General features: G+C 46.2%; 1 long non-coding RNA gene and 2 pseudogenes across 2 annotated transcripts; all 3 read left to right on the plus strand.

The window, feature by feature from the left end:
* Nucleotides 1–2,868: 2,868 nt before the first annotated feature.
* LOC104571026 (methylcrotonoyl-CoA carboxylase beta chain, mitochondrial-like) lies at nucleotides 2,869–45,974 on the plus strand (annotated as a pseudogene). Its single transcript, XR_015914261.1, has 14 exons — nucleotides 2,869–2,976; nucleotides 5,942–6,008; nucleotides 8,741–8,825; nucleotides 9,052–9,153; nucleotides 9,746–9,873; nucleotides 15,981–16,094; nucleotides 25,096–25,132; nucleotides 25,283–25,354; nucleotides 26,562–26,613; nucleotides 28,163–28,224; nucleotides 28,461–28,617; nucleotides 36,162–36,276; nucleotides 37,566–37,651; nucleotides 45,777–45,974. The product of XR_015914261.1 is annotated as a methylcrotonoyl-CoA carboxylase beta chain, mitochondrial-like (transcript).
* Nucleotides 21,292–24,508, plus strand: LOC148590731 (uncharacterized). Its single transcript, XR_015914266.1, has 2 exons — nucleotides 21,292–21,351; nucleotides 24,413–24,508. It is a non-coding gene; the product is annotated as an uncharacterized LOC148590731 (long non-coding RNA).
* Nucleotides 45,975–51,910: 5,936 nt separating the features above from the next.
* On the plus strand, nucleotides 51,911–52,398 carry LOC148590732 (cocaine- and amphetamine-regulated transcript protein-like; annotated as a pseudogene).
* Nucleotides 52,399–144,179: the final 91,781 nt, after the last annotated feature.

A 144,179-nucleotide genomic window follows, 5' to 3' on the forward strand; every position in this document is an offset into this window, starting at 1 on the left:
CTGACAGGCTCCCAACTCAGCGGGCGTCCCCGCAGAGACAACGTGGGTCTCAGTGTTAGGAGTCTCACCCCCCCTCTCTCTGCACTGTCTGTTTATGCCCGGTGCATCCTGCCACGTAGGGCCAGTACGTGCCAGCAGGCAGACCAGGGGGCGGACAAACTCCGCCTTCAGTCACATAATCTTCCCTCCTGGGTGCGCAGGTGCGCATGTCAGTAAATTGTCCCAGTCGTCAGTCTGAGGGTCCTGCCTTTCTCATCTCCCTCCCTCTCGGGTGTTTGACCTTCAAACTAATTTAGAGGATGTTTGCAGTTAAGTTGGCTACAAGCCCGGTCGAGCAGCCGCCTTCATCTGCTTTTGGAGGAGGTCGGCTCTGAGCCTGGCTGGGCAGCCGCCTCCGCGCTCCTTATCACTCAGCCTGGGCAGGCAAACATCTTCTTTCTCAGGGTCTTGGATCCTATTTTGCACAATAGTTTTATGACTCTACAGATCATACAAATTTCCACCTTTCAACCATACCTCGTGTCGGCATCAATATACAAAGGATACAACACATAATAGAGATGAACATAGCAAATAGAAATAATAGCCCTAATAACGGTTTCCGTCCTCACTTAAAGCATTACAGTTCTTCAACCCCACTTTTAAAGACAGATCAAATTCCTCTGCACCTCCCTCCTGGCTTTCATCAAGCCTTCAGCAACATAAGTTTCCTTGATCTCATTCGCCTTCTCTTCCCCAGCCCCCCTTTCTCCTTTTTTCAAGGCAATCTAACAAGCGGAAGCCGGGGCATAGACAGTGTAGGCGCCGCAGGTGCAGGCACAGATGCAGGCACTGGCGGGGGGTTTGGCGATGGATCTCCAAACACCAGCCGTTGTCGGTGGCGTGGCGGTCCCGGTCCTGAAGTGCTTGCAAAGGCTGCCGTGGCTCCGATGGCCACTTTGCTTTTGGCTTTCACATCGGGTTTGAATACTAGGTGGTGTTCGGCTTTGAACCCGTTCTCTCTGCACCAGATCGAAAGCTTGCAGAGGGTCTGTTCATCAGCCTCTGTCTGCACTCCCACTGCTTCGCTCTTCCCGAGCGCCTCCCGTGCTGCCCTCCAAGTCTCCCTCTCCTCCCTTGCTCTCTGGAGGACCTGCCGTATCACTCCCCATGTCTTTAGATCTTTCGCACTCCCTTTAGACATACCATATTCCGTTAATGCGGTGGTACATCTCTGCCAGTGCTGGGGGAATAAAACTTCCCCGGCACTGTTAACCGCCCCTTCTTCAAGGAGCCGCTCAATGCAGCTCTTAACTGCGTTCGATTTCATAGAAATCCCCCATTCACGAGCACACGATAATACGACCTTGACTATCCCTTCCATGATCCGCGGATCCCTCGACCGCCTACGGTCCGCCGCCTACGGTCCGCCGCCTACGGTCCGCCGCCTCGGAGTATCACGTCGGGGTCACCACTTGTTGCCTGACATTGGCAATCGACTCCGTCCGCCGAGGCGGCCAGGCACGTCCCACCCGTGCCTGGGCCAGAGAGCACAGACACCAATATGAGGATGCTGCAAATGGCGTTTAATATACGCAGGTTGGACCTTATAAAGGTAGCGAAGGCGGAAGCATGCCTATATAGCCAATAAGCGTTGCTCTTTACCTAATATGGCATATGCCTTAGTTCCCTATTCTTCCCGTACATCGCGAGATCTTCCGAGCGCCGTACCCTACAGTGCACTCTGTGCCCTCGTCCAAGTCACCGATGAACAAGTTGAACAGCACCGGGCCCAGTACTGACCCTTGGGGGACACCACTGGCCACAGGCCTCCAACCAGACTCGGCCCCATTTATCGCCACCCTCTGGGCTCTGCCATCCAGCCAGTCCTCAATCCACCTCACTGTCCACTCATCCAGTTCACGCTTCCTGAGCTTCCCCATGAGGATGTTATGGGAGACGGTGTTGAAAGCTTTGCTGAAGTCAAGGTAGACAAGGTCCACGGCTCTCCCATCGTCCATCCAGCCGGTCACCTCATCGTAGAAGGCTCTCAAGTTCGTCAGACACAACTCCCCCATGGTGAATCCATGCTGACTACTCCTGATCACCTTCTTTTCCTTGACATGCCTAGAGATGGTCTCTAGGATGAGCTGCTCCATCACCTTTCCAGGGACAGAGGTGAGGCTGACTGGCCTGCAGTTTCCCAGCTCCTCCCTCTTGCCCTTTTTGAAGACTGGAGTGATGTTGGTTTCTTCCAGTCCCCCGGCACCTCCCCCGCCCTCCATGACCTCTCAAAGATGATGGAGAGCAGCTGAGTAATGACCTCCACCAGTTCCCTCAGCACTCTTGGGTGCCTCCCATCCAGACCCATAGATTTATGGGCATCCAGTCTACCTAAATAATCCCTAACCCAGTCCTCCTTGACCAGTGTAAAATCGTTCTCTCTCTTGTCTCCGGGCTCAGTAGTTCATGGGGACTGGCCTTAGCAGTAAAGACTGAGGCAAAGGCGGCATTTAGTAACTCTGCCTTCTCTGCATCCTCTGCCACCAAGGCACCCTCCCCATTCAGCAGCTGACTAACATTTTCCCTAGCCTTCCTCTTGCTGCTGATGTATTTATAGAAGCCCTTCCTCTTGCCCCTGACATCTCTCGCTAACTCTAATTCCAAATGGGCCTTGGCCTTCCTCGTTACATCCCTGCATTCTCTGACAATGTTCCTATATTATTCCCATGTGGCCTGGCCCTTCTTCCACATTACATATGTGCTCTTTTTCTCATTAAGTTTACCCAACAGCTCCTTGCCCATCCACGCAGGTCTCCTGCCTGCCTTGCTCGACACACACACGCACCGCTGCCGCTGTGGTGCTGATGCTGGTGCCGCGGGGCTGCCATGCTGCTGGGCCGCTGGCGGCTGCTGGTGCGCTGTGTGGCCACGGCCCGCGGCGATGCAGTGGCGGCCGTGGGCTCGGCGCCTTATGCCAGCTCTGAGCTCTACCAGGTAGGCCCGAGCTGGGGGGGCCGCCGCCGCCGCAGGCCACACCGCCTCAGCCACCGCCATTTCACGGCAGTGGCCCCGGGGCGCTGCTGCGTGGTGGGCAGGGCAGCCGCCTCCTGCCGCTGCGGCGCCTCCGGTGGCGTCTGAGGGAGGAATTGGAGAGTAGGATGGAGGGTGCTGGGAGAGCGAGCGCAGCCCTGAGGGGACGCCTTGTCCCGGTGCGGAGCGGCTGCAACTCTGGGCTTTTTTTTTTGAAAAAAGTGTTTATTTTTTGTGTGCAGGTTGAGCATACATGCACATACATTTCACAAACCAAAAACATTTCACAAACCGTAAACAACCAATAATAATTAATCTTCTTACTCAGCTAGGCTGTCATTGGACTTCCCATTGGACTTACCTTTGCATTTCCAAAAGAACACAAAGCTTGGTGACTTTGTGTAGACCATATTTTTTTACTTAATATTCAAGTGTTTGGGCAGCACTTTCCAATGGGATGTCAAGACAGGACAAGTCTGTCAAACTGTGCTAGACAAGTCCGCTTGCTTGCATACATCTGGTACATCATCCAAGCTGTAGCATAGTTTAGTATTTGTTAGAAATAATTGTAATTTTTAGGGCACTGTAAATGTACGTAATGCTTCACAAACACGCAAATTGCTGAGGTCCTGGCTAGGAAGCGCATAACCATCTGAAATACGTGTAATACAAGGCATAGTAGTGCAAACACAGGGCAGCAGCAAGTTAAGATGAAGGTCGTGCCTTCTCCAGCTCATGTTTGCTCTTCTAGCTGTGAATTCAGCCGAGCGGCTTGGCCCAGGTAGTGTGCACTGTCTCCCAAACCAGACAGGTAAAATTCCAGTTTAAGAATGAGTCAAAATTCTGGAAAATTCAGCAGAAGCTAGGTAAGCACTGCAGACCTTGGCACTCACAGCCATTTTGCTCCCCAGCAGTAACTTGCTTAACTCGTACAGTAACTGTATTTTTTCCCTTTTGGATTTGCTTTACAGTTCCTAGAAACTCTTGTAATAACAGCAGAATTTTACAGAAATTACTGTTGTAAAGGTTTTTCAGTTGTTCAATTTCCAGTTCTGCGTCAGTTCATTTACATGTTTGGCACTATTTAATCCAAAGCCCATAAATGGATGGAAGAATTAACACATTGGGCTTTGAGGGCAGCCTGTCCTGTGTGTATTCAAACTCTATGACTAGATTTAAAAGCCTCTTTACTCTTCCTTTGTAGATTATAATCATGTATATGTCTTCTGCTAAATACTTGATAGATAGATTTAGAAACCTGGAGGAAGTAACTCATTTGGATACAGTATTTTTATAGATAGTCCAAAAAATCCTTTCATGATTTTTCATGTACAGAATCTCAGTGGAAAAGATGAATAGGAGTAGCCAACGTAGCTACACTGAGTATTAATTCAGAATCTAATCAAAAAGCAAGTTTTTGATTGCAACTGGTGTTCCCCCTTCTAACAACTTCTGCCACTTTTAAGTGTACTTTTTCCTATTTTAAGGGTTATTTATTTGTAGCCTCAGGACTCTGTGAAAAGGATTATTATATTTAGAGAAAACAGACTGCTAAACAAGGAGAAGGAGTGAAAATCAAAAATACTGGGAAATAAATCAGCTAGACAAACTGAAAGAGTATGGAGAGGTTTTTTGTTGTTGTTTTCTTTTTGATCACACATATAATAACTTTGAGTGCTTTAACAGTTGCAGATTTACAGATTTGCAATTACAAAATTACAGAATTAACAATGGCTGTTTTCCAGTTTCACAGAGAAAAAGCTAACTTGTAATCAGACTCAACTGATGGACGAAATGCAGGTTTTGGTTTCTTTGCTGGTGAATGTGCCTGTGTGGCTGCAGTGATGGCCTGAAGTCTCTGAAGCCTGAAGTTACAATATACAACTAAAATAGTTTGAATGTGAAGCACCTATCTCTGTGTTACTCTTTTTTTCCTCATCTTTTCCATTTTGGTGCCCTGCTGTGACTGAGACAGAGCTGCAAATTTTAATTGCAGCGCTCATTACTTCTGGGGAAAACCCTAATTTTGATCGTTCATGTCTGAATATGAAGAGTTGCTAGACAGTTAATTCCAGCATACAAGTAGTCTCTGGTATCTTCTAAATGAGAGGTAATTAGACAAGGCAGTATGAAGTTTTATACAGCAGCCGACACATTGTGTCATTGCAGTTGCACATTTTAAAGAGGTCACTGTTATTAACATCTTTGAAAAGCCAAATTCTTCTTTATAATATATTTGAATATCTGGGAAATGGTAAAAACTGCTATAATGAGCACACTATCTTGGATAACTGAGTGCTATGTTGAGCTCGGGAGCAGACCAATCATATTCAAAGCTCCAAGAGTCTTTTTGCTTTTGTAAGAGAGAGATTGGCAAGAAGACCACACTTGAGTTCTTGAAAAGCTGTTTCATCTTTATGTTCTAGCTAAGTGGCATCAATGTGAATATTATTTACAAACTTCTATGCATTCATTTGTTATGAAAGACATAGAAACACTAACTTTGAACCCTTTTAACTTTTTTTTTCAAATTGGACTAAAAGAACCCAAAGTATGACAAAAAAAAAAAAACCCTGAAAAGTACCACTTTGACTCTGTAATGACCAATCTCATTAATCAATCAAAAATTTAGAACAAGTCTTCTACAGTCCGAATTCACTTGGGGTATTTATAAAGCTCATTTATAAACATGCTTGAGGAAATATCATGCATAGGTAGAAATTACTTTCTAAAAATAAGTACTTTCAAAAAGAAAAAAGAAATTTCTGACTTTAAAAAGCATACAGAATTGATATTTATTAGAGTAAATTGAAATCTTGAAGAGAAAGAAAAAGTGTATACTCTTTTCTCTGTTTTTATTTTTTTTTATTAAAATAACATACTGTTATTCCATTACAGTTCAAATAAATACTTTTTTTTCCACACACAGGAAAATTATGAGCGAATGAAAGCACTAGTAAGAGATCTCCAAGAATAAGCAGAAAAAATCAAATTAGGTAAGTACGATGGTCCGATTTTTAGAATATTTCTTTAAACTGCTCCCAAAATAGTGTTTTTTTTCTTATAGCCTTACATTCATAAGCAGCTCATTCAGTTAAAACATAACTGCATAATAGTAGGCAAACAAATATTTGATAGTCTGTTTGAATCTATATCCGATATCTTTCATCAGCTGAAAATCTTAAAGAGTTTATGTTCAGACTAATTCAGTTGATTTTTTTTTCTTTTGTAGCTCAGCTTTAACAAAAAAAGACCTAAGTAATACTTCCATAACATTACCATTTATTTATTTTACCATTGGATTTAGAGTTTTAACACGTTATTTGCTTTTTGAATATCACAGTAATCAAATGCAAATAAATGCATAAATTATTTGAAACAGACAAAAATAAAAGCAAGGCTAATTTAATAAAACAGAAGATTAATTTCATTGCCTAAAAGGCAGAAAGTAAGCAAGATGAATAAAGAGCAGAAATTGGATGTGTGGAATTGGGTATTTTTTAATTAATTAAGGTCTTAGTAATCAATGAAAGTTATGTTCGTTTAACCTAATGGCAATATTTCTTAGAAAGATGGGGTTATTAACAGAGGACTCTTACTGATATACATATGATTTCAACTTTACCTGCTCTCTTGCTTCATACTCTGCTGCCTGCTCATGTAACAAATTGCTTTGGCCAGTGCATTTCTGTTCGAGTTGACTGCTTATTCACTTGTGAAGAGGATTTTGAAAGAACCTAGCTGTAGCTGTGCTGTTGGGCAAAAGCAGGTCTGGGCTAGTTTAGGAAAAAATGAACTCTATGTTTTATTTTCTTGACTCGTAGGGCTTTCTGAATTCATTCCAGTTAACTGGGAAGTATAAAATGAAAATGATATAAAAATGTTTAACTGTGCTACCAGAGGTTGAACATGCAACTTTGATGCTCCCCCTTTGTGTGCATCATGATACTATTTGTCTCCTCCTCCTCCTATATGCTTTTTCCCATATTAAACTATATCATTCATAGCTTTAGAAAGGAGTGCAGTTCAGACTACAGGCTTAGGGCATGTTAATATACCCTTTTGAGAGTAGAATGGACCAAGACTGCTTAGTCTATCATACAAGACTGCTTAGTCTATCATACAAGTATATGGGAAAAAAAAAACATGTTCTTATGTTGAATATTTTAAAGAATAAATGCAACTTTTTTTTTTCTTGTGAAGAGCCAACCTTTGTCGAATGAGCTCTTCCTGGAGTTGTGTAATGCAGGTTACAGTATGTATTTGTTACTGTGGTGGGCAGCACTTTTGTGAACCTGTATCCTGTTTTACTCCATCATCCCCAGCAGCACAACAGGAAGATGGTGCCTGGTGCAAAAAACTACAGTTTATAGCAAATGGCAAGAGGCGCATTACTATATCAAGCACAAGAAACATCCAAGATGCTCTCAGTCTCCATGACTAGCAGTAATCAAAGCACATTAATAGTCACAATTAGGTTCTTGTAGATGCTGTTGTAGAAAATAAAATTGGGGGTTTCAAATTAAACATCTCCAACTCTGTTTCACTGGTGGAGAGGCTGTTGTTCAGTGTCCGGGATGTCTGATCTGATGAACTGAGGGGACAAAAATCACAGGGTAGAAAATAAGGTTTACAAGAGCACTTGGGGTGTAAATGAGCAGGCCAAGATGGTCTATGCCAAGGTCAGAGAAAATGATGTTGTAGTAATCACGATGTGTGATGTTGAGAACTTGGATGAGAGTGTTCTGTGGGTGAACATGAGAGGCTGTATCTTATGAGACTTGTACAGAAAGTATTTGCAAGATTTAAACTGAGACTGGTTATACAGACCTAAAGGACAGGCTGAATCAAAAACAAACCACCAATTTCTGGCCTGCAGGTGTGAAATGGTAGTGATGAAGATGGGGATCAAGGAAGGAGGTAAGAGGGAGGGCTTGGAAGGAAAGCTTAAAAGCTCTGCTTTAGTAACGCTGAGCTTACAAGGAAACCTAGAAGTCTCCTGGGAAATGTAAGCAAAGTAGCACCTTCTTTATTTTGGACAGGGGAGACGATTTGGAAGTGAAGAGGTGGATGAGTGATCTGCATACATAGACATTCTTTGGATAAGCTGTTGTTATTAAGAAGCCAAGATGTGTCAACAAATCTTAAGTATTGAATAAAACAAAACTCTAGCAAGCAAAATATATGATATAGGATCACCTTGAGTAAAGGATTGAACTGAAGCAAAGATAAATATAACCTTGATATTAAATGCTGTATATCCTAACTGCTGTTTACAGGTTTAGAGTAATTTAAGAAAGTGATTCCTGACTCTGCTGGATCTTTCAGGGTTGCAGTCAACAACCTATTTAGAAGGAATCCAGGGGAAAGTGTGTTTTGTACTTCTCGTTATTACGCTTTCCTCTGTGTCTCTTCTTGTTGTCAGTTGCTCTGTTCATTGATGAAAAGCAGGGGATAGTTTCAGACAAATCTATTTATTAAAATCTTTACGTCAAGATTACCTATAAAGAATGAGGGGGGGGAAATGAGTAGATTCTGAAAAAGCAAGAGTTTATGCCAATACCTTAACTCTGTTTTAAGTGTAAACCATTATTTATTAAATGTAATATTAAGGTCCATATTTGAATAACTGTGAACCCCTCAGTGTTTCTATCCCAGGTTTTAATATATGTGGTGATTTATTTATCTATGTTCAGAGTAACTCTAATGAATGACTGTTGTATCACAGGAGGTGGAGAAAAGGCCCGTAAGCTTCACACATCAAGAGGAAAGCTGTTACCCAGAGAGAGAATTGACGGGCTTATTGATCCAGGGTAGGTATTTTCTTTTTTGATAACACCTGGCTTCTCTTTAGCTTCCATAAACACGTTTACATTTGAAATTTTACATATGTGCTGTTTGAAATGCTCATTTTTCTCTCTCTCTCCTCTTGTAATATTTTGTTTTAAAAAATTGAACCTTGTAGGTGAGATTCAGTAGCAGGGAAATATGAGGTTGAGCCTTTTTTAAAAACCTGACAAGATATTTCTTGTTTTTCAGGTCTTCATTCTTGGAGTTCTCCCAGTTTGCAGGTTACCAGTTGTATGGTAAGGAAGAGGTACCAGCAGGAGGCATTATCACAGGCATTGGACGAGTGTCTGGGTGAGAGATACCACTGAATACATTATTAATGAAAAGGAAAAAGATGGAATTCGGTTTAGTTTTCAGCATTAAGCTATTAATCTTCTATATTTCACTTCAGGGACAAAAAAAAAAAAAGAAAAGCAAGATTAAGACAGCAAAAAAAATGCTGTCTTAATCATTTAGTTTTATCTAAGATGAAGTAATTGTTCTTTTTTGTTGTTCTTTTTTTTATGTTAATTAGTGTGTCCCATATTTAAGCAGAGCATCTCTATTAACATACATAGATGTTCTGTTGTCTGATGAAGGAAGATTGGTGCATCGGTAAAGTTATTTTCTAAAGATAGGGTGGTATGCAAGATGAAGAATTAGGTTTGCTTGCTGAAAGTTGCACCAAGACTAATGTCAAAATTAAATGTGGCATTGTACAGCATAATTTAGGGAATAAACGGACTGTGAAGCAGGACATCCTAGTGCTGAGACTGTAATAATTTGTTTTTCAAGGAATGAGGCGAGGAAGGTGTTTTCTTTCAGCATCCCAGAGACTTCAAGGGTCCTGGGATGTTTGTTTATTAGAAATATTTTTTCTTTCATAAATGTGTTTTATTTTTAGGGTGGAGTGCTTGACTGTTGCTAATGATGCAACTGTCAAGGGAGGTACCTATTATCCCATTACTGTTAAGAAACATTTACATGCTCAAGAAATTGCAATGCAAAATCACCTGCCATGTCTGTATTTGGGTAAATCCCATCACAGAAATAGCAAATGTCTTGTGCAAAGGGTGGCTCAGGACCTCTAGATAAAAGACTGCTTCTTTAAATGGATGCCCTTCAGACTGATGTATTTGCATGATTTTGGAGTGGAGAGGTAGCTGAAAGATTTACAAGGACAAGTGCAGGGTCCTCCACCTGGGGAGGAATAACCCCAGGCACCAGTACAGATCAGGTGTTGACCTGCTAGAAAGCAGCTCCACAGAGAGGGATTTGGGAGTCCTGGCTGACAACAGGTTACCCATGAGGCAACAATGTGCCCTCGTGGCCAGGAAGGCCAATGGGATCCTGGCCTGCATCAGGAGGAGTGTTGCCAGCAGGGCGAGGGAGGGGATCCTGCCCCTCTACTCAGCTCTGGTGAGGCCGCACCTGGAGCATTGGGGGCAGTTCTGGGCTCCCCAGTACAAGAGGGACATGGAGCTTCTAGAGAGGGTCCAGCGGAGAGCCACGAAGATGATTAAGGGACTGGAGCATTTGTCATATAAGGAAAGACTGAGTGAGCTGGGCCTGTTTAGTCTGGAGAAGAGAAGGCTGAGAGGAGATTTGATTAACATGTTCAAGTACCTGAGGGGTGATTGTAGGGAGGATGGGGCCAGGCTCTTCTCCGTGGTGGCCGGTGACAGGACGAGGGGTAATGGGTGTAAGTTGAAACACAGGAAGTTCCACCCCATGTGAGGAAGAACTTCTTTCCTGTGAGGGTGACAGAGCCTGGACCAGGCTGCCCAGAGAGGCTGTGGAGTCTCCTTCTCTGGAGATCTTCCAAACCCACCTGGATGCCACCCTGTGCCATATGCTCTGGGTGTTCCTGCTGGAGCAGGGGTGTGGAATGTTGCAATTTGAAAGCCGTAGTGGTAGTGGGGTGGGGGGAAGGAGATATCGAATCAGTATCGGATTCATGAACAGTCCATCAACTGTAGGTCCGATCGCCTCCCCCCAAACAAGTAGTCGAGTTCACAAACAGTATGATTTATTCAAATGCAACATTTACAAAGCAGGTTTCAGATGTCAGTACAGGAAATTCTCTACTAAGGCGTGGGGTTTTTAGCTAGCTCTGATGTACAAATGTGCAATCATCCAGGACAGGCTGGGAAGGCGAGGTGGTGGAGTTGCTCTTTATGTGAGAGAGCAACTGGAATGCATGGAGCTCAACCTGGGAGTCGAGGATGAGCGAGTTGAGAGCTTGTGGGTAAGGATTAGAGGGCAGGCTAATGTGGGAGACACTGTGGTGGGTGTCTGCTACCGGCCACCTGACCAAGACGAGGAGGTTGATGAGGCCTTCTATAGGCAGCTGGATGTTGCCTCACGGTCACAGGCCCTGGTTCTCATGGGGGACTTCAACTACCCCAACATCAACTGGGAGGACAACACAGCCAGGCATAAGCAGTCCTGGAGGTTCCTGCAGAGCGTCGACGATAACTTTTTGACGCAGGTTGTGGAGGAGCCGACGAGGAGAGGTGGGCTACTGGACCTCGTGCTATCAAATAGGGAGGGCCTAGTAGGAGATGTGAAGGTGGGGGGTAGCCTCGGCTGCAGTGACCATGAGTTGGTGGAGTTCAGGATTCAACGAGGAGGAGGAAGGGCTGTAAGTAGCCTTGCGACGATGGACTTCAGGAGGGCCAACTTTAGCCTCTTCAGAGACCTCCTCGGTAGAATCCCATGGGCTAGTGCTCTAGAAGGCAGGGGGGCCCAAGAGAGCTGGTTAGTTTTCAAGCGGCACTTTCTCCACGTCCAGCAACAGTGCATCCCTGTGTGTAGGAAGGGAGGCAGAGGGGGCAGGCGACCTGCGTGGATGAGCCGGGAGCTTGTGGCAATGCTCAAGCAGAAGGCAGCGGTATACAGAATGTGGAAAAAAGGACAGGCCCCCTGGGAGAAATACAGGAACGTAGTCAGGGAGTGCAGAGATGCGACAAGGAAAGCTAAGGCACGTCTGGAAGGCAAGCTGGCAAGGGACGTTAAAAATAACAAAAAAAAATTCTTCAAATACATTAACAGCAAAAGGAAGATCAGGGAAAACGTGGGTCCGCTGGAGGACGGGATGGGCACCTTGGTTACAAATAACACAGAAAAAGCAGAGTTGCTCAATGCCTTCTTTGCTTCGGTGTTTACCAAGGGCAGCCCTTTAGAGCCCCAGGCCCTAGAGGCAAGAGAAGAAGCTGGTGGAGAGGAAGACTTGCCCTGGGTAGAGGAAGATTGGGTCAGAGAGCACCTAAGGAACCTTGATACCCACAAATCCATGGGCCCTGATGGGATGCACCCCAGAGTGCTGCGGGAGCTGGCAGATGCCATAGCTAAGCCGCTCTCCATCATCTTTGAAAGATCCTGGAGAACGGGGGAGGTGCCGGAAGACTGGAAGAAGGCCAATGTCACGCCAGTCTTCAAAAAAGGCAAGAAGGAGGACCCAGGCAACTACAGGCCAGTCAGCCTCACCTCCGTCCCCGGAAAAGTGATGGAACGGCTCATACTGGCCGTTGTCTCCAGGCACATGGAGGACAAGAAGGTGCTCAAGAGTAGTCAGCATGGATTCACCAAGGGAAAATCTTGCCTGACTAACCTGATAGCCTTCTATGATGAAATGACCGGCTGGATAGACGAGGGGAGAGCGGTGGATGTCGTCTATCTCGACTTCACCAAGGCTTTTGACACCGTCCCTCACAACATCCTCCTGGGCAAGCTCCGGAAGTGTGGGATAGATGAGTGGACAGTGAGGTGGATTAGGAACTGGCTGGATGGCAGGGCCCAGAGAGTGGTGATTAGCGGTGCAGAGTCTAGTTGGAGGCCTGTGGCTAGTGGGGTCCCCCAGGGGTCAGTCCTTGGTCCAGTCCTGTTCAATTTATTCATCAATGACCTGGATGAAGGCACAGAGTGCTCCCTCAGCAAGTTTGCTGATGATACCAAACTGGGAGGAGTAGCTGATACCCCAGAGGGCTGTGCTGCCATCCAGAGGGACCTGGACAGACTGGACAACTGGGCGGTGAAAAACCTCATGCAATTCAACAAGGCCAAGTGCAAGGTCCTGCACCTGGGGAGGAATAACCCCAGACACCAGTACAGGCTGGGAACCGACCTTCTGGAGAGCAGCTCTGCGGAGAAAGACCTGGGTGTCATGGTGGACGACAAGTTGACCATGAGGCAGCAGTGTGCCCTCGTGGCCAAGAAGGCCAATGGGATCCTGGGCTGCATTAAGAAGAGCGTCTCTAGCAGGTCGAGGGAGGTGATCCTGCCCCTCTACTCAGCCCTGGTGAGGCCGCATCTGGAGTACTGTGTCCAGTTCTGGGCTCCACAGTACAAGAGGGATGTGGAGCTGCTGGAGAGAGTCCAGCGGAGGGCTACAAGGATGATCAGGGGCCTGGAACATCTGCCCTATGAGGAGAGGCTGAGGGAGCTGGGCCTGTTCAGCCTGGAGAAGAGAAGGCTGAGAGGGGATCTAATCAGTGTATATAAATACCTCAAGGGAGGGAGTGCAGAGGACGGGGATGGTCTCTTTTCAGTGGTGGCCACTGATAGGACTAGAGGAAATGGCCGGAAACTGAAACATCAAAAATTCCATAGGAACTTAAGGAAAAATTTCTTAACAGTGAGGGTGACAGAGCACTGGAACAGGCTGCCCAGAGAGGTTGTGGAGTCTCCTTCTCTGGAGATCTTCAAAACCCGCTTGGATGCAGTCCTGTGCCACGTGCTCTAGGTGTCCCTGCGTATGCAGGGGGGTTGGACTAGATGATCTCTAGAGGTCCCTTCCAACCCTAAGCATTCTATGATTCTATGATTCTATGATCCCTCACCCCAGAAGATGGGAGAGGGGGCTCAGTCTCGAGTCTCCTCAGGCAGCATCCCGGCCTGAGGGGAGGGAAGGGGGCTCAGCCCGTCGACTGACCCAGGAGTTATGATGGTTTCTTCCCTCCTCCTTTTCATCCTTAGTTCACCTTTTATACTTTTCTTTTACATTCAGGTGGAGCTTGAGTGACTAGAGTCATACTTAATATTGTTATTGATTGGTGAAAAAGTTTCTTGCTTTCATTTAAAGGTACAGTCAATCAAAAATCTAGAGCACATGCTCAGTGAGGAGTGGTCGTACCTCGGAGGCGGGTAACTTTTGGGATGGAGGTGTGTTTTTGACATTATAATGAGCAAAGTTCAAGTAAAGTTCATCTGAAAGGAGTGATTTGCCACACTTGCTGGCTCAGCACCAGACATGTTCTCATATATCTCCCATTAGACAGCCACTGTGCGGCTTATCAGCGACCCAGCACAGGGAGTGCAACAAAGTTTGGCTGCGGTGTCTTCACTCTGCTCCATCCTCCGTTACTCCCCTTTGCAGCTGCGAGGAGGGCAGATTGTGTTGCCCAGGGAACCGTGGAGGAGCAGAGTCCGTGCGTACCAACCATCCTGGAAGTGGCAACTGTGTATCACCCCAAGCAAGCTTTTGTAATGCCAAAACTTCTGTTAGGCCCTAGTTTTCCTCTCAGTTCCTGCTTTCAAGCAATTCTTCCACAAGGAGGGTTGGACTACATGATCTCTAGAGGTCCCTTCCAACCTTAACCATTCTGTGATTCTGTGATTCTGTGGAAGAGGGCACAGCCTGCGGGAGGCCAGACACGACTCCTGAAGGCTTCAATATGAGTCTAACAGAAATCACTTTATTCGCGTTACAGCACTCTATTTATCTACTACATTTCTGTTAAGTCATCTAGCCACGCGTACGCTTACATTGCGATTGGTTGCATACTACTGTCCATGCGTCTTCTACCGTACTAGGTTGGCTGTAGATATCGGGGCACACGTTTACATGATTGGCCCGCACACAGTCCTCTATCCTGCACTGATAAGTGTTGGGGCCTTAGTAAGAATATATAAGAAACTGGAGTTTGTGGGGAACTGGACCAACGCCTAGCAACCAAGCACCTGGAGGAGCACTAACCAGCTGGGAATCTGTAGCTGGCCAATGAGAACGCTCCTCCTTAGCGCATGCCCACCTGCACCGGTATAAAGCTCTGCTGCAGACAACAGCAGGGGGGAGTTGACCTTACTTTGTGTGGAGGTGTTGTTTGCTCTGGCTTGTGGGGAGGGCCCTGGCACTTGGTGTGAGAGTGACCCTCGACAGATAAGCTTGTTTACAGGTTCTTCCTCTCCTACTTCTGTGTTCTTCCAGCTGGTGACTTTCCCACGATCTTTTCGCCTTGGTCTTAGTCTGGCTCATCGTATCCGTCTTCTATCAGGAAGCCTCCGTTACTTAGACATCCTCCCACAACAGCCTGAGGTAGGACACATATAAATGAAGCTTCTTTGAAGACTGTAAGGTTGAAAGGTCTCTGGTACCTCTCTACAATCAGAGGGTGAGAGTACACATGCTACATGTATCAGAGACAGTTAATGGGAATTAGTCTCTTTATTTTGGAACTTTGGACAGGATTGCAGTGGAAAAAATAAGTTAAAACTATGCATTGAAAGTGTTCTTATTTCAAATGTGTTTTGCTGTAATGTTAATTTAGAAGTTTGTGTACTACTGCATCTCTAAATGCATCAGCATTTATTTTCCATTAAAACATCTAGGGTAGATATTAGTTGCCTGTGTGGGTTATTAATTTTACTTTTTCAAGCAGAATATCTTAGTATACCTGTTGGGAGCTGAGCCGGATTACAAGACACGGACTCAATATGAGGTTAGGTCTTGCTCCGTTTATTAGCCGAAGTGCGTGTATATTTATACCTACAAGCATCTGAGGGATTTCTGGACTAGCTATGATTGGTTGCTAGGGGGGTTGCTAGGTCCCGGCTGCATAGGCTCTTCTCAGCCCTGCAAAGTTGTTTACCCGAAACGGCTAACTACTCTTTCCCAGCTAGCTCCTCATTCCCAGCTGGGCAAGGACAATTCACTAACACTCCCCTGTACATTATCAGCAAGGCGCAGGTGGTGCAGATCCTCAGCACAGCATTTATCTACATATACCTAGATTCATGGCAAGACACTTAGTGATGGCAAATGCAGGAGTTTTTTAAAAAAAATGCATATATATTACTTAAAAACTGAAATCTCTGAACAATCTAATATACATATGTTAATGTATTTTCATTCAATTTAGTTGATTCTGGAGGGGCCAATTTACCTCGGCAAGGAGAAGTATTTCCAGATCAAGATCATTTTGGTAGTATTTTTTTATAAACAAGCAGTCATGTCCTCGCAAGGAATTCCACAGGTAATTTGCTTTTATTTTAGTATGAATTGTACTAACGAGGTTTTATGCCTAATGCTTTTGTCTGGTTTCAAGCCTCCTACCTGTGCTTTACATTTTTGACAGCAAGAAGTTGTGTTGACCTAATGGTCCAGTCTGGGGATTGGAGATACTGTAAACACAATGAATGTTCACAAAATGTCATTATAATTTTGAAGAAGCTGCCTTCCTTCTTGGCCTTAGTGTTAATGTCATGACCTACCTGCTCCTATCTTGAAGTGGGAGAAAAGAGGAATAGACAGCATGGTATGTAAAACTGTATGATGAAGCATTAGGAAATAGCTTGGAACAGCTGATTATTCTGCATCAGTGCTGTAAAGCTGAAGACCCCTCTGATGATGGCTAGTAATGAGGTGCCCTTCTTGCTAAAGGAGTGTGTATATATATATTTATATATCCATTATATACACTGCTGTACTATTTGATAAAACTACCTTGACAACGAGGTCATCTTATAATGTATTAATGATGCATAGAATTACTGTTAGTCACAATTCCTGGATTTAGAAGTGCTTCTGTGCTGTGAGTGTTTTCAGGAGTCTGGGGACAATTTTTTGAGGCAGCTGCTGAGCTGACCACCAAGGGGAGGTGCTCTGCTGGGTGTGCTCATGAAGGGTGCTGGGCTGGTTGGGGATTACTCACTGTTTTCTTTTCTTCTCCTTTCCCAACAGTTTCTAACACTTACTTTGCTTTTTGACTACTGCTGAGCAATGAGCTAGTGTTTTCATTGTTTTTTATTTTTTTTTCCCTTGCTGGTGTCTCTAATATAATATGCTCACTGTTGTGATGCTGGGCATCCCCAGTCACTGGGAAGGAGTATGTGGGTTGAAGCCAATTCATGGCCATTGCTCTCTTCAAAATTCCTTTGTTAGTTGTTCAGGTTTTACACCCCGTGTTGGGCTGAGCCATGTATACATTTCCCTCATGCTGGTCTGGCTAATCTCAGGGTGACACTTGAATTTGAAGTCGTTTGATCAACTTGTGAAGAAACGTTTGCACCAACTGATCCAGTTATCAGATACATCTGCTTATCTAACACGAAGGTCATCCTCTGGTGCCCTGTGTGTAGAGATGAAGTCAGTTCTCTGCACAACAGATGTCATTAATGGATTGCATCCTACCTGTTTCCTGAGCTTCATGAGCACTGCATACTTTGTCTCTGAGCTTTCTTTGATGGTTGTTGGTCAGTCACAAGTTGTCAGCTTGGTGCACATTTGTGTGTGTTGGAGGAAATAAGGTGAAGGAAGTTATGAGGATCTTCCACCTGAGCAGAAACGTTGCTATCAAATATTAGGCTCAGAAATAGCTGTTGGAACCTTGAACAACGGTTTAGGTAACATGTTTCATCTGATTAACTTTATGGAAATATTTCACCATTCTGTTCTTTTGGCATATTCAACTGTTGAATTCTCATCATGGATGTAAGTTGGAAATGAACTTTTACATTATTTTTTTTCTTATCTATACCTGTAATTTAGAGGGACAACTTGGCAGGAACCATTTTCACTTGGATTCTCTGCGTAGCTATGTTTGTTTGAATTCTCTGGCCTGAGGGGAAAAAAACGGAATGGAAAACGGCCTTGCAATGTGGAGAAGAAGCACTAGTCGAGGGGAGAGTCTTCCATCTGATCCCTGCTTAGCAGACTTTGCTTTACTACAGTTTCTGAGGCAACTTTATTTGTGATACCCCTTTGGCACTTTTTGGTCTTTAGACATTTTTCCCTCTTCTGGAGACTCCTGAAATCCCCTGTCTCCAGACAAATCGAAAGCAGAAGACTCCCACCCTACACTGAATCCAGACAAATCGAAAGCAGAAGACTCCCACCCTACACTGAATCCCTTTAGCTCGTCTGTACAGAGCTTCCCCAGTCCTTTTCTTTTTAGCAACAATAGTGGAGCAATTGGGGTGATTAGCCAGGTGTTGTGATACAAAGTACTCTCTAATTGAAACAAAAATATGCAAGGAAAAAGATACTTTTGGACTGTAAGCAGCTTATCTACTTGGCTAATTCACAAGCTGTTCTTCCCCTGGAGTCACTGACAAGTCTATTTTATAGATTTGTGGTTATAGATTGGTCCTAGCATTTTTGTGGAACAGCAAGTAAGTATATTGTTAAAGAAGACAGTCACACAGCTGTTGTGCTGAATGAACTTCAGGAGCACTTTGAACAAACTGTTTTTCACTAAGGACTTCAATTATTGTCAGGTGCAGTAATGATGATGTTTAAATGTGATGTCAAAGATGAAAATGTAAATCAAATGGCAGGACTGAAATAACTGAGTTTACACAGGATGCTGTTAGTCAAAAAAAATTGTTGATATTTTTCTGAATATTTTGAAAAAAAACATGCATTTAATTGTACAGTTCTTCAAAAAGTTGAATTTCTTTTTGTTTTGATTGCCACCAGGTGTCACAGTAGAGTAGCATTGTAATTTTGTACAGCCAAAGAGCAAATTACATTGAAGAAGGGTTTGCCTTTTAACAAAACATAGTTATAATTCTCTTTGGGCTGACCTGGCAAAAGTTTAACTTTCTTAGTTTGACACATTTAATTATTATAATGTTAATATGTTAATAATACAACTATTTATATAAAAAGGGGGAAGAGCTTCTATGAAAGCGCTTACTTCATTTAGAGAAATGTTGTAGATATCTTTACTTTGTTTGAGGAATGTTTCATTTGTTTCATTTCAGAAGATGCTATTAATATTTGTAAATCTGCTAATCGTTTTATCACCACACATTGTGGTGGGTAGAATGATCTTCCCTCTCTGAGCAGATGTTTTGCCAGGAAATGGAGTTATGCTCCCCCTGATTTCCATTCAGGTTCATTCTTCAGACATGTGAATTTGGATGCTGTTAGTTTTATATCTGCTGTTATTTGTTGCAGCCTGTTTCATCCACTCACCAGCCCTTTTCAATTCTGACCTTAAAGTATTTTCTTTTTTTTTGACAGTTGTCTATGCTTTAATTTCCTCATCTGTTTTTGCCTGTGACTAATTTATTATACTCCTACTGCAGCTTTAAATTGCATTGATGCCTGTATGACTGTGAATCAGAAAGCCATGATTAGCTTCCCATTAACCACTTTCCAAGCTCTCACACTCAGGTGTTGCATGGACACAATGGGGAACGGTGTCTGTGCATTCAGAGCTGTTGATTTTTATTTTATTTTAGTTATCTATGCAGTAATTCACTCAGAGTGAAGTTAGTAAGTAGCATGTTAGTATGAATATTTGAGGTCATGCTTTTTGACCTCTGCATTTGGATACGTAGTGTATATAATGGAAAAGGTAACATCTGAATTAAAGTTTAAATACGAACACATTTTTCTCAGCATAAGTTGGCAAATAGAGGAGAAGAAGCAACTCCAAAAACTCTGGGGGGGGGAAAAAAAAAAAGAAATTAACTTTTTCCCCAACTTATCTCCTTTTTAGAGGTTTACATTGTGCTTTTACTTGCCCAATGATATCTATTAAATGCACAGAGATGTATTACAGATTAATCTGTAAGAAGTGTGTAATTCTGAGTATAATTTAAAATGCTGCAAGTTGGTTGCTATAAAAGCTCTGTTTGAGTTGATGATAACAGCTTAACAAATGTCATCTATTCCTATTTCAGATACAGATAATGTCATTTGGACTTTATTCTGTGTCTCTAGTATTACTGCATGCTGCCTTCATTTAACAGCAAATTTTAGCAGCTACAACAGAAGGCTACTTGATATCACTTCAAAAAAAAAAAAACTCCAAATTTTTCACAAAATAGCATTATTTTGTGTTTTAGATTTTTAGTGGTTGTAAAAGAAAGTAATTAGACAATTATTTTCTTATTGTCTGCCTTTTCCATATGAATATTCCACCTCTGCTGCTTTACCAGCTGCTTTGAAAGGATCCTTATTTTCTTGGAAGAGTTCTCTTGAAGGAGAAATTAAGAGAGGATTTTGCTGTATTCATTGTGTCTGGGATCAAGTCAGTTCTGTATAAGTGCCACCCAAGAATTACTAGTCAAAATGGTCACTGGCTAGATGTTCATCTTGCAATTAGACATGAGAAGAGGCAGGTGTGTTGTTCATGCTATAAAGAGTTGTAGAGCATGCCTAATATGGTCATTATTAATTGCTCCATTGAGAACTGAAGTTACATTGCTTCTCAATTTGAGGAATTGCCTCCAAAGACTCTTGACGTTGGTGAAATAGTACTGGTTGACAACGTCTAACAACTCTTCTCTGCAGAAATAGGTTGAGAAGGTTGAGACTGGAGCATCTGAGACATGAAGAAAGGCTGAAGCAATGGGAACTGTTCCTCTTGGAAAAGAGAAAGCACAGGAGGGATCAATATCTCTAAGTATCTGGTGGGAGTAAAGATGACAGAGCTAAACTCTTCTCAGGGTTGCCTCGTGACAGGACAAGAAGCAATAGCTCAAAAAACACTTCAAAAGTGTTTGCCACACAGTAAATGATACTGTTTTATTTTAAGAAGAAATTCAATCACTTAAATTATCTTCTCAGATCTAAGATTTGACAGATTATGAATATTATGTCATTAATGCACTCTATTTATAAAATGCTTCTTATGAAATTATTGTTGGTATAATGGAAAACTTGGGAAATTCAGACTGATACAGATAATGATTAAAATAAGAAAGTTAAAATTTATGAAAGAAGAATTTGTGTAGAGAAAGCAAAGCAGACTTAGAATAAGTTTATCACAGAAAGGTTGAAGTTGGAAGGGACCTCCAGAGATCATCTAGCCTAACCCCATGCTCAAGCAAGGACACGTATATATTGAGATATTATATTGAAATATTGATTATATTGATATATTCATTATATAGAGATTTTATTTGAAACAATGCAGTGGAATATCATGCATGAATTGCCTTTTCTTAAAGAAAAAGGAATATATATTTTTATGACAGTAATCAATTAACTAATTAAACCAATTTTTTGTAAAGATGCATGTTTATAAATACAAGGGTTGTATAGGTAATATAGACACGCATTATACATACATGTAAACATAGCAGTAAACAGAAAATATTCCAGAATAAAAACTATCAATAAATAGTTTTCTATTACTGTTACAAAGCCTGTATAAGTATTAATGCAAGATAAATGCCAATTCTAACCCTTGTCTGTCTGTCTGTGGTGTAGGTTAAAGCAGCAACAGACAAAGAGGTATCAGCAGAGCATCTCAGAGGAACTGATCTTCACTGCAGGTTCATAATTTTTTTCCACCAGACCAAAATTTTCCCACTTCTTAGATTTTAGTTAGACTTAAAAGAAAGATTTTTTTGTATCAATAATTTGGTACTGGTGAATCATTTTGTCATTAGTGTGGTGTTAGCTTCCTATCCGAATTAGGATCTTATTTTTCATTCATTTCTTTAAAACTGTGCAGAAAATCTTGCTGTCAAGAACTGAACATCCAAAAAGAAGACAGAGGAGTCCTAAAACTTTATTTGAAAAAGGGAGAGCCCACAGGACATAGCCCTATAGAATCTCTCCAATTGCTGGAGGACGCAGCAATCTACTGGCCTCTGTGGGCATTCCCTCCTCCAATGTCCTTCCTCTCTCCTGAAGGCAGGCTAAACTGCATTTTGGCCTGCCTGTGTGGGCTCATCCTCCCATAATCTTGCAAAAAAGCTTGTCAAGTATCCTCTTTCCCTGGGATCCAAAAAGGATTCCTAAAAGAAAATCCCAAACCTTCCAAGTGTAATCTGCATATCTTAGATAGTCATCTATCTTTTCCCCCACCCCTATAGGATCATATAAATAAGGGGACAGTTCTTTAAGCGCCTTATATCTTGTGTGATCAAGGGCACAAGCATAACCACAAATTCAAACCGCTCCCCCCCCCCCCCCCCCCGCCCCCATCCTGGCCTTGCAGTGGAACCTGGTACAGAGGCATTTGGCTTTGGGGGCTTTTGGCACCTTGTACTACTGGCTTCCTTTTCTTGTTTTGAAAGGGACAAAATGTCCCATTCCTCCTCTTCACTGAGGATAGAAGCAGGAGGTGCAGAGGGAACAGGAGCTGTGGTTCCTGATGAATTTTGATGCTAAGGCAGGGGAAGGTACTGGAGGACATCCCACACCTCCCTATCTTTTTTTTTTTTTTTTTTTTTCTTCTCTCCTCTCTTTTCTTCAGATTCCTGCTTCCCCTTTTCTCCTCTCTTGTTACATAGATTCCTCTAGATGTTGCCCTTAACCATATTGACACACATTCTTTCTTGATGAGACCCTTCTCAGTATCACCTAGATACAGGCACAAACCTGACAAAGACTAGGATCGTGGTCCAACCCTACAGGGGGCCACCTAAATCCCCCTGGTAATTTACATTCTGGCCGAACAAAACAATATTTTATCATTAGTTCCTTGGTTATTTCTGGGGGAATGCACAGGTTATCCCAAACCCTCAACAGTCTCCCCAAGGGACTATATGGGGATAAGTCAAGGTCATCATTCCTTTTCCCAGCATCTTCTTCTGGCTTCCCTTTGCTGCCCTCCCTTGGCATCCATGTCAGGCTCATCACCCCTTTTGTTCCCCACTGTCCCACAGTACTCACTAGTGAGATTTCAATGGTCCTTTCCATCAGACTTAGCACTACCCAGAGATCCTTTCCATCAGACTACTTGAGGACCGCCCCCAGGTCCTACCTACAGATCCCCCTGATCCTCCTCTTATCTGTCTCCAGACAGTCTCAGGAACCCAAGCAGTCATCTGGTACAGGCTGCTGTCAAAGGGAGTCAATCACCAAAAGCTTTGGTGAGGCACACCGTCAACCCCAATCACCATCTGCCATTCCCAGAAGGTGGAAGGATCCCAGACAAGCTCCCAATTGTCAAGAACTGAATGTCCAAAAAGGAGAGTCCAAAACCTTTATTCAAATAAAGGGAGAGTCCACCGGGCATATCCCTGTGGGGTCTCTCCAATTGCTGGGGGACGCAGCCCCCCTTTTATCCTAATTTCCTGACCGAGGGACGCCCTCTCCTTTTCCCCATTGGCCAAGGTACTCAGCAGTTACAGCCTTCCCAGCCCGCCTACACCCAACTCCAGCCTCCCGCCATCTGTTCTCACCTGAGCTCACCGACTCCTTTGTCCCCCTTGCTGAAGAATGTGGGGGAATTCCCTTATTTGTAAAGGCCCCCACCTCTTGGCATCTGCTCTTTTGTCCCACTTGCTCATGGCTCTGCTCAGTCTCCCCCCTCCCTTTGTCCTGCTCTTCAGCCAGACTGTGGGGGAATCCTCTTGTGGGAAACTGAGAAACTGTGGGAACGGTGAAAGTTAGGAGTGAGAAACTGTGAAAGTTAGGAATCACAGATTAGCAGATAGAGAAACCTAAAACACAGGCTGGATGCACCGGTCTCTGGTTGGTTACCTGTTGTCCGTTAGCAGGATTGGACCCAGATAGCAATAGAGTCAAAGAATTGGCTGGAGGCAGCGGGAGGGGGCGTGTGGACAGTGTATGCTCACATGCTCGGAGAATATATATGTTTGGTCTGATGCTCAATAAAATGGCTTCTGGTCCTAAACCTTAAGCCCCCGCTCCTTTCGATGACTCCCACATCCCCTTATTGGTGAACACACGAACTTGAGCAGTCTGCTCAAAAACACTTAAGTGTCTACCTATTGTCATGTAGTAGCATGTGCAATACAGAGCACATTTCTATACAGTTTAATGCTGATTGTTATTAGAATAATATATTTTTAGAAACAAAGTAGATTTTTGAAGGTTGTATTTTTCTTACTGTCAATTGGAACTTAACTACAAGCAAAATCAAAGAGTCTATGATTTTTCTTAGAGAATATTTCTTATCAAATAAAGACCTCTACATGCTTTTTAGTTTAGCAACTAAAGTAATATTAAGCAAAGTTAAATATTACTGTAGAAAAAATGTATCTTTTTTTTTTTCCTTAATTTGCTGAAGTGACTAAAGAATTATTTTTCAGGGCAGTTCATCATATTGTGGTAAACATGTTTTCCTTTATAATTTTAAAATAAATTTAATTTCTGTTTGAACAATGCTTGGCATCGTTTATATTGTCATTTTGATTTTTGACTTGCTGGAGTTCCTGTTTTGTCTTATTTCTGCTAACCTTGAGTGAACTGTTTAAAAGAAACATTCAGATGTGTGGTTTTTTTTAATAGTTTTATAATAACATAGCTGTTTTATAGCATCTTTTTTAAATAAAATATTCTAAGTCTTCAAAAACTCTTAATTTTCACTTTTACATATTGTTTTTAAATCTTTATATTAATCTTATTATTTGTGTGAAGAAAATCTGGTGTAACAGATCATTATGCTTTGGATGACAGTCATGCACTTCATCTAGCTGGGAAAGCTGTAAGAAGTTTAAATTGACAAAAGAAAGTAGATATAAGTGTCTGGAATGTTTTTCTGAACACACTGTATTTTTAAATTAAGAATGCTCCCTTTTTCCCGATATATGCACTTTTTTTTTGTTTCTGATTTTAAACACTTTAGAAATGAATTCAAAGATTCAACTTTCATATTCCAACTGTAGTTATGCCTAACAAATTCACTGGGATTACACGAGAGAGTAAAGCAAGCAGTATGGTCAGAACCATACTTCAGAACCAAGAATGAACCAAGTCTTGCAAGGTCTTTAATTTACTTCTAAGCCCAAGTGGTTGTTCCCACTAACTTAATTTTAGTAACTCAGGTTTCTAAAATATTCTGCTGATTTAAAATTTTCTATTAAAAAACAGGATGAATAGTAAGTGTACAGTGGAAGAATTGCTTTAGCTTATTCTGAGGGGAGATAAGAAAGGGTAAATTGAGGAATAAAGCTCAGCAGCTGAAGGAAAGCAAGATGTTGCATTTAGTGGCATGGCAAAAATCTTGATTGACTTTTCAGATCACTGTCTAATAGGGATAGGGTGAAAATGAGCAATTGGGATATGTGCTTAATTTTTGTTAACAAGTTGTCAAAGTGCAGGTGGAGGTAAATGCAGAAGTGGAACAGCTGAGGAACAGTATGTTAAAGGGTGTTACTCTCCTTTGATTTAAACTTGATCTTTATGCAGAATGAGAACAGTAGAACAGAAAGAAGTGTTGTGTTGCTGAAGAGTCGTAGTTGGCAAATTAATTGGCATCTCTTTTATACTCTTACCTTTCTCCTTCAGGATTCGCAAGAATATTTAGTAATCCAGTGGGAATTATTGGAAACAATGGTGTTCTCAGAGTCAGCAAAGAAGGTACTTAAATAGATTATTAGCTGCTTTTCAGTCCAGAAATTAATGTTTTTGTGGAGTATTTGCTCTTGAAGTAGCATTTAAAATGAGAAACTGCTTTAAAATGTGAATGTGGACCAGCTGCGAAGTCCTCAAGTGGCTAAGAAATAGCTTGATAAACTGTAAAACCATTTGACTTTTAAAAACAGTTCTGTAAACGTTTCTGATATATATAGGTACTGGTTTACCACAGAATTAATTTTCACTTTGCCTTGGCAGTTCCTGGATTAGACTATTGAATAAAATATGCACATATTTTCTTCTCATTCTCCTAAAATCTGTGAACTAAAATACCTGTTTTGTAAATGAAAGGCCCTTTTTGTTGGAATGCTGTAAATGCATTGCTATTAGCTGTGTTCTGCAGTTTAAGCTCAGGGCTTGAGGAATGCTTTAGAGTTTTCTGTGTATAGCACAGTGGTTACTTACCTTCTTCTGTATTGTTTAGATACAAATTTTTGTATTTTTTTTTCAAGACACTATTGCTAATTGATTTATTTTCTTCTTTAATAGAGATGATATATGTTGGTTTACTTTTGGCCAGATCTTGAAACTAATGGGGAGGAAATCAATATTGAAAATTTATATTTTAAAAAAAGAGGCTATTAGGAGAGGTTTGGAGAAAGGAAGCAATTCTTACTGGATTTATAGTTTATTAAAATAATGCACACAATTGAGTTTCATATACTGACAAATATTTTGAACTTTGCGTACTGCAGTAAGGGACACTGTTTTCTGAGAGAGCATTTTCTTTCCAAATTGAAGATAACCCATTACCTTTTTTATATTTCCAGAGTTTCTCTGATGGTTAGGTTTTTTTTTTTTTTTTCCACCACTGAAAAAAAAGGAAGGAACCTTCCTTTCTTTGCTCTCTTTTTTCTTGTATTGGTACTTTGGTACTGTAAGAGGAGATAGATAAATATCACTTCAAGAGCCAAGTGAAGAGACACCTTTGCCTCAAATTTCATTTCTTTAAGAGTCGTTATCTAACAATGTCTCTATCTGTTTTTTTAAGCGTTTCATTTGCTCTTTTTGCTTTTTTTATTTTGTAATGGTGGAAATACTGCGTTTGTCTTTTTCTCATGATGATCACTATCTTTTTTAAGTGCTTTTCTTGAAAAAGCTGGCTCAAGCGTCTGCATTATCTTTTCTTTTTATTGTTTGCTTTTCCTAGGTTTTGGTATTGTGAAGAAGTTAGAGTTTTTGCAGTTGCTGTGCTGCATACTGTATCTTTTATTTTTATTTTTTGCAAATAATGTATAAATAACCTGAGAGACTGAGTGAAAATATTTTATATTTATCAAATGGCAAAATAAGTTGCATAAGCTTTACTTATGTAAATGGCAGAATTTTAAGTAGCAATTTGATCCTAGCATCTATCCCTTCAGGTTTATTTTGCTATTACTAGAGAACAGATTCGGCATTCCAAAACTATATCTTTCAGATTAAGATATTTATCTTTTTTGTGCATTTTCATGTTACTTTTTCAGTATAGGAAATATTTTCCTGCATAATGAGATGCAACAGAATACAGTAAAGAGAATGTAGAATCTAAATATCCTTGGTAATGACTGTGTAACCCCATCTCACTTCTTTGATGGTTTAGTAGATAATCTGGACTTTTGCACAGCATCGCTATTTTTAGCCATGTGCAACTGGCTAATGAATTCTTTGTCCTCAGACATGCTGGCCAGATTTTATTCAGTTCAGTAGGTTCATGGGATGCCTTGTTTGCATCCTAAACCTTCAGCTGTTCAGTAGAAATGTTCGAGTCTTGGAATGTTGAAAACATTTTTAACATTAAAAATGTGGAAGAACTAGCTAGGATGAGACAGCAATTGGCAGCTACACAGGGGCTGAGTCACTGCGGGTAGTTTTGCAGAAGATTACTTAGATCCAGTTTATTTAAGTGCAGAAGGAAAACCAACAAAAGCAGAAACACTGCAAAACTTTCACAGTTTCTGGAGCATATTCTTAGGGCAACTTTCCTTCTGAGGTTTTGTCTCAGTTCTCAGCCTGGCCTGTTTTCCTAGAATGCCAAACGCCAGCATCCATAGGCTGCTGGTGGTGGCTTTCCCAGCACACAAGCGTGATGTGCTGTTGCTTTTAATTAACCCTAGGGCCAGTAGAAACAGTTACCAAGTTGCATCTTATAACTTTACTGTCTTAGATTATTTCTAGCTGAAACAGAGGCTTGGAATCTATCATCCTTTTCTAGAAAAAAAAATATTTTTCTAGAAAAGGTGGAGGAGGAAGAAGGCTAAGAGGGACAGTGTTGTCTGCCCCGAGAAAAGGGGAAATGTTGCAACAATTACAATTGGAGGGATGGAAGGCAAAAGCTGTATGTGGAATTTTCCCAGCTTCAATGAAGAACTTTTTGTACAGGAAATGGGGAGATTTTTTTTTTTTCCTCTGACTGGCTATCTGGTTTCCCTGTCTTCACCTTACAAAATACCATGTCAAATGCTGCACTGTGGAATTGTCTGTGATGCATATTGACCAAGTCAAAACAGTCAAGCTTTCCACTATCAGCAGTAATACTATTCAAGGATATTAATTTTGATTTACTTTTGAGCTTGCACACCTTTGGCATCTTCTAGCTTCTTTTAGAGGGAATGAATGTTTTGCAGACTGACTTTGGCTGGAGCAGTAGTCGTCCAGCTTTTTAGGATGCGGATACTCCCATGGACTTCAGGGGAAACAGGCTATCACTGCAGGTGTTAGTAATGATAGCTTCACTGCTACAACATTTAATAACTTATTATTTTTTTCCAGGGCACACATCCAGTTGTGTTGTCAAAGAAATATTCTCCTCGTGTTTTTGCAAAATATTACAGGTAGGTAAGCTCAGTGTTGCAAAGTTTTGCTTTATTGTGGGCTGTTCTATTTGCAGTTGAGACTCTAACACTGAGTCATCTTTGTGCTTCATCTGTCTGCATCTCCGACCTGCTTAGAAACAGCCTGTTTGCAGTTATCTGTGGTTTGTTCTGTTCTCTGGGTTTCCTTTTGGATGTACTCTACTAATAGCATTAAGTTACTGAGTCTTGTCTTTTTTCATCTTGCAATGCACTAGGTTTCATGGTTGGTAGGGAATATGAAGCTGGAGGGATAGCAAAAGATGGTGCCAAGATGGTAACTGCTGTAGCGTGTGCCAATGTACCCAAAATAACAGTAATTATTGGTGGTTCCTATGGTGCTGGAAACTATGGGATGTGTGGAAAAGCGTATAGGTAAGTTTTGCTTAGAGTTATGATAGGAGATAGACTGTCACACAACTCTAAAATACCATTATTTCAACTTTTTCAGTTGTCCTATTTGAGAAACGAGCAATTCTGAGTGAATATTGTCATAAGTAAATAAGAGCAATAGAAACCTGTGGAGATTGCTAGGCTCATAATTAGTCAGGTGACAGAGGAGATCTCCTGACATGTAAACATCCATCTTTTCTCCCATTATATTTCTTGGGGGAAATATCTTACGGTCCTAAGCAATCACTGGGCAGCAAGGGTGGTCCTGCACTCTGTACTCATGTGAAGATTACCCGCATGTATGAAAAATAAAACCTTCATCCCCTTTAGTTTTATGAGTAATGTTTGCAAAACCTCTAGGGACTTCTTTTTTTGACCCTTTGGATATGACTCACATTAGTGTTTCTGATTTTTTTTCAAGACCACTGATGCTGTTAAAGTTGTTGCTGATATTTTTTTTTTTAAGAAAAGAATTATTGGGGGCGTGTAAGATGAAGTAGAGTCAGAAAGAAAGAAAGAAATTTTTAAGATGCTTGATTATAGGGGTATAAAGCAGGATTTTTGTTTTTTCAGAATGTTGCAAGCATTTGTTGTAGATAGTTAGGGTCCGGCGGCCGGAAGATATTGTGCTGTACGGAAAGATAGGGCCCCTAATAGCCAATAGTGTTTAGTCTATGATGTAAGCAGGCGGATGTGACGTTGTAAACCTTAGCTATATAACACCTTGTTATCCATCAATAAACGCCATTTGCAGCATCCTCATATTGGTGTCTGTGCTCTTTGGCCCAGGCACAGTTCGGGCGTGCCTGGCCGCCTCGGCGGACGGAGTCGATTGCCAATGTCAGGCAACAAGTGGTGGTGACCCCGACGTGATACTCCGAGGCGGCGGACCGCAGGCGGTCGAGGGATCCGGATCATGGAAGGGATAGTCAAGGTCGTAGTATCTGGTGCTCGGGAATGGGAGATTTCTATGAAATCGAACGCAGTTAAGAGCTGCTGAGCGGCTCCTTGAAGAAGGGGCGGTTAACAGTGCCGGGGAAGTTTTATTCCCTCAGCACTGGCAGAGATGTACCACCGCGTTAACGGAATATGGTATGTCTAAAGGGAGTGCGAAAGATCTAAAGACATGGGGAGTGATACGGCAGGTCCTCCAGAGAGCAAGGGAGGAGAGGGAGACTTGGAGGGCAGCACGGGAGGCGCTCGGGAAGAGCGAAGCAGTGGGAGTGCAGATGGAGGCTGATGAACAGACCCTCTGCAAGCTTTCGATCTGGTGCAGAGAGAATGGGTTCAAAGCCGAGCCCCACCTAGTATTCAAACCTGATGTGAAAGCCAAAAGCAAAGTGGCCATCGGAGCCACGGCAGCCTTTGCAAGCACTTCAGGACCGGGACCGCCACGCCACTGAAAACCGCTGGTGTTTGGAGATCCATCGCTAACCCCCCCGCCCGTGCCTGCACCTGCGGCGCCTACACTGTCTATGCCCCCGCTTCCGCTTGTTAGATCGCCTTGAAAAAAGGAGAAAGGGGGGCCGGGGAAGAGAAGGCGAATGAGATCAAGGAAACTTATGTTGCTGAAGGCTTGATGAAAGCCAGGAGGGAGATGCAGAGGAATTTGATTCATCTTTTAAAAGTGGGAGTTGAAGAACTGTAATGCTTTAACTGAGTACAGAAACCGTTATTAGGGCTATTATTTCTGTTTGCTATGTTCATCTCTATTATGTGTTGTATCCTTTGTATATTGATGCTGACACGAGGTATGGTCGAAAACTGGAAATTTGTATGATCTGTAGAGTCATAAAATTGTTGTGCGAAATAGAATCCAAGACCCTGAGAAAGATGTTTGCCTGCCCAGGCTGAGTGATAAGGAGCGTGGAGGCGGCTGCCCAGCCAGGCTCAGAGCCGACCTCCTCCAAAAGCAGCTGAAGGCGGCTGCTCGACCGGGCTTGTAGCCAACTTAACTGCAAACATCCTCTAAATTAGTTTGAAGGTCAAACACCCGAGAGGGAGGGAGATGAGAAAGGCAGGACCCTCAGACTGACGGCTGGGACCACTTACTGGTATGCGCACCTGCGCACCCAGGAGGGAAGATTATGTGACTGAAGGCGGAGTTTGTCCGCCCCCCTGGTCTGCCTGCTGGCACGTACTGGCCCTACGTGGCAGGATGCACCGGGCATAAACAAGACAGAGCAGAGAGAAAGGAGGGGTGAGACTCCTAACACTGAGGCCCACGTTGTCTCTGCGGGGACGCCCACCGAGTTAGGAGCCTGTCAGCAACCCTCTAATCTGCCAACTCGAGAGAATGTTCAGTCTCAGTGTCCTGCCGACAAGTATTACCTCACGAGTAATTAGGCATACTTTTCTTCTTTAACGTGCTTTCACCTGAATAGCCGTAGCCACTTTGTTCTGTGTGATTATTGCCGAATCCCAAACCCATTCGCAACCTAATTGGCAGCGAGGATGGGATCAGGCAATTGAGACAGTGGAACTCACTAGTGGAGTGCACAGCTACGTGAGGTTGTGCCACTGGATGGAAATTGTGTTTGTGCTGTTTGTATCTGTGGTTTTTAGATCTTTATTGTGTAACATATATATCAGCAGAGAGGGCTGAATAAGCACAACAAGTAAGTCCAGAATTTGAAAGTGGGAAAGTCAGGAATAACTCAGACTACGACGTTCCCCCCCACCTCCCCCGCCCCCCCCCCCCACCAGTGGAGGACTGGGAGCCGTACTCTGACTTGTATCCTTGGAAAGAGACTAGGGAAGTACTTCAGCATGGGAAACAAGAATGAAGCGACGGCCAAGCTCCAGTGCAACTGACACGGAAGGACCTGCAACAGTCCTTACAATTTGTAAAAGCCTCAATGCTACTGGAGCGGGGGCCTCCTTAATATACAGAAATCCCAAGCAATTTCTGGGGAGGAAACCAAATTGAAGCTATGCAAACATAAATAGAAATGGAAATCAAGAACCTTTCAAAATGATTGGGACATCTTAATAATTGATTTAAAAGATCGTTTTTTCACCATACTATTACATCCTGAGGACCATGACATAGTGGAACATATGAACCAAACGCTGAAACGTCAGCTACGAAAAACGAAAAATTGGCAAGAGCAGAATATGTTTTAAATTTTTGAGATTACCCCAGGATAACCTAGTCCCTCTGATGTTTTAACACAGGGCTGGGCTAAAGGGAGCCCTGACAGAAGTAAAAACGGGTCCGTGTAAGGTGATGCTGAGAGACTGGAACACGGGAAACTGGATGGGACTTTTGGACTTGATAACCTGGGGGAAAGGGTATGCTTGTATCATTACAGATACTGGAACCAGATGGGTGCCAGCGAAATGGGTGAGACCTTGGCTGGAAGCAAACTCGCATACATCAAACGTAGCAGGCAGGCAGCTGGTACCCTAGCTGTGGAAAGTGTGAGCCTGCAGAAGAACAACATGGGAGGAAGAAGTGTTACTGTCATTATTAGCTGTATATTGTAGCTTTTAGGAGGTAATGTTGCTTTTAACGCTGTTATAGAAGCTGATGCTACTTTTAACACTAATGGATATGTTATGCTTCTTAGGCGTATTGTTAATTATACCCAAATTAAGAGTTGTTGGCTTTGTGGAACAGCAGATCAACTTGATGCACTGGTGTTAGGTATTCCTTTGAGCAACGGGACAGACCTGAATCCATATAGCCTACTCAATACATCATATCAGTGCACACAGGAGAATGTCGCAATGGAAGGAATGCCCTGAACTCCCGATGCACCTCATGGTCGTCTCCAACCCAGTCTCGGTGTTTGCCCTCATCATGCAGTGGCAAAAGAAAAAAGGGGGAGAAGACTACCTTGCAGTTTTAGAATGGATTTTCTCCTCAGTTCAACTGCGCAAGAACGTGACCCCTCAGTTGGAAGCAGTGGCTCACATGGTCTACCGTGGGAGAACTCGGGTGCTGGCAGTCTCGGGGGGTGAGCCAGCGGCGATCCACCTTCCCCTGCAGGCGGCGGATCTGGAATGGGCCCTGTGGCACTCCACTGCGCTGCAGTTAGCGCTCTTGGAGTTCCCTGGGGAGGTGACTTCGGAAAGGCCTGCAGGAAAGCTTGGCCACTTCCTCACCAGCTATTCGTGGGTAGGAAGACCAAAGTGTGTAGAAAGACCTCTGTGCGATGGCCTCACGGTATTCACGGATACAGAGAAAACCTCCAGAAGGGCGGCCATCACCTGGAAGGAGAAGGACCTATGGAAAGCCCACACCCTACAAGCGGTGGAAGGTGACTCGTTGCAGACTTTAGAATTGGCAGCTGTCGCATGGGCGCTGATGCACTGGAAGGACACCCCGTTGAATATTTTATCGGACTCCCTGTATGTCGTCGGAGTAGTACAGCGAATTGAGGATGCTCTTTTGAAAGAAACTCGTAACCAGTGATTGTTCCAGCTGTTTCTACAAATCAAAAGAGCTGTGAGGTGGCATTTGACGGCATTCTGTGTCATCCATGTCCGGAGTCATCAATGGACACTAGGTTTGGGAGAGGGTAACGATTGGGCTGACCAGTTAGTGAGCTTTGTGCGTGAACATGGGCCACTGAATCGTTTTGAAATCGCCCGAATTGCTCATGAACAGTTCCACGCTAATGCCAAAGGCCTGACATGGATGTATGATATAACTGTATCCGATGCCTGTGGAATTGTGCAGGCCTGTCCCCAATGTAGTCATCATGGGCCAGGTCTGGACATTGGTGTGAACCCCGGGGGCCTGAAGGCATTAGAGATGTGGCAAATGGACATCACACATGTACCTGAATTTGGATGCCTCAAGTATGTCCACGTGTCCATAGACACCTACTCTAAGTTTGTGTGGGCCACAGCGCAGACCGGTGAAAGGGCCCTACATGTCTGCAGGCATCTAACCACATGTTTTGCGGTCATAGGCTCGCCCGAGCACATCAAGACGGATAACGGTCCGGCCTATGTCAGTGAGTCTGTCCGATGCTTTCTGATGCTTAACCTGATAGCCTTCTATGATGAAATTACCGGTCGGGTGGGGGGGGGACCGAGTGGGGGGCCGGGAGCCGGTCGGGGCGACCGTTTGAGAGGGCGCGCCTCCGTGAGTGGGAGGCGGGGCGAGCTAAGGAGGGGGGAAAGTAGGCGGGGCTGGAGCCCAACGAAAAAGTACCAGAGCCCGGAAGTGACCAGTCAGTCGAGTTCCAGCTCCAGCTCCGGCTCGGACACTGGTGAGGATGGGTGGCCCACAACTGATTCGAATTTGGGGAGGGAGAGAAGGAAGGTGAACGGGGCTGGGAGCCAAAGAACTAGGAGCCAGGGTATTCCCATTCGAATTGGAGAGGAGCCGCGAGGGGAAGAGGCCCCTCTCACGGACTGGAAGGAAATAAAGATCGCGTGTGCCGAGTGGGCCCCATCGACCGCGCTAGCGTTCCCAGTCCGGGTGACGGAGGCGGGACAGAGGGTCTACTCGCCGATAAAATCTAAGGATGTGCAAACGATTGTTAAAGCAATTGCGGATAAAGGGATTAATTCTGCCATGGTCTCAACCCTCATAGATGATATCTTCGGGAGGGACGATATGCTCCCGTTTGATATAAAACAAACTTGTAGATTAATCTTTGATGGAGCAGGCATGATCGTTTTCAGACAAGAATGGGAAGACAACTGTACAAAGTATTTAGCCCAAGTAACTGGGGCAGATCACCCATTACACGGCTCCAGCCTGCAGCGGTTAATGGGTACAGATCCAACAATGATCACCCCCCAGGCGCAGGCCCATGGCCTGCGGGCCCATGAAATTATGGCAACTACTCATGCGGCCAGAGAAGCTATTCGCACAGCCTGTAGAGTCGTTGCCAGACCATCACCATGGTCCTCAATAAAGCAAAGTGAAAGTGAGAGCTTTACACAATTTGTAGATCGTCACCAAGCAGCGGTCGGCTCTTCGACCCTGCCTGCGGAGGCAAAAAGCCCGGTCGTAGCGGAATGTTTACGCCAACAATGCAATTCCGCAACCAAAGAAATCCTGCGATCATTGCCGGTAGGGGCAAGTATCGCAGACATGGTTAAGCATGTTGCAAAGGAAGAGCATCTGACCCCAATTCAGGCGGCTGTTCATGCCGCAATAGCCAACGTAATGACATGTTCTAAATGTGGCCAGGCAGGCCATGTTGCAGTAAACTGCCCTTGGCTGGGGGACTCGCTGGCAGCGCTCCCCCCACGCCAAGATCGACCCAAAGGTCACTGTCAGGAAAGATGGCAGAGTCAAGTGGTGCCCGCTTAAGTCTATTAAACCAGACCTTCAAGATAAAACTAATGAAAATTGTGAGTTTCTGTTCACAGGACCGGATCATCGGACGCCCCAGTGATAGGCGTCCCACCCGAGCCTGTGAGTTCCACACCGACCGAATCCAGAAAACAACAAAACAGCCTTCGCAAGAGGGGACCGCGATGCCTTTGCGTGATCTTAATTTTGCAGCTTGTCACTATAGGACAGGTAGAGTCACACCAGCCCTTTAAATGGGTACTTGAACAGATGGAACAATCTCGAGCAATTAGTACAAAAGTAACTACAGGGTCACCAATCTTCAATGCCATGCCTTGCCAACCAGCGCCCGTTGAACCCTGTTCCAAAACGCAGCTGGTACGAGGATTGGTTCGCCGGTTCGCTGTGGTTAACCACCCTGATATCCACCTTGATAGGGCTGATAGCAATGATCATGATGACACTAATCTTTGGACCCTGTATGTTGAATAAACTCATGCTGTTTGTCAAGAGTTGTCTAGAGAAGGTTAACATCATGTTAGTGGAACGCCGACAACGGCTTTAAGAATATATCCACTCAGTATTACCCTCAAGTTATCCCAAGGTACACCCTATTCCTACACCCCCGGTATTACCTGTCATCCCCTACCTTCTACACTTTGTGCCTTGTGTTTTTATGTCAAGTTTATGATACATAATTTTGAGATTGTTATAAACTATAAGCATAGAATAATATAATACTAAGAATAAGTAAGAGTAATATAATAATAAGAGTAAGTAAGTAGAATAAGATAAGAATAAGTAAGAATAAGATAGTTATATTTTAGCTAGTTTTGTTATGCATAGGGAGGGGGGAGATGTTGTAGATAGATAGTTAGGGTCCGACGGACGGAAGATATCGTGCTGTACGGAAAGATAGGGCCCCTAATAGCCAATAGTGTTTAGTCTATGATGTAAGCAGGCGAATGTGACGTTGTAAACCTTAGCTATATAACACCTTGTTATCCATCAATAAACGCCATTTGCAGCATCCTCATATTGGTGTCTGTGCTCTTTGGCCCAGGCACAGTTCGGGCGTGCCTGGCCGCCTCGGCGGACGGAGTCGATTGCCAATGTCAGGCAACAGCATTAGAGTACATTAATTTGCATTCATTAAAAGTCAGTAAAATGCAAAATTCTCATTAATGAAAATGCATTTTTAGCTGAGTGAGTGTAAATTCTTTACCAGGAAATTAACCAAGGTTTTATTTAAATGTTTGATCAGTCCAAGATTTCTTTATATGTGGCCAAACGCTCGTATATCTGTGATGGGAGGGGAACAAGCTGCAACTGTCCTAGCTACATTAGTTAAGGACCAGAAAGCGAGAGAAGGAAAACAGGTACATCTTTCTGCTTTTATTTGCAGTACCGTCATTATCACTTGCTCTTTCAATAGGGTTGTTCACACCAGTAGCCAGGAAAAAATGTTGCAGAGTGAGATGCCAGTGAGCTTAAGGTTCTCTTAATGTTGCCTATTGCCCTGAAAAACATGAAGCATTCATAAAATGTTCCTGTTTACTCCTGAATGTGAAGATTGTCCATGTCATACTTTGTCTTCACTTAGAGAAATATTTTCCTGTGTTCATCTTTTTGTATTTTGTGCACCAGCTTCATAGTCCTGCTCAAGATGAGCAGCCAGGGATCCCCCCTGTGTGAGAGTATGAGGAGGAATATGCGAGAACAGTGTCTTTCCAATTACTTTGAAAGTAAGCAGCTTTATGGAAAGATGAACTTCAAATTATTCAGTGCATGAGAATTATGAAGCTTATAATAGCAGAAGCCTGTAGAGTCTGGGAAAATATTTTTACTTGTGTCTCCATTTTAATTTAGTTAGTGGTATTTTGTTTAGCAAAGTTTTCCAGTTTCTCTGTATGCTACTTTCTGCTGTGTTTTTAAAATTTTATGATTTATATTTATGTTGGTGCCTTGATCATGTAAGAAGTAATTTTAATGTGATGTATTAAAATTGATTAATTTATCATGAGTAGTGATCAGAGTAATGAAGCAGTATGTACATGTCATCTCTATGGTTCTTTATTCCACTCTACTTGGCCTTTCTGTGGATAGAGTCATACTTATCTCTGTCTCATTTTCTCAGATCTCTATGTTTGACAGGGTGATACCCAGAAACTAGTTTGAGGAAGAATAATTGTAGCTAATGTCAATAACGTGTTAGAGGCTCGGAAGCTGAATTACACTCTAGATCTTGGAAGAACCCAACAGGAGAATGGCACAAACTTGATTTATTAAAAGTTTTGCCAAAGGAAGATCAGAAGACTGTTTAATGAGTAAAGTGACTTCAGTTGTATTTCAGATGTTAAACCTCATTCATTCTTATACTCTGTTAATGAAAGCTTATCTTACTATCAGCAGATAGATGAATAAATATGTTTTATTTTCTATATACTTTTATTCTCGTCTTCCCCCCATTTTGAAAAGTGGTATTTTAATTCCACCATCAAATATACTAGCTTAATAATTGTAGGTAAAAAGGGAAAAAAACTGTGGAGAGAGGTTTAGGCAGTTTCTTCTTATTTGGTGCTGTTATATAAAGCTCTGCTTTCATTGTGGAAGAACGTCTTAAAGTATTTCTTACCCTGTATTTGTTTATTCCCATGTTTTATTACAGTTATCTGAGGCAGATGAAGCAGCTTTGAAGGAGCCGATCATTAGGAGGTTTGAGGAGGAAGGAAACCCTTATTATTCCAGTGCAAGGTATCCTATAAATGACTTCTCCAAAACTTGATTGTGAGCACAAGACATGCCACTAACACCAAGATCTTGGTGTTGAGGAGCAGGACAAAGCAGCCTGCAACAAAAGCTTTGCTTGAAGGGCAGGAGTATATTGCAACAGACTCCAAATCAGTGATGTGTCTGTCATGACCCTGAATCGCTGTAGTGTGTGATGTTGCAGGAGGTCTCCATTCACAGAAATGAGCAGGCAGGTTCCCTGAGCAGTGATACAGCAGGGAGATGTTTGCTGCTGATTCCAAGTAGTCTTCTGAATTTAAATGGATTTTAAATTCTATATATTATGTACAATTTACATAAAAATATATATTCTATATATTTTATTCTGGGTAGGTTTTGTATCATTCTCACCACTGCAGTTCCGGCACTTTCCAAAGTCCACTGAGCTGTGCAGTGAATGCCTGTTGTATTCTCTTCTCTCCAAAGGGACAAGCATGTTTAGTGCAGTGTCCCTTTTGGGATGGAGGTTTTAATCTTTGCTTGTTTTTAACATGCAAGTTTCAGTGTGACTAGGAAAGGAAAGTTGAAAGGTATAGGCCTTGCACTTAAAGTGGAGGAAAAAAAAAAAAAGAGAGGTTTGATTTGGTTATCCGTGGTCTGGGAAGTCTGGAAACAATCTGAGTAAAAAGTGTTTGGAATAGAATAAATTCTGATGCAGACATGGACAGAAATTGGCTGAAGAGGTGGGAGCAGAGAGACTCTGTAAGTGTCCTGGAATGTAAATGTCCTAGAAAAGCCAGTAAGAGGAGAAGATGGGGGCATTTTTGTCTGACTTCATATATGTTAGGTGGCCTGTCCTTCATTAAAGAAGCAGGGTTGTTAAATACTGTAAATTGCCTGTAGCTGGAAAGGGAAAGATGGTGTGGCCAGATGAGGCATCTGAGAACTCGCGTGGGTCTGGGGGCCATGCGGCTGGGTTCGTGTGGTGCTGCATGCAAGACCAGCTGATACATGAAGGCAAACATCTGAGCTGAACTTGTTCTGAGGCTCAGCTGCCCGAAAGCTGTAGAAGCGCGACGCCCCCGCCACTGAGCCACACAAGGCGGCGGCAGTGCAGGGCGGGCTCGAAGTGCAACGCCTCCTGCCGCTGAGCTATGCAGGACGAGCGCAGCGTGTGGCGGGCTTGAAGCTCAACGCCCCCGACACTAAGCCACGCGGGGCAACGGCAGTGCGGGGCAGCCTCATGTCAAGAGGCCAGCTTGTTTTCCCTCTCTTGTCCACATAGGTGTATCATAGAATCATAGAATCATAGAATGCTTAGGGTTGGAAGGGACCTCTAGAGATCATCTAGTCCAACCCCCCTGCACACGCAGGGACACCTAGAGCATGTGGCACAGGACTGCATCCAAGCGGGTTTTGAAGATCTCCAGAGAAGGAGACTCTACAACCTCTCTGGGCAGCCTGTTCCAGTGCTCTGTCACCCTCACTGTTAAGAAATTTTTCCTTAAGTTCCTATGGAATTTTTGATGTTTCAGTTTCCGGCCATTTCCTCTAGTCCTATCAGTGGCCACCACTGAAAAGAGACCATCCCCGTCCTCTGCACTCCCTCCCTTGAGGTATTTATATACACTGATTAGATCCCCTCTCAGCCTTCTCTTCTCCAGGCTGAACAGGCCCAGCTCCCTCAGCCTCTCCTCATAGGGCAGATGTTCCAGGCCCCTGATCATCCTTGTAGCCCTGCGCTGGACTCTCTCCAGCAGATCCACATCCCTCTTGTACTGTGGAGCCCAGAACTGGACACAGTACTCCAGATGCGGCCTCACCAGGGCTGAGTAGAGGGGCAGGATCACCTCCCTCGACCTGCTAGAGATGCTCTTCTTAATGCACCCCAGGATTCCATTGGCCTTCTTGGCCACGAGGGCACACTGCTGCCTCATGGTCAACTTATCATCCACCATGACACCCAGGTCTTTCTCTGCAGAGCTGCTCTCCACAAGGTCGGTCCCCAGCCTGTACTGGTGTCTGGGGTTATTCCTCCCCAGGTGCAGGACCTTGCACTTGGCCTTGTTGAATTGCATGAGGTTTTTCACCGCCCAGTTGTCCAGTCTGTCCAGGTCCCTCTGGATGGCAGCACAGCCCTCTGGGGTATCGGCTACTCCTCCCAGTTTCGTGTCATCAGCAAACTTGCTGAGGGAGCACTCTGTGCCTTCATCCAGGTCATTGATGAATAAATTGAACAGGACTGGACCAAGGACTGACCCCTGGGGGACCCCACTAGCCACAGGCCTCCAACTAGACTCAGCACCGCTGATCACCACTCTCTGGGCCCTGCCATCCAGCCAGTTCCTAATCCACCTCACTGTCCACTCATCTATCCCACACTTCCGGAGCTTGCCCAGGAGGATGTTGTGAGGGACGGTGTCAAAAGCCTTGGTGAAGTCGAGATAGACGACATCCACCGCTCTCCCCTCGTCTATCCAGCCGGTCATTTCATCATAGAAGGCTATCAGGTTAGTCAGGCAAGATTTCCCCTTGGTGAATCCATGCTGACTACTCTTGAGCACCTTCTTGTCCTCCATGTGCCTGGAGACAACGGCCAGTATGAGCCGTTCCATCACTTTTCCGGGGACGGAGGTGAGGCTGACTGGCCTGTAGTTGCCTGGGTCCTCCTTCTTGCCTTTTTTGAAGACTGGCGTGACATTGGCCTTCTTCCAGTCTTCCGGCACCTCCCCCGTTCTCCAGGATCTTTCAAAGATGATGGAGAGCGGCTTAGCTATGGCATCTGCCAGCTCCCGCAGCACTCTGGGGTGCATCCCATCAGGGCCCATGGATTTGTGGGTATCGAGGTTCCTTAGGTGCTCTCTGACCCAATCTTCCTCTACCCAGGGCAAGTCTTCCTCTCCACCTGCTTCTTCTCTTGTCTCTAGGGCCTGGGGCTCTAAAGGGCTGCCCTTGGTAAACACCGAAGCGAAGAAGGCATTGAGCAACTCTGCTTTTTCTGTGTTATTTGTAACCAAGGTGCCCATCCCGTCCTCCAGCGGACCCACGTTTTCCCTGATCTTCCTTTTGCTGTTAATGTATTTGAAGAAATTTTTTTTGTTATTTTTAACGTCCCTTGCCAGCTTGCCTTCCAGACGTGCCTTAGCTTTCCTTGTCGCATCTCTGCACTCCCTGACTACGTTCCTGTATTTCTCCCAGGGGGCCTGTCCTTTTTTCCACATTCTGTATACCGCTGCCTTCTGCTTGAGCATTGCCACAAGCTCCCGGCTCATCCACGCAGGTCGCCTGCCCCCTCTGCCTCCCTTCCTACACACAGGGATGCACTGTTGCTGAACGTGGAGGAAGTGCCGCTTGAAAACTAACCAGCTCTCTTGGGCCCCCCTGCCTTCTAGAGCACTAGCCCATGGGATTCTACCGAGGAGGTCCCTGAAGAGGCTTAAGTTGGCCCTCCTGAAGTCCATCGTCGCAAGGCTACTTACAGCCCTGCCTCCTCCTCGTTGAATCCTGAACTCCACCAACTCATGGTCACTGCAGCCGAGGCTACCCCCCACCTTAACATCTCCTACTAGGCCCTCCCTATTTGATAGCACGAGGTCCAGTAGCCCACCTCTCCTCGTCGGCTCCTCCACAACCTGCGTCAAAAAGTTATCGTCGACGCTCTGCAGGAACCTCCAGGACTGCTTATGCCTGGCTGTGTTGTCCTCCCAGTTGATGTCAGGGTAGTTGAAGTCCCCCATGAGAACCAGGGCCTGTGACCGTGAGGCAACATCCAGCTGCCTATAGAAGGCCTCATCAACCTCCTCGTCTTGGTCAGGTGGCCTGTAGCAGACACCCACCACAGTGTCTCCCACATTAGCCTGCCCTCTAATCCTTACCCACAAGCTCTCAACTCGCTCATCCTCGACTCCCAGGTTGAGCTCCATGCATTCTAGTTGCTCTCTCACATAAAGAGCAACTCCACCACCTCGCCTTCTCAGCCTGTCCTTCCTAAAGAGCACATAGCCTTCCATGGCAGCGCTCCAGTCGTGCGAGCTATCCCACCACGTCTCTGTGATTCCAATGAGATCATGACGCTGGGACCGCACACAGATCTCCAGTTCATCCTGCTTATTCCCCATGCTTCGCGCATTGGTATACAGGCATTTCAGGGAAGAAACAGAGGCCACAGGTTTCCCAGGAGGGGTGAAAGAGGACACTCCGGGATCATTTCCTATCCTCACTTCCCCACTACCATACTCCCGCTGGGCGCCATCTGACCTGGGGTGTGCGGTACTGCTTGCCGTGTCAGTGTGCCACTCCCCTTCCCCCTTCTTGCCTAGTTTAAAGCCCTCCTAACCAGGTTGGCCAGCCTTTTTGCAAAGAGATGTGTGCCCCTCTTGCTAAGATGAGTCCCATCATTCCCCACTAGCTGTTGGTCATCAAACAGAGACCCATGGTCATAGAAGCCAAAACCCTGTTGCCAGGCCCAGCGGCGCAGCCAGTTGTTAAGCTGCCATATCCGCCTTCTCCTCCTTGAGTCCATTCCCCTCGTTGGCAGAATGGAGGAGAACACCACCTGGGCACCTGTAGTCTGCCTCGTCTAAATTGCTCTTTGTAAAAACAGATGGGCTTATTGGTAGATATTGTTTCCTCTGCCCTGATTTTCTGCCTTCCTGTCATGCATGTGCCTTGTGCTTTCATTTGTTGCTAGATCCTAAACGAGATCTCAGATCAAAAGCTCAAATGGTGATGAAAGTAATGAAAACTGTGGAGTAGCTGCCAAATGAGAAACAACCCCCAATGACATGAAATCCCCCTGCAGTCTTAGCCGGAGGGATTCAACCACCTGTACCTTGGAGCCGGCCCATGTGTGAGCCAACATCAGCAGGTGCTTATTGGCCAGCACTCTCAGTGGCTGAGGGAGAGAACGTAACCTGCTTCCTTTGCTCTAAGGGAGACTTCCTTTCTGGTTCCAAGTACGTCCCAGCTAACAGTCGGCCGTCTCCCAAACATCAGAGCACGGCACTGAAATGGAATTCTAGCAGACTTGGCTTTCTACGTCCCTCCCCCAAAAGAGCAGCACCAAACTTTGGCAAACAGCTCGATATTCCTGAGAGAAAAGGACAGTGGGCAGGGATGAGGCCTGCTTTCCTTATTACCTCTCAAGAATAGGCAGTTTGGAAACTCACTCACGCTCTTCCCTTGGCAAAGGATGAGGCCTCACTCAGCCTTCCAGGCCACTAATGACCATGGAAATTGATGTGACCCTTCCAGTTGGCTTCATTAGGGTTTGGATCAAGCTTTGAGCAGAAATAGTGAAAGGGGAGCAAGATGCCTTAATGATCATAAAACAAAAGCAAATTTCCTTATTTGCTCTGCATATGTAATTTTGCTTGCAAATTATAACTTGTTATATGTACAGGATGTCAATGCTGCTCTCCATAGTTGTATTTTCTAATCGAACTTCAATCAGTTACCTGATTAGAGCCTTTCATACTGAGCATTCTTAATTAACAAGAGTCGTTAGGCAGCACCCTTCTTAATGAGCTATATTAATCTGCTTACAGGTTTCCAAGAGGAGTTTAGTCAGTGTACATCATGACAAATTGCATGAGCATTTAACTTTGGGGGGGCTGAGCATTTCTTTTACTCTGTTATGAATGTTTTATGAGTGTAGATGTGATTCATGTTCTAGCAGTGGTGTTTTAATAGATAGTTTAATTATTAATGTTACATTCCAACAGAGAAAGTAGTTTTCTTTAAAGAAAGAGAAGCAGAAGCCAGGGGTGACTGTATGAAAGCAGCTTCTCTGTTATGCAGTGTCGGATCTTTATAGATGTCAGCAAAAGTTCACTAACTGTGGTTACAGAAAACAAGTTTGTCATAAAAATGTGTTTCATGTTTGGAAATGTGTTTATTAGGATGGCAGTCACTGTAAAATTGCAACTTGGCAAGTACCACACTAAGATGGTGATTATTATTTAATTCTGTTTATCCCTGCACTCCCCAGGCTCTGCTAACAGATCTATTAAACACTTTCACAAAATATGAGGTACTTCATTCAGTTCTGGCGTTTTTCATAAATAACAAAGTTCATCACAAATATGGCAGATCGAGCAAACCTGTAACAGTCAAAAAGATTAAATGTGCTTTAAAAAAGAAGTCACTGTATTTGTGACGCTTCTTGCAGTCAAATATTTTTACAGTCCTAAAAAGACAAAGGGTTGGTGGTTGATCTGACCTTGCAAAACTGCTTTGCTGACTGGCCTTATTCACAGGGTTCTTCTCTCTCCCTCCCCCTGATTAATCTGACTAAATTTATCAAAATTCAACTTTAAATACAAGGAAAAGGAGTGGAAAAGCTTACGCATAAAATATTTGGTAATGCTTATTTCATAATGTTACAAGTGTAGGAAATGTTGCATCATTTTATCGTGTTAGACAATGTGAATAGTTATAACCACTGTCTTGGGGCCTGAGAGACTCAAACCTATTGACCTGACTGAGAAAAGTCTCAGTAAAACCAAGTTAAATTTGCTCCTTTGGCTATTATGTCCTGGCAGGCTCCTGTCAGCCGGGTCAGCATGTGCCATAGCTCTTCCGGCGTGAAACATCTTAATCAAGCTTTTATTTTATTGGCAACTGGAGACTTTAGTTAGGAATTGTTAAGCTTTCTGTTGATAAAATTCAGTGTTTCCTTCCTATTCATGATCCTTTCTCATAGTTTTAAACCACACTTGTTAAAGCAGAGCAGCTGTTTACAGACACTGAATAAACCATTAGACATGACAACACTGCAATGAGTTCAGAGAAGAGCACTACACGAGTCTCATGAGGGAAAGCTGGGGTGAGGGAGTAGAATCGCTGTCTTAACTGCAGATACTGCGTTTAGGTTCTTGCAGACCCTGCTTAAAATGTATGCTGATTTAACAAGGCTTGAGTTGTAACGATGTGTAGTGTCCTGTTTAAATATTGCTGTATTAATAAGTACCAGGGATGTAATAGATACACAATATGAACAATTTTGTGGACTGCTGGGAGTTTTAATACAGGTTTTGTTTTGAGTAGGATAGAGCTGAAGGATATATCTGCCACAAGTACTTTAATTTTGGGATAATATCAAAGAGGCTGTTTGCAAGTGATCATGAGTTGGAGGATTTGAGAATTTGGTATTTGCTCAGACATTCCTTCATCCTTTAATTGCCTTCAGGGCTGTACTAGGGAGGGCATTAGCTTATATAGTTTAGAAATTGACTTCAGAAGAAATAAATACGTGACTGGAAATAATTACATTGGAAATATATAAAAATTTACTCCTAACTCCTTAATGATAAAAGCACAAATTGCTTTTAAGCTTGAAACATCCTAATTTGACAACTGAAAGAGTCTCAATCACATAAATAATGATGTGACTTAGTCCTAAATTTCCAGCATTCTTAATAAAAGAGGGTAATTCCTTAACAAAAAGTTGTTTTCCATTGGAACATTAAAAAATAACCAAGTTCTCTTTTCATAACAACTTAATACTAAAATAAGTGTGAAAATTCTAATTTAAAATCTGCAATTTGACATAGTCCCTTTATTCAGTATTTATTGTAGGGGGACATTGTACAGGGGGGTGCCTTTGACCGTCCTTAACCTGGACTGAAAAGGCTGACATGCAGAATCACTGAATTTCGGTAAACAACTTTTAAGGAAGTGTCTCCTGTACTTGAGGAAGTTCCTAGGACTGAGACGCTGTTTTTAAATCTTGCGGTTAGGCGCTTGGATACGACTTAGCAACCTATGATATGTTAGCACGTTAATGCTTGTAACCAATTACTGATGCTCTGCTGAGATGTTGCTATGCGAATTGCTATATATTGTGATACGTAACGCGAAATATATGAAGTCAGTTCCAGCTTCTATGAAGTTGCTGTCTGGCATTCCTGACCCGCTCCAAGCTGCAACAATTTATACCTTGCTCTAGAAGACAAATTACACAAGTAAAAGGATGCACATCAAACCATTGTGTTAATGTTAAGGGGAATTAACCCCAGGGCTCGACACAGAATTTACCTCTTTAGTCCTCCTACTTTAGTATATCTGGTGTCAGTTTTGTGTACTTGAAAACCTACTTACTGTAAACTGTATACATTAATTTCCCTCTATTATCGTTATTTTTTCCTAGATTGTGGGATGATGGAATTATTGATCTGCCTGACACAAGTCTGGTTTTGGGCCTCAGTCTCAGCGCAGCGCTTAATGCACCTACTAAGAAGACAGAATTTGGGATTTTCAGGATGTAATACAAATGTCACCATTACCTGTGTATATTTTAACTGGGGCTAGAGAGCAAATTCTCTGCAGGGTTGAGCTGTTTTAAACTGATGAAAAAAAAAAAAAAGATTTATACTGTACTCTCTTGCATGGAAGTGTCCTAATTATATGTTTTCACTCAGCAATCCTCACACTGTACTATAGTGTTTTAACACTAATTTCAGGTTGGTCACCGGTAGTGCTTGTGTAACGCCAGTGTCCATTTCACTTCTGGCACTGTTATATGTTTGACGTGAAACATTTATATTATCCCTTCAGTAAGAGTGCAAAATAGGCTGTATATTTGCTACTTATGAGCTCTTTTATTGCTTTTAATTCTATTTTGTATGTTTCCCGTAGATGCAATCCAACAAAATCCACATTCACTAGTAAGTAATTTTTGCAAAACGTAAGTGTGGTAAGGGCAGCCAGTGAGTTCAACACAGCATGAGATTATAGATTTCACGTGGATGTTAGCATTTTGTCCTCTCTGGCTTTCATCCAAAAAATCATTGCTCTTCCGTGTGATTCCCTGAAGACAAAACAACAGGGAGTCTGATGGCTGGCTGGCTCCTTCTGGAAGAGCCAGAAGGGGCCTGTGAGCACCTCCAGGAGCTGCAGCTTGCCAGGTGCTCTGGGAGGCCAGCAGTGGCTGCTGACACGTTTCAACACTTGCTTCATGGTGGGAGCCCTCTGGTGACTTTAGCTGCACGAAGACCCAGCAGTCTCCTCACACGGATCAATGCTCGACTCGGAGCACATGCCTGACTGCTACTTCTGAGTTGTTAGAGGGAGGACTGGAGTGCTTTGTTGATTCCCATTTATTTAGTGTAATTTTGTTGCAGTATAATGCTTTTAGAGAATTACATGTCTGTCATTTCATTTGTACTTTTCACTTATATTGCACCTTGTAGAAACTAAATGTTTGGTGTGTACTTTGCCTAGTTGGCGTATTGAGAGCAGGGCCTCTGGTATAATGAGCCAAAGACACTTTATTGAGCATCAGATAAAGCTTATATACCATACTGTCCTGGATACAATACCTTATTTGCCTATAAGCACGCGAATTGTGGTTGCTAAATAAGCCAATAATCTAAGGGAGAGCATCAAGGCTATCCGATCAGCTTCTTGGTCACACAGCAGCTGTACAGTTGCTTTTGCTCCTTGTTTGCTAGTAGAACACCTGCACTGCTGTCCTTGAGGGTGGTTATCTACTAACAAGGCGTCCTGTACTAGTGTCCTTGAAGTGTGCCTCCACAGCCTAGAATAGCAAGGTAAATATTGTGCTAACTGGAATGAAGAAGGGAATTTTACCTACATTGGATCTGTGGGTGCTCAAATGGCAAATACGTAATGGCTAAATATTTTTTACTGGAATAATTTTTTTTTCAGGAATATTTCTTACTGGAGACCATATTCTAGCACAGTTAATGTCCTCTCCTACACTGGCCTGGGAGGAGCAAAAAGATTGCTCAGGGCAATGATCTTTCCAGGTAACTTGTCAGCAAGAGTTTTCCCAGACGTGCCTTGGTCCTAGGAGGGGGAAGGAATGTGGCCTATCTGCCTCTCAGCTGTGTTTCAGAAAAAAAAATGAAAGAAGTAAATGCTTTAGAAGGGAGGCTTTCAATGTAGAATAAACAGAGCCCAACACCAGTTGTGCTGTTGGGTCTCTGATGTGCCCCTATGTTGCACTAAGTGGCCCATTTTCTACCTCACAGAGCACAAATCCATCCGAAACACGGCCCATAGCAAAAGTCTATGCATGTTACTCTGTCATGCTGGCGTGCATGTTCTTAGGATATGAAATACTTAACAGTGATGAATAATTTTAAATTCTGTAATAAAATAGCAACAAGGCATAGAGTTGCGTTCTCATGTCACTGCTTCTTGATCTCATGTCTTGGTGAGATGAGATGTTGTGCTGGTCGTGGCCCCAGGAATTATTTCTTCTGAAAATACTGCAATGTTTTCTACAGTTGCTGGGCATTTGAGATGCCTTTGAAAACTGCAGAATTTCAAATATGTGTATAAAAAGGCCAGGGAGAATTAAGAAATTGCCCCCACCCCCATGATTGCTCTAAATGGCTTCTAAGAAACACACTGTTTTTGAGCTTCGTCTGCCTGCTCTAGAGCTAATAGTTCAGACAGCCATTGCCTTCCTGGCTTTGACTCTTTGGGCCAGTTTCCTGAGCCTGTTACCCCGGGCCCCATGGCCACTCCTAACAGCAAGGGATCGCTCTGTTGGCGAGATGGGTAATGAAATCATTCTGAGTTGGAGACAGTGACTGAGATGCAGGTAATGAAGGCAGATATGTTTGTGGGGACCATCTGAAATGCTAACTCCCTGTTGCTGGCTACGTCTGCAAGGATAGTTACTTACATTTATCAGCATTTCTTCCCCTAAATATGCATACAACCCAAGTCAAAACATGTCTCTGAATAAATCAGGTGGTTCTGCCTCAGTAATACCTATCTTTGGAAACATGGTAAGCAAAGGGCATTCATCAGCATGAGTTCATTAGCTTCCTATCAGCATGTTGTGTTTAGGGGACGCTGCAGAACAGGACCTACATTCAACATGAATGATTCAAAGAATCACCAGTGATTATCGCTTCCCCCTTGCACCTGAAAACATCTTGGAAAAGCTTTTGACGTTAATGCGCTGTGCCTCATGCGTGGGCACTGCTGTACATAATGTGCTCTGGCTATACGGACACTAGAGGAAGAGGCGGCCCCTCGCATAGAGTCTGGCAGAGATTTGCTGGAAAACCTTTTCTTCTGTGGACCTGCTGGAAGTGAAGTGGAGGACACCGTGTCTGTACTGTATTTGATGATTTTATAGGCATCATCACTTGTGTTTTTGTTGCTTACCCACTGGATCTCTTCTAGTTGTTTAATGAATATTAATGATAAATAAACTACTATTTCTGTGGAGGGGAGATGTGACTTGTCTGACAGCTGTCCTTTAGAGACCGCTGCTAGCAAGGGGTGGCTTTTGCCTGCCTGGGCAAGGATGTGGGTCCTGACAGCAGAGGCAATCGGAGAGCTATGGGTGACTTTCCGGACTTGTTCTGCCCATCTCAGGTGCGTATGATCTCCTTGTTGTAGTATCAGCACCTCACTGATAATCTACTTACTTATTAGAAAAGATGATATTTAGGATGATACTTTTTTCGTGGCAGAAGTTGAGGAATAGATGAAATGGCTTCCCCCATGTCAGGTGAACCCAGACCTTGAACTCGGTCTCTAGGTTTCCAGGTGACCTTTCTTGGCTTCTTTTTGGGGACCACTTTTCTGGGCTGTACGTCCTCCCCCCTCCTGTGAACAGCATATCCCTTCACCATGGCAAGACCAAGAGATAACCTAGTTCTAGCTCTCTTGATACCTCTAAAGGACATAGCCTTTTTTTTTTTTTTTGAGAGGTCGATGTTTGAGTTGGTTGTGCTTAAGGAGGTTGATATTGTGACCATGATAGCGTTTTTCAAATGCCCCTGTGGTGGAAGGAAGTGGAAAGCTCTGAATGTGGTGGGCTACAATGCATATCTTGTCCCTCGCTACTGTTGCAAGCAACCGATGGTGTTTCTTAAATTATTTGGACGGAGATGGCTGATTAAGGATGAATGGACCACAGAAAGTTTGGCCCTGCCCATTGCCACTCACACCTGCCATTTTATTTTCTATTCTCATGGCATCCAGAGCTGTGCAATAAACCAAGGCGCTAAACAAGTGAAATTGCTGGCAGTTTACCTAATGAAAATTGAGGTCACATAGTCTGATCCGAAATTGTTGCGAGGAGTATGCGTCTGGTGTGAAAACTGGGGTGAGACACAGCTGGTGCATGGTCTGCAATAACTGCCTGCAGAAATGGAGGGACAATCTGTAAATGTAATTTCTGATAAGTTAGTGGGTGCCTCTTCTCGCTGCCCTCTCTCTCTCTCCCCATTTCCTTCCATTTGGGGGTTAGTTTAACATGCAGTTTGTAGTTTTAATAATCGTGTTGGCATTTGTGTATCTGCCATTCTTGTGAGAACCCATCTTTTACTTAAATAGTACTTTTCCAATCTCTCACTCTTGGAGATGAATTGGTATTTGGCTCTTGTTGCCGTTCGCTGTCTCCGGCCATCTGCCGTCCCCCCGGCCATCCACTGCCTCCGGTCTCGGCTCCCGGCAACGCAGTGGGCTCCGGCTTTCGGCCCTCGGCACGCAGCGGGCTCCGGTCTCAGCTCTCGGCAACGTAGCGTGTACACCTGGAGGTCGGACTCTCCGGGGCCATCCTACCCTGCGAGGGGACAAACCACGTAACACCAATATGGTTGGAGTGCCGTTTATTGCTTGCTGCTTACTACAGTTATACTCTTTTCGAATGCGGAAGCTTGCTTTGCCACCAATAAGCGATATTTATACCTAATAAGGAAAAGCAGCTGCGCCTATTCTATGTATAGTTAAACGGTATGATTAAGCAGTCACTCTTACTCAGCTGCCACCTGCGCTTTCCGTTACATCGCGAGATCTTCCGGACGCCGGGCCCTTCCTCTTAGCCTAAGTTTGGTCAAGCTTTAGGCCTGATCTTATCCACATCCACAGGCTCTGAAGCAGATGCTATCTTTCAAATACGCTTCTGGACTCTCTTGTTGCTTTGGATGTGGCAGAACCCTAATTTATCTTAGATAAATATATTGGGAGAAGGTAACAGCAAGAGGTGAACATGCAGCTCTGAAGGCAAGCAACACGATAGCAGGAGAGATCTGAGGCTTTTTATTGCCTCAAACAAAATGACACTGTTAAAAATTCCTTGTTAAGCCACAGCTCCCTATGGTTCCTTTAAATATTTGCCTTCCCATTTGGAAAGTATCTCTCTGGGTCTGTTTTTTTTTTTTTTTTTTTTTTTTTTTTTTTAATGTATTATTTGTATTTCGTGTGTGTGGTTTTGCCTTTCTGGGCTCTTCCTAACCGCCCTGTTAAGACCCACTATGAGAGTATTGTTAAGGAGGCTTTTTGCACTCCTCCTCCTCTCCTTGGTGGGAGCCGAGGCTGGGGGGCAAGCGCAGCTGCATGCCTCCCCAAAAGCCGAACCCACGGCCACTTGGTGGCTGCAGGGGCAGAGCAGGGGCCTCCCCTGGGTGAGTGCTGCTCCTGGCTCTGCCTCCCCACAGTGGTGCGGGAGTCACGTGGCACCACAAGAGCACTCAGGGAGGCTGAACTTCTGCCTCGCTGCTCGCCTGCTCTGCTCTCCTGCTCTTCATTTTAGTGCCCCAAAGCACCTGGAGCTTTGTGGAGGCCAAGCCTGTGGGGCCAAGCTGCAAGGAGGACTCTTGCCATCCTCCTGAGCCTACGCAGCAGCCCTGACTGGCCTCTGCTGGGGCCTTGCTCAGGTCCCGTGCAGCCGGGGAGCTCCAGGGGGCTGGCTGCTCCTGGGTCTCCTGGGGGAATCGCGCTCCCTTCCCTTCCCCTGCCCTGGCCCTGCTGCACTAGCCACAGCTCGGCTCCACAAGCTGCTGCTTGTTTTTCTTGTTGTTAAGCATTTACGGACACTCTCCCATCAGCCTCCTGCCCGTACAGCAGCAGAGCGAGGCCTGGGCTGGATGTGGCCAGCAGAGCTGCTCTCCTGCCAGGGCATTGCTTAGTGCTAGGGGCCACCTGGCCTGAAGCCAGCACAGCTCCCAGGTGGGTGGGTGAGCTGCGGCTTCCCCTTTAGTGCCTAAGTCTGCCCTGGTGGGACCTCTCCATCTGTTCCCAAGCCCAATCTCCTGGATGAGCCAACCCGCCTGGCTTCGGCTCCTCTGCATGTCCTGCTCCTCCTTGTGCCTGTGAGCCCAGCACTGGCTCTGTGCTCTTCCCCACAGCGCAAGGGGACATGACAGCCCCTGTCCCCTCTTCGAGGGGGAAGCCACAAGTACTTGCGTGCAGGCAGAGCGCGTGCTCCAGTTCCCGCTCGTGGGAAAAAAGGCATCTTTTTGGCTGTTCCAGCCTCAATCTCACTTGAGGAAGTTGAAGCGGGGCAGCACCATGGAGAGCTGCCGCCCGCTGGCACTCTGCGCTTTGGCCGCCGCGCTGCTACTGGGCGCCCGCGGGCACGAGCCGCCCGAGCCGCCGCGCCGCGACGCGACCTGGCGCCCGCCGCCGCCTCCCACGAGAAGGAGCTGGTGGGACCGGGAGGGGAAGGGGGCGGGCGGGCAGCGTCTGGGCGGCTCCCCTCCCGCGCGCGCCCTGACGCCCTGCGGGCTCTCTCGGCAGATCGAGGCGCTGCAGGAGGTGCTGGAGAAGCTGAAAAGCAAGCGGATCCCGCGCTACGAGAAGTTCGGGCAGGTGCCCATGGTGAGTGCCCGCCCGGCCCCGCTGCCGGCTGCGCTCCTGTTCCCCCACTCACAGGCACGTTGCTCCCACAGTGCGACGCCAGGGAGCAGTGTGCTGTGAGGAAGGGCGCCTGCATCGGGAAGCTCTACGACTGCCCCCGTGCCACCTCCTGCAACTCTTTCCTCCTCAAGTGCCTGTAGGACAGGCCGCGCAGCCACTGGCCGGCGGGCGCTCGGGACCCGACGCTTGCGCCGCTTCGAAGAACCAGCCCGGGGGCGGTGGTGGCAGCGCTAGCCCTCGTGCTGCCCATGTAGCTGTGTGTGACACCCGACATCCGCAGAGCCGCCCTCCTCCTTCCCCCATGCCCCCTGGCCCCGTTGAGTTCACCCTTCCCAAGTGCCAGCCTGTGCATCGCCACCACGCCAAGGCGCTAGTGCCAGGAGAAGAACCCAGCTCCTTCTCGAGGTAGGAAACATCCCTCTGGTGCCGGTTGGAGGGCCTAGATGTGGCGCTCGGAGGTAGCTCTGAGGAGGGGAGAAGCAGAGGAATGTGCGGGAAGCACCTGGGAGCACCTCCCCGTGCCACAGCAGGACCAGCCGGTGCCAGCCTGGCGGGGTGGGTGCTGCGGGGGTCACTCGCCCCACAGGGAAAAAGCTCCAGAGTCGTGGCAGCCTAATGAAGGATGTTGCAGTCGCCTAAAGTAAATCACTCCCATTTATATGATGAACTGATGTACATAACCATGTATGTTCTCCACGGGTACACCATGCCTTTCCAGGAAGTTCTGACGTTTTTATCCTTTGTTTGTCACTGTTAATAAAATAATTGTTCTGATGATGGTGCTCTGAAAGAAGTTTTGATTTCATGCATAGGTATCATCATAAGATGCAGAGACAGCTGCTGTGGGTGCCGGGGATGCGTGTGTGGTGGGCGCCTTGCGGGGAGTGTCTGGCTCCTTTCCCTGAAAGTGCTCGTTGGGTCTCAAGTGGGGCTGGGAGCTTTTAACTCTTCTGTAGATTTTCAGAAAAATTTAGAGATTTTTCAGGTCCCTCCCTAAAAGAGAAACCACTGAAATAAATTTCTGGGCTTTCCTCAAGTGCCATTTCATCTCTGAAGGTCTGGGCCAGAATCAGCTCTTCCTTCTATGGGCAGGGAGATAAGGGACTGCAAGGGCATGAAGTGTCAGGGGAGATTTGAGGGAAAGTATCCCCCCAACTAGGTTTGGCATCTGGTGTTCAAGAGAGCACAAGTTTGGGTGAGAAATCCAAAGACTTTTGAAAAATAAAGTAATAAAACACAAAACAAAAAAGGTGAGAGACTTCTGCAAGGCAGTTTTACTCCTGAAGTGTGAGAACACATGAAAAAAGCTGCCTGAAGCTCGCGCTGGAAAAAATGATGCCAAAGAGATGTGCCGCTGAGGGGGATTTGGGACCCAGAAAGAGCTCCTCAGGGGTGGGCAGGGAGGGTCAAAGAGGCAGTGAGGCGGCTCAGTGTGACCTGAGCTGCTAACAGGTGTTAAGGTGCCCCTGACCCCAGTCCCAAAGTCAAGCCCAGCCCTGATGCCAACTGCAGCCCGCGGACAACCGTCCCTGAGGTAACTGGTGAAACCAGCTCTGGGGCGCTGGAATGAAAAATATTGGGGGTCTGAGAGCTGGGTGGCAATAAGCAGCTTTTCGCTTCTCCGTTTGCCCGAGGAAAGGATTGGGCTGTCTGAATTCTGATCATTCTTCAGACGATCCAATTTTCTACAGTGGAAAAACAGTATTTCTTTCCCAGTTAGATAGCAGCTACCTCGTCTGAGCAGCCTCATGTTTCCCAAACGTGGGCAACACGTTTCATTTCTGCCTGATTTACCAAGAGGTGTGTATTGACCAGTAATGTCCTCAGAGCTCTTCTTTCTTTTTGAAATAGCGTAGCAGGGGCAATACACTGTGTGACACATTACCATGCAAAATAGTAGTAATCTGGTGTTTACTCTTGTTTTTGCTTCCATGTTTCTTATAATATTTTTGATACCACATTTTATCCATCTGACAGTTCATTGGGAAAATCAAATGCACAGTGGTCAGGGGTAAAAAAAAAATCCAAACTGAAAAATATGAAACACACAAGGAAGACATAGAATTTGTCATCATTACATGCCATAGGGGATATCTTTATGCCCTATGGGGACATTAAGGGGATATCAAGCCAAAAATAAAGGGAGGAAACTGCTTGTGTGGGTCATGGTAGGCGAAGGTCCAAGTATTTAGTTTACAACACCGTAGATTGAGTGATATCATTTTCAGTAAGAAGGATGTGCTGTTACTAACACAGTTACACAGATTGTGGTGTCAGATTGCCAGAGGATTTAAAACATTAATAATTCAAGCTGACATAAGCAGCTCCCTTGCACCGATAAGCAATGTGATATCAGCATGTCGTGCAGCAGCCAAGTGCATAGTAACATCCTTTGGAAGAGAAAAAATAGAGATTGTTTGAAGGGCTTGGCAGTGATGGTTTGCTATCATGGTAGGCAATATCGTGCACGTGCCTACATCCTTTCTACAATCCAGTAATCCAGTAAATGCCTGCTTCTAGACAGCTCAGTTTTATGCACAGAGTTTAGAAAGGTCTAACTATAAGAACTATGACCTGGAAAATAAGACCATTTTGGTCCATTTGGTTTTATGTACTTGTCTTCTTACAACTGTGGTGTCAGAGGACAACGTGGCCTTGAAAAGGGTTAATTCACATTTTCCCTAGCCAGAAGAAAATGGTGGTTGAACCAGCTAGCTCGGGGTTGACAGCAGGGGCTCTCCTAGCCATGAATTCATAGAATTCATTTCACATATTTGAATATCTAAAGGATATTGTGTTTTGTGTTAATTTATGGCTTTGTTGCTGAAATTGCTAAGCAGAAAATAAGCATGTATAACAGCTGCTTGAATCATCTAAGTGGCATATGGCTTAGGTTATTTTCTGTGCTGCCAGCTGGGCATGGCATTAGATTGCTGAGAAGTCAAAGCAACCAGCAGCATTTCAGCCCCTGCAATTGTACCCTGGGGCTTGTACCTGCATGGCCTGATTACACCCCTGTTCCTACACTTGTACATGGGGCTGCTCAATGCCACCTGCTCCACTGCCCAGCACCCTGCCGGCCTCAGGGTGGCTCGATGTGGAGCTGCTGCTCGACACTTCATCCCACTCCCCTCCCAGGCAGCCCTTCCCTGTCACATCCCGTGTTGTGCTCGCTGCGAGGAAGCCAGCCTGCTCCTCTCAGCATCTACCAGCTCTTGGACCTGGAAATGTGCTGTGGAAAAAGATGTGCTTCAGTAATGCATGTTTTCTCTGTAGATCCCTGGTGCTGTTCGGTTTATTTATAGCTTCTTCTTTGCCTCCCTGACTTTTTGATTATGTCTTAGTGATGTTTCCTCCCTTTCCCAGGACGCTGATGCAGCCTTTCAGTAGGGTGTCCTGCAGGTGAGTGTGGCCAAGCCTTTACCAACAAATTTTGTGGATCTGAGTTTCCATGTGCTTTCTTGTGTTTTACTTATTTATTTATTTCTACCAAGTAGACATCTTTGCAGCTAACAAAACTTGAACTGAAGAAATGTCTTGACCCTGTGCAATGTTCTTTACCTGCTCCTACCTTCACACAGAAGTAATTTCTACTGAAAAGAAATTCAATAGAACTTCAGAATTTCCACGGAAAAGAAAGACGCATTTAAATAGACTGTTTACTCATCTGGAAATGAAAGATTTCTCATTACAGTGATGAGACCATGAGTGTTTGGGAAGGTGAGTTTCAGGAAGATGCATATCAGGAAGGAAAGCCTCTATATGCAACTTATCTTGTTGCTGCTTTGTTTATTATGAAGTATTGTATGAATCACAGAGTAACCTCATTCACCAAAATTAAAGTCATACATATTTAGCAGAGATCTTGCACATGCAGGCTTTTTATTACTTTATGGGAAAAGAAGATACCTAAGAAATTGCAATCCTCTATCATCAGCACAGAGGAAGAAGCTATATAAGATAGAACAATAGGTGCCATTGAGATTTGTGGAAAAACTCCCCATGTGCTTGTGTTTTACACACAGTGTGTATACAGCCCATCCATAGACAAACTGAAGAACCAGGTGAACTTTTTGATTGTTTTATTCCCCATGTTCCCTTTTTTATACTGTTACCAAGTGGCTGTGATGTCATGCTTGTTGCAGAAATTTGTCTTTAAACTAGCATGACTCAACTGGAGAGGAAATTCAGGTTGTATTGACATGAAATACGGAAAGTAACTCCCCTTTGAATTTTGCTCACTGGCAAGGAATGAAAGTGCTATTGGAAGACTGTTTTCAGGTAGTTGTATATCATGTCCCATAAAATGATCCACTCCTGGCTATAAATAACGGTGTATAGTCACTTAGACACTGCAATAATGAGGCCACACCATCACTTACACCAAATGCAGAATACATCTATTTCTGTCCCCAAATGTGTCTTGTCAGCTACCAGAAAAAAAAAATCAACTGTCCTCATTAATACTACTAAAACAGAAAGTGTAGACATAAGTTAGAGAACTGGATTTTGATTTTGCTATACCATTTTAATAACTAATTAGAAGCTATCAGTTAATGTCCATAATCAACAAACACACCCCTGTCAAATTAACCAGTCTGGTGGGTGGATTTGTTTTTCTCTCTCTTGGACTCTCTGGTTCCCAACATTGCCCTGGGCTCCCAGCAGGTCCCTTTTTTAGCTCCTGCCCTTCAGCTTCTAGGGCTGTCCCCACCAGTGGGTCTAACTCAGGGTGCAGGTCCCCGATGCTCCAATTCCTCTCAGGCGCCCTTCACTGGGGACAAGCCAGCTTTCCTGCTTGGCACCACAGTGATTTTATATTTGTACCCTGTGTGCACATCCTGGTTTGGCATCAGGGAAGCTTTTGTTGGAGAAAAATGATTTTATTTCATCAAGTACTTGTCACATTAGCTGCGGGATAATGGTTGTTTGGTTACATGCAAAATCTCTATCCAGATTAGGTATATTTATTATAGCAATCAGTGCCTACCAGCTCTTTATAGTATCTCATCAGAGATTAGGGAGTACATGAAATCCAACTTTTATTGGTATCAGCAGTATCTTTTGGTGGATGCTGATGGGTCTGGATTTCACTAAGCATTTGTGAGGATGAGCAAGGATCTGTGCCCTCCTCGGCAAGGCTGGAAAGCCGAGGCACGCATGGATTATTTGTGTTTTGCTCAGAAAGAAACAGTGAGCTCCAGGCTGTGAGCCCCTTTTTCAGACCTTTAGGAAGATTGCCTCAATGGTTAAAAGAAAAGACTCATCATTTTCTGCTTGCCTGACAGCTATGGGAAAGGCATTCTAATATTTTTCCTTGATGGTTGTTTTTACAGAGTTCGCAGGTGTGACCTGCCAGCATCAGGCACTTACATGGTGCCACCACTGACACATTTCTTCTAATTTTTGGAGCCATTTTTCCCAGCCTTGATGCCATGAGGAAAGCTATAATTTTTGTTTAAAGTGCACTTAAGCACTTAGCGGCTGACAGGCGCACAAAATACCCCTCACAGGTGGGAAGCCAAGGCACCTGCCACCCACTCTGGGCCTGTTGCTCCTGGTGCCCCCAGGTGGACCGGTGGCCAAGCGCGCAGGCAGGGCCCCTGTCCCCATCCTGTGGGTGCCCAGTACAGCCCTCCTGGGGCCCAGCACCCTCCAGCCTGAGAACGTGCAGCCTCCTGCCCGCCGCCCCCTCACCGCATGTGACCTGCGGGCGCATGACCTGCGCTGTAACCAGTGTGCCCCGCACCAGTGTCTAGACGTGCGTAGGGCTAGGAAAGCTCCAGGTCTGTGCGGAGGAAAACCAGACACGGTGCCCTACTGTTTCCAACAGCACTTTCCTCGTCATCTGCTGGCTTTAGTAAACGACCTCCTCCTCCACGCCACGCTGCTGGTGCCAGTCCTGTCCCCTTTGGCCCTCGGTGTGGGTTTTGGGTGGCTCCAGCCTGGCCCCATGGCACAGCACCCCGTACTGGGGAGCAGCTGTTTCCCTGCTTGGCTCCAGGCCATGGCACGACAGGGGAGGGTGACTGAGCACCATGGGGTGCTCTTGGTCAGAGACGTTTCCCGGTGGGAAGGCAGTGATGAGCATGGCACTCACGCCGCCTCAAGACCAGGTGCGTCATGCAGCTGTTTGCGCCCACTAAGGCAAGTGACAAGCCAAAAGACACTTGTCTGTGTGGCTAGGCCAGCACGGCATGGCATGGTGGGCAGTGTGGGGGGGGTGGCATGGCCTCGGCTGCGCACAGAGATGACTACACACGGATATGGCTGTACACGGATAGGGCTGCACACGGACACCTCTACAGGGGCGCGTTCGTGGAGGCTCCCCACATCCCATGGAGGGAGGCCTGGCAGGAACAAGGCAGAAGCTGCTGGTGCGGAAGGAGGCCCTGGGCCAGGGGCAGGGGAAGGGAGCACAGCACATGGAGGGGCTGCAGGGAGGAAAGCAGAGGTGTCTGGCCCAGGGCATGGAAAGAGGTGGAGTAGCTGGCGTGCACCGCATAAAAGGACAGTTCAGAGCTGGGCACGAGGCGGCTCTGCTGCTCTGAGCATCCTTGCACAGTGCATTTCTGAGCTTGCCAGAAACTCTGCCTTTTGAAGTCTCTCTTAATGTGCTTTCTAGGTGATGGCCCTAAAGCCCTGGAGGTTAGTCATGCTAAATGTCAGTAGCTCTATTATAAACTGTGCTTTTTTACTCCAGAAAACCCAGAAGAGCTGGTCTTTCACTGACACATGCGGCTACAAGGCAGAATTGCACACAGGCCCTCCAGGTCCGGAAGTCAGGAATTGAGGCTCCCGAACCTCCTAAACATCCTGGATCCGCAAGCCCTGGCTCCCAAAGTCTTTGGCCCACAGATGGCTCAGGTCTATGCAGTGCTCATGACACTGCAGTGGCAAAGGCACTATGACATGTGCTACAGGATTAATGGTTGTCTTTCTTCCGGTCTTCCCCAAGGGAAGAATCCTCTTTGCAATGTGATTTATAGGTTTTACCTTTCTTCCAGTGCACTCCCAGTGATTATGTGATTTGCAAAAGCAGGGCAAAGCTGGGTGCCTTGCAGTTGGAGCATCTCTGCCCATAACAAACTGCCCCTGGGGTACCTGTAGTTTTATCTGTCCAAAGGGATAGATGAAAGGCAATAGGGAACAGAAGTTGAGGTCCCACTCTGCATTGGTACTTGAGTTATAAGCATTACCAAAATAGCTGTAACAGCACTGAACCCTGTCTTTGCCTGCTCAGCCTAGTGCATGACTACACCTTGATCCCATAAAATCATGCCTCTTGAGCAATTACTCTTGCTCTGAATGCAAAGCTCTGCGCTGAGATTAGCCCCAGCTGAGCCCAAGCCCAGGAAGGCAGGAGGATGTAATTTGGGGAAGATGAGAACAGCCTGAGCAGGTTAATTGCAGAAGTACTTTCTCTACTTCCCTTCAGCTGGTGATCTAGGGCTGTGTTGCATGGTGGAGAGGTAAGTTCTTGCTGAAAGGCTGATATGAAAGTTTTTTTCTGTGAGGCTTCTGAGTATGAGGGGTGTTTGAGCAATCTGGTTATTGTTCCTACAGCATGTGCTGTGATTTCTGCTCTCTGGTTGGACAAGCAATTTTCTCTGAAACACTTTGGTAAGTGTGGAACTGGCCTATTTGGTCCTTTGTGCCTGTTCTACAGCAATATTGGGGATACAGGAGAAAGCAGAGGCAAAGGGGCTGTGGTATGGGATTTTCCTGGTAGTGCTGGAGGTTAAGCAAATAAGTTTGTTCTGGGATCTGTCAGGCCTTGTCCTCTTATTAACAGGGTGCTGGACAGCCCCCTAACCTTTGCTAGGGTGGGTGAGTTTGGGTAGCCCAACAGGAGCTGAGAAAGGTCATCAGGGAGAACCTGCTTATGCTCAGGCTTTCCCTTTGCCTGCTGTGAGTCCTTTGGGAATGGGGATCTGGTGGAAGGCTTCAATTACATGCTTAAAAAAAATGTTTTAAGTTAGAGTAACTTCCTTAAAACTTTTGAAACCTTTTTAAAGTCTCCGAAATAGACTTAAAATAGGCTCTAAAATTCTCTCTCTCAGGATTTCTTTTTGTTCAGCAGTGTTGACACCCTTTTCCTGCATGCTGTTCAGCCCCCTCCTCCTTCTATCTGGCTGAATTTCTTTTTGGCAGAAATACTATCTTTATTCCATAATTAAATGAATGAGCAACCTGAAATGTGCAGTCTGCAAATGTTTGCTTTAGCTCAGGTTTTCCTGTACAGATGTTGGGTGAGTGTGCAGCAAGGAAACTGTTTAAGTGTAACTCAGTTCTGAGTGTCTGTCCCTGGTGAGACTGGGGTATCCTGGCTCGCTGCCCAGGGGCTGCTATCTGTGCATGAACATGCAGCGTGAAGCCCAGAAACAGCTGTTGTCCCTGGCCTTGTGCCCTGGGGGCTTTCCTTACCACAGAGTATTTTTGTAAGCAATTTTTTATCTGCAGTTTTTGGAGAGGGATGACTTGGTTTTCCTTTAATATTTTGCTAGGATAAACAAAAATGTTATGTCCCAGTGCTATATCAGCAGCTCCCACTGAAGGGCAGCAGCTGCCTTCTTGAGGAACTCTGCTATCGCTGTTCAAAATAGCAGACCATAAATTAGGTGTTTAGAGCAACATCTGAATAGCTTGGTTCTGCTCTCAGTCTTTCCTGTTACTATATGAGTATGTGTGGTTTATGCTGCCGCACTTGCAATGAAGCAGCCTATTATCATAACAGCAGTAATCTACTGAATATGTTAAAAACAATAGGTACAGCTTGAATGCACTGGGACACTATTTCCTTGCAGTGCAGGATCTGTCCCTGGTTTTATAAAGCTGTGGGTGTGGAAACCAGATTTAATCTCTTTTTTTTCCAGTACATCTGTTTTTAAATATACATACAAACCTTTGTGTGGGGATTTTGAAGCTTTAATATACTTTTTATGAGGGCATGGATTCTGCCAAAGGGTTGCCCTAGAAGGACAAGGGTAACCTGTAAGCAGGAGAGCCAATGCTGTAGAAACGTTGGTTGATTTTGATTTCAGAGGAGTGTGGATTATGGACATCTGACTACATGGCTTGTAAACAGTGCTTTTCTCAGCCCTTTGTGTGACCAGCACGTGCATGGAACTGATGAAACTGGAACTTATTTGATGCTTTTATAGTCTTTACCTATAAGTGGTGAAAAATTGTCTTCACTATTTATGGGAATTACCCCATGAAAATCGGGAGTTGCAGTTTACTACCTCTGACTTTGCTGAAGAGTTTTTTGAGTGGTACCTCCTGAGGCTGAGAGCGCCCTCATACAACACTTTTTTTTTTTTTTTTTTTTTTTTTGGTTTACCTGGTATTATCAAGCAGGTTAGCTCCTTGCTGGGATGCATCTGCTCAGGTTGGGATGCTGAGGGGTAATTACTCTCCCACTGCATGTCTTACAATAGAGTTGCCAAATTCAACAGTCTTGGAGCCATATTTAGACTATATTATTGGTGAAATTTCATGATTAAAATTGAAATATTAAAATAATAAATGTTAAAATTAATCAAGTATTAAAATATTAAAAATCTTGAGTTAATTTTGTCTGACAAGTATTAGCTCTGAAGTCAGACAATCAAAGAAGTCGGAGAGGTATAAAATCTAGTTTGTGGCCTCACAGAGAGATAGCAGTTTGTAGGGGCTGAGATCTCCCTAAATAAGCAGCACTAATACTTTAATGACTGCTTCTTTTTGACGCAGGTTGTGGAGAAGCCGACGAGGAGAGGTGGGCTACTGGACCTCGTGCTATCAAATAGGGAGGGCCTAGTAGGAGATGTGAAGGTGGGGGGTAGCCTCGGCTGCAGTGACCATGAGTTGGTGGAGTTCAGGATTCAACGAGGAGGTGGCAGGGCTGTAAGTAGCCTTGCAACCATGGGCTTCAGGAGGGCCAACTTTGGCCTCTTCAGAGACCTCCTCGGTAGAATCCCATGGGCTGGTGCTCTAGAAGGCAAGGGAGCCCAAGAGAGCTGGTTAGTTTTCAAGCGGCACTTCCTCCATGTCCAGCAACAGTGCATCCCTGTGTGTAGGAAGGCAGGCAGAGGGGGCAGGCGACCTGCGTGGATGAGCCGGGAGCTTGTGGCAATGCTCAAGCAGAAGGCAGCGGTATACAGAATGTGGAAAAAAGGACAGGCCCCCTGGGAGAAATACAGGAACGTAGTCAGGGAGTGCAGAGATGCGACAAGGAAAGCTAAGGCACGTCTGGAAGGCAAGCTGGCAAGGGATGTTAAAAATAACAAAATTTCTTCAAATACATTAACAGCAAAAGGAAAATCAGGGAAAACGTGGGTCCGCTGGCGGACGGGATGGGCACCTTGGTTACAAATAACACAGAAAAAGCAGAGTTGCTGAATGCCTTCTTTGCTTCGGTGTTTACCAAGGGCAGCCCTTTAGAGCCCCAGGCCCTAGGGACAAGAGAAGAAGCAGGTGGAGAGGAAGACTTGCCCTGGGTAGAGGAAGATTGGGTCAGAGAGCACCTAAGGAACCTCGATACCCACAAATCCATGGGCCCTGATGGGATGCACCCCAGAGTGCTGCGGGAGCTGGCAGATGCCATAGCTAAGCCGCTCTCCATCATCTTTGAAAGATCCTGGAGAACGGGGGAGGTGCTGGAAGACTGGAAGAAGGCCAATGTCACGCCAGTCTTCAAAAAAGGCAAGAAGGAGGACCCAGGCAACTACAGGCCAGTCAGCCTCACCTCCATCCCCGGAAAAGTGATGGAACGGCTCATGCTGGCCGTTGTCTCCGGGCACATGGAGGACAAGAAGGTGCTCAAGAGTAGTCAGCATGGATTCACCAAGGGGAAATCTTGCCTGACTAACCTGATAGCCTTCTATGATGAAATGACCGGCTGGATAGACGAGGGGAGAGCGGTGGATGTCATCTATCTCGACTTCACCAAGGCTTTTGACACCGTCCCTCACAACATCCTCCTGGGCAAGCTCCAGAAGTGTGGGATAGATGAGTGGACAGTGAGGTGGATTAGGAACTGGCTGGATGGCAGGGCCCAGAGAGTGGTGATCAGCGGTGCCGAGTCTAGTTGGAGGCCTGTAGCTAGCAGTGTCCCCCAGGGGTCAGTCCTTGGTCCAGTCCTGTTCAATTTATTCATCAATGACCTGGATGAAGGCACAGAGTGCTCCCTCAGCAAGTTTGCTGATGACACGAAACTGGGAGGAGTAGCCGATACCCCAGAGGGCTGTGCTGCCATCCAGAGGGACCTGGACAGATTGGACAACTGGGCAGTGAAAAACCTCATGCAATTCAACAAGGCCAAGTGCAAGGTCCTGCACCTGGGGAGGAATAACCCCAGACACCAGTACAGGCTGGGGACTGACCTTCTGGAGAGCAGCTCTGCAGAGAAACACCTGGGTGTCATGGTGGATGATAAGTTGACCATGAGGCAGCAGTGTGCCCTCGTGGCCAAGAAGGCCAATGGGATCCTGGGGTGCGTTAAGAAGAGTGTCTCCAGCAGGTCGAGGGAGGTGATCCTGCCCCTCTACTCAGCCCTGGTGAGGCCGCATCTGGAGTATTGTGTCCAGTTCTGGGCTCCACAGTACAAGAGGGATGTGGAGCTGCTGGAGAGAGTCCAGCGCAGGGCCACAAGGATGATCAGGGGCCTGGAACATCTGCCCTATGAGGAGAGGCTGAGGGAGCTGGGCCTGTTCAGCCTGGAGAAGAGAAGGCTGAGAGGGGATCTAATCAGTGTCTATAAATACCTCAAGGGAGGGAGTGCAGAGGATGGTGATGGTCTCTTTTCACTGGTGGCCACTGATAGGACTAGAGGAAATGGCCGGAAACTGAAACACCAAAAATTCCATAGGAACTTAAGGAAAAATTTCTTAACAGTGAGGGTGACAGAGCCCTGGAACAGGCTGCCCAGAGATGTTGTGGAGTCTCCTTCTCTGGAGATCTTCAAAACCCGCTTGGATGCAGTCCTGTGCCACGTGCTCTAGGTGTCCCTGCGTGTGCAGGGGGGTTGGACTAGATGATCTCTAGAGGTCCCTTCCAACCCTAAGCATTCTATGATTCTTAAAATATGTCTTAATAATTGGCCCTCTATAAACAATTTTAAATGCTGCTTTGGCAGTGTAGATGTGTAAATATATTTTTCTGTAATAGTAATTGTAAACTGAATAATTGTTAGAAAGATGCAAAATATCATCACCAATTCATAACTGTTAAGGCCTAATATGTATTTTGGCTGTCCCTAGCTAAAATAACGAATAACACACATTTCTGGAGCTTGAGAAGCCTTTCTGCAGGACTTCATGTTTTGGTATCCAGTCATTCCAGCTTTTTGAGGAGTCCAGGAATGCAATTGTAATGCTGATTTCCCTTTAAAGCCTACACAGAAAAAAAAAAAAAAAAGGTATTTTATTTTTTCCCCTTATTCAGGAGTAGACTCTTAGTTTTCTTAAGCTAACATCATAATAAGCCCCAATTAACTATGACAGCATTTTGTGGATTAAAGTAATTGCTATGTGAACTAAATGCAGCTGGAATATAATTACTGTTTTCCAATTTGAGCATTGTTGCGGATAACTTGCTGAAACATCTGCTCTAGGCATTTGGATGATCCAGAGGGTGCAGGAGGTGGTAGGGTGATTTGATTTATTTTTAAGTTTCTGGGAAGGGAGCAGGTATGGGGGGTGCCTGGCACAGTCCTCCCTTGTGTGCCACCTCTGTCCCAGCTTCTGTCATGCCAAAACCTTTGGAGAGGCCCAGGGTTTTTATAGTTTTTTTTTTTTTTTTTTTAAGTGTTTTTCTTCACCATCTAGCAACTGCCAAACCCAGTGAACAAGACTTTTTAAACTTTTTTTAACCTTTCACAAATTAAAAAACAAAATTGATGCTTCAGTGCTACTGATGGTGGCTGTGCTGCACTGATGTGTGCTCAGCACCTTTGAGATTTGCCTGCACCATGGGTGGCTTTGAGTGCAAAATAAGAGGCTTTTTTCCTATGGGTCTACTAACACAGCTACTTCCTTGTGAATCTCTTGTTCAGGAGCTGACAGCCTGGTTACTGCATGGAAGGCATGAGAAATCTTCCCTTCAGAGAAAGGGCAGCCTAAATTAATTCCCTGGGTATTTTCTGAGTGTATTTTCCCCTCTGAAGTGTGCAAAGGCAGGACTGGGATCAGTGCAGAGGTAGAGAAAGAAGCAGCCGCATTGTGAGCGGAATGCTCAAGTTTCTGTATTCATCAATAAGGGGATTTCTCCACAGTTTGGCTGAAGAGCAGGACAAAGGGAGGGGAGACCGAGTGGAGCCATGAGCCTAGTGGGACAAAAAGAGCCATCTGCAAGGAGATGGGGGCCTTTACAAAGGAGGGAAATAGGGCAATTCCCCCACATTCTTCAGCAAGGGGGACAAAGGAGTCGGTGAGCTCAGGTGAGAACAGATGGCGGGAGGCAGGAGTTGGGTGTAGGCGGGCCGGGAAGGCTGTAACTTCTGAGTGCCTTGGCCAATGGGGAAAAGGAGAGGGCATCCCTCGGTCGGGAAATTAGGATAAAAGGGGGGCTGCGTCCCCCAACAATTTGAGAGACCCCACAGGGATATGCCCGGTGGACTCTCCCTTTATTTGAATAAAGTTTTAGGACTCCTCTGTCTCCTTTTTGGACATTCAGTTCTTGACGGCGAGATTTTTCCGCACAACTAGGGGCTCGTTCGGGATCCTTCCACCTTCCGGGAACGGCGGACGGCGATTGGAGTTGACGGCACGCCTCACCAAAGCTTTTGGTGATTGACTCCCTTCGATGGCAGCCTGCACTGGATGACTGATTGGGTTCCCGAGACTGTCCGGAGACAGACGAGAAGCGGATCAGGGGGATCCGCAGGTAGGACTGAGAGGGGGTCCTCAAGGGGTCTGACGGAAGGGACTAGGTCTGACAGAAAGGACTAGGTCCGACGGAAAGGACCTCCGGGTGGCCCTATAGTCTGACGGAAAGGACTAGGTCTGACGGAAAGGACCATTGAAATCTCACTGGTGAGTACTGTGGGACAGTGGGGAACAGAAGGGGTGATGACCCCGATATGGACATCCAGGGAGGGCAGCAGAGGCAAGGCAGAAGAGGATGCTGGGAAAAGGAATGATGACCTTGACTTATCCCAAACCCTCAAAAGTCTCCCCAAGGGACTATATGGGGATAACTTGTGCATTCCCCCAGAAATAACCAAGGAACTAATGATAAAATATTGTTGTTTTGATTAGCCAGAATATAAGTTACCAGGGGGATTTAGGTGGCCCCCTGTAGGGTTGGAAGACGATCCTAGTCTTTGTCAGGTTTTGTGCCAGTATCTCAGTGATACTGAGAAGGGTCTCATTGAGAAAACCATATTGACACACATTCTAAGGGCAACATGTAGAGGAATCTATTTAACAAAAGAGAGAGGCAATCTGAGGGGTTGGAGTTGATGGCTGGATTGGGAATGTCAATTGATATTGTGGGGGATGGTAAAGAAGTTAGCACTACTGTAACTTTGTGCAAAGTGTCTGATAGTGAACTCAGAAGTGTGGACAGTTCCAGGAGAAATGATAAAACAGCAATTGACATGGACAGTCCTCCTGCAAGGATGCACCAAGGCACCGGTCCTATTTGGACAAGCCTTGCAGAAAATACTGAAGGAATTTATCCCACCCCCAGGAGCCAGGTTATTGCAGTATGATTTGCCCCTATCAGGGGAACAAGAGAGGGTGGTGAAGGAAACTGCTGTGAAGTTACTCAATTTCTTGGCCCAAAAAGGGTTTAGGGTGTCAGGGAAAAATATATATGTATATTATATATATATTTGGGGCATATTTTGGCTGGAGGTTTAACCCAAAACAGCCCCAACGTTGTGGTATGGACATGAGAAGGAGAACAGAGCTTTAGAAAATTAGAAGATAAATTGACCAAGTCTTCGGCTTTAGCTCTTCCTGACACAGAGAAAGAATTTGAATTATATGTGGATGTCAAACAGAGCCATGGCAAGGGAATTTTAGTGCAAAAGCATGGAGGCATGCGAATACAAATAGCTTATTTTTCTAAAATGTTAGACCCAGTGGCTAAGGGGTGGCCTTATTGTCTGCAGAATTGCGCAGCTATGGCCCTAATGGTAACTGAGGTCCGAAAACTGACCACAGGGGGATCCCATATTGTCAAGGTCCCATACCTGGTCAGGGTCTTGCTACCTGAAGGGGCTTCTGAATGGATGAAGAGATTTAAAATTAAGAAGCGGGGGAGGGTTTAACCCAGCTTCTTGCCTGACTGGCTCCAAGGGAGAAGCACGGAGGGTGGCGGATCTCCAGACTCCACCTAGGGAAGATTTGAGAGAGATTCCTTGGCCAGATGGGGACAATGTGTTTATTGATGGATCTTCAAGAGTAATAGAAGGGAAACAGGCCACAGGATATGCTATCATTAAGGGGAGGGAGCTGCTAGAAGGAGGAAAGCTGCTGTCTACCTGGTCAGCCCAAACCGCAGAATTGTATTCTCTAATAAGAGCCTGTGAATTATACCAAGGCAAGCTATTGAATATCTTTACAGATTCTAAATATTCATATGGGGTGGCACATATGTTTGGAAAGCTGTGGGAAGAAAGAGGTTTATTAATTTGCTGAGGAAAGGCATTGGTGCATAAGGATCTGATTGCTCGCCTGCTGGAGGTGGTGAACCTCCCCAAAAAGGTCTCAATTCATATCAGGGGACATCAGATGGGACACTCAGAGCAGGAGGTAGGCAATTGATTTGCTGATGAGGAAGCTCAAATAGCAGCACTCCTACCAGAAGTATCTAAGATCCTCCCTCTCCTACCGGTAGCCCAGCCATTACCAGAAAAGATGTCTTTTTCATGAGAAGAATTAAGTATCTTCTGGTAATAGTATGTCAGTTGACAGGATGGCCCGAGGCATTTCCAACTGCCTCAGCAACAACTGGATCTGTAATTAAGGTGTTCTTAGAACAATTAATTCCAAGATATGGGTTGGTAGAGGCAATAGATTCAGAGGCACTCCTTTTACAGGAAAGGTCCTTCAAGGTGTCATGATTGCCCTGGGGATTCAATGGGACTTGCATACCCCTTGGCATCCTCAGAGTTCTGGTAGAGTGGAAAGAATGAATGGGAACATTAAAAAGCATATTTTGAAATTGGTGTTAGAAACTAAGATGCCGTGGACACGACTTCTACCATTAGCTTTAGCAAGAATAAGAGCAAAACCAAGGGGAGACATTCAGCTGTCTCCCTTTGAAATAATGTTTGGGATTCCCTATCCTGCTAACACCGAACCTGGCAGGGAGGTGGAGATAAGTGAGATATATTTAAAGCAATATGTGGCCAGAATACATTCTCTTGTGAAGTCTCTCTGACAGGAAGGCCAGCTCGCACAGACCCTCCCCTTGGATTTTGCATTCCATGATATCCAACCAGGGGATTGGGTCTTGGTCAAAGAATGGAAAGAAGCACCACTGCTAGCAAAGTGGTGTGAACCTTATCAGGTATTACTAACCACAGAAACATCAATCAAGACAACTGAGCATGGGTGGACTCATCATACCAGAGTTAAGATTTCCAAGACTCCAGAAGTCTGGACTTCTCAGTTGAAGGAGGAGGATGGAAAGCCCCGGCTAACTCTCCGTAGATCTGTACCGCTGGCTGGGAGTGGGTCTGGAAAATAAACGCTGGGTTGCTGGGTCTGTGGGAGTCCAGGAGGATATGAAGACTACCCATGGGTACTAGGCATACTGAATGCAGGTTGTTAGTTAATAACCTAGTTTGTAAAACAAATATTGCCCAAAGGAGGGGAAAAAAAAAAAAAAAAAAAGAAAAAGAGGAGGGATTGAGCGGAATGCTCAAGTTTCTGTATTCATCAATAAGGGGGTTTCCCCACAGTCTGGCTGAAGAGCAGGACAAAGGGAGGAGAGACTGAGTGGAGCCATGAGCCTAGTGGGACAAAAAGAGCCATCTGCAAGGAGATGGGGGCCTTTACAAAGGAGGGAAATAGGGGAATTCCCCCACATTCTTCAGCAAGGGGGACAAAGGAGTTGGTGAGCTCAGGTGAGAACAGATGGCGGGAGGCTGGAGTTGGGTGTAGGCGGGCCGGGAAGGCTCTTAACTGCTGAGTACCTTGGCCAATGGGGAAAAGGAGAGGGCGTCCCTCGGTCGGGAAATTAGGATAAAAGGGGGGCTGCGTCCCCCAGCAATTGGAGAGACTCCACAGGGCTATGCCTGGTGGACTCTCCCTTTATTCAAATAAAGTTTTAGGACTCCTCTGTCTCCTTTTGGACATTCAGTTCTTGACAGCGAGATTTTCCGCACAATTGCAGTAATCCTGAAGCTTGGAAGAACTCTGTTTTTCAGGCTGTGGTGGCATCTCCTGGGCCTGGTAGCCTCCCAGGGTGGCCCTGGCCCCAGAGAAATGCAGCATTTCCTGAGCTGTGAGGATCTTGTGGGTGTAAGTGCAGGCTTGGCTGTGGGGCTGTCTGTTTCCTTGCATGGTGCTATGTGATTCACCTGTGCAACCCCTTGTTAGGAGGCTGAGGCTGTGGAGGTACTGCCGAGGACAATCTGGTCAGACCTTGGATTTGTCTCTGCTCTGAGCAGAGGGTTGGGCTAGAAACATCTAGGCTTTTCTTCTGATTTAAGTTATTCTGTGGGGTCTTTGAATTCATGGTGATAATTTTAGCTTGCAGATAAGAAAATAAATCATCCATATATTGCAGGATAAGGGAAAAAGTATTTGGTCAGACTCTTAAGTAAAGGCTGAAGGGAAGTCTATTTTCTCTCTAGCATACTCTCTCCCTAAATACACCTACTGCTCTATTTAGGAGCATTTGACATGAGAGGAAAGTATACTTTAGTGTATCTGAGGTGACTTATTCAGGTGACTTCTGATATATTTGGTGGTGCACAGTGTAGCATGAGACACTGCAGTTACCTATCCTAAATAAATACCAGAGCTCCAAGATGCTCTTTGACAATGAATATATTAATTTCTGATAATATAGGTATGTTTGTAGTGGGGTGCGTGTGTGTGTGTGTTTTTTAGCAAGGACAAGCATGCTTAATAGACCAAGCAGGAAGCAAAGCAGCTATATGTCCAGTATGGGTGCCAGTGGGTAGATCTCCGCAGTGCCCACAAGCAGTGGTCTGTGGCAGCTGCTCTCTTGGTGCATATCATGCCAGCTCTGCACATGACGAGCAGGCGGTGGCTGAGGGGGGCAAGGATGGTCTGAGCAGCCATACCAGCCTTGGCCTCCTTGCTTGTCTCCTCCAGGACTGCCCCTTTGGGCAGGAGGTGGCAAACAGCATTGGGGTGGACACGGAATGCTGGCAAGAGCTGACTTAGTGATGTGGCAGGGCACCATATTACTTGCTGGGCACTAGTGACAATGTGAACAAGGGGTCAGGCCAAGTGCATTGACTTAGTGTGTGTAGTGTGTGTGTGTGTGTGGTTTTTTTTTTTTTTTTTTTTAAATAGACTTATTTTTCAAAAAAAAAAAAAAAAAAGGGGGAGGGGGGCAGCCAACTAGCAGCATCTGCACCCTGGTGAAGTGTTTTACCTGTATCAACATAGGGCAGAGTTTCCACAGAAATCACATTATCCCCTGATTTAAATGGGACCAGGGCAAGCTATAGCTACTCTGAACCTTTGGGCTTTAAAGAAAAAGGTATCTGCTGCTGTCCCCCTCTCCATTTCCAGGTGTTTCTGGTGTGCGTTTTCAGCCCTTTGCAAGGGGATTTGTTTGGGTGTCAGCGTAAACAGCCTTTATCTCAGCTAATTTCCCACAAACTGATGACAGGTCTCTCTCTTTAAACAGTTGCTGGAATGAATCTGACACTGAAAACCCATTTAAGTGGAGCCCATCCAAATGGAGCCATGGCTTTTTGGTCCTGCCGTTGCCTTGTGTGTGGTCCCTATGAAAGTTCTGACAAAGTATTGCTTTTACAAACTTCATCCTTAATTGATGTTGCTTATTTTTTTTTTCCAGGTGATCCTTCTGCTTCAGTAGATATCTGATAGTAGTCAGGGCCTGCAGCTCACTTCTAATCCTTGCAGTTATCTTCCATCTTCCCCCCTCCGGCCCCGCACTGCTAGATCCCACCATCTGCTTTAGTTCTGCTGCCTGGGGCACAGTCTTGCTCTCTTTCACTTCAGTCAAGCAGGACCCCAGATGAGTCTGAGGGCTATATGTTTCAGGTGCAGGATGAGACTGGCTCTCCCAGACACTGGGTTCAGTTCCCTTCAACATCTCTGGAGGATTCAGGCCCGGATCTGGGCTCTCTGGCTCAGGGCCATCTCCCACCGCAAACAAGAACTGTGCTGCAGACATCTAGGGAAGCAGACTGTGTCCCTTGCAGGCAGGGGCTGGACGATAGGGTTTCTTTTCCCCTCTCCTTCCTATCATTCAAGACAGGTGAGCAGAGACAGTCCTGGGACCTGCCCAGCCCTGCTGTTTGAGCTTTGGAGGAACTATGGAGAAACTATTGGGGCTGGTCTGCAGATAGAAACATGTAATTCTTACAGGAAATACTCCTTGCCAGGCAAGGAGTATCTCTTAATAGAAGCCAGTGGCATCAGTCTGTGGTGTGTGTGTGTGGTGTTGTGTGTTGTTTGTGTGTGATTTTTTTTATGCTTCTGAGCAGAATCCCAAAGGATGTGGCAGTTCTGTGTGTGGGCAGTAGCCCCTGGCTTGGGCACCTTGCCATGCACAGCAGTGATAGGAAACTGCAGCTAAGATCTGAAAATATAGCTTAAAAATTTAAAAAGAGGAACGAAGTGGTAAATATTTTCCTCATACTTTAACTTTCTTTTGCTCTTTCTGTCTAGATTAGGTGGTTTCTGTCACCTTAGAGCTCAAAGCTCTCTGCCAGAATTAATACCTCAAGGCTGACCCCTCTGTATGTAGGTGAGAAACAGTGGGGCATGGCAGTTGGCTTTCAGCTCCTGACTTAGGATGTTTCTATTTCCAGATTGACTGCCCAAAACATAACATGTAGAAATCACAGGTGATGTTTTCAGCCTAGCGCTGCCTTCCCTGTCTATTCCTTACATGGCAGTTCTCCTTGGACAGCAGCTGGGATTGCAAATGTAGTCTGCTGATCCAACTAATGCTCCCCTGAGAGCCTTTAGGAGACAGGTCCTCTGTTGGTACAGGTTGCCGTGGCTTCTGGAGATGGCATTTTGAGATTCACCCTCCCCTGAGGCCAATTAAATACTACATGGGGGTGTAAGTTTGCATGTTTGCTGTGTGGAATGAGGGCAAGGCTCTTCCTAGCTCTGGGCAGGAAAAAGGGCAGGAGTTGTAGGCTGAGAATGTTGGTCTGCTCTGGCCAGGTGCCCTCACACCATGTGGAAATGAAGCCTCAGAAATTAAGCTTCTGAAGTAGCACAGCAATAACATCTCTGCTTTGTTTTCTTTGAGGCCTGGTATGGGCTTGCAGCTTATGGGCTGGGTTGGTCTATGGGTTGGTGTAAGAGGAATGATAAACCATGAGCCCCCCTCCTTCCTTGGTCTCTCTCTGATAAAGTAGCCTGAGAGGGGAAAGATGGAAGCCTTCTCATCACAGGAAAGTAATCTCAAATCAGGACAGAGCCAAAGTCCCCAGCTGGGAATAGCATGGGGAGCTGATGGCCCCCATGAAGCCAGGCTCAAGTGGAGCCTGCATGTTAAGAAGCTTTTAGAGAGAAACCTTGGGCTGGCAGGAGCAATGCATTGTAAAAATCAAGTGCTAATACAGTTAATGTCTATTTTAGGTGTTTTCTATCTGTAGGAGGAAAGACAGAAATAGTGGTGCTGAGATTGATGTGGTCAAACTGCTTTTATTCCAACACTGTAATAGCTGGTGATGAATGATGCTGTTTTAATGAAGAGTAGCGTCCTAGGAAAAAAAGGGGTGGTTTTTCTGCATGGTTAGTGTCCTTTGCACTTGGTGTTTATCAGAGGTTTGTTCTGTTTTGCATATTGTGTGTGTGTGTATATATATATATATTCCCCTTCTGTTTGGCTGACACTTTGCTGAGTCACCTTTGTTTTTGTTTGCCTGAATGCTTTTCAGTGTCCAGCTGCAGGGAGCTTTTCATTGCTGCACTGTGTGGAATAACTGAGGAGTAGAAAAATCCTCAGTACCAAAGTCCTCTTTCTTCCTTGTTTCAGAAAATTACTTCATTCATAAAAACTCAATTTTGATTCAGGTTTAAAAGAAACCTCTGATGGAAGCAAATTGATCTATTGACTTGCACTGCTTCTACCAAGGAAGAAATTTATCTTCTAAAATCCCACTACATTTTGCACAGAAAGGAAGGTCTTAACTTGTCTTTTAACTTTGAAGAAATCAAATGAGGCAACTGCTGTAGTCTTTGCCAAGCTATGTGCTAATAACTGAGGAGATGTTCTTTTGTCATGATGAGTAACTGTGGAGGCCCATTTCAAGGACAGTAGTATGGGACACCTCATTAGTAGATAATCAACCTCAAGGACAGCAGTGCAGGTGTTCTACCAGCAAACAAGGAGCAAAAGCAACTGTACGGCTGTTGCGTGACCTGTTGCAGATAGTTAGGGAACGGCGGCCGGAAGATATCGTGCTGTACGGAAAGATAGGGCCCCTAATAGCCAATAGTGTTTAGTCTATGGTGTAAGCAGACGGATGTGACGTTGTAAACCTAGCTATATAACACCTTGTTACCCATCAATAAAGGCCATTTGCCGTCCACCACATTGGTGTCAACTAGCTGATGGCCCGAGTGGCTTGGGGGTGGTGGCCGTGCTGTCCCTGAACCAGGTCACTGCAGCCATTTGAACTGCAACAAGTGGTGCCGAAACCCGGGAAGTCATCGCCTGGACGGGTGAACGACGGCCGGAGTGACTGGACCAGCCCGGCAGAGAGGACGCTATCAGAGCAACAAGGAGGATGGAAGCCCTCGTGAAGGTCGTATCGCAATTACATAAGCATTGGGGGATTGATTGGAAGCCGATGATTTGGAAGCCGATGATTTGGAAGCCGATGATTTGGAAGCCGATGATTTGGAAGCCGATGATTTGGAAGCCGATGATTTGGAAGCCAAAAGATTTTACTCTCGCAGTTGCGAGGCTTTTAAAAATTAAGGTTATAGACCAGCTGGTGGATATTGTGAAGTCCCTGAAGCGTGTCCCTGAAGTGTGGGACAAATGTACTAAGGCGTTGGCTGAGGAGATTATGTCTTCAGGGTGTGGGAAAAACCTTAAGGCTTGGGGAAAAGTTGTACAAGCCTTGCAGAAAGCTAGAAAAGAGCAGGAGACCTGGGTGGCAATAAGGGACTGTTTGTTGGCCACCCCGAAAATGGGAGTCGGAGCAGCCACACAGACTTTGCACCCCCCAGATGATGGCAATTCTGCTGAGCCTAAAGGTCAGCAAGAGGGCGACGCGTCCCCTCCATCCCCGAACCCCGCCCCGCTTACAGAGGAGCAGAAACAGCCGAAATCTGTTTGGAGCGAGCTAGCCGAGGAAGCTAGGAACATTGAAAAGAAGTCAGAGCATAGTGATGTCTGGGCCAGGCCACCACCCTATGCCCCTCAAAATGGCGACGAGCTGCAGGGGGTAGGTAGGGGGGAGGGTGCCCCTGGTGTGAGTGAGGCGCCGAGAACCAATGGGAGTGACCGGACAGGTGAGGGAGGTCCGAGTGAGGGGCCTGGAGCGAGCCCGAGGGAGGGGCGGAGAGGAGGTCGGAGCGAGGGGCCTGGAGCAAGCCCGAGGGAGGGGCGGGGAGGAGGCCCGAGGGAGGGGCCGAGAACCGATCAGAGCGGACATTTCAAAAAACGCCGAAGCCCAACGAAAAAGTACCGGAGCCCGGAAGTGACCAGTCAGTCGAGTTCCGACTCCGGATCAGACACTAGTCAGGACGAGTGGCTCACAACTGATTCAAACTTAAGGAAGGAGAAAAAGAAGGTAAACATCCGAATTAAAGAAAAACCGGCGGGAGCATTCATGATTAAGCATGTTGCAAAGGAAGAGCATCTGACCCCAATTCAGGTGGCTGTTACCTTCAAAATAAAACTAATGAAAAGTGTGAGTTTCTGTTCACAGGACCGGATCATCGGACACCCCGTAACCCGTACACCCCGGTGACAAGCGTCCCGCCCGAGCCTGCGAGTTCCACGCTGACCGAATCCAGAACACAACAAAACAGCCTCCGCAAGAGGGGGCCGCGATGCCTTTGCGTTATCTTAATTTTGCAGCTTGTCACTATAGGACAGGTAGAGTCACACCAGCCCTTTAAATGGGGTACTTGAACAGATCGAAGAATCTTGAGCAATTAGTACAAAAATAACTACAGGGCCACCAGTTTTCAGTGCCATGCCTTGCCAACTAGCACCCATTGAACCCTGTTCCAAACGCAGCTGGTACAAAAATTTGTTCACCAGTTCGCCGTGGTTAACCACCCTGATATCCACCTTGATAGGGCCGATCACAATGATCATGATGACGCTAATCTTTGGACCCTGTATATTAAATAAGCTCATGCCATTTGTCAAGAATCGGCTAGAGAAGGTTAACATCATGTTAGTAGAACACCAACAACTGCTTTAAGAATATATCCACTCAGTATTACCCCCAAGTTATCCCAAGGTACACCCTATTCCTACACCCTGGTATTACCTGTCATCCCCTACCTTCTACGCGCCTTCTTCTTTGTGCCTTATGTTTTATGTCAAGTTTATGATATGTAATTTTAAGATTGGTATAACTATAAGAATAGAATAAGATAGTAATAAGAATAAGATAGTTGTATTTTAGCTAGTTTTGTTATGCATAGGGAGGGGGGAAGTTGTTGCAGATAGTTAGGGAACGGCGGCCGGAAGATATCGTGCTGTACGGAAAGATAGGGCCCCTAATAGCCAATAGTGTTTAGTCTATGGTGTAAGCAGACGGATATGACGTTGTAAACCTAGCTATATAACACCTTGTTACCCATCAATAAAGGCCATTTGCCGTCCACCACATTGGTGTCAACTAGCTGATGGCCCGAGTGGCTTGGGGGTGGTGGCCGTGCTGTCCCTGAACCAGGTCGCTGCAGCCATTTGAACTGCAACAGTGACCAAGAAGCTGATTGGATTGCTGCCTTTCGGCTTCAATTGCCTCGGCGCGTCGAGCGAGCACGGGCGCCACCACCCGGGAACCTGGGCCAAATGAGCACAGACACCAATATGGTGGATGCAGCAAATGGCGTTTATTGCAGGTACATCCGAACTTATATAGGGCGCCTGTGTGTGGAAGCGCGCCCCGTAGCCAATAGCGTTAACATCGCCTTATACGGGCATGTGCCCATCTCCCCTGCACGTGCCCATCTCCCCTATTCTTTCCGCACAGCACGAGATCTTCCGACCGCCGTACCCTACATCTCCCCCTCCCCTAGACATCCTATGTCAACGTAAACGTCCCATGTTAACCCAAACATCCCATGTTAACCTAAACATCACTACTTTGAACGAGCTGCCAGAAAACCTGCAACAATAGGATAACACACAAGTGTGGCGGTCTTTTCTCATCGCGTCCACGAGGGTTTCGCTCCTCCGGCTTCCTCGTCTCCTCCAGACGGGCGTACGGGTTGCGAGGACGTCCCACAATTCGGTCCTGTAGGAGAAGACTTGCAGCCGCTGTTAGTCTTAAGGTCCGGCCTCACCCATCTTGCCAGCACCCATTTAATTATTCCCTGCTGTCGCACAGCTGCATAACCCCTTCCCTGGGTTACCAGGTCCCAGCCGGGTTCCCAAACCCCCTGTTCCGGGAATCTGACCAAAACTGGAGGTCCATCCTCCACAGCCGCGACTGCCCAATGTTTATCTATTGACGTCTTGTTCTCGTCACCCCGGACAAAGTGGTTTAGCGAGTATAACGCTCGCATTAAAATTTCTGGTTGCTTCACCACGGGGATTCCTTGGGGATGTCCTTCCCCCTCCCCAAGAACCCTAATCTTCTCTTTGAGTGTTTGGTTCGCTCTCTCAACTATAGCCTGCCCCTGACTGTTATATGGGATTCCATGTACCAGACGGATCCCCCACTTCTTGGCCCAGTCCTGTGTGGACTGAGCTGTGAAGCAAGAGCCGTTGTCTGTCTTGATGGTGTGTGGAACACCTAGCCAGGCAATGACAGTAGTCCAGTGTTGCTGTGCGGCACGTGCAGTCACCTTGCGGTGCTGCATAGCCATGATTATCCCACTGTGCGTATCCACCGTGACGGCCAGCCATAGTTGCGGCTTCAAGAGAGGGCAGAGGGTAAAGTCAGACTGCCATATTTGATTCGCCTGCAGCCCTCGTGGGTTGACTCCTGCTCCCCAAAGGCTTGACCGCTGGCAGTACGGGCAAGCTGCCACCACGTCTCTAGCCGCCGCTAGTGGGATCCTGCAATGCTTTGCTAACGCTTTGGCTCCTATATGTAGGTACTCGTGCACCTCTCGGGCACGTGCAGCAGTCCAAACCCCTTTTGCAGCCTCATCAGCTTTCTGATTGCCTTCTTGGTAGTATCCCGCTAGGGAGTCATGGCTTCTTACACGCACAATGGAGGCCGTGGCCATTCTATACTGTAACGCTTCCTCCAGCATGATTGCTATTGGGGTTCCTGTCCATCCGGGGGTGGCCATGTTAAGCAGTAGCTTATAAACAAACATTGAGTCAGTAACTATGTTCACATGCTGTCCCGGCCAGATTCTCAAAGCATGAGCGACCGCGGTAGCTTCCAGATATTGTACACTACTGCCCGGTACGGTAATCCTGACCCTTTCCCAGGTAATATCACGCCATACTACAACAGCTGAGTCAGTCGTGGAGGAGGCATCGGTGAAGACCGTAAGGCCCTCCCTCGGCTCGCTCAACACTCGTGGGGTGCACCGTAGTGCAACGAGTGGCAGGTGCCGGTATAGTTCCAAGGCGGGGCCGTATTTCACCTCCCCAGGGTACCCTTCTATGGCCACGAGCAGACTGCTCTGCTCTTGCATCGCTTCATCCCATAATTCCTTTTTAATTGGCACCCACACCGCAGTCGGTTCAACGCCAAAATGTCTGATGCATGCGGCCCTGCCTTTAATGATTAGCTTAGCCATCGCTGTTAAATAGGACATGTAGGCTGTTGTCAGTTGTTTGGACAAGATCCACCATAGGGCATGTGGTCTCTCGGGGTTCCCTTGTCCTAACAGCCCCACGGCTCCCCTTCTTGTTACATTTAGGTATAGCTCAACAGGGCGCGCCGGGTCCCACCTGCAAAGGTGGCTTTCAGAGGCTAGGCTTTCGATCTTTTTTAGGGCCTCGATAGCTGCGGGCGTCAGTTCCCGCTTCTCCAATGGGTGCTGGCCCTTCAGCAGTTCGAACAACGGTGTCATGAGGTCGGTAGGTATGCCAACCAAGGCGCGCAACCATTGAATCGCCCCTACCAACTTCTGAACATCATGCAAGGTTCTCACCTCCAGGTCAAGTTTGATCAGCTGTAGACGGACGGTTTCAGAAAGGATTTGCGTCCCTAAGTAAGACACCGAACTACCTCTCTGCGTCTTTGCCTCCTGAATATACAGCCCTTCCTGCTGTAGATGATCAACCACCTCCTTTTCCAGTTTGTCAGTAGCCTGCTGCATGGCTGTAGCCAGCAGCAAATCGTCCATGTAATGGATGATCACCGCCCCGGGGTGGCAGTCATGAATGGGTTGCAATGCTTGGGCCACTAACCTCTGGCAAATAGTTGGGGAGTTTTTCATCCCCTGAGGGAGCACCTTCCACTGATATCTCTGCGCTGGCTCTCTCAGGTTCGCAGCTGGGACTGTAAAGGCAAATTTCTCACAGTCCTGAGGGGCCAGTGGGATTGAGAGGAAACAGTCTTTGATGTCCATTACCACGACCGGCCATCCTCGAGGGATCGCCGCGGGTAGTGGAAGCCCCGGCTGAAGAGCCCCCATGTCCTTCATTCTCTTATTTACCTCTCTTAAGTCATGTAGCAATCTAAACTTACTTTTATCCTTCTTTAGAATGACAAAGATAGGCGTATTCCATGGGCTCAGGCTCGGCTCTAAATGTCCTTGATCCAATTCGCGTTATATAATGGCCCGTGCGGCCACCAGCTTCTCTTGAGTTAAGGGCCACTGCTCTACCCACACCGGCTCCTCTGTTTTCCATTTCAAGGGAATGGCCTTGTTAGGGCTCAGCAGGTAAGCAGTGGCCCCTACGCTAAATTTGTCAGGCGAATGCCGAGTTGAGCCAATACGTCACGCCCGATTAGGGATTCCTGTATTGTCACTATGAATGGGCGGACAATCGCTTGCATGGGGGGCCTTCCCGGGTCCTCTAATTCACACGCCAGAGGCACAGCACTGCATCGCGCGCCCGTTGTTCCCCCCACCCCATCTAGCAAGCCCGCTGGGGATGCCAGCCAGGTGGCCGGCCAGTTGCTTTCTGGTATGCACGTTACATCTGCCCCTGTATCAATTAACATTGTGAGCTCTAATATCCTTGGGGTCACCAGCGGGGGGCTGTGAAGGCGCACCTTAACACGGGGTCTCTGCTGGCAGCCTAGGACCAGGGCCACCTGGCTTCGTTCTCCTCTTGTTGTCCTTATCCTCCCTCCCCAGGGTGCCCCGTCGGATACGCCCTGGGGCCCTGTTTCCACCCTCCTTGGGGGGGGCGCGCACTCGTGGAGAAGGGCGGCCCCCCCTTGCCCCTCCCCGCCCGGAGTTTCCCTGCGACCTCCGGCAGTCTCGGGCCCGATGCCCTTGATCCCCACAGGCCCAACACGGTCCGGGAGGAGAGCCTGCCGGCGAGCGTTCCATTGGACACTGCGCCCTGATATGGCCTGTCCGACCACATCTGAAGCACACTGCATCCTCCGCTACCCCTATGCGGGCAGCCATTGCCGCCTGTACTACTTGTTTCACTACCGCTTTAGGGAGTGTCTGTTGCTGTTCGAGCACGTGCCTGATTACTTGTCCCAGGGACGCGCCCTTGGGTAGGACACGCATGGCCTCTCTGGTTTGCTCATTGCCCTGTTGTTTGATGCATTCCAGCATAATTGCAGGCTTCGCATCATGTGGCATGGGTGCGGACTCGAGTGCCGCAGTCAGTCGGTCACAAAACTTTTCAAACGGTTCGGTAAGGCCTTGCTTGATCTTTGTCCAAGGCTCAGGTGCCTGCTGCAGCTTCCCTACATCATCATAAGCCCTCCTAGAACTTTCTGCAGAGGCGTGTATTTCTCTTGGCCGCAGGTGCATCGCCTGCAATTGGGGGGTCGCCTGATTGGGGTCGGCCCCCCTTAGCCTTTCTAGTGTCGAATTCCGCAACGGATGCTGAGGGTCATTAAGTGCCATCATCTGTTGCAGCCTTGTGGTCCACGCGTCTTTCCACAACACTGCCATTGTCGGAGGGAGGATCATACGCGACAAGGCGCGTAGGTCCCATGGCGTTAGCGCACTCGCGTGAACCGTATCCAGCAGTGCCTGTGTAATGGCATGTTTTATCCCATGCTCTTCTATGGCCTTTGCCAGCTGCTGGATGACCCTGGTCTCTAGGGGCACCCATTCCATGCCACCCCCTGGGGCCACCCGCACCGGCAGGACCTGTGGCATTTGGAATTTAAGCCCACCCAGCGCGCATTCGTTAGCCACAAGCTTCCAATTCGTGAGCGGCAGCTCACCTGGTGTAGTCGAACTCTTACGTTGCAACTCTTGCAAACCTTTCCGCTGTATGCCTACCTCCCTCTCGATCCTAGAGAGGAGTTGGAAGAGTTCTGCCATCGCGCCTCCAGGTCCTTCCTTGTTCTGAGCTATCTTTTCCTCCCTTCCTCTTTTCCCCATCCTGGGGACCGCCCCCTCCTCCGGCCTCCACCCCAAACGCTGAAACTTGGCCGTCAGCTCCCCCACGGAGTCCCCCCCCCCGGAGGAGGAGTCGTCTGACCCCTCCCCCGCCTCCTCTTTCAGCATCGGCAAAGGCGCTGGCCATCTCCCGGCGGCGCCATGAACCCTCTGGGGGGCCCTCCGAGGCGGTTCATCCTCTTCTGGAGGGTATTGAGGTCGCAGGAGCATCCCTGGAACCCAATCTCTGGGGTCGTCCACTACTATCGGCATCGGTGGGGCTGTCGGGACTAGACGTTCCCCTTGATTTACGTGGCCGCCACCTCCCGGATCGTCCTCAGCAGGGGACTGGTCTAACCGCCGCTCCGCGGCCTGCAGTTCCTCCCAAGGGTACCCAGGGGGCCTCCCCTCCCCATCCCTGGCTGCCGGATAGACTTGTGGCGCTTCTTCCGCCCCCCCCCATTCTCGGCTCTCCGGCCCCGGAATCCCTTCCACCGGCCTCTTCCCCTTCCTTGACTACGTGTCTCGGAGCCCCCGCAGTATCGGTCACGCCCTCTGCCTCCCGCGCTGTTTCCCAGGACTCGCTCTCTTCCCGAGTTCTTTGTAAAAGTTGCCTGATAGTTCCCCAAGTCTTCAATTCTTTTGCCGATTTACTACTCATACTGTACTCCGCTAGTGCAGTAGTACAGTCTGCCCAATGCTGGGGAAACACATCATCCCCAGCATTGTGAATCGCCCCCTCTTTCAGGAACCGCTCGATGCAGCACTTAACTGCGCTAGGTTTCACAGAAACATCCCATTCCCGAGCACACGCTAACACGACCTTCACAGTCGCCTCCATGGAGTCCTCGCCGCTTCCCCGGCCGCCCCGTCTTTAAGGAGCCGCCCGCCGAATCACGTCGGGGTCACCACTTGCTGCCTTTCGGCTTCAATTGCCTCGGCGCATCGAGCGAGCACGGGCGCCACCACCCGGGAACCCGGGCCAAATGAGCACAGACACCAATATGGTGGATGCAGCAAATGGCGTTTATTGCAGGTACATCCGAACTTATATAGGGCACCTGTGTGCGGAAGCGCGCCCCGTAGCCAATAGCGTTAACATCGCCTTATACGGGCACGTGCCCATCTCCCCTGCACGTGCCCATCTCCCCTATTCTTTCCGTACAGCACGAGATCTTCCGACCGCCGTACCCTACATTGGATAGTCTTGATGCTCTCCCTTAGATTATTGGCTTATTTAGCAACCGCACTTCGTGTGCTCGTAGGCAAAAAAGGTATTGTATCCAGGACAGTACGATATATAAGCTTTATCTGATGCTCAATAAAGTGTCTTTGGCTCATTATACCAGAGGCCCTGCTCTCAATATGCCACAAGTAACCATTTCAAACCTTGCACTCTCTACTGTTGCTTAATTTTCTTCAAGGGGAGAAGCCTGTGGGACTGTGGTCATTGCAGACTTGCTGATTCAAGTCTTCCATGTTCAAAAAGTGAATTCTTAAATTCGATTTTTAACAAAGCTATTTGAAGTCATCCCCTTTGGGGGCAAACTCTGAGAATTCAGTCTGGGGAAAAGACTGTGGCTGTGATTGCTGTAGCAGTGAGCATCACTGCTGGCTCACTGGAAGCCAGCTGAGGGGGCAGGGGGAAATCTGTCAGAGTAACATTTTTGATAGGAAAATGTCCATGTGTCCATAAAAATTAATAGATGTCTGCTAGCACCGAGCAGAGCTGGGTCAGAAAAGAGTAGAGCAGTGTTCGTTCTGCAGAGCAGATGTGGAGTGCAATGCTCTCCTTTTGCTTATGCCTCATTTTGACCATCAATGCACGGTTTTGCATTTGGAAAGATGAGAGTTAAAATATATGTTTATCCTGGAAAGACTTGGTGAGTAATATCTGCAGGGAGTAAAATTTTGCTGATGCTCTCAGTTTGGAGAAAGATGGATGTATTGCTGACCAGCCTGAAGCCCACAAATGGGATCCACAGCTGCAATTTAGGGTCTGTTTGGCTCCCTCAGGGGTAAAAGCAGGGCAATGATTTCTAATAGCTCTCACTAGTTTTCAGGGCCAAATTATTGCTCAGTAGAGCCAATATATGATGGAGTGAAATCCTCTTCCGATTCCCTGCTTTGCGTTTCCAGATGAATACACTTTTGACTATGGAATCTGGCACACTTTATGCTCTGAATTATCCTTCAAGGAATTTATTGTTTATATACTTTAGTGTATACTTATATACTTATATACTTATATACTTCATATACTTTTGTTCTAATTGACCTGATATTCAGAAGAAAATATATAATAGGCATTTTTTAGGCTTTCAGCAGCAGAATACAGATATAATCGTCTTGGGAGAGAATGCTTTGATATTTGCTTGTGTTCACATTTGATAAAATGATTTTTTTTATCATTCTAAAACTCTTTGACCCAAGAGGAAAAGTGATTCAAAACTTGTTGTACTATTTAGGATTAAATTATGACTGATCTATAGCGCATTTTCCTACATAATGTAGTTCCTAACCTGAACAATTATTCAGAAGCAAATATTCATTTCACTTTTCTATTTATCTGTAGATGGATAGTGTTACTTCAGGGTATGTTCTAAAAACATCTATAAATAACATAATATATTGTCACAGTTCAAACTGTCTGACTGTAGCACTTTTAATTTAAAAACTCTTAATGAGGTTTTCTTCCTGTCTTGGGGGGGGGGGAGGGGGGAAGGATTTTTCCTTTCTTCTTTCTATAGTAAGAAAACAAGTATACTTCCATGATTTGAGAAAAGAGTGGCCATAGAGAGAGAAAGGGAGGCGAAAGGTGCTCTGAACCTTTTTTTTCCTCAGCTGAAAGTGTGTATTGTATTTTGGGCTACAAATAGGTATGTGCAAATCTTGGAGAAATTAATTTATCACTAGTGGAAGAACCATGAATAATGCTGTAATATATCTATATTGCTTTAGTCATTCGGTCATCTCCTGTATTTTCATGTTTCTTGGCAAAAACCAGTTCAGGAGCTTTGTTGGGAGCCAGGCTAGAAGGAATTTAACGGCTGGCTCCCCTTGCATGGTGCCTCACCACCAGCAAGTTACAAAAGGCCTATGGCAATTATCTTTATTGATCTATGCAGAATTGCTTCTCTGCTCCTTCCAGAAATGTAAAATCTCCTTTTAAGGTCTTTATTTGAACTGCCGTGGCATATTAGTGACTGTTACACTCAAGATTCATATAGGGATTAGCTGGAACATTAAAGAAATACATAAATACAGCTCAATATCAGCCTTGGGACATCCTCACTCTGCCTGCTGTCTGTCTGTGTGCTGGATACAGACAGAGACTGTGGACTGGCTTAATACACTCCATACATTTGTATTGGCTTGTAATTAGCTTGAGATGCCGAAGGTGGGAGTTTATAGGGGATTCTTCATGGATTATTTTATGCAGACACAAACTTGGCAGATGCTCTTGGGGCACCCCCATGTCTCTGACACCCGCAAGCCCACAGTGAGTTGTGCTGCCAGTGACCCAGTCTAGAGGTCATCCTCTCTGCATACTGCTTCCTTACCAGCATCACCAGTGCAAACCCAGAGGTGTAATGTGATAACAGCCAAAAGCTTAAATGCAAAAAACACCTGAAGTTTTGGCTTCAGATGTGCTATTTAGCTCTGTTGCAGGAATCTTTCTTATCAGTGAAGATTTTTCATTCTAAGAAATGGGTCAAGGAGATAAGTGACACTTACTTGAGATGAGTCATTCACCCCTCCAGACTCTTGGTCTCTAGACCTTATCCCTCAAGCACAGCCATAGCTTTTTCAGAAGATCAGTGTGAAAGCACAGGTGATAGACTTGATATTCAATGTGTGTGTGGTTGTGTGTTTTTATTTTTTTTTTCTTCCCCCTCTTCAAAGAATTTCCCTTCCTTTGTGCTCCTGCATCATCCTTTGTCAGTTTTGGGAGTTTCTTCCACGCAGCCACCATTGCAGTAATTTTTCCCCGCCACAATAGCAGGGTCCTGGACTGAGATTCCTGCCTCAGGAGAGGCATGAGCAGATGTGGATCCTGCTGCCAGCAGGATCAGGACTGCAGCTGGGTGTTACAGGCAAGGTCTCCTTGTCCAAACCAGCACCTCTTTTACCCTGCAGTGCTAATGGGAGGAAAAATAGTGGCAAGGAAGAAGAAACCTTCAGGAATAATCAGGAGCTGGATGGCTTGAAATGTATAAAATGCATCTGTTACCAGCTCATGAAAGTAAACCAAAAATAAAGGTTTATTTTTCTCACTTAAATACTTCAGTCCAAGAACAGTATGAACTGAGATGTTTTATGTTGCAAAAGTAACATTAATGACTTGAAAAGGACTTTTGGATACTCTAATTTGTTGACTTTAAAACCAGTTATGTTAGAGCATAGTAAAATTCTTGAGTAGTGTTTTATGAGATAACTGTCACTATATAGATACATCCTTCTCCAAGAGTTAGAAGGTCATCTAAATATTTAGCCTATACAAAGCACTAATTAATGCTTTATATGTATTGATAGAAGCACTGAGAACTTCTTATGAAGGCTTTATGGTACAGCAGAACATACATTCAGACTGAGTGCTTGTGTATGAGTGGGTAAATTAATAAAACCAGTCTACTCTGGATAAACAACCCTTAGCGTTATCTGTTTTTGTCTGTAGGATTTCATGGGTTGGTGTTAACTTCCCAAGAGTCAAAGTGGGGGAGGGGTGGGTTTGTGTGTGCGTGTTGTGTGTGGTGTGTGTGTGTTTTTTTGTTTTTTCTCTCCTCTCCCCCCTGTTATTGCATATCTCTATCCCTGCAGAACTGGAAACTGAAACAGTCTTTCACATGGCCAAAGCAAGCATCTTAACAACTAAGCTGATAATAACATTAGTTACAATACAATTACCTAGTTGAACTCTAGCTGAAATTGACATTTTGATATTGACTAATATCTTGAGAATAACCTGCTTGTAAGGGAAGCATATTCTGGGATGAAGGAGGGAGAATATTTTTGGTTGAGGGTACAATTATCAATCTGAACTACTTAAATACTTCTCTTGTTTTCTGTAGGCAAAATCCAAGTTGTTTTTGCATTCCTGTTGCATGTGCTTGCTTGGAGTAGGGGCTTAGGAACTGCTGTTGGGGATGAGTTGCTCTCACTCTGTATCCAGTGGTAGTTGAAGCAGCTGTGAGACACAGATGTCCAGAAATGGGCAATCATAAATTAACCAGTTCAGAGGAGAAATTTCTTTACCGACACATTTGATGGGAAGTTGGCTTGTGCCCTGAATGATGGAAGTTTATAGCCCTGCTGAAACTCCTGGCTCTCTAAATTAAGGTTTTTTTTACTGGAACTTCAGTTTTTATTTCTGTTCGCAGTGGAGTTCAGTTATTATTTGGATCCTGCTAAGCCTTTTGCTTTACTGGTGGCGGAGCATGTAGCTCTTGGATAATGTTTCTTTCCAATAGTTTTCAAAACACTTTAAAAGAAGGTCAGTATAATTAAAACATCTGTCCTCAATTTTTGCTGTGTCCTGTGTAAAACTGTGCTTAAGAAATGATTTCACAGTTGAAAATATAGCTTTCTTCATATGATTGCATGGGAGGAATAGGTAGAAAATCTTAATCTGCTTGCTTTAGCCTATCTTTGGCCTTTCCTATGGCATGTGGCATCTGCCATCTGGGCACCTGTGCTTGGAGTGTGCCAGGTCTCTGGGGATAGCTGGCTGCTGAGCAGGAGAATGTGTGTGGAATTCCTTCCTTTTGGGACATTGGCTCTCCCAGTGTTCCTCAACCCCTAGGGGTTGAGGGTTTTCGAGTTATCCGTGGTTTAGATAAGGAGGCACCCGATCCAGTCACGCAGTATTAGGTGCTTTGCCTCTGTCTCTACCTTGCCAGGTGAGTGCAAATTGAGGTGCTAAAATAATAATGAGAGCTAGAAACATGTTTTCTTGCAATGGATAAGTGCTGAATGAGGTCACACAGTTTCTGACCACCTAACTGTGCTCGTTATAAGGCTGCTGTTGAAGACAGAGCATGTGGAGGCAAATAACTAGATGATTGATTTGAATGGGGAAGGTTAATGCAGGTCACTGTGCTTGATAGGACAAAAATACAGTACCTCCAGATCTGGGAAAGCATAAACAGAAGGAATAACTGAGCTGGGCAAACATGTCAATGAAATTCCCTGTTCCTCTGTATTCTCGGAGGTGCCTTGTAAGCTGTCCCTGAGAAAGCACAGCAATGCCCTTTTCACACTTCTTTTTTGCTTCAACTGGGGACTGTCCCTGTTGCCACCAGCTTAGGAGCAATTCCTGGGGCTGGAGACATGGAGAAACTTTTTGCTGGGATTGAATACAGATGTCAGTGTGTGATGGTCTCTTATGGAGGTTATACTAGCAAAGAGCAATGACACATTAGCCTCCAATAACAAACTGAGAGTACCTTTATCCATTTGTACATCATTCTTCCTGGCTGGCGTTAATGAAAGAGATGCAAATTTGACTTTCCCAGCTGTCAGTGAGCATGAGGCATCACTGCTGCTGTGCCACAGGGCAAGGCATCGCAAGCCTGTCTCCCAGGAAGAGTTGTATTTCACAGCCTGAAATAAGTACCTTGGTTTCCGAGTGCCTCTGTACCATTTATTTGTCTGCAGCTATTTTCTGTCTCAGGAAAGAAATCTGTGCAATGCATGTTGGACCACTGCAAAATATGAATGTAAAAGAAGAGATGCAGATATGAAATCCCCATGGGGAAAGAGGTGTTTACTCCCCAGCAGTTTTCCTTCACCCTAATGTAATCTAAATGCACCATGCCATCTTGGTCAGCTGCTATGTCTAGATCAAGGAAGATCTTTCATTTTGTGAAACCAGTCTTGAAAAAGATTACTGCTTACCCTGTTGTCTTCACTGATTAGTTCACCTTTATGCTGCTTGATTCTGCAATCCCACCCTCATCGCTCCCTGAGCCATTCAGCCTTCCCGAGAGGAAAACTTCCTAAGGAAGCAAGAAGTCCTTGGAGCCCTGCAGGGACTAACTCCAGAAGACAGCATAGGAGGTGTCTGTGCAAGATGTGCTTCACTCCTGCAATGGGAAAGTCAAGAGGGCCTGGCAGTTCAAGGTAGTAGAAAGGCTTTCCAAACTAATGCAGGAGAATGTTTGGAATATTTTACCTTTCTGGAGACACTGTTCTCATACGGTGCTTTAAGGTGGAGCAAGAAAAGCCAATGTTGCGAGTGCATTTGTAGCTTACATTGAGGAGCTGTTAGGTTTTCTGTGAGGTAAATGGCAATATAGCCATTGCATGTGAATAGTCAATTCCCTGACTAGGAAAATGCTTTTTGTCTCCAAGTAGCTTGTTGTTTTAAAACTGAAGTGTGCTTGCAAACTTCAACTGTGAAAGTTAAGGTGAAGCAGTGATCCAGGGAGGTGAGGAAGAGTTGCACTGGGTAGAAGTGGTGCTCAGGTCCATGTCTGAACTTTTGAGCCTGAAAGGTATCTTGAATGCTGTCAGATGTTGCAGAAGAGCACCAGGCTGTTGAGTAGCTTTTATGTCTGATAAAAGCATGCAACTGTAGCTGACTCTGGCAGGATTTCTTTCTCTGAATTCACAGAACACTATTTGCATCATGTGAGGATGTAAAAGCTGCTGGAGGGAAGGCCCAGGGGGGGCAGACCCCAACCAGCCCCTTGCTGTGGGCAGAGCTGAGACATGCCAGCCCCAGGCAGGCACCTTGCTCTGTGTCAGAGGAAGCCAGGAGCACCGTGGGCTGAACTTGCCCAGAAATAACCTTGTGCTTCAGCCTTCTCCAGTCTTGTTTTAATCATGTGCAGTGTGAATCTGAATGCTCCTCATCTGCCATTCCCTATGAGGATCATACACACACACAGCCTGGCCTCGTGCCGCAAAGGTGAAACCAGTTTACAAGCACTGGGGGGGAAAAAAACTGCAAGGGCAGTGAATTTATTAAAAAATGAAGAACCAGGGAAACTGCTGAACATGTCTTTCTGTGGTGACCCTGATTGCATGTGAGACTCGCCCCTCTCACTACAAGGCTTTTGTCTTCCTTCTCCTGCATGCATCTTTCTTCAAGGGGAAAAATGCTGTGATAGGACACAAGTGCATTTAGTGTACTCAGTCCATGATAAAATAAACATGTTTTGTCCTTGGTGTTTCCCCTTTTCAGGTGATTCCTTCATATGACTGCTTCTTCAAGTCCTTGAGTGTATCTTCCCCAGGGCAAGATCTTTGCCTTATTTCTTGCTTTCTCTAAGTAGCCACGTTATTTGTGCTTCTGTTTTTAATCGCATAAGTCAATACAGCGGGCCAAATGCAGCTGTGGTGTAATCGTGTCGAGTCCAATGCACTTATTTATGTGCAGTGTTGCCATGTTATAATATTGCTTCTCAGTATTAGATATCAATGTGTGTGGCCAGCAGGTTGATTTAAAGGGCGGCGTGGCAGTTCGGTGTTTGCGTGTGTGGCTGAGCCTGTTAGTACCCATGCAGGGTGACTTTGCAGAAGGTGCCTGCGGGCTGGCTGCTCTTGCCAGCATCCATGGCATTCCTGGTGCCATTTGTCAGATCCTGGAATAAAAAAAAAGCTACAAAACAAACTCAGCAAACTGTCATGCAAATAAACATAGTGTTTCTCATGCTTGGGAGCTTGCTGTTTGTGTATAAATACCTGTGGTAAGAGTGAAGGGTGAACCAAGCTCTTGGGTTTGGTGCTGTGGGGTGAGGGCTGGTGCTGGGCATGGTTGCTCTCGCTGCTCCAGGTGCTATGTGGGGAGCTGGAGCCTCTCAAGTTAGTAGGAAACTCATTTTTTATTATTATTATTATTTTTTCTTCCCTCTTTCTGTGTTGCCATGTTTTCTTCATGTCTGATTTCTGAAGAGAAAGAGTGGATTTGTTTTTTACTGTGTGGTGGATAAAAAGCCCAAGCTTCCCCTCATGGAGACACTAATTTAGAGCAGATGGAGGGATTTGCAGGAAGACAGGAGGTTTGCTGTGCATAAAATATGGGGCTGTCACAGCTTGTGCTCCATTAGAGAGAGCTGCTCTGCAGATGACACTGTGGATAATGCTGCTAAAGACTAGAAAATGTTTTTAAAGTTTCACATGGCCAAACAACCAATTAAACCAGGTCTGTTGCTGCCTGAAAGTCTGCCAAGGAGATCAGCCTCTTTTACTGGCCAAACTGTTCGCAGTTCTTTAATGATGGAATTGGCTATTTCCCTTTTTATTATATGCCTGCATATTATGGCATGGTTGCATGCAGGACACTTCTCAGCAGCTTCTCCAGAAAGGTCTATGCACCAAAGCCCTTAACCACTAAGGACAAAGCAGCTTTGGGTGCATGTGCACATGCAAGACCTGACCTGTGTCAAGTGCTGCACATGCATCTGCCTCCATGCGGGTGCTTTCCTGTGGCACCTGTAGGCTCTGAGGAACTGGAAGCAGGGTGTGTGTTGCATGTTTTTCATGCACCTTTCTGGGGGGCTTAGTGCTTTGTAGCATCCCTCTTGTTTTGTCGGGTTTTAGAAAGGTAATAGCAGCTTTGCTGGCTATTAGTGGCTGCAGCTGGAAGGCTGCAAGCTCTTCTAAATCAATGATATTTATAAAGGCGGTCTCCATGGCTGTGTGTGCAGCTGCGGGGAGGGAGGAGGCAGGGAGGGGGCAGCTCCTGCTGCCACATGCTGACCCAGCACTGAACCAAGCTGTGCAGCTCTGGCCCTCCTGCTTCAGCTGTTAGAGCTTTTAGTCACCATAAACTGGGACTGAAACAAATGCTGCTGCCTGGAAAACAGGGACATTGTGTAAATAAATGGACGTTGCTCCCGGCTTTAGCCGGGGCTCTTGTGAGGTCTCCCTCAATGAAGCTTCTCTGCAGCCATCTCATGGGTGCTGTGAAGTGGATCCACAAGGTTCCTCCTATGCTCTGGTCCTGCCCATTTGCTCTAGTAGCACAGTCCTCAGGCCTCTATGCATATGGTCTAGGATTTTGTATATATTTAAAATAGGAGAGCCTTATAGCCACCTTGACTAAGGCCTATTTCTGGTAAAATTCTCATTAAGGAGCCCAGTCCAGCAGGGAGGTGTCCCCGCTCCCTGCTGCATCTTTGCAGATTCCCCTTTTGCAGGGGCTCCATGTCCTCTCTTCCCTCGACTGTTGCCACATGCAGCAAGCTTGGTGGCCCCTGGAAGGGTTAAGCTTTCAGCGGTGCTGTGGTGTCACCCGGTAAATAATTCACAAAATGTCAGCTGGTGCCAAGGAATGGAAACCTGGTGAGCAGAGCTGGCGTGATCACTCATGTATCTGTTTCCAGAGCAAGGCTGGCATTATACAGGACCAGCCCTGGTTGCATTAAATATGCAAACTTTATAAACTGCTATAAAATTTAAGAGCACTGCCCTCCCCCTTCCCGCTGCTGTTGAACCAATCCAGCAGCGGGATGGCTGCTTTAGCATCAAGTGCTCTAAAAACTTGAGAGTGCAGAAAAGACATTGAAGGGGGCAAACCCCATGTAGGAACAGTTGTTTAAACCTCCCACCCCCTCTGCAGAGCAGTGCTGCCAGCTGCTCCCTTCCCAAATGCAGAATGCTTATGGTTTTTCCCTGGAACATCTGCCCTACGAGGAGAGGCTGAGGGAGCTGGGCCTGTTCAGCCTGGAGAAGAAAAGGCTGAGAGGGGACCTGATCAGTGTCTATAAGTACCTCAAGGGAGGCAGTGAGGAGGATGGTGCTGGTCTCTTTTCAGTGGTGGCCACTGACAGAACTAGAGGTAATGGCCACAAACTGAAGCACCAAAAGTTCCACAGGAACTTAAGGAAAAAATTTCTTGACAGTGAGGGTGACAGAGCCCTGGAACAGGCTACCCAGAGAGGTTGTGGAGTCTCCTTCTCTGGAGATCTTCAAAACCTACTTGGACAGGGTCCTGTGCCACGTGCTCTAGGTGACCCTGCGTGTGCAGGGGGGTTGGACTAGATGACCTCTAGAGGTCCCTTCCAACCTTAAGCATCTTCCCTTGGGATGTTGGGGAGCCGGTGCTCCAGGTGCCCTGGGGCTGGAGCAGCTGAGGTCAGGGAGCTGCCAGAGCAGCCTGGATGCAGGATTGATCTGGTTTACAGCATCGCCATTTGAGCTTTCTGCATGTTTTGCCAGCCCTGCCCACCCCAGCCACTGCCTCTGGAGGGTTTTGTGTCCCTGTCCCATGACCCACCGAGTTGCCGGTGCTACAGGTGTATGGGGCTGTGTTGTGGATACTGGCAGAAGAATATATTTAAAAATATGTTATTTTCTCCCTTTTGATATTGGGAGACAGTGGCAGCCAAGTGAAGCATGTGCTATTAAGGGTTTTTTGAAGTATATTTAAGGGTATTTTGAAATATGGGAGTAAGGCAGAGCTGTTCTGGTGAAGCCCTGGTGATGCTAATGCAGCAGTTGGCTTTGTCTTATTCTTACTCTGTGTCTCCCCCTGGGCCGGTAGCATCCTGCTGTGCAGTATTTATACATTTAATTCCCGGGAGTTTTTCAAAAGGCAAGAGCAAGCCTCTCCTGATGGTTTCTGATGCGACACGAGAGGTGCAATGTTGTGGATAAGGCTTTTGGCAGGGCCTGCTACCACCCTCGTCACTGAGTATCTTGTGAAACTGCAGGCACCGCTTGTGGGGAAAAGGAAGGATCTGCATATAGATGAAACTGATTGAGATGGCAATAAGTTGAGGAGGAGAGTTTCTGGGAGACTAAATTTTATTGAGTTAAGCTCTTATCATAATTAAATGTCTGTTGAGAACTGCTGAAGCCAAACCTGATTTTAGAAGAAAACTGAAATGATAGTCACATATGAATTTAATAATAAAAAAGAGGTAGAGACACGGGTTTTGAGAGTGCATTAGTGCATATCATGATTTTTGTTTCTAGTCATCAGAAAGGCACCAAATCTCTAAGAGCTCCAGTGTGTGTGAAATCAGCTGTGTTACCTTCACACAGGTGCAGTAACTGCTCCTTTAGAGGAGAAACTGCCTGGTATGCAGGTGCTGTCAAAGTGAGCAAACAAAAATTAGGCATGCAATTAGTGTGTATGTTGTGCTAATGACTCTGGTTTCATTTGAAAATTGGACTCAGGTTTAAAGTGGAAATTACGGCACCATTTGGGGGATGTTTGGCTTAACTTGTGTCTATTGCTTTCTTCTCTTAATGTTTTTCATGGATTCACATGGAGGAAGGTTTCCTTGGGTCTTTCCTCAGGTCTCAAAACTGTATCAAATTCGCTCAGAGCACTAGATATGACGCATTGCTGTTTTCTTGCATTAACACCACCATAATTGCCAGTTTCTACAGATTTATATAAACAGGCTAAACAAGCAAAAAATGTTTTGCTCTCCCTTTCCTTTGCTCCTTCCTGACCTTTCTCTTTTTTCCCCTGCCCGGAGCCTCTCTTGGACCCCAAGGTATCTGTGTTAATTTCCCTCTGGCTCTGACCTTGCCTCCATTTGCATGGGTACATGCATGGAAGGTCAACAAATCCTTTCTACCGTGGATGCCTTAAAATTAGCCTTAGGAATATAAATACTGTGCTTATATATTCTGTATTTTGCATCTTTCTTCCAATCCTGGAGCTTAGTCCAAGGGCTATTGTTGTATCAGTGTTAAATAACAACCAAAAGTGTCTAGAAGAAGAGTTCGTGCTTGGTTACTTGGACCCAGATGTCTCCCAGTGTAGTCATCTGACAGGCGATGTTCATCTATTGCTTCTCCTACTGCCCTGAAGAGATAATGCCAGCCATATCACCCCTCCATTACTTGCTTTTCCATTGTTTTGAATCCATTTCAGTATAGATTTGAGTTAAATGCCATTTTTTTTTAAAGAGAAGATGGTATTTTCAGGCAATGAAAGAAAATGGAAATACAGATCAGCAAGTGATGATCTGTTTTCCTTTATAATTTTTTTGCATCAGTTTAATACATTAGCATTCAAGTTTGTGAATAAATTGAGAATAAGTTTTAGAATTAGAAGAAATGTGAAAAAAGATGCAGACTTTGTCTAACTTGTATGGGAGTTGGATGGGTAGATGATTGATCTCTTCAGTAATCATTCATTATTTACGTGCATATCTGTTTTTGATGTGTGAATAATTCAATTTATAGGACTACTAATATTTAAAGTTAGTATTGTGCTGAGGTGGTTTATTGAGCTGGGACTATAAATCTCAAACTCTGATTTAACATTTATTCCTTATTAGAAAAGTACATTCAATGAAGGACATGGTGTGTTCAAAAGTATTTCTTAATTTCCCTTGACTGAGGGAAATAGGTAGAAGTTTGAAAAAGAATTGTACTGTTTTTATTTATCAAGACTTTCTCCAATATTTTGCACTATCTCATCTTGTTAGAAAGTAAAAATGCTAGAATGCACTAAGAAACAAAGTTCTAGTATTTCTTTACACTTAAAAATGAAGGACTTACTTTGAGATATTCAATCAGAAGAAATAGCTGTCCTCTGGGCAGCAGTAGACAGCAGAAGGCTTAGATAAGCATCCAAGCTGACTGTCCAGAGTTTCTGGGCCTTCCATTTAGCAGAACATATTAAAGTGATGTTTTATTCATGCAAATTCATTTTCTTCCTTTGACTAGTTACTAAGAGGATTGTAACGAGGGAGCCCAGGCCTGGGCGTGTAGCATGCTGTTCTATCCATTCACAGCGCCACATCCATTAAAAAAAAAAAAAATCAAATGATGATGTCAGATTAGTTTGTGTTATTTTGATGCTCATGTTTTTAAAATAACTAAAGTCAGCATTTCAGTAGTCTGCTAGTAGTGGTCTTTCCTGCAAATTGCTACCTATACTTGCATCTGTAAAACTTTAAAAAGTCGCATGATTCCGCAAAGAAGAAACTTCTGCACATGTAAAACAAATATTATATCTTGTGGGCACAAGGAAAATACTATTTTGATAATTGTTTTGATTATTGATTATATTAGGTTGATAAATTGTTCTGAACCAAATGACCAAGCTACTATGTTCTAGCAGTATTTTGTTCACTAAAATAACTGCTATTGCTAACTAAATCTCTATTTTAAAAAATATTCCTTTGTTTTTTTGGTTGCTAGCAGCTATATTTAGACTCATTTTAGGTGCTTGTGTGAGCTTATAGCAACCCAAAAAGTGTGTGGGATTTGGTTTAGCCAGATATGTCAAAGACTTGAAATTTTAAAGGCAATGGAGTGACTACCTTTTTTTAGTGCCAAAAGAAAAGCAGAAGTGCAAGTTAGGCACGTGACTATTCGATACACTCTGCTCAACAAGAGCTTACTGTTTCCTTCAGTGTTTTCTTCCTGAGATATCATAGTTGGCATTGGTAACCTGGTTGTTGATCAAAATTAAATGCTATCAGATGCTATGGCTGGTGCCCTTGTTTTAAACACTGTTTTAAAAATGAAGGCATGGGGGAAAAATTGCTGTGGCTCTTTTGCTTGATTCTGCTTTGTCTGCTTTCACAGATTTGAACAGTTGAGCTTTCTTTCCCCCCCCTCCCCGTTCCTTTCAGCTCCTATTTGCAGAAAATTATATGGTGCCTTGACTTGTGTTGCCTCACTAGCATTAATGAATGAACTTTCGCGTTCCCTCCCTTTGTGTTTCTCGAATAAAATCTGAATAGTTGCAACTGCAGGAAGAGAAGGAAGCGCTGGCGTGGTCCTGCCTCCCGCTGAGCGCCTCAACCACCATGTGGAACCCTGGATAGGGGCTTTGAAAATGATGGAGGTGAGGGGTGGCAGGCTAGAGGAGGGGATCCAGTTATGGTCCTTGCTCCCCCCATGGCCAAGGCTTGCTTGGAGTGCGTTGGGAGTCTGGGTGCGAGGCTGCTCTCGCTGCAGTGTGCTGCTGACTGTGCTCTAATGGATGGCAAAAGAACAAGTATGCTGTCCCTGTCCTCCTGCCCTTGCCTGGGTCCACATTTCCTGCCAGGGACAAACAACACAGCCATGACGCCGCCCTGGCTCCTGGTGAGCTCCCCAGAGTTACGTAGTCCCATGTGGGTAGTAGCTGGAGAGAAAGGGAAAGTGGGACAAAAGACTGGTGAATAGAAAAGTGCAGTGTTGCTTCTAATGCAGAAAACCATGCTGCCTACCTTTCCTCCTGAGGAGCAAGATCTCCACATGAAGATGGATAATGCTGGGCTCCTTGCCTGAGTCCCCATGGCTGGTGTTGGGAGCCTGGAGCTGGGCTCAGTTGCCATCGCCTCTGTGTGTGTGCTAGAGCCCTGCTCCCATATGAGCCGTGGTGGTGGCGGCGGCGATCCCCACCTAACGCCTGCCGGGCACCCCCAAGGTGCCTTCCCACCGCTACTGGGCACAGTCACCAACGGTGGTGGTGCTAAGGCTCAACGCAGGATCCCCTGGGTTTTTCATATCCGAGACAACCGCTGGTCTTTTTTGTCTCTCGTGACTTATAACAATTGAAGAACATTTAGATCTTGGAAAATCCCCACAAAGCACATTCTTGTTGCTGTAGGAACTAATGTTCCTACCCCTGTGGACAGTGATCCTGCTATTGCAACTTATCGGTCAGCTCTTTTTTAATCCGATTATTGCGAATTTTGTGATATGGTATCGCGATTCAATGCTACAACTTCCTTGATGTTTCATCTGCAAGCTTCTAATGTGTCCTTTGCTTTATCTGCAAAATTCCTGTGATGCTTTAGCTTTAAGATCCCAATATGTGCTCAGAACTCTCATGCAACCAGCGGTAAGGTTGTTTGTGAAAGTAAGTGCCACATAGGGAAAGGGAGGGAGAAGAACACAGCACTTGCGAAAGGAATTGTGTTCAGGATGGTAAAATACTACACTACACTCTAGAAGCTGTATAGCTGTTATTGTCCTCTCTGGCAAGTATATTGCAGTATTGTAGCCTCACTGCTACAAAATTCCAGTTCAGTTTTTATCACAGTTCTCTTTTCATGTGATGGTATATTTATCTTCTATTAAAGCTCCAAATGGAAGCACTTACTGTAAACAGTCTCATCTAATGTCATCCATGTGCTAGGCTTTCTTGCTTTGTAACTTGAATGGGTAACTTAATGACACACTGGAAATCATTTCTTTATTAGTTTTATATCTTTCAGGAGTTGTGCTAATATTCTACGTGAACTAAAATCTAAGTAGGGTAATTAGAAGACCACAGAGAGTCAGCAATGCAGTAGTTGTGCTGATTAGAATCTGAATAAATGAAGAAATATCAAGGCACATGGTTAGCAGGTGAAGACATTAAGGCATAAGTGCTAACCTGCTGGCCCTCTAAAAGCTTCCAAAACCCACATTCTGCAAAGACGCACGCAGAAATTATTCTGTCTGGGAGTGATTGAGTTTATGCTTCTTTCCAAGTACTTTGATGCAGATGTTTTGTGAGCAAATGTCAGCACCAGTAGAAGCTTTGAGAACTGGCTTATGAGTTTGGATGCCTCAAATGCTGGTTGTATGGCCCAACGAGTTGCAGAGGTCTGGTGTTTCGGAGGGCAGGTATGCAGTGAGTCTGAAAACTGAGTCTTTTGGTGGCACCCCAGGTCAGGTGTCTGAAATGACTGTTCCTCTGAGACTGAGGCAAGTGCTCAATGCTCCTCTAGCGAGGTCGGATGCTGGCCTGACTTCATGCGATGTCTGCCCCAGGTCTGTGCCTTGAAGAGCTGCCTAGCTATAGGAATGGGCTGGTGCTGTCTTGCCGAGCACCATCCCTCTTCTGCAGCATGAGATGTTACAGCAGGTGAGTGATGGAAAGCAGTTTTCATATCATTCAAGAATGATATGACGGCCAAAAAAAAAAAAAAACCACAAACAAAAAAAAAACACCAGCTGGTCTCCTGCTGAATGCTGACGTGCATGTTCTCACTCTTGCCTTGGGAGCTCTGCATTCCCGTGTGATGAGTAGCAGGTATTGGAGCTCTCCTGTAGCTTCTGCAGTGCCAGGTGGAAGGGCGCTGATGGGTCCACCAGCACTGTGGCCTGTCCGGGCGAGCTGGGCTGGCGGCAGCACGGCATGCACAGTGGAGCTGCTGCTTCCTCTGCAACCCTCAGTGCTGTGTCACTACCATGCTACAGCACTGCACTGTTTTGGCCCAGGCTATTTAAGTGTATGTAAATATTTAGAGAACGTAATCTCAAAAATTAACAACCAGAGTAGTCAAAGGGGTGCACAAGGGTCTTATAGCAGTGAAATTGCACCTTATGTCCTGTTCTCGGTGTGTTTCCTGCCCAATGTTGGATGGCCTTTTAGCTCTACCCAAGTCAAAGATTTCAGACAGCCATTCCTGGTGACTCCACCATCTTCTTCCTAAACAGAAATTCCCAGTTCCAAGTTTAGTGTCATGTAGGCATGGTTCAGATCTACTGCCTTGCATTTATTTACACTGATAGATGTCTGCCCCCTCATTCAACTTTCTTAAGGTCCTTCTGGAGCTTCTCACATTCCACATAACTAAGCTCTTTCAGTTAACTACTGGCTATCTGCAAGCTTAAGTATTTCACTGCCCAATTCATTCTCGTGATCACTAATGAAGTGTTGAATAAAAAAATCCCAGCACCTCTCTCTGGGGGTTCCTAATCTGACTCTTTTCTATCCTGAGCTGTGACCATTGGGCCCTACTCTTTGCTTCTTATCCTTTAGCCAGCTTTTAATCCATAACAGGGCATTTCCTCCACTCCCTGGCAACATAGGATTCCCAAGACAAGGTTATTAAATAGCTTGTCAAAGTGAAAATCCTCATCTATGTAGTCTGTTTGGATCACCTTTATCCACATGCTCACTGACACCCTTGAGAAGCAGGTTGAGGGAGGTGGAGTTGCCCTGGGCAAGCACCATGCTGCCTTGGAGCCCTCCCTGAGGAAGTAGGTTGTCCAGGCAGACTGCTGGTCCCCTGGCACAATGACTGCTTGCAGGTAAGGGCCACACACCATGGCCAGCTCTGTGGCCTCATTCTGGGCTCCCTTCTGGACTCTCTGCTGATGCATGAGTTAAGGAGCATCAGTGTGGCAAGAACCGGCTCCACTGCAGAGGACTTGGGTCCTCTGGGAGATGGTGACAAGGAATGGTGAGGTGGCAGGCATGCAGGGCTCCGTGACTGCCAGCCCCCCCAGTAGCCTTCCTCCTCTCTCCCAGGGTGCACCAGTTGGAGCTGTGCAGGATGGGCCCTGTGTCGTGGGATACCCTGATGCACCAGTCATGAACCTGCCAACGAGCCCCTCGCGCTACATGAGCCCCTTAGACAACCCCAATCTGTGAGCTGAGGTCAAGGGGACCATAAGATAAATCTTTTCTGCCCTTACAGGAAGGACCTGTGGCCTCTTCTAGAAGGACTTGAGGGCACCTGGAGTGCTTGGCCCTGCTAAGGGGACCCTTCTACAAAGGTACACAGGACTCTTCTGAAGGACATGTGAAGTGCCAAGGCAGGTCTGCAGTGGGTGGTTTCCTGCAGATGCACCAGTTGGGTTTGCTCAAATCCCATCATGGGCAGCTGGGATGGTTGGTGCCTGAGACTCAACCAGGAAATTCCACTCAATGTTCTGGATTCAGGCTCTCAAGTAGGTCCTGTGGGTGCAGTGTTGGGCTCCAGACAATGCAGTGGAAAGTCTTTGCAGAACTTCCTAACATACTCACCTGGCATCCTAGAGAGTATAAGACGTGCTATTTCCTTGATGCTCCAGCAAGTCCCTTGGGCACAGGTCAAATCTGTCTGAGGTGTCCTGCATCCTTTTACTAGAAGTTTTTCTTTCTCTAAATCATGATATCTTGTTCATTCATAAGAAAACAGCTCTTCTCTCTTTGTCAAACAGTTCTGCTCAAACAGGTAGTGCCTCTGGTCAGTGCCTTAGTTTGCCAGGTGATCCAATCCTAACCTGGGAAGTCAGAGCAGGAAATGATTTTGCACACTGCTACCACAGCAAACAGGATTTCCAGCAGAATCAGCAGGCTGAAAAAATTCATGACAGGGCAGGTCAGAAATTTGAAGATGACAACATCTGTCCTCCCAGGGCGGAGTAAGCCGAGTTGCTGACAGCTCGGGATGTGTTTTCCTGCAGCAAAGCCCATAGGGAGCTTAGCCGGTGCCCATTCCTTCTTTAACAGCAGATCTCCACTGTCTATTCCCCTTGCTGCTTTTCTTCCAGGAGACCTTTTCACCCCCTGGAGACTGTGCAGCGCTGACAGCAGGGATGGTGCCACACTCTGCATCCCTGGCTGGACCAGGGCTCCGGGGCACATGCAGTTTCTCTTTGGCTGTGCAAGCTCAGCTGGTGAGAAGCTGTTGGATCCCAGGAGGTGATTGATCACGGCAGTCACAGTCTGATGTCCCACCTCAGCCTCCACTGCAAACTCCAGAGCAGGATATTAACTAATCAGGAGTCTGGGACTGGAAACAGGGAACATTTGGGTATGAATTTTCAAACGGTTGTCACTTGCTCTTGGCCTCGTAAAACTTTTCAGCTCTGCAGACATGCTCATGAATTCAGCATCTCTGCGTATGGTGGTTGTTATAACTATACATGAAACAGTCAAGCCAAATTGTCATCCTCATTTTCCAAAACACTTTAGGGACAGCTTTTTCTGCTCTTTGTGGTCTTGGCTCAGATCTGGTGTTTTGGGGCTAATGAGGGACAGTTTGCACCTCCCCAAGTTCCACCTGTCATCTGCAGATTCAGGCTTGGATTAGTCTTGCTTATGTTTCTGAAGAGGGAGCATGGGCAGCTTTACAGCAATAGCTGTACAGAGGAGTTGGGGAATAGACCCTGGCTCCAGTTTCACAAAACACCATTGTAGGGTTGATGTGGTGGCCACCATACTTACCTTGGTTTGTGAACTTAGCTTGTGAACTGAAGAGTAGCTTTGTAAATCTATCCAAGCTTGAAAATAGTCTGAAAGATTTTATTCTCTGGGGATTTCTTACACCAGATAACTGGATATGATATAAGGGATAAGGGTGGTCATGTGTTTGCTATGCCTTTGAGATTGTGGTCACCAAAGCGATTGCTTGCTATGTTCTGGTTGATAGTACATTTTACTGGAATCTAGAGGTAGCCTGTGGGGAAAAGCTGTCTTGAGACTGGAATAAAAAACAGAAAGAAAATGGCCCTGTTATAGCAGCTGAGGCTGCTCCTAAGCAAGTCCTGTTTTGGCATGCTGTGTAAAGGGGGTGGCTGGAAAGCTCCTTGCCCCAGTTGTCAGCCCTTTTAGTGGTAGGCAGCTGCATCTAAAGTAATTGAGCAGCGATGCTCTAACATACCTTTAACTCCTGTCCCTGTTCACTTTTGTAGGCGGCCAAGTGGCCCTCAGCCAGCTCCAGGGTAGCTGCAATTTGCTCCCTATAAAAGCAGGATGACAGCAAGCTGCTGCTGGTCCAGCCTGGCAGGGCTTCCTCGGTTCTCTCCGAGGTATGTGGAGGATGTGGTCCTGGAGACCTGCTGAATCTCAGTTGAATGTGATTGAGCTGCCCCTTGAATAAATTATTTCACATTGCTGAAACACAGGTACAGCCATGGGCTTAATCTCAAAAAGTGCAGCAAAGTCTCTTAATAGTATAAATGCTAATCTTATGCTAACTCTGGCTAACTCTGGCTAACTCTGGCTCCCGGCCAGAGGCGGCTCTGACTCAGCGGGGGCGGAGCCGGCAGGGCAGGCGGGAATTTAAAAGCTGTGAAACTGCCTCTTTGGCTCAGATCTCGAAGGGAAGGGCTCTGGAGCGGATGCTCGTCCCGGAGCTCCTTGTCTAGAGGCGAACAACAGAGCGAGAGGCAGCCCCAGCGCCGACCCCCGTGCGGGCAGTGCTGAGCTCCCGGCCAGAGGCGGCTCTGACTCAGCGGGGGCGGAGCCGGCAGGGCAGGCGGGAATTCAAAAGCTGCCCCCAGGGAGCGCAAGCGACCAGGAGCGCGGCGCGCCAGTTAGCGCAGGCAGGAGGTGCGGGCAGGGGTCAGGGAGTAGGGGTCAGGTAAAGACATGGTCTCCACTTGGCAGAGAGCTTCCGCCAGGAAGACTGTGGCGACCCAGACTGAACCGCCACAGAAACATGCAGCGGTCCAGGCTTCTGGCTGCGGGGAATGCCTGGGCCTCTCCATGTTACCGGGGAGTGGCGAAAGCACAGCCTGCCTTAGGTGTGAGCAGGTGGATGACCTGCTCAGCCTGGTGGTGGAGCTAAAGGAGGAGGTAGAACGACTGAGGGCCATCAGAGAATGCGAAAGGGAAATCGACTGGTGGAGCTGCATCCTGCAGTCTTCCCAGGAAAGCTACCCTGAGAACTCCCCAATTCAGTCAGAAAGTCCAGTGCCCTCTTGCCCTAGGGTAGAGGGGGTGGACTTAACAGTATTCAGGGACGACCAACAATGGAAACGGGTCCCCACTCGAGGTGGCAGAAGATCCCCTCCACAGCCCACCTCACCTCCACCGGTGACCACGTTCAACAGGTACGAGGCCCTGGAACATGTGAATCAGATAGAGGAGGCCTTGAACCAAGGCCCGTCTAAGGGGATCTCTACAGAGGGGCAGTCTAATCCATGCAGCAAGGCTGCTCCCCCTAAAGTGAAAAGGAGCACCCGGAAGAAGCGGCGGGTGATCGTCGTGGGTGACTCCACGCTGCAGAGCACGGAGGCACCGATATGTAGACCGGACCCCTCATCCAGAGAGGTCTGCTGCTTGCCTGGGGCCAAAGTAAAGGATGTCACAGAAAGGCTCCCAAGAATTGTTCAGGAGTCAGACTATTATCCTCTACTATTGATTCATGTGGGTGCTAACGATGCCATGGGGAAAATGAGGGACGTCAAGCAAGACTTCAGAGCCCTAGGGATGGCCATCAAAGGTACAGGTGCCCAGGTGGTGTTCTCCTCTATTCTGCCAACGAGGGGAATGGACTCAAGGAGGAGAAGGCGGATATGGCAGCTTAACAACTGGCTGCGCCGCTGGGCCTGGCAACAGGGTTTTGGCTTCTATGACCATGGGTCTCTGTTTGATGACCACCAGCTAGTGGGGAATGATGGGACTCATCTTAGCAAGAGGGGCACACGTCTCTTTGCAAAAAGGCTGGCCAACCTGGTTAGGAGGGCTTTAAACTAGGCAAGAAGGGGGAAGGGGAGTGGCACACTGACGCGGCAAGCAGTACCGCACAGCCCAGGTCAGATGGCGTCCAGCAGGAGTATGGTAGTGGGGAAGTGAGGGTAGGAAATGATCACAGAGGGTCCTCTTTCACCCCTCCTGGGAAACCTGTGGCCTCTGTTGCTTCCCTGAAATGCCTGTATACCAATGCGCGAAGCATGGGGAATAAGCAGGATGAACTGGAGATCTGTGTGCAGTCCCAGCGTCATGATCTCATCGGAATCACAGAGACAGGCTGGGAAGGCGAGGTGGTGGAGTTGCTCTTTATGTGAGAGAGCAACTGGAATGCATGGAGCTCAATCTGGGAGTCGAGGATGAGCGAGTTGAGAGCTTGTGGGTAAGGATTAGAGGGCAGGCTAATGTGGGAGACACTGTGGTGGGTGTCTGCTACAGGCCACCTGACCAAGACGAGGAGGTTGATGAGGCCTTCTATAGGCAGCTGGATGTTGCCTCACGGTCACAGGCCCTGGTTCTCATGAGGGACTTCAACTACCCCGACATCAACTAGAAGGACAACACAGCCAGGTATAAGCAGTCCTGGAGGTTCCTGCAGAGCGTCGACGATAACTTTTTGACGCAGGTTGTGGATGAGCCGACGAGGAGAAGTGGGCTACTGGACCTCGTGCTATCAAATAGGGAGGGCCTAGTAGGAGATGTTAAGGTGGGGGGTACCCTCGGCTGCAGTGACCATGAGTTGGTGGAGTTCAGGATTCAACGAGGAGGAGGCAGGGCTGTAAGTAGCCTTGCGACGATGGACTTCAGGAGGGCCAACTTTAGCCTCTTCAGAGACCTCCTCGGTAGAATCCCATGGGCTAGTGCTCTAGAAGGAAGGGGGGCCCAAGAGAGCTGGTTAGTTTTCAAGCGGCACTTCCTCCACGTCCAGCAACAGTGCATCCCTGAGTGTAGGAAGGCAGGCAGAGGGGGCAGGCGACCTGCGTGGATGAGCCGGGAGCTTGTGGCAATGCTCAAGCAGAAGGCAGCGGTATACAGAATGTGGAAAAAAGGACAGGCCCCCTGGGAGAAATACAGGAACGTAGTCAGGGAGTGCAGAGATGCGACAAGGAAAGCTAAGGCACGTCTGGAAGGCAAGCTGGCAAGGGACGTTAAAAATAACAAAAAAAATTTCTTCAAATACATTAACAGCAAAAGGAAGATCAGGGAAAACGTGGGTCCGCTGGAGGACGGGATGGGCACCTTGGTTACAAATAACACAGAAAAAGCAGAGTTGCTCAATGCCTTCTTTGCTTCGGTGTTTACCAAGGGCAGCCCTTTAGAGCCCCAGGCCCTAGAGACAAGAGAAGAAGCGGGTGGAGAGGAAGACTTGCCCTGGGTAGAGGAAGATTTGGTCAGAGAGCACCTAAGGAACCTCGATACCCACAAATCCATGGGCCCTGATGGGATGCACCCCAGAGTGCTGCGGGAGCTGGCAGAGGTCATAGCTAAGCCGTTCTCCATCATCTTTGAAAGATCCTGGAGAACGGGGGAGGTGCCGGAAGACTGGAAGAAGGCCAATGTCACGCCATTCTTCAAAAAAGGCAAGAAGGAGGACCCAGGCAACTACAGGCCAGTCAGCCTCACCTCCGTCCCCGGAAAAGTGATGGAACGGCTCATACTGGCCGTTGTCTCCAGGCACATGGAGGACAAGAAGGTGCTCAAGAGTAGTCAGCATGGATTCACCAAGGGGAAATCTTGCCTGACTAACCTGATAGCCTTCTATGATGAAATGACCGGCTGGATAGACGAGGGGAGAGCGGTGGATGTCGTCTATCTCGACTTCACCAAGGCTTTTGACACCGTCCCTCACAACATCCTCCTGGGCAAGCTCCAGAAGTGTGGGATAGATGAGTGGACAGTGAGGTGGATTAGGAACTGGCTGGATGGCAGGGCCCAGAGAGTGGTGATCAGCGGTGCCGAGTCTAGTTGGAGGCCTGTGGCTAGTGGTGTCCCCCAGGGGTCAGTCCTTGGTCCAGTCCTGTTCAATTTATTCATCAATGACCTGGATGAAGGCACAGAGTGCTCCCTCAGCAAGTTTGCTGATGACACGAAACTGGGAGGAGTAGCCGATACCCCAGAGGGCTGTGCTGCCATCCAGAGGGACCTGGACAGACTGGACAACTGGGCGGTGAAAAACCTCATGCAATTCAACAAGGCCAAGTGCAAGGTCCTGCACCTGGGGAGGAATAACCCCAGACACCAGTACAGGCTGGGGACCGACCTTGTGGAGAGCAGCTCTGCAGAGAAAGACCTGGGTGTCATGGTGGATGATAAGTTGACCATGAGGCAGCAGTGTGCCCTCGTGGCCAAAAAGGCCAATGGAATCCTGGGGTGCGTTAAGAAGAGCATCTCCAGCAGGTCGAAGGAGGTGATCCTGCCCCTCTACTCAGCCCTGGTGAGGCCGCATCTGGAGTATTGTGTCCAGTTCTGGGCTCCACGGTACAAGAGGGATGTGGAGCTGCTGGAGAGAGTCCAGCGCAGGGCCACAAGGATGATCAGGGGCCTGGAACATCTGCCCTATGAGGAGAGGCTGAGGGAGCTGGGCCTGTTCAGCCTGGAGAAGAGAAGGCTGAGAGGGGATCTAATCAGTGTATATAAATACCTCAAGGGAGGCAGTGAGGAGGATGGTGCTGGCCTCTTTTCAGTGGTGGCCACTGATAGGACTAGAGGAAATGGCCGGAAACTGAAACATCAAAAATTCCATAGGAACTTAAGGAAAAATTTCTTAACAGTGAGGGTGACAGAGCCCTGGAACAGGCTGCCCAGAGAGGTTGTGGAGTCTCCTTCTCTGGAGATCTTCAAAACCCGTTTGGACGCAGTCCTGTGCCACGTGCTCTAGGTGTCCCTGCGTATGCAGGGGGGTTGGACTAGATGATCTCTAGAGGTCCCTTCCAACCCTAAGCATTCTATGATTCTAACTAGTTCAACATGTTCATGCAATATGTTTGCTGTACTATATGAATTAGCTTGGTCCAACTTTCGATATCTTCATTTCTTTTCTGATATCATGCTCTCCCAGTCAATGCTGGAAATTTTTCTAAGGAGATGGGGTTTGTCAAAAAGGGACAAGGTTGTTCTTGGGCCTTTTTTTTGTTTGTTTTGTTTTTAAAGAGAGAGAGAAAGATCTAGAGCTCAGGTCATCCTTATCCTTTTATAAAGGAACAAGTGTTAATTTTTCTGAAGTATTTTTTTTCTAAAAAAAACTTTTCTTTTGTGCAACAACAACTTTGATTTGTGCAAGTTGAAAATGTCTCTGGAATGGGTTTTACAGTTTTGCTCCAGAATTTGCTCCCAAAAGGCACTTGAAAATTATGTGAGGGTCTCAGGGTTTGGACCCTCATTGCTGATGCATGAGGATTCTTCAGTACGGAATGTTTTCAAATGAGGAAAGGGAGTATTTCAAACCATCTTTATCTTTCCAAACTGTCTGTGAATGAGTACACTGTGGCTTGCTGTCCAGAAGGGCACAAGTCCTTATTTTGCTTGTAAATTTGCCTAGGAAGCATTTCCCAAGACAGAAGCCTAAATTATATTGCTCTTGGCCATGATGTCAGAGTGAGGAAATGCTGAGCTAAGCTGCAGGAAGCGCTGCCAGCATGAACAGCACTCTCTACCTTGTAGAACGATGCTTTCCTTGTCTTTTTTTTTTTTTTTTTTTTTTTTTAACAGCAGAGTATCTGCTTTTTGGCTGAACAGATTCATTCCCTAAGTCATAGGCTCTCCACCTCTCTCCAGCGCTCTACTCCTGATACCTGTGCAGTCTCTGCCACCTCGCCAGACCTCTGTGCCTTTCAAATCTCCTCTGCACCTTATTGCCTGTGCTCAGTAAGGTGCAGCTAGTGGTAAATGGAGTCCGAAGTCTGCAGGTTGATGCTGAGCTAGGGAGCCTGGTACCACAATATCCAGAGCGTGGTGTTCAGCAAAGGAATAGCTAGGCAAGGCCGAGTGCCTGGATGGAAGTACGTGGTCACCACGATAAAGTGATACCTACCAAATAGCCCCCCGCCAAGGCAGGCAAATGGCAGCCCTACCCTACAGAACAGGGCGCTTGGTAAAACATGAAGCTGCAGCAGCTTCATGGGTGCGTTCCGCCCCCTGGGCTCCTCCTTTGGCAGTTCTGCCACTGCCTCTTGCGGTCACTGTGGAGCAGTTGAGGTGAGGCATCATGAGAGGAGGGCAAGGAGTTAATCTCTTATTTCTCTACCTTAGTCTCATTTCATTCACTGTCAATATTATTTCTGATTCAAGTAGTGCCACGCAGTACACAATGTTGGTGTGGATTCACTGACGCGAGGATGAAATGTCAAGTCCTTCTCTGCCATTGTCTCCTGGGGTTTTGTTACTCCTTTCCCCCACGCTCCGGGTGAGAGCCCATGCTGGCAAAGCTGTGTCGTGTGCTGTTGCCACAAAATGACATGGCCTGTGTTCTTGGCTTCCAGGGAGCACTTGCCAGTGAGATTGAGGTGCTCCCTTTCATTTCCAGCACTGCGGTAGGTCACAGTAATTATTTGGTGGTGCTTGTTGCCTCCGAGCAATTTGTTTTAAGCACCGAGCTGCCTTGAATGAAAATGCCTGATTTACATGGAGGAGGCTGCCTCACTGTTGATAAATGTTCTTGTTCTGCCATACGTTGGGAGGGCTTAGCTAACTGTCTACAGATTTCATCTGGACTGAGCTGCTCTCACCTATCCTCAGCTCAGCAGCAAAATGCAGCACACAGAAATGTTGCTGGAGACATCTTGGGGATATGGGTTTTGGGAAGGTGTGTGGGGGGCATTTCTTGTGCTTCTCTTCACTGCAAGCCCCGTCACTGCTGCTGCAGGATGCATGAACGGGGTGGCATGAACGACGCGAGCCAGCTCGGTGGCCGAGGCCACAGGCCCAGAGGTCTCCGGCCGTGCCTGGTTCGCCCTACAGCGAACGGGGTGGCTCTACAGCAAGAGGGCTTCTGCTGCAGGGTCAGCCTAGTTGGAAAAGGGGGGTGTGTATGCTGGTTTTGTGTATTTTTCGTTAGCTCAGAAAGGAGAGCAATGATGGCAGAAAGAAGGACCAGTTGTTGCAGACTGACTGGTGAACACTGCTGGTAAGCATGAAGCACAGTGCAATACTCAGTATCTCCAGTCGACTTACTTTGCATGTCTGTCACGGAACGAGTGGTGGTGGGGGGGGTGAGTGACACAATGCACTTCACTCGTGGGAAAGAAATAGGAATAGGTTTTATTGGTAATGACAATGGTTTCACGAGATTCTATGGCAAGGTCACTTATTAGTTACTGCATGGAGGTTCAAGATATACACAGAGTTATCAAGGACACCCTCCCGTTGGGTCACGAGGTTCAGACTGGACCCCCTTGCTTTCCAAACTCCTTCTGAGAGGAGTCTGGGTGCGGCTGAATCCAGTCCTAGTCCCAGACCTGGTCAACGGTTTATGACTAAGGGATTTGTGCACAAAGTAAGGTTTACAAGTTCAAAAAGAGAAAGGCGCGCTATAGTCACTTACCACGAATCTGTAGTGGGAAGGATCTCTTAACCTCGAGGAGTATCCTTGAGAGGCGTCCCTGCTCAAGGGGAGATCCCAGCGTGCAGCCCGCTGCCGTGCAAGGAGAGCTCAATGGGCTCTTGGGCTGTCTCCGTATTTATGGGATAAGATGATTGACTGATAGTCATTCTTTTAATTCAGAAATGACTGTTGGGTGTACTCACAGTTAGCCTTATCTCCCCATCAGGATAGGGCCATCAGGACTGTTATTGATGGTTGATGTCTGGGTGGGGGAAGAAATCAGGGAGGCAACTACCAGGATCAGATAATGTGGTAGTTAACACCTGAACAGGGCTATGTGTGAGAAGTCAGGATGAGCTGGGGAAGGAGCATATCCGTCACACTCCACCCCGTGACTATAGTCAATTCATCTTATCATCACATAGTGGTGGTACGGTCACCTCTTGCCTCTGTGCCATAAATAGTGTATTAATAATTTTTTGCATTTACAGGTCCATGGCAAGTGAACATAGTTAGCATAAAGTATTGCTATTACGTACAAATTTATACATTTTGGCTGGTTGAATTTTGGTTATTTGTTTTGTCATGTACCAGACCTTTACATACAATATGATTATAAGTAATAGACCTAATAACACTAAAGTTAGTAAAATTACAATTGGATGAAGCATGAGATTAAAAATTCCCGTTGCTGTTGGTGACCATCCGAAAAGAGTTTCCCACCAGTGGTGTTCTCCATCCCTTTTCACTCTTTCCAGAACATGGTGTATTTCTTCTGTATCGTGATGAACAGTGATCAGAGTCCTTTGTCCGTTGTCCTGGATGCATTTCCGTACTTGATGCAGGCCATCATGGTGTAGCAGTTTTTTTTTTTTCACCAACATGAGATTCATTCCAATGGGGGCAGGCATTAGAATCAATTTCTGTACTTGCAGTATACTTAACACGAGCATGTGACTGTGGCCACACTGGGGTTCTTTGATCACAGGTCAGTACTATTGCCAGCGTTCGGAATAGCAACATGAATACAGCATTTCCATCTCTCGTCCTGCGTGCTGCTGCAAGAGAAAATAGAAACTTGTTTCGGTGGGGTGAGGCCGAACAGGTTACCCCATTTTAAAAAGAAGGAAAAATCCATCGTGCGCTAATTCTATGTTTTGCACCATTGTTATCAGTAGCTTCCCAGGCAAGTGGGCCATGAGGTTTAGTTAGAGTCATAGGCACAGTACCAATGGATGGTAAATTGACCATCACAGGCTGTCCTGGCTGTAATGTTGTTGGACATTCTCTTTTACCTCTAGGTTGAGCACTAAGCTCAGTTTTCACAAAGAATGCTCTGCTTACAGGGCTTCCAGTAGGCCCATAACGATTATTTAATTGTTGGAGCACTTTGGGAAGTCGGATATCCCATTGGGCCTTGTGTGGGTTGAGGCTCCTTTTCAACAAGCCATTAGCTCTTTCTATCATCCCATTTGATTGGGGATAGTAGGGGGTGTGAAATACCCACTGAATTCCTTCTTGCTTTGCCCAATCTTGCACTTCTTTACATGAGAAATGTGAGCCATTATCACTTTGGATAAAATCAGGAGTAGGTAGGTGTGAGAACCAAGACAACAGTCCTTGCACAGTACTCCGCCCATTGGCTTTTCTACACTTAGTTGCCAGAAGCAACCCAGAGACCACTTCCACTCCTGTGAGGATATATTGATATCCTGCAGAGGATTTGAATGGTCCGATATAATCAATTTGCCATGTAGACCACAAAGGCTTTCCCTCATTGATATGTAGAGGTGGAGCTTTAGCAGGATGATCTGCTTGCAACCTTAATCTGCACTGAGGACATTCTGTGAGAATAGTTTCACAAGTTTTCCTGTTTATGGGCCAGCCTCTACTCTGTGCAGCAAAGTAAAATGCTTCCTTACCCGTGTGACCTAGGTTTTGATGTAACCATTCTCCTAACCGATACCACTCAGGATCTAAGGTGATTTTCCTAATTTTAGTCAACTCATCTACCTTTTGGTTCCACTTTGTGGCTGGTTGATTATCCTTAGCGTGAGCTTTCACCCATCCCATTTTAAATGGTGTTCTTCTCGCTATACCCAGCAATAGCTGCCAATCCTGTTTTCTCCAGACTGGGGTTCTATTTACTTCCCAGTTAAGAGCTTCCCATTGACAAAGCCATTGTGTGGCACCAGCCCACACAGCATAAGAGTCTACATATATAACCCTTGCTCCATTTTGTGCAGCTAAAACTACTGCTCTTAGCTCTCCTACTTGTGCACTGCCTTCATCTTCTTCCACTACTTCTTCACCAGTGGTAATATTTAATGCAACAGCCTTATACAGCCATTTACCATTTACCCTTTTTGCTGAAGCATCTGTAAACCAAATGTTTTCTGTTGGTGCACCATCAATGAGGGGTGGTGCATTCAGAATTGGTGAAGGTTTAAAAGGTTGTTGTAATGCTAATGGATCTGTGTTTACAGACATCTGCAATTTGGAAACCTTAGTATGCCCTTCAGTTAGCTGCATATTTTCTGCAACTCCTGTTAGATAGGCATACCATTTTCTGATAGTGGGTTTTTGTGCAATTCCTTCTGGGGGAGCAGTCCCCTTTAGGATTGCCTCTAGTAAATTAAATGGTCCTCTAGTTTGCACAGGTTGTCCTTGATGTATCTTCTCAACCTGTTTAACTGCTCGGACTAAGGATAAAAGTCCTTTTTCCCATTCAGAATATCTTAGTTCTGTTTCTTTAAATGCAGTTGAACTAAACAATAAGGGCCTTTTTGGTCCATCGGGGCCAGTCTGAAACAGGTTACAGTAAGTAGCATGTTCAGCAAAACCCCATTCAACTATAATAGGGTCGTGGGGGTGTACTGGACCCAGTGACTGAAATGTTTTTAATTCCTCAGTCAGAGTTTTGACTGCCTCTTTATGTTCTAATTCCCACTTCCAAGGTTTGCCTTTCCTTAAGAGGGAATACAATGGACGAGCAATGATAGAAAATCCAGGTACATGCCTTCTCCAATATCCTAAAGTTCCCATCAATTGTTGTAATTCTTTCCTTGATTGGCGCATTTGCAGCTCTTCAATTTTTCTTAAGGTATCTGGAGGAATCACTGCACTGCCAGCTATCCACCAAGTACCTAAGAATTTTACTTCTTTGCTTGGTCCCTGACATTTTTCAGGTGGTACCTCTATGTCAGCTTCAAGTAAGATTTGCCATACTGCTGTGGCTACTTTCCCAACCTTCTCAGGAGAATCACCCCCAATTAGGATGTCATCTATGTACTGGTACAATTTCACATCCTGAGGAAGTGAGACTGTCTGCAAAAGCTCAGCTAGTGCAGCATGTGCAATAATAGGTGAATGTTTATACCCTTGTGGGAGTCGATTGAATGTGTATTGTATACCATCCCATGTAAAAGCAAATTTCTCCCTATCCTTCTCTTGTAAGGGAACCATGAAAAACATGTCCTTTACATCTAGTGTTGCCATCCAAGGGTGTGCAGCTGCTTGCAAGGTAGCCGTTAAGTTTGCGATATTTGGAACAGCAGCTGTTAAAGGGGCAGTATTAGCATTCAGGCGCCTATAATCAATTGTCAGTCGCCACCTCCCATCTGGTTTCCGAACCGGCCAGACAGGTGAGTTATATGGGGAGTGGGTTCTGGAGATAATCTGTCGCTTCTCCAAGTCAGCTATGACTTCAGAGATGCCATTCCGTGCCGCAGCAGAGATTGGGTATTGCGGTACGTTAGTAATTTTTGAATCAGGGAGTGCAGGGGCTGTGCGAAGTACACACACTGTAGCCTCCCGATTTCTACCCAGGTTGGGGTAGATGTTTGATCCAAATGACCATATACTGCCATCTGGCAAATGCCAGGTTCGTCCATTTAAAACATCAAAGCCTAAAATATTTTCATAATGATCTTTAACTGCAAAGCGAGTAGCCAGCACACGCCTCTCACCCGGGAGCCATAGATTAACCTTGGCAGTTTGACACACAACACTTGCTCCATTCACACCAGTAATGGTAACTCTTTGCCGTCCAGGTTCCACACCCAGCTTTTTGGCATTCTGTGTTGTTAGTATTGAGATCTGTGCTCCTGTATCTATTAAAAACTTCACTAATTGTCGCTGAGGACCAACAGGAATTAGGATATATGGGCCATTATCACTTATCCACTGATAAGCCTCCACTCGCCGGACAGGCAGGCCCAATTGTCTCCCCGGCATTACCCGTTTTTTGAACTCATTTCTTGCAGTTCTTCTCTAAGGCAAGAGAAAGGATTGTTTCTTTTTCCAGGGTCTGGCACTGGAGGAGTCGATGTACGCTCCTTCCTTTCGCCATTACCTCGTTTCTGGAATGCTTCAATGAGACTGAGAATTACACCTGTGGGTTTACCTTGTATAGCAGCTCTTGGAATGCCTAGAGCCAGAGCTTTTCTCCATACTTCATTCCTACATTTCTTAAATTCAGTGTGTGAGAGCTGCTGCTCTTTCCCTTTGAGCTTGTTTTCAGTTCCCTGCTTTACTGGTCTCACTCTGTGATGTTCACTTTGGGGTTTAGAGTTTGCATTGTTGTTAGGATCACACCAACCCATCTCACGGCCATAATTAGCTATGCCGTGCATTAGCTCAGCCCAAGTGGGGAGCTGTCGATGGGGGTCATTAATACCTAATTGCTCATTGTGTTCGGTGTCCCGCCTTATCTCATCCCGTTTGGCCACCAGATAGTGCTTAAGGATGGCTGGGGCACCTCTTACCAGTGGTTTTAGCATTGCAGGGTTCACTATAGCAGATATGGGTGCATTGTCAGGCCCTCGTTCATGCATGGCCTGGATACAGGCAGCTTTTGTGACAGCAATAGATATGTCACTTAATGATTTGATAGGAATTATGGAGGGTTCTCCCCGGTCCATTGCATCTATTCCTCCAGCCCAGTAGGCCACTCGGCTAGTGATTGAGTGGGGAGTAGCTGGTTGGTCAGGTCCTAGGTTTAGGAAAACACCAGGGCCCCAATAGCCGTTTGCTTCATCTCCACTCAGCATTATCCGATCTCCACCACTCAAGCAGACTCGCCACAGATATTCAGTTTCTGTTTCACCTGGTTTCCTGCTATACTTCTCTTGTAGGTTGGTTAGTTGTAAAGGGTCCCAGGGAATAGTCCTGGTAGTGTATCGCGGAGCACCACCTCGGGGTCCGTCAGTTCTTTCTGTTTTCACTATAGGTCGAGCCTCATATACAGGAGGTTCGGGGGAATATGAGGGGTCGTTGTCATTGTCTGAGCTACTATCCTCAGAACTGGGGGAACTTCCCCAAATGTCCCCATCCCAATCCTCAGGGGATACTATCAGTTTCTTTATTTGTACCACATCAGGAGGGCGAGGAGCCTGTAAAAGCATCATTTCTACCTTTTCCTCCAATTTTTGCCTCTTTTCCTGTTCTTCTTGTAATTGCTTTTGTAATTGCTGGATCTTTAAGGATAACAGCAATTCAGTGTTTTTCCTTCCTTCTATTTCTACTCTAAGATCCTGTTCTGTTTTAGTCCTCTCTTTACGTTCTTGTTTTGCGACTTCCAGACAAGTTCCCAGCATCTTACAAATAATACCCTTTCCTTTACCATCCTTTAAGGAACCTCTAGCCGACTTTAAATGTTCTTCCACAGCTTCCCAATCATGCCAGTTATCACGAGCCCACTCCTCTGAGAAGTTGGGACTCGGGTTCACTCCATGCCTCCGTAAATAATTAGTGATACAACTTGCCATCCTGCCGACTACGCCAATTTTGTCACGGAACGAGTGGTGGTGGGGGGGGTGAGTGACACAATGCACTTCACTCGTGGGAAAGAAATAGGAATAGGTTTTATTGGTAATGACAATGGTTTCACGAGATTCTATGGCAAGGTCACTTATTAGTTACTGCATGGAGGTTCAAGATATACACAGAGTTATCAAGGACACCCTCCCGTTGGGTCACGAGGTTCAGACTGGACCCCCTTGCTTTCCAAACTCCTTCTGAGAGGAGTCTGGGTGCGGCTGAATCCAGTCCTAGTCCCAGACCTGGTCAACGGTTTATGACTAAGGGATTTGTGCACAAAGTAAGGTTTACAAGTTCAAAAAGAGAAAGGCGCGCTATAGTCACTTACCACGAATCTGTAGTGGGAAGGATCTCTTAACCTCGAGGAGTATCCTTGAGAGGCGTCCCTGCTCAAGGGGAGATCCCAGCGTGCAGCCCGCTGCCGTGCAAGGAGAGCTCAATGGGCTCTTGGGCTGTCTCCGTATTTATGGGATAAGATGATTGACTGATAGTCATTCTTTTAATTCAGAAATGACTGTTGGGTGTACTCACAGTTAGCCTTATCTCCCCATCAGGATAGGGCCATCAGGACTGTTATTGATGGTTGATGTCTGGGTGGGGGAAGAAATCAGGGAGGCAACTACCAGGATCAGATAATGTGGTAGTTAACACCTGAACAGGGCTATGTGTGAGAAGTCAGGATGAGCTGGGGAAGGAGCATATCCGTCACAATGTCCAAACCCAAAAGTATGGAAACACTGTCTGTTCCCATGAACAGGGCTTCTGCTGTGTTTTCAGGGTTATTTTTGAAACTGTAGGGGTCTTGTCCACCTCCTATGCTGACTCTCCCCAGTACTTCCCTGCTGAATTCTCATTAATTCAGTACCAGGACTGAATTAATCCTTAACTCAGCTGATGCAAAACTGGGTCTTGAGCATCCCTGTGTCTCTCACCACTTCTGTGGTTACTTACTCCCATTAATTAAATTGTCCTTGGAGAAAATAATTGCTGAAAATGATGGAAGAGAGGAGAGCTGGCCTCATCGCAGGGTCATGCACAATGTGCTTGGAAGCGTGAGAGCAGCGAGGTGTTTGCACCAGGGCTGCTGTGCCTTAGCAGGGCCAGGCATCTGCAGTGGGAGCAGCTATGTGATCCTTTGCCATTTGCAGAGGTTTTTCTGCCTGGTGCTGTGACCACTCTGCTGGGAATACACAAGCTGCCCGGGGATGGTTGGAGTGGTGCCTGTGTGCTGGGCCTCACTGAGCAGGTGCTGTGGTACCCTGTGACCTGCATGCAGCATGTCCTCCACCACAGGCTGCGTGGGGTCTTCAGCATGGGTTGGACTAACAGGCACAGGGAAGGTAATGTGCTGTTTTATACAGGAATTTTTTCCTGCTGCCTTTGATGAGACAGTGGCACTACAGTATTGAATATCCTCTCTAAATTTAGTGCAGGGATCTGGAGTGTTAGTGCATTACAGCTTTGAAGTGAGGCAAGTCATGTAATAGCAGAGCCATGCCAAGCTGAAGCTGCTGCTGCTGAAGTAGAAGAATTGACTGTAGTATCTCTGTGTATACAAAAAGTCAAAGCCACTGTCCTCCATCTCTCATGTTAGAGGCAAATGCTGAAACTCACAGGAGGAGGCATGTTATCCATGCAAATTGGATACATGCCAAACTGTTTTGTATACTATTTTGAATGAGTGAATATAGAAACACATCTATGAGATTTATTTTATTTTTATGTCCATAAGACACATGCTTCTTGTTGCTCACAGTGGTAGGCACTGGCAACTTCCAGCCAAGGGCAGGCTCCCCCCTTGCCACATGCTTTGCAAACATAGTAAGAAATAGCCTCTATTCTGAAAAATTTACTGTAAGTAAAGAAGGTCAGTAAAGGATTTAGAATAAAAGCCTAATTTTACAGCCAGGGAATGAAGTTACTTGTCCAAGGTCATGTCAGAAGCGTGTTGTGAGGTGGGAAGTGGCAGCTGGTGGCATGGATGCAGTGCTTCTCTTGCAGGTAGAGCAGCAGCCTCACAGCGAGGTGCCTTGCTGCTTCTGCAGGCCCTGGAGCCTGTTGTGGCTGTGTCTGTGGAAACTGTTGATTAAATGTTTATCTCCCAAAGGGACAAGTGCGTATGGCACTTGATGAGCAAGCCAGGAATTGCCAACCCCTTTGCCAGTCTCTTTGCTTGGAGACAAATGAATGAGTTGGCAAGAAAGGTTTATGGCCCTTTACCATAAAGGACCAAAATACATAATGGCAGTGTGAAAACAGGTATGAAAACTAGCATGCTGCATTAGGATGATACATCTGCATGTAGCTGGCCTGGAAGGATTTGGGGGTGCCATAGTCGGGGCTATCATTCCCTCTGCCTTCACCCAGAGCCAGCTCCCTTCCATCCTTGAGGGCACTTCTGGTTCCTATTGCCCTGTTAGTGCTGCCTAAGCACTGGGACAGGGGATTACACCCTTCTGCTTCGTTTCTTTAGGCTTTCTTAATGAATATGCCTACTGCTTTGCACTGATCTCTTAATCCTGCTTGGCTTCTCCTGGCACATCTGATTACACAGATCCAATCTGTACATTTAATAACAGCTTTTATATATTCCATAGGATTCATTCTGTTATAACTTCCATATAAAGATGTAACATGAAATAAGCGATGGTGATTTAGGATAGTTGCTGCGTACACAGGCCTCACCTGATGGAGAACTACTGGGGCCTTGTCTTAGCACACTATATACAGTAGGGAGCTTTTAGCGGAACCGTTTCTGTTCAATGTGGAAGGCAATTTCTGCAGCATTTCAAAAGCACTTGGCTGCAAGCTCTGCCTCCTGTGATGCTTGCAGCCCTCCCTGCCCTTGCCAGGCCTACGGCCCTGTTGCTGCCGAGGGTCTTGCGGAGCAGCAGATCTGGGGCCCACAAGGATACAGTTTGGTGACCTTCCCCAAACAGGCATAACCTCATAACCAGCACTATCCTGTGTCACCTAACAGCATTAATCTTCTGGGGAGGGGAGTTGCTGGCAGAATTGCTTTCCCTCTGCTCTTGAAGGCTTTGCTTCAAAATTAACTGCTTTATTCTGGGTGTTCGATAGGTGAGGTTGATAACAATCTTTCTTGCTCACATTATGCTGCCAGTCAATGACATTCTCTACAAAAGAAACAGAAATAACTTTTCTTCCCTCTCATGTGTCATGGTGGTATAAGAGCAACAGAAATCTCTCAGGTGAAAAGGGCCAGAAAATGAACCCTTGCTGCAATTCATGTTGGATTTGTAGAGGTTTTATATGATACGTGAACAAGCTGCTTTGGATCCTGTTAGTCTGTAATCCTAGTAATCACCCACACTCTCAACCTTGGGGGAGTTAAAAAGCAAGCTTTTATTAGCTGGCCGGCGGCAGACCTCTTACAGTTGGCCCGAGATCCATGCCACTCTGGAAAGACACCCGTGTTATATAGATAGTCTTAACTTCCTTATCTGCCTATTGTGTCTTCATGGCATTCATAGTTGGTTCCTCTCTCACAATTCTCTTCTGCTTTTGCAAGCTTGGAATGTTCATTTCACAATTCTTGCCTATTCCTATCTTAATCTTCCTCATGTGGTTTTCAGCAGAAGCAGGTAGTGAGGTTAACTCCTAGTCGCTGCTCAGTTAACCCTTTACAAGGTCCCACTTTTTGTTGGGTCCTTCAATCCAAGATGGAGAAGTCCTTCATAGAAGTGTCTATGTCCTAGGTCCTATTTCAATGTCAACATGCATTGATTTTATTCACCCTTACTGGTTCACTATTACTGCTTTGGTGGACCTGAATTTTTGTTCTGATGTATAAGAGAGAGTATTTTTCTTGGTTGAATTTGTAGTATCCATTTGTAATTGAATTATAACAGGAGGCTTCTCCAGACATCAAACAGGGGCCACCTCTGATCTCAAAATGTCCCAAGTCCCATGCTCTCTTCCCAGCACAGACCTCTGCTTGCCCCTTGTGTTTGGGCTCCTTAGAACTTTCAGAGGGCTCAAGTAGTACATGGTGCCCAGCTGCACTGTGAGTAAAGTGCAATTGAAATAAAATTAAAATTTAAAATTAAATTTAAATAAAAACTGGGTTTCCTTGAGCCTGGTTCATGAGAAACAAGAGTCACTTCTAAGGGAGTGATGGCACTCAGATACATAATTTTTGATTATATTTACCATATCTTTGGTTATATTGACCATAAATTTAATTTTTGATTTTAATTTAATGAATGTGCTTAGCCATATAGAAATAGCTGTGTGTGCTGAATTACATATCTTCATCTCTTTGGAAAGAAGAGCTAACACTGCAAATGTCTTCATTTCCAGGATCTTGAAAATCAGAGTCAGGAAGGTCTTACTGAAAACTAACCCTGCGTTTCAGCCAAGATTGGGTAAATAATGCACCAATCTGGGAGCACTTTTGTAATGGTGAGTAGATTTGCTGGTCTACCCATAAAAATGGGTATATTTCAGTAGACTATGTATTAACCTGCAGCGTATGAAATTCACGGACTTGAGCAGCGGTGAAACCAAAGACCTTTATTTAGGGTTAAAGGCCACTTACAGAGCTTCCACCCCCGGAGCAACCCCCGCCCTGCCCGGCAGCACGCGGAGCCCAGCAACCCAACCAGCCAATCAGGCAGGTGATCCTGTGCCGACCACTGCAAGGCTGTCCAATGAGCTGCCTGGTCACGCGCTAGCTGCGTGGCTGCAGCTCCTGTTTCTCCTGCTCAGCCCCCCCCCCCCCCCCCCCCCCGCTGAGGAGATGCTACCCGTGACCGGCAACATTACCTATTCTGGTTTATGGGATAAATGTTAATAAGACATTGATGGAAGGTCCATGAAAGATATTGCTGTCTGCTCCTGTAGATTAGCTTTGAGCAGAATGCTCAAGGCGAGTGCGACAAAAGAGCATCTGCCAAGACAGGGGGGAGGGGGGGCCCTTTACAAAGGAGGGAAATAGGGGAATTCCCCCACATTCTTCAGCAAGGGGGACAAAGGAGTCGGTGAGCTCAGGTGAGAACAGATGGCGGGAGGCAGGAGTTGAATGTAGGCGGGCCTGGAAGGCTGTAACTGCTGAGTGCCTTGGCCAATGGGGAAAAGGAGAGGGCGTCCCTCGGTCGGGAAATTAGGATAAAAGGGGGGCTGCGTCCCCCAGCAATTTGAGAGACCCCACAGGGATATGCCTGGTGGACTCTCCCTTTATTTGAATAAAGTTTTAGGACTCCTCTGTCTCCTTTTTGGACATTCAGTTCTTGACAGCGAGATTTTCTGCACAGCTTGGACAAAAGTGTCAGGTTAGAAGAAAATGTAGATGTCAGAAATGTACATATATATGTATATACATATGTGAATTAATAGAATTTTTATATTCAGTCTGTGATACATACTTCTAAGTTAAATATCCCATATTAAATATGAAATAAAGGGTTAAGGAATGTGTTTAGCCATAGAAAAATGCCTATATGCACACATACGGCCACATAGATATAATATGTCAGAATGACCACAATGGCAAATAATTTGAGAAATAACAAATGCAGTGTGACACAAAAAAGCATTTTAAGAAAATGATTAGTGTCTTCTATTTTTCCCTGTGGAAGCTGAATGTTGCCTTGTTCTGCGTCAGTTCCTGACAGCGAGCTTTTCCGCACAATTGGGGGCTCGTCCGGGATCCTTCCATCTTCTGGGAATGGCAGACGGCGATTGGAGTCGACGGCGCGCCTCACCAAAGCTTTTGGTGACGGCAGCCTGCACTGGACGGCTGATTGGGTTCCCGAGACTGTCCGGAGACAGACGAGAAGTGGATCAGGGGGATCCGCAGGTAGGACCGGGAGGGAGTCTTCAAGTGTTCTGATGGAAAGGACTAGGTCTGACGGAAAGGACCTCCGGGTAGCGCTAAGTCTGACGGAAAGGACCAGGTCTGACAGAAAGGACCATCGAAATCTCACTGGTGAGTACTATGGGGCAGTGGGGAACAAAAGGGGTGACGACCCCAACATGGACATCCAGGGAGAGCAGCAAAGGGAAGCCAAAAGAGGATGATGGGAAAAGGAATGACAACCTCGACTTCTACCTACATAGTCCCTTGGGGAGACTGTTGAGGGTTTGGGATAACCTGTGCATTCCCCCAGAAATAACCAAGGAACTAATGATAAAATATTGTTGTTTTGATTAGCCAGAATATAAGTTACCAGGGGGATTTAGGTGCCCTCCTGTAGGGTCGGACTATGATCCTAGTCTTTGTCAGGTTTTGTGCCATTATCGCAGTGATACTGAGAAGGGTCTCATCGAGAAAGAATGTGCGTCAATATGGTTAAGGGCAACATCTGGAGGAATCTATGTAACAAAAGAGAGAGGAGAAAAAGGGAAGCAGGAATCTTGAAGAAAGGGTGGGGGGGGAAGATTTTGGTGATAAGATGGGGGAAGTACTGGAGGACATTCCACACCTCCCTATCTATCAGGAACCACAGCTCCTGTTCCCTCTCCTGCTTCTAGCGACAGTGAAGAAAAGGAGGAATGGGACTTTTTGTCCCTTTTGCCCAAACTGTGATTGCAGTCTGCTGAGAGGTTGGAGATAATGGCTGGATTGGGAATGTCAATTGATATTGTGGGGGATGATAAAGAAGTTAGCACTACTGTAACTTTGTGCAAAGTGTCTGATAAAGCTAGGCTGAAGTGACCTCAGAAGTGTGGGCAGTTCCAGGAAAAATGAGAAAGAGGCAATAGATTGAGGCACTCATTTTACAGGAAAGGTCCTTCAAGGTGTCATGACTGCCCTAGGGATTCAATGGGACTTGCATACCCCTTGGCATCCTCAGAGTTCTGGTAGAGTGGAAAGGATGAATGGGAACATTCAAAAGCATCTTTTGAAATTGGTGTTAGAAACTAAGATGCCGTGGACACGACTTCTACCATTAGCTTTAGCAAGAATAAGAGCAAAACCAAGGGGAGACATTCAGCTGTCCCCCTTTGAAATAATGTTTGGGATTCCCTATCCTGCTAACACCTAACCTGGCAAGGAGGTGGAGATAAGTGAGATATATATTTAAAGCAATACTTTCTCTTGTGAAGTCTCTCCAACACGAAGCCCAGCTCGCGCAGACCCTCCCCTTGGATTTTGCAGTCCATGATATTCAACCAGGGCATTGGGTCTTGGTAAACATCAATCAAGACAGCTGAGCATGGGTGGACTCATCATACCAGAGTTGAGATTTCCAAGACTTCAGAAGTCTGGACTTCTCAGTTGAAGGAGGAGGATGGAAAGCCCTGGCTAACTCTCTGTAGATCTGTACTGCTGGCTGGGAGTGGGTTTGGAAAATAAATGCTGGGTTGCTGAGTCTGTGGGAGTCCAGGAGGATATGAAGACTACCCATGGGTAGTAGACCTCCTGAATGCAGGCTGTTAGTCAATAACCTATGCAGAGTCCATTATGCTTCTAGAGATGGAAATTCCCCCACATTCTTCAGCAAGGGGGACAAAGGAGTCAGGTGACCTTAGGTGAGAACAGATGGCAGGAGGCAGGGAGTTCAGTGTAGGTGGGCTGGGAAGGCTTTAACTGCTGAGTACCTTGGCCAATGGGGAAAAGGAGAGGGCATCCCTCAGTTGGGAAATTAGGATAAAAGGGGGGCTGCGTCCCCCAGCAATTGGAGAGACCCCACAGGGCTATGTCCTGTGGACTCTCCCTTTATTCGAATAAAGTTTTAGGACTCCTCTGTCTCCTTTTTGGGCATTCAGTTCTTGACAGCGAGATTTTCTACACATGTTGAAGCATATTTCCATTCAACGAATCTGAATTAGAAAACAGGAGATTAAAAACACAACAAAAATGAACTAGAAAAGAAAAACCTTTAAAGTTTCAGGGTTTCATCCTCATCCAGTTCAGTAATAGATTCTAGTGACTGAACTAGGAGCAGGCCCAGGAAATTAGATTATAACTGCAAAGGAGGGAAATGTCTAAATCTACAGCTCCTGAGACAAATTTTTAGTCTGAAATGAATTTTCTGGAAAAGCCTGGAAAATCATTCCCTCTGTAAATTAAAATAGAGAAAACATTTTTATTATTTTTATTTTTTTAATAGGCCATGGAATTTAAAAGGAGGTTAAGGAATTAGGGGCCAGTCTGGCCTTGGGAAGGATGTTACCTATGTCAGATGTCACCTGGGCATGTGGGCCGTGATACTCTGCAGCATCCCCAGGTGTGGGTTGAATCCCCCCTGGGCAATAAATGCCCAATGGGATAGGAAGAAGGAAGGAATTGCAGATCTTGACTCCTGAATGAAAGAGGAGGGAGAAAATGCCAAATGCTGGGGTCATGTTGGCTGTTATTGCTAATTATTGTAACTGGAGGCAATAGACATGTGGAGATTCAAGTGTGATATGGAAATTGATGAGTGTGAGAGAGGGAAACTCCCACAGGAGGAGCAGAATGGCATGATAGGGAAAAAGCATCTACAAAGGAGTGCATGATCTCTCAAGGTTAATAAGTAAAACTGAGAATGATTGAAGGGATGGAACAAGACATAAATGAATGAATTATTGAAGGAACATGCTAAAAAGAGGCAGGATAATATCAGAAAGCTTTCAATTATTTACATTGTGTGGCACTGAATTCGTAAGTGGTGTCATGCTTTGTCTTGTACTGGCACTGTGCGCCGAGAGCAGCTGCTGCAATAACACCACCAGCAATTTGTCTCCCATCAAATTTGTGGGCATATAGATCCGCTTCCTTATTTACTGGTGAGATTTCATACAGGGAGTCCTTGCTGAAAAGTCACCTGCTGGGAAAATAGCTTCATGATCCCTGGTGTCGGTGTGCCAAGTAGAGCAGGCTGTTAATTGGGGGTTCCTCAGCACCATTCCTTATTGCAAAAAAAATACCCCAAGGTTTATGCAATTTTGTCCCTGTGAGGCATTGTGCTGTTTATTTGTATTTTTAAGAAGTATTTTAAAGGTATTTTTCAGGCCCTGCACCCACAAAAAGACTGTCAGATATGCTGTAGCTTGCCTTTCCCCAGGGAGAAAGAACCCTACTCATGTCCCTTGCAGCCTGTTCTCCCTGAGCACCAAAACAAGGAATCAAGCTTCTAGCTATAAGAATAGCAGCAAAAGGTGGAACAAAATCTTAACCACAGTCCTAGCTTAAGTTCAAAATGTGTTTACCCTTTCTCATTTAAATTTTTCAAGCCTATATTCCTTCTGCTGAGCTTGTGAATGCAGAGGGCAAGCAATTTTTCACAATATTTCGATTTGACTCTTTCTCTGTCCAACTGGGCATACCATTAGATGAAACTTTTGAGATATGGCTGCAAATCCACCATTCTATCAAGTCAATGCAAGTACCCACATCTTGGGTATTTAACAGGAACTTCCCTCTGTTTCTGCTTTACTCCGCCCCTGGGGGTAAAAACTCTGTAAAGGATTTTAATTAACTGGATGCTGTGGTGGTATTAGGCTCCCTCACCCTTGTCCTCTCATGAGTCTACCAGCAAGCTGCTTCCTGGCCTGTACTCCCTGGCACAGCACCCTTCACAGGGGCTAAAATGTATACGAGACTGATTTAAAAATACACATGGGTAAAACCATGATTTTGTATAGATAACCAGGTTGGTATAGAGTCTGCACAAGATACAATAATGACTTTAATGAAAGACCAAGTAAAGTGTTCCTCTGCACAGATCTGTAGCATATTCTAACATGAAGATCTTGTGAATTCAGGAAGAAGACTTTATGAAAATACTGAATGCCTGTGCAGAAATTTCTTTCTGGAGAAAGTAGCAAGCAGGTTTTTTTTTTTTTTTTTTTTTTTTTAACCACACCAGAACCACAAAATTTGAAATGCGATTGCATACTGCCCTTGAGGCATAAGAACACCACCCTAAAATTATTTTTAAAAGTCCTGCGATGGATGTGCTCCTTCCCTGGCTCATCCTGACTTCTCCCATGTAGCCCTGTTCAGGTGTTAACTATCACATTATCTGATCCTGGTAGTTGCCTCCCTGATTTCTAACCCCACTCAGACATTAACCATCCATAACAGTCCTGATGGCTGCATGGGGAGATAAGGCTAACTGAGTACACCAGCCAACAGTCATTTCTGAATTGAAAGAATGACTATCAGTCAATCATCTTATCCCATAAATACGGGGACAGCCCAAGAGCCCATTGAGCTCTCCTTGCATGACAGCGGGCTGCAGGCTGGGATCTCCCCTTGAGCAGGGACACCTCTCAAGGATACTCCTCGAGGTTGAGAGATCCTTCCCACTACAGATTCGTGGTAAGTGACTATAGCACACTTCTCTCTCTGAACTTGTAAATTTTACTTTGTAACTGTGCACAAACCCCTTAGTCATAAACTGTTGACCAGGTCTGGGACTAGGACTGGATCCGGCTGCACCCAAACTCCTCTCAGAAGGAGTTTGGAAAGCAAGGGGGTCCAATCTGAATCTCGTGACCCAGCGGGAGAGTGTCCTTGGTAATTCTGTGTGTATCTTGAACCTCCATGCAGTAACTAATAAGTGACCTTGCCATAGAATCTCGTGAAACCATTGTCATTACCAATAAAACCTATTTCTATTTCTTTCCCACGAGTGAAGCGCATGGTGTCATTCACCCCCACCACCACTCGTTCTGTGACAAGCTCCAAGACATTTTATTCTGTACTACATGTACACTTCATTCAAGCAAATGATCCCTTTCTTCCATGCAGTGTAGAAGTGGGATTCAGCCTTCTGTGCTTGCCACCTTCTGTCCACATCCCCTGGCAGCTCTGGCTGTGCAGGCACAGAGAGGCAAGCCCTTGCTCGTGTCAGATGTTTTTGTGCCTTCCCTCACACAAGATGGTGGAAGCCCATGTGTGCTGGCTGTTGCTTGTGGGCATCTCTTCTTCCTTGCTCCTTCAAGTTTTTTTTTTTTTTTTTTTTTTTTTTCTTCCTCTCAGCTATTTCAGTGCCTTTTCCTTAGGAACGGGGCAGTTTGAATTTAACTGAAGTCAACAGGGAAAGAACTGTCTGAGGAGCTGCTTAAATGGTGCAAACTCATTTTCTGAACTGTGTGAAATCTTACTGGCATTTCTGGGGGAGAGAAAACCGCTGAGATGAGAATCTGAACATGAAATGTTCATCCTGGATATTAAATTTTATTCAGAAGGTTACAAGCACTTCAAGACAAAGGTTTCAAGTTTCTGCTATGAAAACATTTCTGGTAGACTGATAAACTAGGCATGTGCATGTGCCTCAGGTATATATGCATATGCACATGCACACGTGCACACTCAAAGGATCACCTCCCCAGTTTGCTTCAAACAGGCAACGGCAGATTGAATATCCTGTGATGGCAACATGCCCACGTTTTGCATGTGGGTTGGGCTGGCAGACATCACATCCACCTTCTGCTCGTGTGAAGCATGAAGGAAGTGTGTTTGGGCTTTATGAATCACTTGGTGATGAGGAAGTTGCTTTCCAGTGGCATGTGTGCACTGCCTGTAGCACCTAGGAGAAGTGCAAGCTGAAAAATACCATCAAATGTCTTATAGCTTGCAGTAGTTCTATATAAACACAAATGCTGTGATTAATTCTCCTTGGAACAGCATCTGTGTATCGATCAGGACTGCTGTTTCTATTAAGGTAATATAATGGTAAATCAGCAACACACAGGAACAATTAAAATATGAATTTTCATGAGCTCTTCCTGGAGATAAAGAAAAACTGTGATCTTTTTCTGTTATATGTATCAAACCTGGGAGATGCTGAGATTTTGCAAGATTGTCAGGCTGTCTGACACCAATGCATGCATGGCATAGTCTTGCTGTGCCTTTCAGTGGGGCAGCCTTGAGACCTAGTAGCTCCAACAGCACTTTTCAAGCTCCCCGTCTTCTCCTCCAGGGCTCTCTGTCCCTGTGACTGAAGTCATTCGCAGCTGTCAGCTGGGAATCATTCATTAGAGGAGTGCATGATTATCTTTTCCATAACAAATCTTTCAAGAAGACAGTCGGTGGTGTTTCTGCTTCTGCCATGGATTGGGATTTCCCTGCTCGTGTCACACCGAGGCCTCCGAGCACTGGCTGGCTGAAAGATGATTTCTCTATAAGCCATGCCAACTCATGCTCTGTGGGGATTTAACAATATGATGGAAGGATATCCTTGAACGGTTTTATCTGTGACTTTTACTGGTCTGAGAGGTGTTGCACCTTGCGAAAGAACGGACTCAGTCTAGGATGCAGAGTGAGACAACTTTATTCTCAAACCAACTTCTTTTATACTCTTTTAACACAAGTGTTGCAAAGATTACACCCAATCAGCATCTTGCCAGCCATGCAGTTGTGGTTATCTTCTTCTCCTTGCTTTGTTCCTCGTCTGCTGACAAGACATTCCACATGTGGTTGTAGTCCTCCTCCTTTTCCTGCTTTGCTCTTTGCTGATAAGACATTAGTCCTTGCGGGTCAGCCCATCAACCGTGCACTACTAAGGCATTCTTGTGATTAACTATCTACTAACAAGGCATCTATTATCTACTGACAAGGTACTATGCCTCCACATCTCGCCCTTCTTTATTTGTTTTTAGTTGAACAGCCATGACTTAGTTAAATGATCAATCAATCAATCACTGAACACATAATAAGAAACAAAGCAGATAGATACACTAACAATAAGCAAAATACAGTTAGTACAAAATACAGGTAGTACAACAATTAGAAACTTTGTGTTAATATAGCTAAGCAAAAGATTGTTTAGTTTGTTGCATTTACTCCCATGGTTTGATTCCAACAACCATACCAGTGTCCTTTTCCCAAGGTCTCTTCACCAATACTCTCGAGCCTGTCCTTGAGATCCCCAGATCTCCCCCTTCTTTATTTATGAAGAATGCTTGTTTCAATGCACGGTCTATTAAACACTGAATTGTTTTTAACAAACATGGGATACAAATTAAAAGGCAAACAAAGATTATCAAGCACATCAAACCTATTTGCAATGTTCCCTTAATCCACGCAGCTAATCCTAAATTCCCCAAAAGATTCCCAAAAGTTTTTGAAGACCATTTAAAGTCTTTATGTCTGTCTTTAGAGTCAATAATTGTGGTCGAATTTGATGATCAGAAATTCTCCATCCTAAATATCGCCAAGGCGGAGTTTCCTGTACTTTATCTTCTGCAATTTTTAATCCTGCAGCCGATGCTGCTCGTGTAATCTGACGCAGAGCCTCTTGTGCCATTTCCTTTTGCTCTGCAGCAATCAATATGTCATCCATATAGTGATAGATGAGGACGTTGTCGAAATACTTCCGTACTGGACTTAAGACTGCTGCCACAAATTGTTGACATAATGTAGGACTATTTTTCATGCCTTGTGGCAAAACTTTCCAATGATATCTGTTATGGGGTTCCATAGCATTGATGGAAGGTATAGAAAATGCAAACCGAGGTGCATCCTGTGGTGCAAGTGGAATGGTAAAGAAACAGTCTTTCAAATCAATTACAATCAAAGTCCATGTTTGAGGTAACATTGCTGGAGAAGGGAGTCCGGGCTGTAAGGCTCCCATATTTTCGATGACTTCGTTAATTTTTCTAAGGTCATGTAACAGTCTCCAGGAATTATTTTTCTTTTGAATTACAAAAACTGGTGTATTCCAGGGGCTTGTAGTAGGAACTATATGTCCAGCTTGCAATTGTTCCTCTACTAACTTGTGTAACTGCAGCAGTTTATTTCGTGGAAGGGGCCACTGATCCACCTATACCGGCTTGTCTGTTTTCCAGATCAAGGGTTGGACCTGCTGCTGGATAGTAGCCCCTAAGAAAAATCCGTGCTTAACTGCATGCCCCATTGACTCAAACAGTCTCTTCCCCACAGGGTAACGGATCCAGGCAATATAAATGGTCTAATGTTTGCAGTTCTCCCTTCCGGACCAATAATATTTATCAGGCTTTCGCTTTGCATTGGGGTACTCTGCCCACCAATTCCCGAAAGCGATGTATGCGCATTCACTAGGGGTAAACTGTTTGGCCATTGCGAGGCAGCGATGACTGTAACGTCCGCTCCGCTATCTAAAATTCCTTGTGCATTAAACTTTATCACTCCTGATTGTAGCGTACAGGATATCTGTGGGCGATTCATAGTTATCTGTTGAGTCCAGAAAATCTCAGGTTGTCCCGTGGACCCAAAAGAGCCTATGCCGCGTTTAGTTTTTGCAGTATTTGGTGTCTGTGGTAAAAAGTATACTAATTGTGCTATTTGGCTCCCTACTGGCACAGTACAGGGTGGTATGGGAGTCCATACCATTATCTTTATTTCTCCTTTGAAATCTGCATTGATAACTGCAGGTAACACAAACAGCCCTTGTCTCGTTGTTGAAGATTGCCCAATCAATAGTGCTGCCATTCCTCGCCCCAGGGGGCCATGGACATCAGTTGGAATTAGCACAACTGATGTATCGGTAATTAGCACTTCTATTGTGGTGGCCAGGTCCACACCTGCGCTGCCGCTTGTGCGGCGGCTGCTTCCCGGTGAGGCCGCTCTGAGGGGTGATTTGCTCTCATGGCGCGACCCCCTTGCCGCGCTGCGCTTGAAGTTTCCTGAAGGGGCTAATGGTTGACCTTCCTTATCAAATTTTGATCGACACCGATTAGCATAGTGTTGTCCTTTGTGACAGCGCGGACATATTCCAGGCGCTCCTCTGTTTGCTTGCGTTTTGGGACAGTATTTACGGATATGACCAAATTGGCCACAAGCAAAGCATGGCTTTTTCATAGACATTGTTGCAAACGCCTCGGCCATCAGAGAGCATTCATACAGTTTAGAGCCGACATTAATGCACGCCTTCAGCATATCATCAATAGTAGGATCCTTTAGTGTTCGCAAAACTCTCTGGCAATCAGGGTTAGCATTCTCAATTGTTAGTTGTTTAAAAATGTAGCTTCGTGCTTGTTCCTTATCAATTTGTTTCTCCAGAGCCTCATTAAGCCGATCTAAAAACTTCATGTAAGGCTCATCCGCATCTTGTCTTATGCTAACAAAAGGCTGTCGTTGTTTACCAGCCTCTGGGACAGCCTTAAGGGCGCGGAGAGCAAGTGCCTTAACTTGCTGCAGGCCCTCAGGGGGGATTCCTGCTTGTGCTGTTGTGTGGTCACCCTCCCCCATTAGCACGTCCACAGTAACAGCCCGTAAAGGACCTCTTTTTGACTGGCACTGGTTTTCCTCCTCCTGTGTTCGAGCAAGCTGTCTCATTTTTGACTCCCACATTGTATATTGCATATCAGTCATAATCAGGTGAAACAAAGTTTTAAAATCGTGAGGAGTAAAAACCGAAGAATCACAAAGAGATTATATAAGGTGGGTGGTATATGGTGCGCCAAGGCCATGATCTGTCACCGTGCGCCGCACATCCTTAATAAGATTGTATGACAATCCTTCCCAGCGCGGATTCTGGTGCATAGATAACGGGGAAGGCTTTCAGCATGCCCACATCCCCCGCCTGTCTTGCTCCTCGTTTTACTGAGGCCCATTTATCATGCAGATCCAGGGAGTATAGATCTGGCTCCTTCTCAGGGTTAATAGGACCCGGGTCAAAAGGATCATCGTCCTGGTCATCAGGTGGCTGTACTGTGAAGACTTTTGCAGCGCATTTTCTTTTCTGATTCTCATCAGGACATGATTGAGGTAATGGAGGCACGGAGGGGATGGCAGGGGCCCCGACTCCGTCATTTGTGTTCAACTGCGACCCACTGTGAGATTTCAGCGTTTCGAATACAACTCGCCATTGTGGCAACAGGCCAGCAGCAGCCTTATCACCGCGAGTGGCACAGTCCCATAATCGGACCCCAATTTGGTCCCACTTCTCCTTATCAAATACGTTCTTACTGTTCACGGAGGGATCGTTTTTAGAAGCCCATGCAAGAACCTTTTGTAGATCTTCCTCATCTAATTTCTTGCCCTGTTGTTTTAAGATCTTAAGAAAGACTTCTAAAACATCTTTTTGTTCCTTCGTTAAGTGTAACCCCATAGTCCCCAGCTGCTTACCTCTTTCCTTTCAAGAGGTGTTGGTGTGCGCACAAAGGACGCTTCCTTTCAGCATGATCCTTACGCTTCCTTTCAGCGTGAATCCCAGGAGTTCAGCTGGGTGGTGCAATTGGAGAGACAGCTAGTGTTCGAGGCCCACGTTGGGCGCCATTTGTTGCACCTTGCGAAAGAACGGACTCAGTCTGGGATGCAGAGTGAGACAACTTTATTCTCAAACCAACTTCTTTTATACTCTTTTAACACAAGTGTTGCAAAGATTACAACCAATCAGCATCTTGCCAGTCATGCAGTTGTGGTTATCTTCTCCTTGCTTTGTTCCTCATCTGCTGACAAGACATTCCACATGCAATTGTAGTCCTCCTCCTTTTCCTGCTTTGTTCTTTGCTGATAAGACATTAGTCCTTGCGGGTCAGCCCATCAACCGTGCACTACTAAGGCATTCTTGTGATTAACTATCTACTAACAAGGCATCTATTATAATCTACTGACAAGGTACTATGCCTCCACAGAGAGGCCCCTGTACATTCCCACACTCCTAATAGTTTCCTTAAAAGCAATTTGTTGTCTTTGTCGTGTCTCTGCTAAACTTCGGGGAGAAAACTTGGATGTGAAGTCAGGTAGCAGCATCCGAAAGCATGGTTGTCGATATGCACTGTTTGCCTGAAAATAGCTCTCCTACCTGATTATCGTTGTTTCTGACAATATTTCAACAAAATATTCAGGGGACGCTAAGCTCAGCACGAAGGGCCTGGAATGCAGATATGGGGAAAGAGTGCAGAAGTATGCAGTATTCTTTTTATTTCCCTGCCTTTGCAGAGCGTGTTTGCTCAAAGTTTCTGCTTGGCAGAAATTAATCAACAGCACATGCAAAGTGAAAACCCAAGATCACACCAACTCCCTGGCTGAAACACCTCATATATGTGCTGAGAAAGAATATCTCTCTGTCTGTTCATAACTGTAGGTCTATAATCTAAGAATGACATTTTCATAGTAAAATAGGAATTGTAGGGATCCTAAAATAAACCTCTGCACTTAATACATGCACTTTGACTGATGTTGCAGATGGGCTTGGGATTTGGCAATAATCACACAAAACGAGGTGGCTACGTCAAGCCTTTATTCAGGTGAAAACACATAAACAGAGAAGCAAAGTACGGATAGTTACTCACAAGGTAATACTTGCTGGCAGGATACTGAGACTGAACATCCTCTCGAGCTGGTGGATTAGAGGGAGGGAGTTGCTGACCGGTTCCCGCGGAAACAACATAGGCCTCCGTGTTAGGAGTCTCTTTCCCCCCGCCTCTCTCCGCACTGTTTTTTTTATGCCCGGTGCCTCCTGCCACGTAGGGCCAGTAGGTGCCAGCAGGCAGGCCAGGGGCAGACAAACTCCACCTTCAGTCACATAACCTTCCCTCCTGGGTGCGCAGGCGCGCTGTGCGGAAAATCTCGCTGTCAAGAACTGAATGTCCAAAAGGAGACAGAGGAGTCCTAAAACTTTATTCGAATAAAGGGAGAGTCCACCAGGCATATCCCTGTGGGGTCTCTCCAATTCCTTGGGCCAAGAAATTGAGTAACTTCACAGCAGTTTCCTTCACCACCCTCTCTTGTTCACGTGATAGGGGCAAGTCATACTGCAATAACCTGGCTCCTGGGGGTGGGATCAATTCCTTCAGTATTTTCTGCAAGGCTTGTCCAAATAGGACCGGTGCCTTGGTGTATCCTTGCAGGAGGACTGTCCATGTCAATTGCTGTTTTATCATTTTCCTGGAACTGCCCACACTTCTGAGTTCACTTCAGCCTAGCTTTATATCCAGCCATCAACTCCAACCCCTCAGAAGATTGCCTCTCTCTTTTGTTAAATAGATTCCTCTAGATGTTGCCCTTAACCATATTGACACACATTCTTTCTCGATGAGACCCTTCTCAGTATCACTGAGATACTGGCACAAATCCTGACAAAGACTAGGATCGTCGTCCGACCCTATAGGGGGCCACCTAAATCCCCCTGGTAACTTATATTCTGGCCAAACAAAACAACAATATTTTATCATTAGTTCCTTAATTACTTCTGGGGGAATGCATAAGTTATCCCAAACCCTCAAAAGTCTTCCCAAGGGACTATAAAGGTATAAGTCGAGGTCGTCGTACCTTTTTCCCAGCACCCTCTTTTGGCTTCCCTTTGCTGCCCTCCCTGGCTGTCCATATCGGGGTCGTCACCCCTTTTGTTCCCCACTGCCCCATAGTACTCACCAGTGAGATTTCAGTGGTCCTTTCCGTCAGACCTGGTCCTTTCCGTCGGACTTAGCGCTACCGGGAGGTCCTTTCCGTCAGACCTAGCCCTTTCCGTCGGGCTTAGCGCTACCCGGAGGTCCTTTGCGTCAGACCTAGTCCTTTCCATCAGACTATAGCGCTACCCGGAGGTCCTTCCCGTCAGACCTAGTCCTTTCCGTCGGACTTTAGTGCTACCCGGAGGTCCTTTCCGTCGGACCTAGTCCTTTCCGCCGGACTTAGCGCTACCCGGAGGTCCTTTCCTTCAGACCTAGTCCTTTCCGTCACACCTAGTCCCTTCCGTCACACCCCTTGAGGACCCCCTCCCGGTCCTACCTGCGGATCCCCCTGATCCGCTTCTCATCTGTCTCCGGACAGTCTCGGGAACCCAATCAGTCGTCCGGTGCAGGCTGCCGTCGAAGGGAGTCGATCACCAAAAGCTATGGTGAGGCGCGCCGTCAACTCCAATCGCCGTCTGCCATTCCCGGAAGGTGGAAGGATCACGGAAGAGCCCCCAATTGTGCGGAAAATCTCGCTGTCAAGAACTGAATGTCCAAAAGGAGACAGAGGAGTCCTAAAACTTTATTCGAATAAAGGGAGAGTCCACCAGGCATATCCCTGTGGGGTCTCTCAAATTGTTGGGGGACGCAGCCCCCCTTTTATCCTAATTTCCCGACCGAGGGACGCCCTCTCCTTTTCCCCATTGGCCAAGGCACTCAGAAGTTACAGCCTTCCCGGCCCGCCTACACCGAACTCCGGCCTCCCTCCATCTGTTCTCACCTGAGCTCACCGACTCCTTTGTCCCCCTTGCTGAAGAATGTGGGGCAATTGCCCTATTTCCCTCCTTTGTAAAGGCCCCCATCTCCTTGCAGATGGCTCTTTTTGTCCCACTAGGCTCATGGCTCCACTCAGTCTCCCCTCCTTTTGTCCTGCTCTTCAGCCAAACTGTGGAGAAACCCCCTTATTGATGAATACAGAAACTTGAGCATTCCGCTCAACGCAAACCAGTAGGGCGTCCCAGCCCTCAGCCTGAGGGTCCTGCCTTCCTCATCTTCCTCCTCCTTCTCAGGTGTTTGACCTTCAAACCTATTTTAGAGGACGTCTGTGGTTAAGTTGGCTACGAGTCCAGTTGAGCAGCCGCCTTCAACTGCTTTTGGAGGAGGTCGGCTGGGAACCCGGCTGAGCAGCCACCTCCGTGCTCCTTATCGCTCAGCCCAGGCAGGCAGACATCTTCTGTCTCAAGGTCTGGATTCTGCTTCCCACAGGAGATTTTTATGACCTTACAGATCATAAAAATTTCCACCTCCTATACAGCTGCTAAAATTATTCTCACATCACACCACTAGATTTTGCAGCTGCCAGGGACATGAGCCTCTTAATGAAGATAAGTCATGGCACAGTTATCTGCATGTGAATCTCTCCATCCTGGCGTTTGTTAATTTACCTTCATAATTTTTATGGCTTTCTGTCCTGGGAGAGTCCTCTGTGAAAGACATGGTAGGCAAGCTCACAATGAGCGAGGAAAAGAGAAAGTAATCCCCAGTGGGCATTTTTTCAGCTCCTGCTGTGAAAAGGGGTTAATTCAATTACATTAAATATACAGCATCCAAGAACAGGCATCAGGGTTGGCGATGGTAACAGAGTGGCAGGAGCTAGTCTCTTATTAGCCTGTCCTGGGGAGCGAAAAGAAAAAATCCTATGGTAAAGGCACAGGAAGAAGACAGAATTGCTTCTGACAAGTAGTTGGGGCTGACCTGCCTTGAAGATTTTCGCTGTGTAACCTTCTAAAGTCATTTATAATCACTCAAGAAGCTCCCATCTCGCTTAGCTTCTATTTTTGGTGCTGCTTTTCAGTTACTTTCTAAACTGATGTGTTTGGTCGCTGCCCTTCTTGTCTGCCAAGGTTTGCAGTCTATCTCCTGCTTGTCATGAGGTGTTTTGTTGATAATTGTTACTAAAAGTAAATGTTTCAAATTAAGTCCAAGTAATCTGTTGGCTTCCATCCTCTTTGGTAAGAATAAATGCAAACCCAGTAACCTTTCCTTTGGACTTAACCCTAAAACTTGGCGTACCTCATCATGAAAAAAGCACAATATTCCCTCATGATTAAAAAACAGACATGCAAAGATGCTTTTCCTGTGCATAACACATGAGCTTTTGTGAATCTATCTGCATTTAAGCATCTAAAGGTCTTGCAAACTATAGCTAATTCTGCAGGAAACTCCAGTGCAAATGCTCTATATCCTTGAAGAAGAAAGGAAAAAAAATCTTTTTTTTCTGTACTAGATGTCTACTAGTATAATCAGTCATTTCTCTTGTTATTTTGATCCTTCTTATTAGCTCTGACGGGATGTGTTAGAAAATTTTAGACTTCTGCTTGGAATTGACACCTTTCTCAGGAGAATTCTCCCATCCCCTTTCGCGCACTAACACACGTGGATTCACAGCATCAGGCTCTTGCTACAAAATTTACTGCAATATCACATTGCAAAGTGAGAAGGGTCCCAAGCATGACCATGAGGGCAGCCCAGGTTCAACCTTGTTTTCACCCTACAGGGCTCGCAGCCAACAATTACTCTATACGCACCAGACATTTTTCTCTCCAGCTTTCATTTGCATCTCTTGCCCACTGCTACCTTTGGAGCAAAAGCTGGCACACTCCTTTTGCAGCGCCGTGATTGAAAGGAGACACCCGCAGGTTTTTTTGCAGAGTGTGTGCTCTGGAGATAGAATTTCAATATGTGAAAAGGAGTGGTGTTGTCTTCATTGAGGGATATGGAAAAACTCCCCGTCTTTTTAAGTGGATGGCTATTTTAGCTGACTGCTGTCGCTAAAAGGGCTCAGCAAACGTGTCTCTAAAAATACAGAGTTTATTTTTCAGCTATAAATAGATGCTTTGAGAAATGAACGCAAACCTCAGAGAGATCATGGGGGTTGCAGTCACATGCAGCAGCTTTCCCTTGCAGTCACGGCGAGAGGTGAGAAAGAGCAGTTGTGTGCGGCATGCACTAGCATCCACAGGGCTCTTCAGCCCTTTGCACCAAACTGTCCATCCAAGTGACCGGCCCAGGCGTGCCAATAAAGTAGAGCTCAAAACTCCCCGTCAAAGAAGATGGGGACAAGCTGAGATCTGTCATGTCAACCTAGAGGTGCCTGTCCAAGAGTGCTGAGGACCGCAAACCACCCTCCTCAAAAACTCTCCAGCCCAGTGACTCCTCCTTAGCATCACAGGTCAAACAAATCCACAACTCACAACCTCATTTACATCACTGCCATCATTTAGAAACGTGCACAAATTTGCAAGAACGTGCATCCAGCAAGATGAGGATCAGTGTCAATTCCTGAGCCTTCATGAGACCTTCATGAAGTAGCAGCAGCTTAGATTTTGGTCATTTCCTTTTCATTTCTTTAAGAATTTTTAACTCTTAAACTAACGCTTTTAACTAACAATATTCCTCATTACAAAAATCAAAATAAGTCAAACTCCCAAATGCTTATCAAAACAGTTTGCTGTTTTTACAAAATATGAAGATGTGCCAGAAACTCCTGAAAGTGCAGAAGGGACTTTGCTAATACTTGTTGATTTATGCAGAAATCCCTGAAATGGCAGAGCCTGATAAATCCTCCAGATCAATAGTGTTCTTGGCTTACTGAAGCCCACAGAGGATGTGCGGCTGGCAATCTGGAGCCAGCGACTCCCTCGGCTATTTCTAAACTGCTAGCTCATGCCTTTTTACCAAGGTTAGTATTTTTACAAGCGATTATGAGTAATAGAGCTAATAACACTAGAGTTCATAGAATCATAGAACGCTTAAGGTTGGAAGGGACCTCTAGAGGTCATCTAGTCCAACCCCCCTGCACACGCAGGGTCACCTAGAGCACGTGGCACAGGACTGCAGCCAAGCGGGTTTTGAAGATCTCCAGAGAAGGAGACTCCACAACCTCTCTGGGCGGCCTGTTCCAGTGCTCTGTCACCCTCACTGTCAAAAAAATTTTCCTTCAGTTCCTGTGGAACTTTTGGTGCTTCAGTTTGTGGCCATTACCTCTAGTTCTGTCAGTGGCCACCACTGAAAAGAGGCCAGCACCATCCTCCTCACTGCCTCCCTTGAGGTACTTGTAGACACTGATTAGATCCCCTCTCAGCCTTCTCTTCTCCAGGCTGAACAGGCCCAGCTCCCTCAGCCTCTCCTCATAGGGCAGATGTTCCAGGCCCCTGATCATCCTTGTAGCCCTGCACTGGACTCTCTCCAGCAGCTCCACATCCCTCTTGTACTGTGGGGCCCAGAACTGGACACAATACTCCAGATGCGGCCTCACCAGGGCTGAGTAGAGGGGCAGGATCACCTCCCTCGACCTGCTGGAGACGCTCTTCTTAACATACCCCAGGATCCCATTGGCCTTCTTGGCCACAAGGGCACACTGCTGCCTCATGGTCAACTTGTCATCCACCATGACACCCAGGTCTTTCTCTGTAGAGCTGCCCTCCAGAAGGTCAGTCCCCAGCCTGTACTGGTGTCTGGGGTTATTCCTCCCCAGGTGCAGGACCTTGCACTTGGCCTTGCTGAATTTCATGAGGTTTTTCACTGCCCAGTTGTCCAGTCTGTCCAGGTCCCTCTGGATGGCAGCACAGCCCTCTGGGGTATCGGCTACTCCTCCCAGTTTGGTATCATCAGCAAACTTGCTGAGGGAGCACTCTGTGCCTTCATCCAGGTCATTTATGAAGAAATTGAACAGGACTGGACCAAGGACTGACCCCTGGGGGACACTGCTAGCTACAGGCCTCCAACTAGACTCGGCACCGCTGATCACCACCCTCTGAGCTCTGCCATCCAGCCAATTCCTAATCCACCTGACTGTGAAATCATCCATCCCACACTTCTGGAGCTTGCCCAGGAGGATGTTGTGAGGGACTGTGTCAAAAGCCTTGGTGAAGTCGAGATAGATGACATCCACTGCTCTCCCCTCATCTATCCAGCTGGTCATTCCATCATAGAAGGCTATCAGGTTAGTTGAGCATGATTTCCCCTTGGTGAATCCATGCTGACTACTCTTGAGCACCTTCTTGTCCTCCATGTGCCTGGAGACAACGGCCAGTATGAGCCGTTCCATCACTTTTCCGGGGACGGAGGTGAGGCTCACTGGCCTGTAGTTGCCTGGGTCCTCCTTCTTGCCTTTTTTGAAGACTGGCATGACATTGGCCTTCTTCCAGTCCTCTGGCACCTCCCCCGTTCTCCAGGATCTTTCAAAGATGATGGAGAACGGCTTAGCTATGACCTCTGCCAGCTCCCGCAGCACTCTGGTGTGCATCCCATCAGGGCCCATGGATTTGTGAGTATTGAGTTTCCTTAGGTGCTCTCTGACCCAATCTTCCTCTACCCAGGGCGAGTCTTCCTCTCTCCAGGCTTCTTCTCTTGTCCCTAGGGCCTGGGGCTCTAAAGGGCTGCCCTTGGTAAACACCGAAGCAAAGAAGGCATTCAGCAACTCTGCTTTTTCTGTGTTATTCATAACCAGGGTGCCCATCCCGTTCACCAGCGGACCCATGTTTTCCCTGATTTTCCTTTTGCTGTTAATATATTTGAATAAGTTTTTCTTGTTATTTTTAACATCCCTTGCCAGATTGTGTTCCAAACATGCCTTTACTTTCCTTGTCTCATCTCTGCATTCCCTGACTACATTCCTGTATTTCTCCCAGGGGGCCTGTCCTTTTTTCCACATTCTGTATACTGCCGCCTTCTGCTTGAGCATTGCCACAAGCTCCTTGCTCATCCACGCAGGTCTCCTGCCCCCTCTGCCTGACTTCTTACACACAGGGATGCACTGTGGCTGGGCGTGGAGGAAGTGCTGCTTGAAAACTGACCAGCTCTCTTGGGCCCCCCTGCCTTCTAGGGCTCTAGCCCATGGGATTCTTCCGAGGAGGTCCCTGAAGAGGCTAAAGTTGGCCCTCCCGAAGTCCATCGTTGCAAGGCTACTTACAGCCCTGCCACCTCCTCATGGGATCCTGAACTCCACCAACTCATGGTCACTGCAGCCGAGGCTACCCCTCACCTTCACGTCTCCAACAAGTCCCTCTCTATTTGTTAGCACGAGGTCCAGTAGCCCACCTCTCCTCATCGGCTCCTCCACAACCTGCGTCAAAAAGTTATTGTTGATGCTCTGCAGGAACCTCCAGGACTGTTTGTGCCTGGCTGTGTTGTCCTTCCAGTTGATGTCAGGGTAGTTGAAGTCCCCCAATGAGAACCAGGGCCTGTGATTGTGAGGCTATTTCCAGCTGTCTGTAGAAGGCCTCATCAACTTCCTCATCCTGGTCAGGTGGCCTATAGCAGACACCCACCACAGTGTCTCCCACATTAGCCTGCCCTCTAATCCTTACCCACAAGCTCTCAACTTGCTCATCATCCACCCCCAGGTTGAGCTCCATGCATTCCAGTTGCTCTCTCACATAAAGAGCAACTCCACCACCTCGCCTTCCCATCCTCGCCTTCCTGAAGAGCACATAGCCTTCCATGGCAGCGCTCCAGTCGTATGAGCCAACCCACCACGTCTCTGTGATTCCAATGAGATCATGACGCTGGGACCGCACACAGATCTCCAGTTCGTCCTGCTTATTCCCCATGCTTCGCGCATTGGTGTACAGGCATTTTAGGGAAGTAACCGAGCCCGCAGGTTCCCCAGAAAGGGTGAAAGAGGACCCTCTATAATCATTTCCTATCCTCACTTCCCCACTACCATACTCCTGCTGGAAGCCGTCTGACCTTGGCTGTGTGGTACTGTTCACCGTGTCTGTGTGACACTCCCCTTCCCCCTTCTCGTCTAGTTTAAAGCCCTCCTAACCAGGTTGGCCAGCCTTTTGGCAAAGAGACATGTGCCCCTCTTGCTGAGATGGTTCCCATCATTCCCCACTAGCTGGTGGTCATCAAACAGAATCCCATGGTCATAGAAGCCAAACCCCTATTGCCAAACCCAGCGGCGCAGCCAGTTGTTAATCTGCCATATCCGCCTTCTCCTCCTTGAATCCATTCCCCTCGTAGACAGGACAGAGGAGAACACTACCTGGGCTCCCATACCTTTGATGGTCATCCCTAGGGCTCTGAAATCTCACTTGATATCCCTCAGTTTCCCCATGGCATCATTTGTGCCCATGTGAAACAGTACCAGAGGGTAATAGTCAGACTCCTGGACAAGCCTTGGGAGCCTTTCTGTAACATCCTTTATTCAGGCCCCTAGCAAGCAGCAGACCTTTCTGTATAAGGGGTCCGGTCTACATATCGGTGCCTCCACGACAATCACCTGCCACTTCTTCCAGGTGCTCCTTTTCTCCTTAGGGGGAGCAGCCTCATGGCATGGACCTGACTGCCTCTCTGTAGACAGCCCCCTAGACGGGCCTTGGTTCATGACCTCCTCTATCTGATCCCCAAGTTCCAGAGCCTCGTACCTGTTGGACGTGGTCACTGGTGGAGGTGAGGCGGACCGTGGAAGGGTTCTTCTGCCACCTCAAATAGGGACCTGTTTCCATTGTTGTTCATCCCTTGATACTGTTAATTCTGCCCCCTCTGCCCTATGGCAAGAGGGTACTGGATTTACAGACTGAATTGGGGGGGTTCTCTGGGTGGCTTTCCTGGGAAGACTGCAGAACACAACTCCACCAGTCTATTTCTCTTTCACATTCCCTGATGGCCCTCAGCCTTTCTACCTCCTCCTTCAGCTCCACCACCAGGCTGAGCAGGTCATCCACCTGCTCACACCTAAGGCAGACAGTGTTTTCGCTACTCCCTGGTATCATGGAGAGGCTCAGACATTCCTCACAGCTAGAAACCTGGACCGCTACATGTTCCTGTGGCGATGCAGTCTGTGTCGCCACAATCTTCCTGGTGGAAGCTCTCTGCCGACTGGAGACCATAGCTTCACCTGATCTCCCGCTGCTGGAAGAGTCTGTGGAAAGAATTCTTCTCCACACCTGGGAGAAGACTGCCTGTGCTAACTGCCGCGCCACACTCCTGATCGCTCGCGCTCCCTGTTAAATTCCCGCCTACCCTGCTGGCTCCGTCCCCTCTGAGTCAGCCCGGGGCTCAGCACTGCCCGCACGGGGGTCGGCGCTGGGGCTGCCTCTCGTTCTCTACACTTTCTCGTTCGGCGGCTTTTGCCGCAGTTGTTCGCCTCTAGACAAGGTGCTCCAGCACGAGCGTCCGCTCCAGAGCCCTTCCCTTCAAGATCCATGTTAGTCTTCTCACCCATTCAAATATACTTGTTTTCCCTGAACTCATTGGCTGAACTGTAGTTACGGTTTTCACCTTTTAGAAATAAAGGGACTGTCTTCTGGAGACACTGCAGCTTTCCTCCTGACATCTCCTGCCTGTGAGCTCAGGGCAGGCTACCATAAGCACAGCTTCTGCTTGCTCTGCTTTTGCTTATTATTATTATTATTATTATTATTATTATTATTATTATTTTGAACCCTTAACTTTTACTGAGCAAATTAGCTTGCAGTGCCCCGCAGCGTGGCCTCGGGCCTGCCCAGTTCAGATGTTTTTGTAGGACCCTGTGCAAAGAAAGGCCTACTTGCTACTTATGCTGAGTCACCCTGCTCTTGCTGCAACCATGAGATAAGATATCAGCCGTGAAGAACTGGTAACTGCAAATAACGTATGAAGGAGTTGCAGCTGTCTATAAAAACATGAACTTTTCCCAAGACGGCGCGGATCTCAGGCAAACTGTAAGAGGTCCGCCACCGGCCGACTAATAAAAGCTTGCTTTTCAACCCACCAGGTTGAGTGTGCGGGTGGTTATTGAGATTACGGACTAACATTTTGGGGGCTCGTCCGGGAGCTCAGTAATCGCCAGGCCCTCCCTGGTTGGGAAGGGCCGCCCGACTTTGCCGGGGGAATGCTTCCAGGGGGAGCGCTACCTGACAATGTTCCAGGTCCCCGGATTCCGCCTTCCCTTGGTGACCGGGCGGCACCTCGCAAGCTTAAGGGAACTCCGAGGTCCAGGGGGAGTGCTACCTGATGACGTTCTAGGTCCCCGGATCTCGAAAAACCTTGAGGTAAGAGATCGTATGATCCAGGAGGTTAAGGGGCGCCCCGATTTCTGGTGTGGTGGACTGTGGGAGGTCTGACGAGACAATAACTCCCTGCCACCAGCACGCGTGGGACGCCACTGCGTTGCCCTGGGTAAAAGGTTGGAATAGGTTGGAACATTCCGCAAGTAGTATCGTGGTCATTGTTATTTGTGTCGGTTGTCGTACTAATTGTTATTTGTGTCATTTGTGTTGTGTTCTAAATCGCTTTGATCCAGACGGAATGGGACAATCGAGTTCTATTCCCTAAGGACCCCTTGATTGTTTTTTGTCAAATTTTCAAAATTTTAGGAGATGGACCCTCCTAAATTATGGGTTTAATATTAAGGCAGATAAATTGAAAATCTTTTGTACGAGTGAACAGCCAACTTTTGGAGTGGGTTGGCCTCCCGAGGGGTCTTTCGACCCCGAAGTAGTCCGAAGAGTACTTTTTATCGTTATGGGGGATCCTGGCCACCCCGATCAGATTCCTTATATCGTTCCGTGGAATGATATCCTAAAAGAACCCCCCATTTGGCTACAAATGTGTATGGTAAAATGTGAAAACGGGCACAAAGTACTAGCAATGAGAATGGGGGGAGAGAAGCCCCCCATTCCATCTGCGCCATTTGCGCCAAAATTCCCTGTCCTCCAGGAGCCACCCGAAGATCTGATTTTACCACCCTATAGCCCCCAAGAAGCACAAAGCCCCCCTGTGGTGCTGGATCAACACGGTGGTCCTGCCCAGGACGACCCTTTATCCCCACCCACACCAGAAGGGGTCAAACTTATGGCCCAGTGGGAACTGGTGAAGCCATCTCTCCTGACTCCACCAGCTCCCTGGTATCAGTTTTACTGCTAAGGCAGCTCCCTGGAGGAAGTGGGAGCACACCCTTCTCCACCATGGACCTGTATAACTGGAAGCAACAAAACCCTCCCTTCTCACAAGATCCTGGGAGCATGATACCCCTTCTTAAATTTGTAATGTATAGTTATCAACCCACATGGGATGATTGTCAGCAGCTCCTCCATGCTCTATTTACATTGAAAGAGAGGGAGAGAATATTAAGAGGAGCTAGAGAATTGATACCAGGTATAGAAGACCTGACCAAACATGGTCGTAGAAACGTTCAAGATGAACATGTGTCCCTCCAACGGCCGGAGTGGGATTACCATACAGTGGACGGGTGAAGGTCCACTGAGTTGTATCAGCAGTTTCTGATACAAGGGCTTCAAAAAAAAAAAAAAAAACCTACCAGGCAGAAAACCTACAAATTTGTCAAAAGTAGCAGAAGGTAAACAGGGATCCTCTGAATCCCCAACTGCATTCTTGGAACACCTGCTAGAGGCATATCGAATTTATACCCCTATTGGTCCAGAGGACCCTGCAAACCAAAAAGCTATAAATCTGGCCTTTGTGTCTCAATCAACCCCAGGCATAAGAAAAAAGATACAAAAACAAGATGAGTTTGCAGGAAAAAAACTAAACTGAACTAGTAGAAATTGCTCAGAAAAAAAACCCACCAAGGCAACAATAGCGACAGTGGCAGCTCTACAAGCCACTCCACCCCGTCATCCTCTAGATAGAAAGTTTCCCCAAGGAAGGGAAAGAGGGGATAACATGGGGAACCCGCCCCCCCAGATGATCCATTCTTGACTGAGATCAGTGTACGATTTGTAAAAAGAAAGGACTTTGGAAAAATGAATGTCCTTACCAAAATGCGCCACCAAACTCACGAGAAATTCTATTTATGAAAAAAAGAAAATGGCTGACGGGGTCAGGGCTCTGACAGCCCCAAGAGCCCAGGGTAACTTTGAAGGTTCGGGGGTAACCTGTGTCGTTCGTTTTTGGCACCGGAGCGTCACACTCAGTACTTAAAGAACCATTAGGCCCCCTGTCCCAAGAAACAACTAGGGTACAGGGTGCCACCAGACGGATGGCAGCAGTTACGTAAAAGACGGAGTCCGGTATGCAGGGGCCGCAGTGGGAACACAAGAAGGCCGAGTAATACGGGCCCAGTCGTTGCCGTGTGGTAGTTCAGCACAGAGCTGAACTCATTGCTCTGATACGAGCGCTACAGTGGGCAAGAGGAAAGGTGGTAAACATCTATACCGATAGCCAGTACGCCTTTGCCACTGCCCGTGTGCATGGGCAGATATACAAAGAAAGGGGACTATTAACATCAGAAGGAAAAGGCATAAAAAATAAAGAGGAGGTCTCAGCCCTACCGGAAGCTGTGTGGGACCCCCGAGCAGTAGGCATTATCCATTGGCCAGCACACCAAAAGGGAAATAGCCCCCAGATACAGGGCAATGCTCTAGCTGATAGAGAAGCAAAACA

This window comes from Tinamus guttatus, unplaced genomic scaffold (assembly GCF_059628265.1).
Source record: "Tinamus guttatus ecotype Peru unplaced genomic scaffold, ASM5962826v1 Tinamus_guttatus_pri_ptg001135l, whole genome shotgun sequence".
In the NCBI taxonomy this organism is placed as follows: domain Eukaryota; kingdom Metazoa; phylum Chordata; class Aves; order Tinamiformes; family Tinamidae; genus Tinamus; species Tinamus guttatus.